At 40.6% G+C, this 130,310-nt stretch overlaps 3 protein-coding genes and 1 long non-coding RNA gene across 8 annotated transcripts; 1 reads left to right on the forward strand and 3 right to left on the reverse strand.

Moving 5' to 3' along the window:
- Positions 1-8,706: 8,706 nt before the first annotated feature.
- On the reverse strand, positions 8,707-35,017 carry LOC117526043 (protein PAT1 homolog 1-like). The gene is given in 24 exon segments (XM_034188032.1): positions 8,707-8,973; positions 9,064-9,153; positions 9,327-9,476; positions 10,395-10,486; positions 10,638-10,763; positions 11,458-11,617; positions 11,755-11,900; positions 11,993-12,014; positions 12,016-12,050; positions 12,235-12,332; positions 12,431-12,548; positions 13,135-13,205; positions 13,208-13,228; positions 13,231-13,277; positions 18,466-18,686; positions 19,613-19,699; positions 22,911-23,012; positions 24,479-24,679; positions 26,913-26,957; positions 27,395-27,474; positions 27,918-28,181; positions 28,399-28,584; positions 29,686-29,791; positions 34,904-35,017. Coding segments are annotated over 23 exon segments (2,415 nt in total). The 5' UTR covers positions 34,919-35,017; the 3' UTR covers positions 8,707-8,973; positions 9,064-9,131.
- A 48-nt stretch (positions 35,018-35,065) lies between these two features.
- Positions 35,066-51,795, forward strand: LOC117526046. 2 transcript variants are annotated; one of them, XM_034188034.1, is made up of 6 exons: positions 35,066-35,139; positions 39,723-39,876; positions 40,376-40,495; positions 43,766-44,390; positions 48,824-49,026; positions 49,912-51,795. In XM_034188034.1, exons 2-5 carry the CDS (start codon positions 39,730-39,732, stop codon positions 49,024-49,026), a joined length of 1,095 nt encoding a protein of 364 aa, XP_034043925.1. In that variant the 5' UTR covers positions 35,066-35,139; positions 39,723-39,729; the 3' UTR covers positions 49,912-51,795. The 2 variants fall into 2 exon arrangements, with proteins under 2 accessions (XP_034043925.1, XP_034043926.1); XM_034188035.1 differs by having other exon boundaries at positions 48,824-49,021; positions 49,907-51,795.
- LOC117526042 (dynein heavy chain 6, axonemal-like) lies at positions 50,865-90,811 on the reverse strand. 4 transcript variants are annotated; one of them, XM_034188030.1, is made up of 30 exons: positions 90,740-90,811; positions 83,419-83,724; positions 83,203-83,320; positions 80,431-80,480; positions 72,082-77,536; positions 69,640-69,726; positions 67,997-68,070; positions 65,618-65,650; positions 65,305-65,496; positions 64,730-65,080; positions 64,443-64,577; positions 64,212-64,314; positions 64,050-64,116; positions 63,281-63,464; positions 62,275-62,376; positions 62,061-62,171; positions 61,862-61,945; positions 60,938-61,058; positions 58,536-58,687; positions 57,497-57,649; positions 57,206-57,235; positions 56,610-56,732; positions 56,285-56,398; positions 56,050-56,193; positions 55,739-55,894; positions 54,750-54,800; positions 53,244-53,336; positions 53,011-53,130; positions 51,672-51,852; positions 50,865-51,576 (listed from the first exon to the last, which is right to left on the reverse strand). In XM_034188030.1, the coding sequence occupies exons 6-30, from the start codon at positions 69,701-69,703 to the stop codon at positions 51,488-51,490; spliced, it is 3,027 nt and encodes a 1,008-aa protein (XP_034043921.1). In that variant the 5' UTR covers positions 69,704-69,726; positions 72,082-77,536; positions 80,431-80,480; positions 83,203-83,320; positions 83,419-83,724; positions 90,740-90,811; the 3' UTR covers positions 50,865-51,487. The 4 variants fall into 4 exon arrangements, with proteins under 4 accessions (XP_034043921.1, XP_034043919.1, XP_034043920.1 ...); XM_034188028.1 differs by having other exon boundaries at positions 56,978-57,235; XM_034188029.1 differs by lacking the exon at positions 90,740-90,811 and adding an exon at positions 88,383-88,456 and having other exon boundaries at positions 56,978-57,235.
- Positions 90,812-115,651: 24,840 nt separating this feature from the next.
- LOC117526420 lies at positions 115,652-119,200 on the reverse strand. The gene is made up of 3 exons (XR_004565283.1): positions 119,047-119,200; positions 117,933-118,229; positions 115,652-115,670 (listed from the first exon to the last, which is right to left on the reverse strand). It is a non-coding gene; the product is annotated as an uncharacterized LOC117526420 (long non-coding RNA).
- Positions 119,201-130,310: the final 11,110 nt, after the last annotated feature.

Raw genomic sequence — 130,310 nt, forward strand, 5'->3', positions numbered from 1 at the left:
GGCACAATACAAAATTGTGCCAGATTCTTCCAGGTACCAGATTTCTCTCAATTAACAGGGTCATTCCACAGAGCACCATTCCTTCCCGTTTCATCCTGAATAGCAAATCAGGGCATGTTCTGAACATCACGGTAACTTCCTGATCCATCTGTCAATCTTGAAACTTAGTACAGGTAGTAGTTACGGCCATCATCAGCGCCACATTTGAAATCAGGATCCAGTTTTGAACTGTTCAAAAATTTCATCCAGATTTCTCGAAATCATCGTCTTAACAGCTTCAGTCATGCTCTAACTTTTTTAACTGGGGTATTCATAGTGACTAAGCTTGAAGCTTGTTTGATTGTGCTCCATCGGGGTAAAAATTTGAAGCTGAAGCAGCATTTGCTGCGGCTTTTGTTCAAAGTTGAACAGCTCGCTTATGACTAGTCAAGTCACAGCTGCTTTCTTTCATTTTCAGCCTGGTTGCCAGGTTTGCACTTTATAAGCCAGCCGTTTAGGATGCAAATTGGATTAAGCCGTTTCATCCTGTTTTAGCACCTTTCTGAATCATGGACGAATGTAGTAGATTGGTGCCCTGTGGCATAGCTCTAGAAATAAAACAAGAACAATAATTAAATAAGTTACATGTGAACAACCATTTGTACGTTAGGACTGACCAATCACTGCAAAAATAAATTTTTCAATTGATAACTGCATTTTGGTAACAGAGTCACTGGACCATGCCAGGTCTGGAGGCTTATGTCAGTCTCAGCCCACTCACTGTACCAACACGAGAGCTGAGCAGCTGAGACCGCTGGATATGAGACAGAACGGGTCCAACTCCAGGAGGGAACTGACCGCGGCACAGTGGAGAATTCTGAACAAAACACACACAAAAAATTACATTTGGATAACATGGAAATTTTTGTTTTCTTAAAAAAAAACTGCCTTGTATTAACTTCAAAGACCCTCGACTTATGGAAACTAAATTTTTCCAACAAGTCAATATTGTTAGAATATATGTGGCTACTCCACACCACCCAATTTGCTAAGATTAATTGACAATTAAATTATTTGACAACTATTTGATATCCGATTAATTCTTCTGACCTATTAAAACAAAAAAGTCTAAATTCTTTTATTTCAGCTGCTAAGTGTGAATACGTTCTGGATTATTTAGTAGCTTTTTTATTTTATTTATTTACCCCTATCCAAATAGTAACTTAATATCTCTAGGTTGTGAAAAGACAAGGCATCATTTTGTTGCTGTGAAAAGCACTGATATTTTCACCAGTTTGATATTCTGTGGAAATAACCAACTGATGCATCAAAAAAAAATTTCTGGGGGGAAGAAGCACTGTACAAAACCTGTTAAGAATAAATGATGTGAGACTGTGCTGAATGAAACCTTCAATAATCAACTTTGCCAACTCGTATCCTCTTTCTTGCTGCTGATGTATTTTAAGAAGATAAGCACATAGTTGATGTATGCACAAAGAATTTGTGGCTCCACTAGGGATGGGCTATCGAGAACTGGTTCCTTTCGGGTATCGTTAAGAAATGATTCGATCCACCGACATCAATAAGCTTTGTGCTTAACGATTCTGTTATCGGTCCTTCAGAGTGTGCCGTTGTTTTGGGGGGTGTTTGTCAGGAAATGATCATTTCTCTACACTGATTACAGACCCTGCACGCGGGTCCGTGATCAACTTTTCTGCAGCGCGGCTTTGCTCTGAACCTTGAACAATCGAAGCAGTGGTTCGCAGATTGAAGCAATGCTTCGATCTGTTGCTTTGTTTATACTTTCTTTCTTTCGCTTAATTTTCCCCTACTAAAACCTAAAGAACTTGGAGCGTAATGACCGATTTGCTTTTGTATCTAGACAAAGGGAACACCCTCCGTTTCGGCGTGTCAGAGGACAAGTTGGACATGCCTATCTCGGCTTTCAATGCTTACCCGTCCAGTAACGTATCAGAGAAATTGTGGAGAGCTGGACATGTCCTAACTTGTCCTCTGACACGCCGAAACGGAGGGTTCCTTGTCTCGCGGTCTTTAAGTGACAAGCCTCTGCACGGCGTTCCATGACAATATCTCGTTAAAAGTGAAATCTGCCGGAAAATGGTTGATGTCCAGCTCTTGTGATAACCAGAGAAAGTACATACGACGGTCCCAGCTCCACACAGCCATCCATCTAGAAATTATCCAGTGGTTTGTGCGTCGTCGTCGCGGCTCGGTGCGACGACCGTCCTTAAAGGGGTCCTTAAAGCGACAGTAACAGTCCTTATTCTCTGTGAAGCCCGTAAAATTTTCACCGAAAGCCAGATAAATTTTTCGAATAGTTTCCAGGTGCCAGTTTCTAACAGCTTCTGAAAAAATTCTGATGGGAAAAAAGTCCTTTTCATTCCGCCATTTTCCAGACAATGAAATTCCGACGGGCGGGACCAGTCCTTCCACCGACAGGCGTGGAAAAACTCACGCATGCGCACGAGGGTTCAAGCATGTCTGACGTAAAAACATATGAATGAAATCCATATAGTTTTTGAAAAAAATAAAAAGGACCATTACTTTTATCACAGACCTCGTATAACTTAAAAACAGGAGCGATGCTAACATGTTAGCACGTCTATGGCATTTTCAATGTTAAAAGTTAGCATTACGCAGTTCCAGCTGTCATCACGTTTGGGTGCATTTGTTTTCAAATTGTAATATTTATTAAATTTATTTTTGTTTATATATTAATAATCTAATGATTATTATGCAATTTTAGAGAAAGAGACAAAAAACCTGAATAGAAACACAACAGAAAATATATAATAGCAACTAACAATGGACATACATAAATAAATACATACATACAGAAATAAATAAGTGTTTCCTGTGAACACCTAGTGACTCTCACACCTCCATTTCATCCCTGTCTTATTTAAGTTTAATGACAGTTTGTTTCGGTCAAACCATATTTTCAATTTGTTAATTTCTTCAGTGATTTCCTCCAGAACTATCTGCCAAACTAGAAAACTGCTGCATCCTAGTAAGAGCAGAATACTACTGGAATGAATTTTAATAAGTTGTTTTTTTTCCCTCACTAAATGGATGCTGCACTCACTGCAGTTATCATCTGGAATAGTCCCAGATTGTATTTCAGAGCTTCTAGAATTCAAACATTTTCGTGCGGGTGGTGTTGGGGGGTAATTTTGGGTTTCAGCTTTTTTTGATTTTCACCACTTTCATCCCTGAATATGTCAATCGTGAGTCACGTTTGTGCGGATTAAAGTTACTAACTGGGACTCCTGTCTTGTTGCAAGAAAGAAACAAGAATCGTCCTCCGTTCTGTTCACACAGCTCCAAATGCTGCACGGCTCTCTGCTGAGTCAAGTTAGAACGATAGAATCCAGTCTGAATTAATAACTTCAAAGCGAAACACTGTTTTATTTATGTCCAGAGATCAAGGGTACAGTGACCAATTTCATATTTATTTACTTTAAGACTCAATGATAACATAGAAAACCTGTAAAGCCTACTTTTAGTACAAAATTCACAAGAGGTATCGATAAGGGAATCGATAAGGAATCGGATCGATAAGCAGAATCGATAATGGCATTGATAGATAAAATCTTATCAATACCCCCCTAGGCTCCACTAAGGCAAAAATGAAGATTAATATACATTTAGATGTTGCAACACTGAATCATACTTCCAGAGCGCACTACAAAACACATATATGACTGAAGTCAGCCTGGTCAAAGTTCAAGAAAATAAAAAAAGCACTTTTAATGAGGTTTTTAAACCGATCTGAAATCAAAAGGGCAGAATGTGTCTGCTTTTAGCGATGCAACGCTGCCATCATACGCTGATGCATGTAAACGGCTCCCAATGGTTATCAAGGAGTTACCAAATTCATCATCCACTTAAAAGGTGGGGAAATGACCCACATCAATAACAACCAGCAGATAAATGAGATTTAAGGGAATCCCCCCCCCGGTTTCTTCACCAGAACCGAGGTGTCCACCTTGACTTGAGCGGAAGCTGCAGAAGAGGAAAAGAAGGGAGGAGGAGCATAAACTCACAGCTATATTGATGAGCAGGGTGTTGGGTGACAGACGTTCAGGGAAAGGAGGAGGGTATCTGTGCTGCACGGGGGCTCTCACATGAACCGCTGTGGGGTGATGGCTACGTCAACACAGAAGGATGCACAGACACAGCAGAACACGGTTAACAGGGACAACACTATCTGACACAATCAAAACTAAAAACCAAATGGGACAGATGCACTACAGTTGTGTTACATGATAAACACCATGACAGGCTTCCCGTGGAAAATCTTTAGCTGGCTTTGGAAACACGGCACTGCTGTGGGAATGTGCTGTCCAACTTGATTAAGTATCAGTGGCATCTATGGCATTAATTCATGGTCTCAAAAATAAATAAATGGCACTTTAAACATGTAAAGTCACCAGATTATCAAAAATCAGCCCGACAAATCTCTGAATTTTCAAACAGCCCCATTATGCCGCATTCACACCAGACACCACGCGAGCGGCAGTGGCGAGAGGTTGCCATGTAATCCCTATGGAAGGACGCATTGTGGCGCCACAGAATTCCAAGCCACACAATGTGACGCGAATAAAGCGATTTTGAGTGACTGGCGTATTTGTGGCGCAATATCGCGTTGCATCGCCTTCTTCCCCAAGTTGAATAATCTGAACTTTTTTGTCTTGTCACGCCGCGATGACCAATCAGGGACTGGATATGTAGTGACGTGGCGATGTCTGGAGTTTATACTTGATGTGGACATGTCCTGTCTCTGGCAGCCAGCTTATGAGCAGAACTTATGTCCCTTTTGTGCTTTATTTAACACAATTATGACAGAGTTTGAGGGGAGAGTGAGCAGCAGCAGCAGCCAGTTTTTTTTTTTTGTTCACATGTGCGTGCGAACGAATCGTCCGTGAAGATAATTTTATTAACTACACAGATGAATAATAAAACAAATGGTGACTGGTTTATAGTTATGACAGAGTTGGTGGGGATAGCGAGGAACTGAAGCAGCAGCCAGTTTTTTTTTTGTTTTTTTATTGTACACATGTGCGAGCGTGAATGGGACAGGAGGTCCTCAAACTGGGTCCCGGAGAGGCAGAAGTACCGCTGAAAGCGGCTGTCATCCAGCTGCAGCTCCTGCAGCAAAGTGAATTTGTGGCGTCGCGTGACGTCTGGTGTGAATGCAGCTCAAGAAAAGCGACACACCAGGCGATGGTGGCGCGTCCAACGCCAGGCGAGGGATGCGAATTTGTGGCGTCGAGTGGCGTCCGTGTGAACACGGCATTACACAGTTGTATCAATACTGTGTGTTCAAAAGCCAGGTGACTTTAGTCAGCACTGCAAAACTGGGGAAAATGAAAAAAATTATGGTGCAATCCTCCCACAAAGGGAGTATAATCAATTAACTTGTCCATCAGTATCATCAATTAACATACCCATTATTATTCCAACCCTAACCCAATAAGGTGTACGGTCACCTTTAAAGCCTCCACATGGAGGATGTTACAAATTTATAACATTGCAAAATTTCAACTGTGGCAGGAACAGTGGTGAACAACAATGCACTCCTCTCATTCATTGTTTGATATTTACCTGATGGTTCAGGTGTGGCTCATTGGCTGTTTAGGTGGCGTCCCAATAGGCACAGCCCTCACTGGTGGAGAGCCAATCACGGGTGAGGAAGATCGTGGAGGTGGGACCCTCTCTGACAAATCTCGTCCTTCATCACTTCTAATCGGAGGAGGCCGCTTGGGAAGACCCACTTAATCGTTACCTTGCTGACAAATACCTGTTGTTTCAGTTTCTAGCAGTGGACAAGGCGGCAGAGGCTTTCTGCTTTTAACAGGCTCTGTAAAACACCCCCCCCCCCCAAAAAAAAAAAACATTTTTTGAAAGCTATGCAATCATGTAACAATAAATGCAGCTTTTTTCTCTGCTCAGTTAAAATCACTGATGTTTGTATCATTTACAATGCATCACGAAAGTATTCACAGCACTTCACTTTCCCACATTTTGTAGTCTTATTCCAAAATGGATGAAATTCATTTTTATCCTCTCAAAATTCTACACACAATACCCTATAATGACAATGTGAAAAAACATTTGAAGTTTTTGCAAATAAATGAATGTACTCGTATATGTAAATCACATGTACCGTGGTATTCACAGCCTTTGCCATGAAGCTCAAAATGGAGAAGGTGCCTCCTGTTTCCACTGATCATCCTTGAGATGTTTCTACAGCTTGGAGTGCTTCTAGGAAAAATTTGGTTAATTGGACATGAACTGGAAATGCGCACATCTGCCTACATATAAGGTCCCACAGTTAACAGTGCATGTCAGAGCACAAACCAAGCATGAAGTCTGTAGACCTCTGAGATAGGATTGTCTCAAGGCACAAATCTGAAGGCTACAGAAACATTTCTGCTGCTTTGAAGGTCCCAATGAGAACAATAGCCTCCGTCATCCATAACTGGAAGAAGTTCAGATCCACCATGACTCTTAAAACGCGAACAGGGAGAAAGGCCTTAGTGAGGGAGGTGACCAAGAACCCAATGGTCACTCTGTCAGAGCTCTAGCATTCCTCTGTGGAGAGAGAACCTTCCAGAAAGACAACCATCTCTGCAGAAATCCATCGGTCAGGCCTGTTGGTAGAGCAGCCAGATGGAAGTCACTCCTTAATAAAAGGCACTTGGCAGCCTGGGAGTTTGTCAAAAGGCACTTGAAGGACTTTCAGACAGACCATGAGAAACAAAATTTCTGGTCTGATGAGACAAACATTGAACTCTTTGGTGTGAATGTCAGCCATCATGTTTGGAGGAAACCAGGCACCATCCCTACAGAGAAGCATGGTGGTGGCAGCGTCATGCTGTGGGGATGTTTTTCAGTGGGAGGAACTGGGAGACTAGTCAGGATTGAAGGAAAGATGAATGCAGCAATGTAGAGATATCCTGGATGAAAACCTGCTCCAGAGCGCTCCTGACCTCAGCCTGGGGCGATGGTTCATCTTTCAGCAGGACAATAACCCTCAGCACACAGCCAAGATATGAAAGGAGTGGCTTCAGGACAACTCTGTGAATGTGCTTGAGTGGCCCAGTCAGAGTCCAGACCTGAATCAGATTGAACATCTCTGAAGAGATCTGAAAAGTTTGTGGACTGACACTCCCCATCCAACCTGATGGAGCCTGAGAGGTGCTGCACAGAGGAATGGGCAAAACTACCCAAAGATAGGGGCACCAAGCTTGTGGCATCATATTCAAGACTTGAGGCTGTAACTGCTGCCAAAGGTGCATCAACAAAGTACTGAGCAAAGCATGTGAAAACATATGTACGTGATTTTTTTGGTTTGATTTTTAATAAATTTGAAAAAAAAAAATTATTTGGGGTGTTATGAGAACTTTTGAGGGTGGGGATCAATTTTTGTTTAAGGCTGTAACACAAAATGTGAAAAAGTGCTGTGAATGCTTTCCAGATGAACTGTACACAGTTGACTTCAACAAGTCAACATAAATCTTTTGTTCTCACATTATTTAATTATTATTAAAACCTAGGGTGTACCCCACCTCACACCCCTTTTTTGACTGCTGGGAGAGGCTCCAGCCCCCTGCAAGCCTTCAGTAAGCAGGGATAGAAAATAAATGAATGAATAAGTTCATATGCATGCCAAACCATCGTCCCTACCGATTAACTATGAAGATACTACACTAATTATTTTAAAGCATGAACTTTAACAGAATTTTGAGTACCTAAACACTCCGAATTGTGGGAAAGGCCACCCCACACGAAATGACAAATGTCAAAGAAATTCAGTCTGAAATCTGATTTTTGTAAGTTGCATTTACACTTTGGGTCATTTTTTAAAATAACCAAACACAATTCATTAGTTTATTCTATGAAATATAAATTCCCATAAAATCACAGTTTTCCAGCTGGTTTGGGAATTTCTGAGGAACTGTTAAGAGTACTTGGCCAAGGATCTGAGCTGCTTGTTCTGCTGTCACTGACCTGGGTAACGGAAAGAAAGACTTTAACCAAATGTAAAATGTTTGACCCATTATAATCGACACATTTGAAATGCAATTTCTGTTCAAAGCCAGGATTCAAATAATGAAAAATACTACATACATATGGCGGAAATAAATGAGTCACACTTTTTTTTAATAGTCAAAATGCATGCAAATGGTAATTTGAGTCTAACTGGTTCTACAGTTAATCTCGGGGTTTCAAGTGAACAATAATGCAAAGACACCATATTACAGTGTATTACCTCTCCACAAGTTCATATGCTATTATTAATCTATTGTGGAGAATCGATGGTGACGTCTCAGTTGTTGTGGTGGTTTATTGTTTTTTGTGATGAATGCTTGGACATGGTGCAAATGTTAGGGCTGAGGTCAAATCAACCAAATCATGACTGAGCACATCTTTCACATGAAGTCCAGGATTTCCTACAGACCTTATTCCATTTTTACAAACACCATGTAGTACTTACTGACTGACAGATTCACCATTTATCCTGTTTACATCCCGCCCACCAATTTGAGCTTCAATGACAAGGTTTTGAGGTTGTGATCCAGAACAGCTCAGTCTGTCATCTTGTCTTCCTATGATATTCCAAGGATGGATCTCATAGACCTCGTGCAGAGCTGTGATTCCCGTGGATGATATGCAGGCCAAAGCTCACAGACGCACACATTGTATATAATAGAAATACTTTTTAATTTGAAAGTTCATCACAGGCATTATCGTAAACAAGATATTTAAAAATGCAGATTTCATTTCTCATCTCTTACACTGTAACACTTGTGCACGCGTGCGCACGCACACCCACGCAACAAAAAAACCCCCCAAAAAACAAAGTGACTAGATTCTGCTGGATTAAAATGACCCACCATGGATTTACCTCCATGCATGCACGCACAGAGACACACCATTCACTCTGACAGGCACACACACACACACCACACCACACACACACACACACCACACACACACACACACACCCACACACACACACACACACACACACACACACACACACACCACACACACACACACACACAGAACGGTCTGCATCGAGTGGAGAGGTGAGGGAGGTCCTGCTGAGTCTGGAGGAAGTTCTACCTGTTTAAAGCAGAGATCCTAAACAAAAAGAAACAAAACCCCCAGACAGCTGTTAGTTTTTACGCTGTAACGAGAGTGTATTTAAAATTGTTTCTGAGAAGCTGCCGATTAGTTCAGGCTTACAAATCAAGTAACAAAAGTAACCGCTCGCTTACAGCGACACGTCACTTTGCAATGAGGGTGCTACTTACTGTAGCTTGTCTTGCAACAGCTCCAACCTCTGCCGATCAACATAACGTGAAAAAAGGGAGAGCAGGTTGGGAGGAGTGAAGAGGGGAGAAGCAAGGGATGAGGAGGGAACACTTAGCAAGTCCCTCGTCACCGAAAACACCAACTCGGTCCTGGACAGGGAGGAATGATATGGGACGAGAGGGAAACACCAAAGTTTGAAAAACAAAGGGTAAATTTAGAAAGAACACAAGTGTGAAGGGCATGAGATGATGGACAGTAAATGGAGAAACAGCATTAGGTCATGGTTGTATCTCATGGAAGCACAACATTTTGGTCCTCTTTATTGTTGTAGTTTAGTCTCATAAATAAGATGCAATATGTACATTGGCCCAAAGTACAAAATTGTTTGTTTTATTTACAATCATCTAAAAACCATGACATAATCTTGTAATCACAGATAAGACCTTTACGTGTCACACCAAATACCCCTGAAAGGCGTGTGCTCCACTTCACAATAGGTGTACAATAATTTATAATGCTAATGCCATATATCACAATTCTTTATAGTTCATTATAGTCTATAATGAAGTCCACAAAGCAGCTGCTGTTGTCCTCAAGCAGCTTTTTCAACAATGGAGCCATGTTACATTGGCTGCTCAAGCTGCACCAGGGGAGATTTATGAAGAGAGCAGCAGAATCACACAACGTCGTGCATTTCTAACATCCAAATTTGATTGGGAAAAGGTTCTGCAGCCAGAAACATTTCTATAACAGGGAGTGTTGTTTCTGACCACTGAAATAGTAATACAATTTTTAAAGTCTTAAAATATCTAGTCACTTTCTGTTTCCCTTCACAGGAATCTCTGAGGACCTCTGGGGCATTTACATGTCTGAAAATGTACAGCATTATGCAAGTGGTAAGTATGCAAGGAACTCCCACTTGTAAAGAATGTGGACATGATGACCCAGGGTGAGACACCCATTTGCACAGATTATTGCACCACATTAATGCTCTACTGCTTTCTGCAATAAAAACTAGAAAAAAGTGTATCTGGTATCTTAGCAGTTGGTTGATTGAGGACGCTCACCATCGATTGTCATCCATGAGCTGACAATTTGGGTCGGAGCTCTGCATCCTCTCTCCTTCACTCAGGATCAAATACAGCAGCGTCACACCAAACTACGAACAGGAGAGGGCGCAATTTGTTTACACAGGACAAAATTTAGCATTGCAGAAAAATTAGTGTTGCTGCTTCATTCATTCATGTTTCTTCATTTGTTTTCCTTCCAGGTGCAACAAGCAGGTACTTCAGTAAATCCCTCTAGTCTACCTTGTTGTGTAGGACCATGGTCAGTTGACCTTCATGACCCTGAAGGTCCTGCAGCAAGTCTGTGAGGGCGGCGCTTGACAATGACTGGATAACGGCAGAAACGGGCTCCACTAACCAGCCCAGCACCTGAACAGGAAAGCAGACAGCGGCTGAAGGTGGTTACAAACAGCAGTTATACCAAGTAACTATCAGATTTCAACCCCTTCATAAATTAAATCATTAATAAAGTGACTAAACTGTGCAAAATTACCAATTAACAGAGTAAACCAAGATATTCCTGTATATGTAACATTACATATGCTGTTAGCATCAATACACTCATTTTTTTCTATAATGTAGTTGGTGTTGCTGAAATCAAACTGTGTGATGTAAGGCATGAAATATACTGAGGTGACCGCCCCCCCTTCAATTTCTTAAACATTTTCTGTTATTATCTCTGCTGGGTAAAAATGGCCGACTTATGTGTCTTCTTGCACACCAAAGCCTGTATTTCTTATTTTTCTACCCTGAAGCTGACTGGTGAGTTAAAAGCTAAACAGTGCCATATGCATCATCTCTCCCATCACCACTACTGAAGCCTCTGACTCTCAAAGAGCTGCCATCGGTGTGTTGTTGGCTTTCCTCACTTATACTGAATACAGCTATCTCAAGATTGCTTAGCCACAGTGACAATACATTATTTCCCCTCGTTTTATTGATGGCCATAATGGAATATGGATATAACATCATAAACTAAATGAATTCTCTCCTTCTGTGACTGCCAAAATATATTTTGCTGTTCAAATCATCATTTCATCCAGCAGTGTGTCATCGCATTCACCTGGTCCTGTTTGTCCTTCTTGGCCAAGGCGGGAAGGTTGCGAGCAATTGCCATGACAACTGCGGTAGCCTGGGGCGTGGGCAGGAAGGGGAGGAGTCTGGCGATGAGTCGCTTGCCCTTCCTCACCGACATGATCATCACACACTGCTCATCACTCACTCTTACCAGAGGAAGGAAAAATTTTGTACACATTAATTGTTCTGTTCTCTCATCCGTCTGTCAGTGTAAGGGTTTAGTTACTCCTCCTCACACAGAGTTGGTTCAGGATAATGACCGTAACTACTTCCTCCCCTTTACCTGTCATCCCACTCCTTCTCCTTTAAAGAGCTGCACAGCTGCATGGTGTTAGTTTTGTGTTGCTCCAGCAAAGTCTCCCGCTCCTCTTCTGGTGCGTGAACAAAACGTTTCTCAAAGTCTTGTACCTCCAACAGCAAACTGTACATCTTAAGACCAAGGGGACATAAAAAAGATTCTAAGTTCCACAAACCCCCCCCCCCCATTTGGAAGGTTCTGAAAACAGTCCTTTTCTTTCTACCTCCTCCACAGTGTAGAGAATGCCTCCTCTTATTCCACACCTGCTTCTCTCTCTTCTCCTGAAAGCAGAATGACAGAAAACACGGTCAGATGATCTGCTGAACAGGACGGGTCTCTGGGCAGGAAAATTTAAGATTCAAGCCTGTCTCACACTTTGTGCCTCTCCTAAAAACTGAAGTTTAAAGTTCTCTTTCAGAGCACAATGATGATTACTTAATGAAAAAAAAGAAGAGACAAACAGACCTCATCGTCTGTGCGAGTCGTCACCACAGCATCAATCATCTTGCGGGGGTTGTTGACACTAGAAACAGTCAGCTTCCCGAGAGAGCCTGCAAACTGAACTGTCGACAAACACGTCAAAGTTTAATAGATGGTTCCACTGTTGTATACGATCGTCTGTTCTGGCGTGCAGTTAATATTTGGAGGAGTCGGCCTGTACCCGGTCTGTAGGTGTGCTCCACCTTGGCGACCTGTGGAGTGATGAGTTTGGTGGTGTGTTCTTTCTTGTTGCTGTCTCGCTCCCTTTCCTGTCGTTTCTCCATCTTTTCATAGTAGTTCTACATTTACATCAGTGATCCAGAACAATGCAACAAACAAAATCAGACTGTCGGTAAGCAAAGCAGTAAAAATAAATATTAATTATGACTACATATTAAAAACAGGTGTCACAACACTGAGTAAAATGACATTTTGAGAGTAGCATACCAGAATTAAAATTCAATATGTATGATGGAAGATGATTTTTATTAATTTAATTCGCTTATAATGCGCCAAATCACAGCAAAAACCGTGTCAAGGCGCCTTACATAAAACAAGTCAACATAAAATTGAACAAATAATTAAAAATGAATTAAAAAATTCCAATACATAAATAAAAACAGAAGTAAAAGAATAAAACAAATAAAAAAACTATCCATAAGAAAGAGAATAAAAATAGGCTTTGAGTCTTGACTTAAAAATGTCCACGGACTCAGACTGCCTCACGATCGCAGGAAGACTGTTCCACAGGGTGGGTGCACGATAGGAAAAGGCTCTTTGACCTGCTGACTTCTTCACCGTGGGAACACAGAGAAGTCCCGCATCCTGCGACTGCAAAGCCCGGGCCGGCACGTAGAGTTCGTATTCTCTGCTGTAAAAACTAACCTGATAGTAGTAGTCATCCAAGTAGGGGTCAGTACTCTGAAGCTGCATCATCTGGATCTTGGTTACCCATCCTTCTCCTTCTGCGTCATCAGGTGCTGTAAGGATCTCTGCTGCGCCGGTCTCCTCCCATCCGACCACGGTCCCTACACGGATGTAAAAGATGTAGGCATTAACATCAAGGTACACTTTTTCTCTGTCTACAAATCCCAATATTTGTGAGATAAGGAGCAGTACAACCATTAGTTATCTGAACATCGACAGTTCAAAGCATGAGGTCAAAGAAAATATTTGATTCTGACTTCAAAGTGCAGAGTTTTGGCTTTGACGTGATGAACGTCCAAATCAGGTAAAGTGTGTAGTACCTGGAGCACCTCTTGCACGTGGGCCTCTATTTCTAGAGGTTACTGGGTGACAATCATAAGTTAACTGGTCACTTTTATAACCGCTGCAAATTCTTTGCAGTAACAGACTACCTTCTCAAGTCTTGAATACAGTAGACACCATGAATACTTCATTACGATACCAGCGCACACAGGGTTCTAGCTAGGATACAATTTTAGCGTAGTGGTAATGTCAAGGGAGCGAACGACGGGGGGGTGTGTGTGTGTGTGTGGGGGGGAGCTTGTGAAAATTCAAGGTTAAAAATTGGCCATTCTAGCGGTACCCAAAGGAGAAAAGCCCAGGTACGACAGCTCAAGTCCCTCATCATGTCCAGGCTGGGGAAGATGTTGAGTGGGCAATCTCATTCTGGGTTTGTCAGTACATGGCCCTCAGTGAGGCAGATCGGAGTCTGGTGTACATTTTAAGTCAAGACTTAAAACCTATTTATTCTCTTTCTTATGAGTAGTTTTATGAGTGAGGCACCTTGAGACGGCTTTTTGTTGTAATTGGCGCTTTATAAGCTGATTAAGTTGAAATTGAACAACATTTTATTGAGTCTTAAGGAATAAAATATGAAATTGGTTACTGGATCCTTAAACTCTGGACATAATAAACTCTACATGGTGGATCCTTGATCTCTGGACATAAACAGAAATAAAATCTGTTAGTTTTTGTCAAAAGCATTTCCCTTCAGACATTATTATTGGCATGAATGTATTTACATACCTATGAGCTGCAGCTCTTGCAGATGTGCTGCAGGTCAGGTTTATAAAGAATGCAAGACGTCTCATTTTGGGAGGAAAAATGTTAGTCAATTGTAGTTTATTGTCTGTACTGCAACGTTTGTAAGAGGTTGTCATTTTATTTAAAGCGGGAATTCGTTTTGATGTTATTAATTCCGAGCGGACTCTGTCTCAGCAGAGAGCTGCGCAGCGTTTAAAGCTGTGACAACGGACCGGAGGACGATTCTCGTTTCTCAACTGCAACAAGACAAGAGTCCCAGTTAGTGAATTTAATACACACAAAAGTCACTCATGATATTTTAATGGCTTTGAGAGGGGTTAAGAAGTGGACTTACCGCTTCTGAAGAGCAGCGAATCAAAGAGCCATTGAATTGAAGCATTGCTTCAATTCACGCTTCAAACTGGAGTCACACTGCAGAAACAGCTGATTACAGACACTGTACTGAAAATCGTAACGGTCCAAATTATAGCGTAACGGGCCGCAACGCAAGTTGCGCTAGCTAGAACCCTGACATATTTATATGATAATGATCTTAGTGGTTCTACTTGACATAAAATCAAACCGTAATTCACAACTCTGCATGGCTGTTGATAATTGGTTTGTTGTCTCGACAAGATCCTAATCAGCTGCAGACTAACAAGCAGACAAAACTACAATAAAAAAAAGCACATTACAAAGAAACGGCAGTATTTCTATAGTATTTACATCAAACCAAAGTATTTTGCTGTAGGTGTAACTACTGTTCAAATTATTATTTAATGGGTGTCAAGTTCCCATTTTAGTTTTACTCCATAACTCCTCCCACACATGTACATAAAATTATTTTCTGCCAGATGCACACTGATTGCTTTCCAGCTTCATGTGTGCTGTCACACGTACGGACAGCAAAAATACATATAACAGCTGAAAGACAAAACAGGGACAAATGGAAATTACTAAAAGTCTGAAGACTCTCGCAGAGTGTGAGCCATGACAGAGGTTAAAAAGGGAATCACTGTCAGTCAGGTCCACAAGTCAAATGTCTTCACAATGGTGAAAGATTTCTGGGTCACCTTACGATCACGGGGCAAGAAATAAGAGCTTTTGAGTGCAACTTCACTCCCAGAGCCTCTGAGAAGAGCAAAGAGCGAGCGCATAATAGTGCAGCAGCTAAGAGAATATTTAGAGCAAAATCGTGCAAAATGGTGATACAAGCACCAAAGTTGGCACAAATACTCCTTAAACCAGTGATTTTCAACCTTTTTTGAGCGGCGGCACCCTTTTTATATTTACAAAATCCTGCGGCACACCACCAACCAAAATAATATAATTCTATTACCTCTGGTTTGCGCAAAACCCAATTATCGCAATAGAAAATCAATACAGAAAACACTGCATTTCAAAAATCCTCAAGCATTTTGCGCTATGATCTCAAGTGTTTTTTTAGACGTGTCAACACTTTTATTCACAATAATCTGCCACTCTAATATTCACGGCGCGCAGAGGCTGCCTTCAGCGAACCCAGTTGTGAGTGAGAAGGCCCAAGTCTGACCACGGTGACATCAACGAAGGTCAGCCCGCCTTCCCCGCACACCCTCCACAGCCAATGCGGTTTCTCCTTCCCCAGAGGAGCCATGCTCCGTGAGCAGCTGTGATTCACGCTGTAGTCAGCAACCCGTAACCATGGAGACGCACAACGCTATGTGCGCAAGTATATACAAAACCACCATGTACGTATGTAAACTTATGCAAGTCAATTTGACTTTATCGACACTTCAAAAATATGGCTTTAATTATGCAAAATTCTGTAATGGAGAAATTGTAGCTCTTCACCCAGTTTTGTTTTGGTTTGAGACCACGTTCATTTCACTGTGTGGGATCAGCATCGTGGTCCCTGCATCCAGTCGTCTCCTGCGGTCGACTGCTCTCTGGCGGGTGCAGCACCTGTCCACTTCACCTGTTGGGAGCAGCCACTGCGCTGGAGAGGCCCATAAACACCCCGGGACTGTCACTCGGGAGCGGCTGTAACCAGCTCGCCCGGACCAAGACCCGTAATCTGGGCCTCCCGAACCATCACCCGTGTGTAAATGTTAAATTCGTTTGCTATGACCCGCTAAGAGGCAGTAATTTTTGTCTGTTATTGTTACATAAAAGGCCTGTTCTGGTGTAAATTGTGGTTGTTAATTGTAAGTATTTAACAAATATTAAATCTTGTGAAACGCTTCCCAGATACTTCCTTTGTTGTATTTCGTTTGGTATTCACCTTATTCAGCCCCGCCCACTTTTACAGCAGAGGCATTTCCGTTTGGATTAGGACTTCCGGTGAGCGGTGTTTCAATACAGAAAACGGAAGATATTACATGGATAGAAACAAAACCTTTTTGAAAAACTCAAAGGGATCGACTCTGGCTCACCCACGGGTCATAACAGAGTGGGAAGATGACATGAAAAAGTGGCCCTCGATTATTTTTAACTACTTTGTGTTGTCACTCAGCATGGACAGTTTTGCTATGAGGAACTACGAGCTTCGTGCCGCACAGCGCCGCTGAAGCTCATAAAAAGCACAATCAAGTTAAAATACTACCCGACAAGTAATATCACCGTAATGCCAACATTACGTAACGTTAATATACGTATGGTGTTATTTCACGCTGTTGTATCAAACATCAGAAAATGATTAAATAAGATAGCAGCTAATGCTACAAACACAGCTTACCCGTTTGTCTCACAAGCATCCCCCGTAGCTTCTTCAACGGAGCATTATTGTCCAATAATTTCTCTGGGTAAAGATCCAGTGGTGTGGGTTTTTTCTCCATAAAATGAAAAGGACAGACAGGGGCGTCTGGGTGGATTTTTCAAATTCAGCGCCTTTATCCAGCACCGGAGATTCTCATATTTCAATGGAGGAGGGAGCAAGTTACATGCTGGACCACAGCACTCAGATCTCTACGTTCCATGTTCAAAACATCATTCTGAAAGTGATACTTTCCTCTTCTTCCAGTTGTTGTGGCACCTACAAACTTAACAATTAATGCTGCTCATGTTTGGACACTTCTAGCGTACTATGTTCCCACAGAAATAATAATTGACAGAGCGGCAAACCGGAAGTTGCTTGCCAAAATGGAGCCGCCCACCCTGACTTCCATTTGCTAAATAGTCCAGCGCTTTGCTGCCATCTACTGGAATAAAAGAGCATTGCATCATCTGCCACACTATTACAGCACATACACCCGATAATGGTGATATTTGATAATTGCCCACGGCACCCCGGCTGAGAATCACTGCCTTAAAACATTGCTCTTTTTGGGTCAAATGAAGAATTACACAGGGGTCAAAATTAAAAATGCTCAAATCATTTTGAGAACTACACCCCATTATTTGTCTGATTGTAAAGATTCCTCTATGACTGAATGATCAGGAGTTATGGGGTAAAAACACCAAAAATGGTGACAAAGGTCAGTGTCGGTTTGTACAGGGGTCAAAAGTTAAAGCTGCTCCAATTTTGGTAAAAAAATGATGCAAACGATGGACAGTCAGTTTTTTCAAGAGTAATGTCTGAGTATTTGTGCCAACTTTGGTGCTTGTATCACCATTTGCACGATGGTTTTAGTTATATACTGAAACAAGCCTTCAGATGATAAAAGGAGTGACTGTGAGAGAAGAATCAGACCAGCTCCCTGCTCGCACAAAGCTCTTTTTTTTTTAAAGTGACATCAAGAGTTGTGGTCTGCAGGTTTTCACAGCACCCTCAGACTGTGCCACGTGACTCCACTAATCCTCTATTTGTGGCATTAATGAAACCAGCTGGAGGAGTCTTTGGTTGCAATGAAATTCTGCACACTTTTCCACCTTTAAAAGGATATGGATTACAACTACCAAATTAACACTACATCTATTTTTGCATGTACCGTAGGAAACTGAATTTGATTTATGGTTTAACATTCTTGGGTGATACCAATGGTACTGCAAACAGCTTAAGGCCTATTCAGGTACTGAAGCCTGACCACTCAAAAACTGTTTTCAAATGGTATTGGCTTAGTCATCAGCCTCAGTATTCTAGTTTTCTGCTTTAATTTGGACTTTTTTTTTTTTTGGTAATTTAGTGTTAAACTCTGAACGACAACTATGTAATCGACTCCTAGCCCATTTGAAAACCTCCCACACTGTTTTTGTTCAACTTGTAGGTCATCTACTTTCTCCTGTTAAGGTGTAGAAATGCAGTCTTACCCCGCTCGGCTCTGCATGCGCTGCGTGAGTATGCGTCGGTGCTGAGGGTGAAGGTGGGTAGTGTTATGATGTACAGTTGGCATGTGGTTGTGGGGGCCATGAGGAAGTGGAGGGCCCATTCGATGACTGTGCGGAGGAGGCGGGCCACTGAAAAAAGGCCTGAAACCTCCACCACCTGGTAACAAAGGAGGTGCTGGACCACCACGGGGAAAACCTGCCACCTAGGTACACCAACAGAGAATGGGTTGGGCTTGTCACATTCTCATCAGATAAATGTCACAGAAGACAAAGCCCAAGTTTTGTTCAATATAATTCATTTAGAAACTGGGTCTCATCTCTTAAGACATTTTAATTTCAGTGTGGTTTTAATGGCACAATACAAAATTGTGCCAGATTCTTCCAGGTTACCAGATTTCTCTCAATTAACAGGGTCATTCCACAGAGCACCATTCCTTCCCGTTTCATCCTGAATAGCAAATCAGGGCATGTTCTGAAACATCACGGTAACTTCCTGATCCATCTGTCAATCTTGAAACTTAGTACAGGTAGTAGTTACGGCCATCATCAGCGCCACATTTGAAATCAGGATCCAGTTTTGAACTGTTCAAAAATTTCATCCAGATTTCTCGAAATCATCGTCTTAACAGCTTCAGTCATGCTCTAACTTTTTTTAACTGGGGTATTCATAGTGACTAAAGCTTGAAGCTTGTTTGATTGTGCTCCATCGGGGTAAAAATTTGAAGCTGAAGCAGCATTTGCTGCGGCTTTTGTTCAAAGTTGAACAGCTCGCTTATGACTAGTCCAAGTCACAGCTGCTTTCTTTCATTTTCAGCCTGGTTGCCAGGTTTGCACTTTATAAGCCAGCCTGTTAGGATGCAAATTGGATTAAGCCGTTTCATCCTGTTTTAGCACCTTTCTGAATCATGGACGAATGTAGTAGATTGGTGCCCTGTGGCATAGCTCTAGAAAATAAAACAAGAACAATAATTAAATAAGTTACATGTGAAACAACCATTTGTACGTTAGGACTGACCAATCACTGCAAAAATAAATTTTTCAATTGATAACTGCATTTTGGTAACAGAGTCACTGGACCATTGCCAGGTCTGGAGGCTTATGTCAGTCTCAGCCCACTCACTGTACCAACCTGAGAGCTGAGCAGCTGAGACCGCTGGATATGAGACAGAACGGGTCCAACTCCAGGAGGGAACTGACCGCGGCACAGTGGAGAATTCTGAACAAACACACACAAAAAATTACATTTGGATAACATGGAAATTTTTGTTTTCTTAAAAAAAAACTGCCTTGTATTAACTTCAAAGACCCTCGACTTATGGAAACTAAATTTTTCCAACAAGTCAATATTGTTAGAATATATGTGGCTACTCCACACCACCCAATTTGCTAAGATTAATTGACAATTAAATTATTTGACAACTATTTTGATATCCGATTAATTCTTCTGACCTATTAAAACAAAAAAGTCTAAATTCTTTTATTTCAGCTGCTTAAGTGTGAATACGTTCTGGATTATTTTAGTAGCTTTTTTATTTTATTTATTTACCCCTATCCAAATAGTAAACTTAATATCTCTAGGTTGCGAAAAAGACAAGGCATCATTTTGTTGCTGTGAAAAGCACTGATATTTTTCACCAGTTTGATATTCTGTGGAAATAACCAACTGATGCATCAAAAAAAAATTTCTGGGGGGAAGAAGCACTGTACAAAACCTGTTAAGAATAAATGATGTGAGACTGTGCTGAATGAAACCTTCAATAATCAACTTTGCCAACTCGTATCCTCTTTCTTGCTGCTGATGTATTTTAAGAAGATAAGCACATAGTTGATGTATGCACAAAGAATTTGTGGCTCCACTAGGGATGGGTATCGAGAACTGGTTCCTTTCGGGTATCGTTAAGAAATGATTCGATCCACCGACATCAATAAGCTTTGTGCTTAACGATTCTGTTATCGGTCCTTCAGAGTGGCCGTTGTTTTGGGGGGTGTTTGTCAGGAAAATGATCATTTCTCTACACTGATTACAGACCCTGCAGCGGGTCCGTGATCAACTTTTCTGCAGCGCGGCTTTGCTCTGAACCTTGAACCAATCGAAGCAGTGGTTCGCAGATTGAAGCAATGCTTCGATCTGTTGCTTTGTTTATACTTTCTTTCTTTCGCTTAATTTTCCCCTACTAAAACCCTAAAGAACTTGGCGCGTAATGACCGATTTGCTTTTGTATCTAGACAAAGGAACACCTCCGTTTCGGCGTGTCAGAGGACAAGTTTGGACATGCCTATCTCGGCTTTCAATGCTTACCAGTCCAGTAAGTATCAGAGAAATTGTGGAGAGCTGGACCTGTCCTAACTTGTCCTCTGACACGCCGAAACGGAGGTGTTCCTTTGTCTCGCGGTCTTTACGTGCCAAGCCTCTGCACGGCGTTCCATGACAATATCTCGTTAAAAGTGAAATCTGCCGGAAAATGGTTGATGTCCAGCTCTTGTGATAACCAGAGAAAGTACATACGACGGTCCCAGCTCCACACAGCCATCCATCTAGAAATTATCCAGTGGTTTGTGCGTCGTCGTCGCGGCTCGGTGCGACGACCGTCCTTAAAGGGGTCCTTAAAGCGACAGTAACAGTCCTTATTCTCTGTGAAGCCCGTAAAATTTTCACCGAAAGCCAGATAAATTTTTCGAATAGTTTCCAGGTGCCAGTTTCTAACAGCTTCTGAAAAAATTCTGATGGGAAAAAAGTCCTTTTCATTCCGCCATTTTCCAGACAATGAAATTCCGACGGGCGGGACCAGTCCTTCCACCGACAGGCGTGGAAAAACTCACGCATGCGCACGAGGGTTCAAGCATGTCTGACGTAAAAACATATGAATGAAATCCATATAGTTTTTGAAAAAAATAAAAAGGACCATTACTTTTATCACAGACCTCGTATAACTTAAAAACAGGAGCGATGCTAACATGTTAGCACGTCTATGGCATTTTCAATGTTAAAAGTTAGCATTACGCAGTTCCAGCTGTCATCACGTTTGGGTGCATTTGTTTTCAAATTGTAATATTTATTAAATTTATTTTTGTTTATATATTAATAATCTAATGATTATTATATGCAATTTTAGAGAAAGAGACAAAAAGAACCTGAATAGAAACACAACAGAAAATATATAATAGCAACTAACAATGGACATACATAAATAAATACATACATACAGAAATAAATAAGTGTTTCCTGTGAACACCTAGTGACTCTCACACCTCCATTTCATCCCTGTCTTATTTAAGTTTAATGACAGTTTGTTTCGGTCAAACCATATTTTCAATTTGTTAATTTCTTCAGTGATTTCCTCCAGAACTATCTGCCAAACTAGAAAACTGCTGCATCCTAGTAAGAGCAGAATACTACTGGAATGAATTTTAATAAGTTGTTTTTTTTCCCTCACTAAATGGATGCTGCACTCACTGCAGTTTATCATCTGGAATAGTCCCAGATTGTATTTCAGAGCTTCTAGAATTCAAACATTTTCGTGCGGGTGGTGTTGGGGGGTAATTTTGGGTTTCAGCTTTTTTTGATTTTCACCACTTTCATCCCTGAATATGTCAATCGTGAGTCACGTTTGTGCGGATTAAAGTTACTAACTGGGACTCCTGTCTTGTTGCAAGAAAGAAACAAGAATCGTCCTCCGTTCTGTTCACACAGCTCCAAATGCTGCACGGCTCTCTGCTGAGTCAAGTTAGAACGATAGAATCCAGTCTGAATTAATAACTTCAAAGCGAAACACTGTTTTATTTATGTCCAGAGATCAAGGGTACAGTGACCAATTTCATATTTATTTACTTTAAGACTCAATGATATACATAGAAAACCTGTAAAGCCTACTTTTAGTACAAAATTCACAAGAGGTATCGATAAGGGAATCGATAAGGAATCGGATCGATAAGCAGAATCGATAATGGCATTGATAGATAAAATCTTATCAATACCCATCCCTAGGCTCCACTAAGGCAAAAATGAAGATTAATATACATTTAGATGTTGCAACACTGAATCATACTTCCAGAGCGTCACTACAAAACACATATATGACTGAAGTCAGCCTGGTCAAAAGTTCAAGAAAATAAATAAAATAAGCACTTTTAATGAGGTTTTTAAACCGATCTGAAATCAAAAGGGCAGAATGTGTCTGCTTTTAGCGATGCAACGCTGCCATCATACGCTGATGCATGTAAACGGCTCCCAATGGTTATCAAGGAGTTACCAAATTCATCATCCACTTAAAAGGTGGGGAAATGACCCACATCAATAACAACCAGCAGATAAATGAGATTTAAGGGAATCCCCCCCCCGGTTTCTTCACCAGAACCGAGGTGTCCACCTTGACTTGAGCGGAAGCTGCAGAAGAGGAAAAGAAGGGAGGAGGAGCATAAACACTCACAGCTATATTGAGCAGGGTGTTGGGTGACAGACGTTCAGGGAAAGGAGGAGGGTATCTGTGCTGCACGGGGGCTCTCACATGAACCGCTGTGGGGTGATGGATCTACGTCAACACAGAAGGATGCACAGACACAGCAGAACACGGTTAACAGGGACAACACTATCTGACACAATCAAAACTAAAAACCAAATGGGACAGATGCACTACAGTTGTGTTACATGATAAACACCATGACAGGCTTCCCGTGGAAAATCTTTAGCTGGCTTTGGAAACACGGCACTGCTGTGGGAATGTGCTGTCCAACTTGATTAAGTATCAGTGGCATCTATGGCATTAATTCATGGTCTCAAAAATAAATAAATGGCACTTTAAACATGTAAAGTCACCAGATTATCAAAAATCAGCCCGACAAATCTCTGAATTTTCAAACAGTCCCATTATGCCGCATTCACACCAGACACCACGCGAGCGGCAGTGGCGAGAGGTTGCCATGTAATCCCTATGGAAGGACGCATTGTGGCGCCACAGAATTCCAAGCCACACAATGTGACGCGAATAAAGCGATTTTGAGTGACTGGCGTATCTGTGGCGCAATATCGCGTTGCATCGCCTTCTTCCCCAAGTTGAATAATCTGAACTTTTTTGTCTTGTCACGCCGCGATGACCAATCAGGGACTGGATATGTAGTGACGTGGCGATGTCTGGAGTTTATACTTGATGTGGACATGTCCTGTCTCTGGCAGCCAGCTTATGAGCAGAACTTATGTCCCTTTTGTGCTTTATTTAACACAATTATGACAGAGTTTGAGGGGAGAGTGAGCAGCAGCAGCAGCCAGTTTTTTTTTTTGTTCACATGTGCGTGCGAACGAATCGTCCGTGAAGATAATTTTATTAACTACACAGATGAATAATAAAACAAATGGTGACTGGTTTATAGTTATGACAGAGTTGGTGGGGATAGCGAGGAACTGAAGCAGCAGCCAGTTTTTTTTTTGTTTTTGTTTTTTTATTGTACACATGTGCGAGCGTGAATGGGACAGGAGGTCCTCAAACTGGGTCCCGGAGAGGCAGAAGTACCGCTGAAAGCGGCTGTCATCCAGCTGCAGCTCCTGCAGCAAAGGATGAATTTGTGGCGTCGCGTGACGTCTGGTGTGAATGCAGCTCAAGAAAAGCGACACACCAGGCGATGGTGGCGCGTCCAACGCCAGGCGAGGGATGCGAATTTGTGGCGTCGAGTGGCGTCCGGTGTGAACACGGCATTACACAGTTGTATCAATACTGTGTGTTCAAAAGCCAGGTGACTTTAGTCAGCACTGCAAAACTGGGGAAAATGAAAAAAATTATGGTGCAATCCTCCCACAAAGGGAGTATAATCAATTAACTTGTCCATCAGTATCATCAATTAACATACCCATTATTATTCCAACCCTAACCCAATAAGGTGTACGGTCACCTTTAAAGCCTCCACATGGAGGATGTTACAAATTTATAACATTGCAAAATTTCAACTGTGGCAGGAACAGTGGTGAACAACAATGCACTCCTCTCATTCATTGTTTGATATTTACCTGATGGTTCAGGGTGTGGCTCATTGGCTGTTTAGGTGGCGTCCCAATAGGCACAGCCCTCACTGGTGGAGAGCCAATCACGGGTGAGGAAGATCGTGGAGGTGGGACCCTCTCTGACAAATCTCGTCCTTCATCACTTCTAATCGGAGGAGGCCGCTTGGGAAGACCCACCTCTTTGATCACAGACATTAGCGGACTATCCTGAAAATGAGCAGCACGTTAAAAAGACACTTGATGACTACAACCAGACTGTCAAAAAAATTTTCATCTCAATCAACCTTTATCAAGTCGACGACATAAAACAGTGTGCACAGCCATTCACATCAACATCCCAGTTTGCCATTTTAGAAGTGTTTAAGATAAACATATCAAATAATCCGTATTACAGTGTGTTTGCAAAGTATTCACAGCGCTTCACTTTTTCCACATTTTGTTATGTTACAGCCTTATTCCAAAATGGATGAAATTCTTTTTTTTCCTCAAAATTCTACTCACAACACCCAATAATGACAACATGAAAAATGGTGGAGAATTCTGCAAATTGATAAAAATAAAAACTAACAAATCACATATACATAAGTATTCACAGCCTTTGCTATGAAGCTCAAAATTGAGCTCAGGTGCATCCTGTTTCCACTGATCATCCTTGAGATGTTTCTACAGCTTAACTGGAGTCCACCTGGGGTAAATTCAGTTGATTGGACATGATTTGCAAAGGCTCACACCTGTCTATATACGAGGTTTGTTAGAAAAGTATCCAACCTTTTTATTTTTTTCAAAAACCTGATGGATTTTAGTCACGTGTGCTTGCATGAGCCAACCTTGAACCTTCGTGCGCATGCGTGATTTGCGTCATTTGCTTGTAAGCAGCCTTTGTGTGAGGATGGGTGGAGTCTCTCGTTTTTTCTTTGCAAGGAAATGGCGTAACGACAGGAGCAGTGTGACTGCATCAAATTTTGTCAGAAACTGGGCAACAGCCAGGTGGAAACCACTCGGATTATTCAGACGGCTTTCGGTGACGATCCTATGGGCATCACACAGATTAAGGAGCGGTAAAACCGGTTTAAAGATGGCCGCACAATGGTGGAGAGCGAGCCGCGCTCTGGGTGGCCATTAACATGCTGAAATGACTAGATCATTTCCAAAGTGAACACTGTGGTGATGTGGGAACGTCGTGTGACTATCCAAGAAATTGCGGAAGAGGTGGACATCAGCACTTTTTCGGTGCATTCCACTGTGACAGAAGATTTTGCCATGAAAAGAGTTGCAGCGAAATTCATCGGCACAAAGCTGATGGTGCAGCAAAAGTGCCACCGTGTTGAAGTCTCACAGGACATGTGACATGCCCACCTCGTCCACAATTTCTCGGATAGTCACACGACCGAAAGGCCACCGAAAGCCGTCTGAATCTTCCGAATGGTGGAAGAGCTGGGCATGTCCCAGCATGTCCTGTGCGACTTCAACACAAAGGCGCTTTTGCTGCACCATCAGCTTCATGCCGATGAATTTCTCTGCTGCTCTTTTCATGGCAAAATCTTTGGGCACAGTGGAATGTGCCAAAAAAGTGCTGATGTCCACCTCTTCCGCAATTTCTCGGATAGTCACACGACGGTCCCACATCACCACAGTGTTCACTTTGGAAATGATCTGGTCATTTCAGCATGTTGATGGCCGACCGGAGCGCGGCTCGCTCTCCACCATTGTCCGGCCGTCTTTAAACCGGTTGTACCACTCCTTAATCTGTGTAATGCCCATAGGATCGTCACCGAAAGCTGTCTGAAAAATCTGAATGGTTTCCACCTGGCTGTTGCCCAGTTTCTGGCAAAATCTGATGCAGTCGCGCTGCTCCTGTCGTTACGCCATTTCCTTGCAAAGAAAAAACTACGAGAGACTCCACCCATCCTCACACAAAGGCTGCTTACAAGCAAATGACGCAACTGACAGGCATGAAAAAAAAAATCACACATGCACACGAAGGTTCAAGGTTGGCTCACGCAAGCACACATGATTAAAATCCATCAGGTTTTTGAAAAAAATAAAAAAGTTGGATACTTTTCTAACAGACCTCGTATGAGGTCCCACATTTGGCAGTGGATGTCAGAGCACAAACCAAGCATGAAGTCAAAGGAGCCGTTTAGGTGTCATATAAAACAAATAATGTTCTCCATTCATGCAAGGAAAACAATATTTTCATTTACTGAAAGATGATCCATTCAGCTCAGCTGATGCCTTGTTAAATGGGGCATTCCATCTTTAAACACATGCAAATATTCTCAGCATTGCACTCATAAACACACAAAGTAAACAATATTCTAAATGATAAACAAGACAAATTAGTATCTTGATGAATATGCATGCATATATATATTTTTTCTTTCATATGGAATGAATTTACAAGCAGTGCTTCACCTCCATGTGTAAGTGGTACACTTACCGATCCAAAACCCATGCTGTTCTCCCATAGACTGTGAGAATTCATCTACAAAACCGCAAGAGACGTTACAGTTACAATAAAATTCTCTAAATTCAGAGATCAGTTCAAGTTAATGTCCTACTCAATACCAACAAGGTCTCTTTGTTTTTTACTTGAGGCCAAAATATGGCCATTGGGTATTGCGAAGACTTTGCGTCCATCTGTCTGTTTGTGTTCAGTATAAGTCCAGTCCTATTACTGCCAGGGTCTTCAAATTCATAGGGATCATTCTTAAGACATAGACCTTGGACAAGTTCAAAGATGGCTAACCTTGACCTATTTTAGGAGGTCAAAAGGTCCCATCCTGTTTCCTATTTTTATGCACATACAGCCGAGGGTATTTTAGCATTGTGCTACATTTCTTTTTTATAGCCATCTAATTTAGGGCCTTCAAAATGTTAAGAATCATTTATTTAAATTAAAAACCAAACAAACACACTAACCTGACCCATTGGAGCAGCTCCTCTACGTAAGATATGCTGCTGCTGTTGGTAGGTGAGCATAGATGAAGGAAGAGGGAGAGCTGGAGTGGCGCACAGTGCAACAGAACAGGTTAGAGCACAACAAATGTATTTTAGTACAATAGGTCACAACCTCATTAACCAGTACAGCAGAGTGAAGGAGGGAGCCTGAGGGTTTCCCCTCCATTTGTCCAGGTGAGGCAGCCCATCCCACCTAAAAAACACACAGTACACCTGCAATAACATCCTCAAAATTTAACACTCCCCCACCACCCGTGCTTTAAGTAGAGATGACCCAAATGATGTGCACTACTGACCATTATGCTAATATTTTGTACACTTAATGTTTTAATCTTCAAATGAGAAACTGGAACTGGACTGGCATCTTTCCTTGATAAACCACCACAAGCGATTAATTATGATACAGTTGACAGTTATTTATCTTTTAACTCATTACAGCTACACGCATAAAAGGCATTACTAACGGCGATGCCTTCATCCTCACCTGAAGTGGAGTGCCCCAGAGGAAGCTGGTGCGGCAGGGGATGAGGGTGCTGGTGTGGTTGAGTGAGGTGCGGGACAGAGGAAGGCTGGGGAAGAAGTCTGGGTCGGTCCACTCCCTGCAGAACAGACAGATTGGATCCTAGTGAGGTGGAAGAAGGACCAGGCCTCTCAGCTGCCCCAACACCAGCGATGGCCGGATCGGCTTCAAGGATGAGTCTGGCAACGGATTCAGCCAGGTCACCTTCCCTTCCTCGATCCTCCAAATCTTGTGGACAAAAAGATAATTTTACGTTGGCTTCTCTGCTAACGGCCGTCATCATCATGATGGGGAATAAACAAAGTAAATCTGCCTGATGAGATGACGACTGACATAATCAAGACAATCTACAAACCTGAAAAACATTATGGTGCATCAGAAAGATTGCTATAACTTACGTTCATCGTGTTGTTGATAGCAACATTCAAGGAATAGCATCACTGACCTGCCAGAGGTACACCAGAGGAAGATGAGGAGAAGTTAACTGAAGGGAAGGAAGAGGGAAAGGAGAGATGGGTGGAGGAAGAGTCCTCAGCTCCTCCAATATCTGACTCGGCTCCCATCCCGGCTCCTAACCCATCACGCTCGTCAAGTTCAGCGAGGCGCTTGTGTTCCTCCTGCCAGTCATCATCTGAAAGAGAGACAGACCTGGGTTGATCTCGCTATGACAGTGATACCTTTCTACTTCAGTTATATGTGTGCAATCTACTGGACAGGTCTAATGAATTCCAAACTCTACCAACACAACTCAACTCTGTTTTACACAGAACTCCAAAAAATATGTAACTATGAAAATAAACTAGGGATGAATGATACCGCATTTCTGTAATATTATCAAACACATTTTGACCAACGCCAATGCCGATATATAAATATTGTTTCTTTTCATTTCATTGAACAGCACCAAATCTCTCCTGTACTATAATTGAGTCATTACACATATTTTGATGACCTGCTTGTAAATACAAACACAACATATGAGATCAACATTTAATTATACCATAAAAGTACCATTTATAAACAATATATCAGTGATGTCTTGATTACAGTTTACAATTTTACTTATGAAAAACAAAAATTATTTACAAGTGGATGAGATTAATTATATGCTGGTGCCACATTTCATATTTACCTAAAACAGTGAACAACAGAAATGTGATCGAAGTCAATCTCTGGCCTAAATGTCATGTATTAATCGCTGGAGCTGTTGAGGGATCCAGTATATGTAGAGTCTGATATGTGGCCTCGAGCCAAAGTCACAGTGTCTGCGTTTTATCAATTAAAGCACCTTCCTGGTATCATTTGAGATATTTAACTAATCCATCAGGATGTAGCATCACTTTAATATGCCACAGAACACTAAATATGTCAAGGCTGTCTGCAAGCTATGCTCAGCAGGGAGCTAATGTTCAGACAACCATATTTTAACACAAACATTGAAGGTAGAGTTATTTTTTTTTGTGTTACTACAACTTCTACTCTGCTGAGATACAAACACTGTATATTATACATCTGTAAAGATTTTGTAGTTCTATTTATTTAAACTTGATAGCACCATTCCAAATGATACTGAACTGTCCCTTGATAAATAATATGAAAACTACTTGTACTCAAGTAAGTACTATTTAAAGTGCTTGTATTCAAGCAGCTTTCTAACTGGATGTATTTGTACTTATGTACTTTAGATGTACCTGCCCTCAAATCTGGATGTGGATAGAAATGTGCGACTCACCGATGGCCCCAGCTCCAAAGGTGTCATCATTGAACTGATCAATTTCATCTTCTTCATCTATTAGACCTTCCTCCTCCTCCTCCAATGTACAGTCTTCATCCAGGGACTATAACAATGGCAAGAAGAACAGATGAAATTTAGAGTGCAAGTGGACTACAGAGAAAGAGCCACATCAGATGTTCAAATGTTTTTGAGAGCAGGGTTTGGAAAACACACTTCTGTGTCTGTGGATCATGAGATGAAGCAAGATGGTACCAGCAATGTGCTCTGGGAAACAATGCGAACTGCTACTGAAACTTAATTACTTCGCCAAGATATCTGATCAATTAAAGTCAAATCCAGTGTAAAACTGTGTTGAGGTAGACAAGTATATATGAGTATATATACTTGTCTACCTCAACACAGTTTTACACTGGATTTTAGACAAGTATATATGAGTATATATACTTGTCTAGAGATGTGTAGAGATGACCCAAATGATGTGCACTACTGACCACTATGCTAACATTTTGTACACTTAATTGTTTTAATCTTCGGCTGAATTAACAAACTAGTCAACAGCTGTATCAAAGCGTTCAATAGGTCTGTTTCTGCATTTGAAAGAGACGTTTGAGCCCAAGGAACTTGGGAGATATAGAGGCAAATGCTCAGACTGGCGGTGCTTTTGACCATTTCTCACCAGTATGTCAGGTGAATGGATCATAATGTTAATTCAAAACACAAAATATGAAGACTGATTGACCTTGACAGAGATACCCTAGTTCGTTTTCCTAGTGTTAGTACCATCACTCTTTTAGCTGGGGACCCATTTTGCTTGGAGTTCACTACAACAGATCCAATATGGGTTTGTATGTTGATCTGCCAAACGTTTTACACCAGATGCACTTCCTGACGTAACTCCTGATATAGAATGAGATTGTGGAATTTAGTGCCAATGTTACTTATGTGAAACCTGAGAACACAAAGATGGCTCTATAAAATTACTTTAAAACAGCTGATACTGGACAAAAATCAATTTTTAAGGTTTCTGTTTGTTTGTTTATATATAAATCTGTTGGGATCTTATGTAAAAGCATTTTATGTCTGTGCATGTCCAAATTACATAGTTTTAAAGAATCATTTTTTCCCCATCAAAATAGCTCATTTCCTAGTAGCTATGTTTCCAGCACATGGGGAGAACATGCAAACCTGGGCTGGTAAAAAAAAGTCCTTTTTTCTAAAAAGTCGTGACTTATGATTTTTTTTCGATTTAAAATCAACTTTTATTGGTTTAAATAGACATTTAATTTTATTTATTTCACTCTTCTAATTAAGACTATACAAATAATATAATTAGCTATAGTTTTTATTGACATGTTAAAACATAAAGGTGCACATACAACATGTACAAGCACCATTAATTAATGGTGCTGATTTCATATTTTGGTGAGGTTTTCAGTACCGATTTCTAGAAAAAACAAAAAAAAAACAAAACAAAAAAAAAAAAACAAAAAGATTATTTAAATCAGCTGATTTAAATCATTCCAGCCCTGATGCAAAACTACAAAGAAAGGTTCCAGATGGGAAGCGATCCCACAACCTTTTTGCTGTGAGTCAACAGTCAGGCTTCTGTCCCTCATACTGCACAGATACTTGTTCAACCCATCTGACTGATTACAGTCAAAGTCAGAACAAGACAAAGGCAATTTCACAGGAATGGTTCTTCTACAGTGTCAAAAAACCTTTGATCCTGTGGACCATAGTCGGTCATTTGGCTGCTCCCGGTTTTTGTTCGGGGTCACCACAGCGGACAAAGCCAGATCCGCATTGGTAATTGGCACAAGTTTTACACTGGATGCCCTTCCTGACGCAACTCCAGTTTTACCCGGAGAAACACACACAGCCGCTGGTGTTCCAAAGAGTTCTCCCATCCAAGTACTAACCAGATCTTGCTCTGCTTAGCTTCTGAGATGTGACGGGATCAGGCTGATACAGAGCATAAACTGGAAGCCGTTGGGCTTCAGTAGTCTGCTGCAAACTGGTTTAGAGCCTACTTAGGAAACAGGCTGCAGCAAGTTGAGATTGTTAACATATCATCAGCTCCTGCTAATGTGAGCTGTGGGGTCCCCCAAGGATCAATATTAGTTCCTGTTCCTGTATTACATCAACAATATGCCTTCAGCAGTCAAATGTAAGCTACTGTTGAATGCAGACGATTCAGATCTCTTTGTTTCTGGCAAAGATGTAGTTTCCATACAGGAATGTCTGTCTTCCGAATTACAATCTGTCCAAGAATGGTTGGTTGACAACCATTCTCTCTACCTCAGGGAGGCAGAACCCATATTATTTGGCTCAAAGTGCTGACTCAATGGTAATGAGTCAATAGATGTCACTTGCTGTGATGGTGAGAGTTTAGCCAGTGAACTAAACAGCAGAATAGCAGACTCTGTATTTGCAAATCCAATGCCAAATTAAAGTTTTTTATATCAGACATTTCAACCCTGGGGAAAAAATAAATAAAAAATGCTGCTTGATATTCCGGTCTTACCAAGAAGCTGACCTGACCTGCCAGAAGATGATTATTAGATCTGCAAACCACCCAGAACAAAATAATTTGATATACAGTGGTCCCTCATTTATCGCGGGAGTTACATTCTAAAAATTACCAGCGATAAGCGAAACCCGCGACGTAGTCAGCGCTATTTTTTGCAATTATTATAGATGTTTTAAGGCTGTAAAACCCCTCACTACACACTTTATACACTTTTCTCAAACAGGCATTAACATTTTCTCACTTTTCTCTCCTGTGTAAACACTCTCATTTTTCTTTTGGGCAAGATCATAAACAGACATACGCAGAACTCTCCCTTCTCTCACTGCCTCCAGAGGCACCCGCAAATAATCCAAGTCCTCTCTCGGTGGCCACGGAGCTCTGCGGCTGCGGTCAACATCCGCATCAAAACAGCGAGCATAGTCTCTGGACCTGTTGCCAGATTTGGCGCAGCTCCGCACAGCAGACAGGAGGGCGGAGTGAGTGCCCGCTGCTGTGTTTACCGAGCCCGCAGACTCAGTAAGCGCATCGGAAGCAGTGAGAGCAATCGCGGTGATGCCGACTGGTGCCGCAACCGGCCCGCCTGTTAAGGACGCAGAACACAATGCGCTGTTAAAAAAAAAAGCATGCAAAATTGCACAAAAAAATCCGCGAAACTGCGAGGCCACGAAAGCTGAACCGCTGTTCTGTCGAGATGAGGTGCGCCGTCACACCTCATCTCGATAGATAAGTCTGTCGAGCGGATGTGCGCCGTCAAGATGAGGTGCCTCGCGTAACTGCACATGCGTGCACTGAAAAAATTACTTGACAAAGTTTGTTTATTTTGATGGGCAAGTAAATGTATAAAAATCCCAGAAGACGACCGTAGAGCATGTCCATAACTAATGTAAGCGCTAATCAAAGTAGCAGTCGATGCTACAAGTTTACAAAGCCACATGCTGAGTAATATAAAGCCTTTTAAGAGAAAGGGTCTGTGCTGATCATCTGAAACAGACTTGTGCATTTAAAGTGAAGCAGTGTGTTTCTATATATATTTTTTAAAAACGTAGTTTGTTCCACTGGCTGTTCTCCACCTCCGCAGATGAAGCGCACTTCTCGGTAGTGGGTAGAGGGAAGAAAAAAAAATGCGCATGCGCAGTTGCACATCAAGCGAGTTGCATCATCTCCACATGTGCAGTTGCGCGACGCACCTCATCTCGACGGGTGACGTCTTCAAATCTGGGGTAGAGCGATGTGTGCATGCACACGCATGCGCAGTAGCGCGACGCACCTCATCTCGATGGGACACCGCGTTATAGCGAGGGACCACTGTATCCTCAATGTCCCTTCCCAGGACCCACGTAGGGGATGCAGAGTTCGAACAGGTCAAAATTCTTCCAGTAGGTCTCAGAGTTAAACAGTTAAAATTACCGTAGTGCATAATATTATTCATGGTATGACCCCTCTATTGTCCTCAGTTTGTCTAAATTCTTCCCGCCATAATACTCGCTCAGGGCAGTACTCTCTCATTATTTATCCTGTAAAATCTTTTGGAAATACTTGCTACAAACATAATGGTGCCACAGCCTGGAATAGTATCCCTACTTGATTGCAGTCGATAAGCAAGAAGGTAAGTTTTAAAATACAGTTAAAATCATTTATATTCAGTCAACTAAGGGAGGAGGAACTCAACCCTTATATTTGTTATTAATGTGAATTTTAGTCCAAATGTCTAGCCAAGCTTCTAGTCCACTTTTCTAGTTCCAATTTCAGTGCTAAATTTGTTGTCGTGTTTACATATCTATAGGTAAACAGTTGCTATTTAGATTAACTATTAAGATCCTATTCTTTACAATATGTACTTGTTTAATTGGTATCCCAGTGCAAACTTTATATTATATATTTATTACAATTTGTAGCTACATGTTCAATCAAGCTGCTCTAGTTTGTCACGTGATAGTTTCACAAGGATCACAATGGAAATAAGGGTTTATGCTTTATTGTGTTATCTAGGTATCATTAATATATTCACCTCTGTATGTTTATATTGATTTTACAACTCAATCAATCAACAGTGCTAACCAGTAAGCCACTGCGCTACGCAGAAACATAGCACAAAACTAGTCACCAAGACTGTTTTGGCTGCTGTCTTGGCCAGGTCACTCTTGGAAAAGAGATGTCATTCTCAATGAGTTTTTTACCTGGGTAAATAAAGGAAATGAAATGCAAAAAAAAATGCAACACATTCATTCCCTATCAATTGCAACCCCCCATAAACAGATCTTACGTATTTATGTGTAATACATGGGAATTGTCTTTTAAATTGACATAAATAAAAGTATATATAATGTAGTGTCAGCTTTTAATTCAGGTTAACATTAGCCATCATTAGGTAGCGTTAGCCTAGCCACAACGCTAATGACATATCGACGGAAACTGCTGGGCCGCACAGACACTGGTCACAGCGGTCAAATAAAATTTAAGGCCATTTCAGAAGTAAAATCACTTTTGGACCCAATTAGCTTCAACATCGTCACCGGTACGTCTGAGTCTGATGTCATTCAGGCAAGCGGGCTGCTTCACAGGCCGCCGAGCGCGGACTAACAACAAACACTCACCTTACGAACCCACACCGCCAATCATTTTATAAAATGCTTGAAATTATCTCCAAGGCAACGGCTCACGGGATGATCAGAACAGCGAACTCACCTGAAATCGAAACATCTATGTGTAGATTTTGAGAAAAGAAGTGCATCGGGAGCGAGGCAGCGCGCAAATTACGCTCGCTTGGACGTACGACGTAGGATCGACGGGGACGAGCACGCACGAGGAAGGGGGCGGAGCAATAGCTTTTGTTTTCATGTTGATAAATATGAACTATGGAGCGATAACCGAAATAAGAACAACGGAGACACAAACGCAACTCGTTTTTGATTCGTTTTATGGTATTTATTTTATTAAAATACGTATTCTGACGCATGAAACATTGCGCATTGTGCACAGTTGGTGTTTTTATTAAATTCTATTTGTTTTCGTGTATTTAGAATTTTGATTGAAGTAGCTGAGTGGTCTGTTCGTGCTGCACAGTGTTGTAATAATAGTTTAATACAATCTTGTTAAAGACAACGGTGATCGCAAAGGTTTACTTTCAGTTTGGATAGGAACAAGAAACAAAATGACGTGATATCACATGACCTTTAGTCATGTGCACCGAACAGCTACAGTCACTTGCCCAGTTCCGGATCACTGCTGTAGTTTTTGCGCCGCCGTTTCCCGTAATCAGCACGAATAAGCTAATACTTGGTACCAATGGAAAGATTGATGTTTTGTCTACAAACGACCACCAGCTCGACCGGATCCAGCCGTCCTTGTGATCAGCAGAGGAATCAAAACATCCCGATGTCTGCGGTGTGCGCGCTTTTTCTGACTCACTCAATCCTGCAAGTTTGAAAGTAACGATCTTTAAAACGTAGCAAAGGTGAGTAAGCCATTCGGTGTTTTTGCTTCTAGAGTGGAAAAATACTTACTTACTTGGGTAGAAAATGTCAGTGTGTTATGTCTTGCTGTTTAAGTTTATTTAACTTTTTTATATTATTGCTTAAATATTTATTTGAATATTGTATTTCTTATCATGTTTAAAGTGGTGTTATAATTACAAGACAGTTTGTTAACTTTTTTATATTATGGCTTAAATATTTATTTGAATATTGTATTTCTTATCATGTTTAAAGTGGTGTTATAATTACAAGACAGTTCGTTAACTTTTTTATATTATTGCTTAAATATTTATTTGAATATTGTATTTCTTATCATGTTTAAAGTGGTGTTATAATTACAAGACAGTTTGTTAACTTTTTTATATTATGGCTTAAATATTTATTTGAATATTGTATTTCTTATCATGTTTAAAGTGGTGTTATAATTACAAGACAGTTCGTTAACTTTTTATATTATTGCTTAAATATTTATTTGAATATTGTATTTCTTATCATGTTTAAAGTGGTGTTATAATTACAAGACAGTTCGTTAACTTTTTTATATTATTGCTTAAATATTTATTTGAATATTGTATTTCTTATCATGTTTAAAGTGGTGTTATAATTACAAGACAGTTTGTTAACTTTTTATATTATTGCTTAAATGTTTTAATTTTTTTGCATATCCTGTTTAAAGTGGTGTTTCAAATAAGATAAACAGGTTATACATTTAGGTTTCTTAGGTAATTGCTCAAATCTTTTAATACTGCAGTTGACATTGAGTGTGTGTGTGTGTATGTGTGTGTGTGTGCGAGCGAGCCACTTCTGAAGACATGTAAGTTAGGGGAATTGGTGATTTAATTGACTGTACCCAGGTGTGTGTGTGTGTGAATGTGCTGGTTGTCTTTATGTGGTCCTATGGTACACTGACGTTGGTACCCAATGCCAGTGTACCGTAGGGTGAGGCCTACGACTTGCTCCATGACTGCTGGGATAAGCTTCAGCCCCCTTGTGACCCTTGAGTGGAGTAAGTGGGTATAGAAAATGAATGAATATGATTGTGTTTAGAATGGCGTTTTATACAATAAATACTTTATTACCTTAATTTCATTAAATTGCTGGAATTTATTTTAATGCTGTTGTTGTGTTATTTATGTTCTGGGTATGCATAGTGTTTAAATCACAATTAAGTTTATTTGCTTAAATTATATTGCTAAAATATTTATTTTAATATTGTCTTTGAATATCATAGTGTTGTAGTTTTTTAAAGTGTTTATATTCCTTATATAGTACAGTTAGTGAGTTTTTCTTTGTATTTGGCAAAATAACTAATTATAGCTAATTGTAGCAAATTTGTTTCACTATTTAGGGAAAATATTCAAATTACACTGAGTGGGAAATGGCACAAAATTTGGGGGGTATTTTGGGAGTATATTCACAATGCAGATACTAATAGGTAATAGATAATAATAATAATAATAATAATAATGCCGCAAATTTCAAGAGGGCTCCAGCACTTTTGGCTTGGACCCATATATAATAAAACTGCAATACATATAGAAAATAAAACAGTTTAATATAGGAGTATTCATTTATTGGCAGCATGTGGCTTTGTGGTTACGGCTGTTACCTCACAGCCAGAAGGCTGTGGGATTGATTCCCAAATATGTAATAATCATGCTGTCTAATCAGCATCTTGATCTGCCAGCACACCTGTGAGGTGGGATGGATGATCTTGAGAGAAATGGGTCTTTTGTGCATATAGAAAATGTTTTAAATGTTAAGTTCAGTTCATGAAAACAGCAAAAACAAAAGTGTTACATTTATATTTTTGTTCAGTGTATGCAGAAAATATATTTAACACACACTTCCAAAAATAGACGTTCTTTTCACTTTTGTGTTGTGTGTAATTTTTTTTATCATAACAATAATAATAGTTTTCATCATACTAATAATTATGATGATGATGATCAGGATACTCTGAATAAATTAATATATTATACAGACATAATACATATACAGACAATAGGAATGGACGCTAATTTCAACAGGGTCCTCAAACGTTCCACAGTGATTCAAGCTGCATATTCATTTATAACGTCAATCAATGAATAAAAGTAAAATCATTTAATAAATAAACACTAAAACAAACACCATCGTGTGATGAAACGTCATAAAATAAACATGATAATATCAGACGCTTCGTTCCTACTGAACAAAAGCAGCCAATTAGTGCTCGTAAATATGAACATATTCTGTTCACTTGACATAAAATAAGGATCATATTGATTTGTGTACATTTTTTGTCTGCGGAAACTGTGTATCTGTGCTGTTAAATGTGAGTTTAAAGGCGGCTTGCGGATCACTGAAGCAGCAGCCTCGTGTCTGTAGTTGTGAGCCATGTGGACTTTGGGGATCATCTCAAAATCACAAATGGGCATGAATGTGGGGGCTTTTACTTTTAATTCGGGAGAAATCTCACCTCCACACTTCATTTTTTGCTCGTAAAAACGTATAACGGCACCTTTTGAAACTAAGTAAATTCTCATTTAATAAGTATAATTTTATGTTCAGAACACATTCTCGGGCACAGTGTGTATCATTCTGCATTAGAAGGGCTCCAGCCAGATGCCAGGAATGAACCCAAAGTGACACAGAGTTTCGTGATCCGAAACCGGCAAAAGTGATCCATTTCTGGCAAATGCTTGCGTCACACATAATGCGGCTTCACACTTTAAGTAGAAGCGCTACTCCACCCAGACTTTTTCAGCTAAATAATATCCAAATACCCAATACAACAATACACGATTAAAGGATATTCAGTTGCATTATGGCTCCGTATAGCGGGACTTTAAAAAAGGTGATCCGGAACTGGGCAACCGTTTGTATAGTCTGTGTCTGAAGCAGTGTTTGGCTCATATTCATACTATATCTAAATACTTTAATAATGAATTAGTCAACAGAAAACTAGTCATCTATAATTATTTTCCCAGTTAACAGATACAGTTATGTTATCACCCATGGCTTATCTGTCTGTCTCTCTGTCCATGATACTTCAAAAAGTAGAGGAAAAACTCTGACATTTGATGGAGAGATGGTTCTTGGGATAAGGAAGGTTAGTGGTTAGTGGTCCTCCCTCCCATCCAGGAGTTTGTGAGTTCGCACCCGAGTGTGGAACGCAGGGGTTAAACAGGGGTTAGTCATTTTTTCTATAAAGTACAAACCTACCTCAGCCAGGTATTACATGTGTCTCTGTTTGACCTGGTTCAGCTGAGGGTAACTTCAGTATTGAGGCATCTACATACTGGATCACACTCAAGAAAATGCGATCATCTGCAAAGTCAAGGTCACTGAATAAGTCAATGCACCCAAGTCATGGGACCCAGTGAACCTTAACGACATCCAGTCCATAGGCAGTGAAAAGACTATGGTCTAGGTCTAGAATACTTCCTTGCTGGAAACCAAAGTATTACGCTTCTCCTTAAGTAGGTTTTTGTTTGTTACTTTCTTTGCGTGTTACTTTCTCAGTATTTCAAGAATCAACCCGATGACAAAGCTCTGTGTGCATGCTATGCAGACCTGTAAACCCAAATAAATGTAATTTAGTTAGGTGTAGGCACTTATTAAGCCAATGGCCATGCCTGGTTAAACTTGCTCTACTACTTCAGCAATAAAGATAAATAAATAAATATTACATAAGAATTTTTTGTGGTGTTCGGCTTCCATAGTGGTGTGAAGTAATAATAATGATAACAATCATAATAATAAAACAGTTGGAAACTGAATTAAAATAAAAAAGGTTTAAGATTAATAACATATGATATATGATAATAACAGCTGTAATTTTATTTATACGTATGTTGATGATATGCATGTAAGTGTGTGACTACATAAAAGTAATCATGAAAAAATGTTGGATGTTCTTCCATCCCAATTTTTTTGCCACAGTATCTGAATCAGGGTTTTGGAATGTACTTTTGGAAAAGATTTGGGTAATTCTGTCAGCTATGATTAGTGCTAAAATGGGATGGGGGTGGCTATGTTAATTTTAGGTTGACCATGGTTCAGTGGCAGCTCGGCACTCTGGAGCATCTGATGAAGTCTGGGTTTGGTTGTCCTTTTCCACGACATGGCCTCCAGCTCCTGTTTTGGTTTGCTAACAACTGTGTGACCTGTAAACTGGATGCATCTGTGATGGTTGTGAAGGTAAGATTAGATGATTTAAAACAGGTAGAATTAGATGTGATTCATATAGCTCACTGAGCAACTTACACAACTAGTAAAAGGCTCGTAAATACATGGATTAATGTCATACTATTCCTAGAACAGCCATGCAGGAATATGACAACAGTTTGTAACTTTAAATGTGATGTTTCAGGTGCAAGTCCATCAATCTGCCAGATGGTGGTGCTTGAAGCCCAGACAGACACAGCTACACCTCTGAGTGTTTCTGTGCAGTTTTGATGAAGTTGTTATAGTAAATATACACTTTGCTAATAGAAATTATTTTATGTTAACATTGGCTGAGTGGCTGTTCAGCTGTAACTTATAGTCAGAGTACACTGACATAGCATAATGGCTGTGTTATATATTACAAGACACAGAAAGTCTCATGATGCTGAAGCAATATATGGAGGTTTTCTGATGTAAGGACAATGAAACAAAACAAACAAATATGTGGAATGATGGAAATGTGTTGCCACAGCTGGTGTCAGACTGTCAACCAGAGCTAGGCGTCTTTGGGTTCCACCGATTTGGCAACGCAGAGGCGCTTCTGCCTGTCCTAAGCAGAACCAAAAAGAAGAAGACAAAGAGAGAGGGACAGGTTTGTGAATGCTACCTTTCTATTTTTGTTGAGCCCTTTGTCACTCCTCCTTTCTCATCTCCCAACCATCTCATGTTATCTTCCATTCCATGTCTCACTCTTTGATCATTCACAAACGAGCTGCTTTTCTTTAAAAGCATTTTTAACTAAAGGGCCAGGAGGGAATTAAAATAAAGAGTAATTCTGTTGGTAAAATCAAACAAACTGCAGTACACTTTTTGTAATTAAAAAAAAAGCTATTTATAATGCTGCTAACAAACAAGCACGTTATTATCTGAGAGGTCAAACTGAAACAAATACCCAAACCGTCTGCCCGGTGGTGAAGTATATATGTATATATGTTTATCTGAAATGGGACAATGGATATTAATGTACATAGTTACATGTAAATATGTCAGATTATAGCAAGATGCTAATTTACATCCGTAGTCCCAGTAACATAGAAACAGACTAAGACCACACAACATACCAAAATAAATTAATCATGACAGAAAAACAATTAAAACAGAATACACATACAAATATTTCCAATTCAAATTAACAATAATTGATAGATAATAAGTAGTTGAGAGATGGAGGAACCAAAAGAGTTTCATGATGGGTGTTGAGGTGTAAAAGTACTGTATTAAAGTGACAAGTGCTAAGTGCAAAGTGCTTCAGTGCCTGATTGTAAATGCACATTGCAGTACTAGGTTGTATTGCATGATGCCCAATACACTTTGCACATGCACAAGTGTAAATATTGCACAGGGTGTCATACACAAGTTTATTGTGTAAAGACTACTAAAACATTTAATAAAATAAAATACACAAGGGTATTGTTTACATATAACTGAAGAAGAAACTCAAATGGTGCCTCCACAGTTGAATTGTGTTTTAGGCTACGGATGTGAAGTGGCACAAGTGTAATTGCTAGTTTCCATCCGATGTTACACCTTGTGCTGATGCGTCTTGTTTTAAAAATGAGGTGTAGTTGAGCGTGAATTTGGTGCATTATTATTACAAGAAGGCCTTTACACCTCATACCAACAAAAGACATGTATGAAGTCCAGTGCTGTCTGGTGCTATGCAAAGAGTGCAACACTCAGATCTGCATACATAAGGGGTTCGCAACGTATGTACAACAGGCTTACTTGCACATATCGACACCATGTCACCTGTAAAAGTGTATTAGGACGATGGTGCATTACTACCACCATAGAGCGCAATAAACACAACGGGAAGAGGGAGAAAAAACACTCATATGAGCTCAGTAAGCACTTACTGTTTGAATTTGTTTTTTATCTGTTTTATTATGCTGTTTTAATTGTGTATTATATTATGGGTAATGTGCAATATGCTGATGAATTTTCCATAGGCATGCAAGCAGTGTACTGTTTATTGTTGTATTTACTGATTTTTTGAGACAGAAATGTTTGTAGAGCAGTTGAAGTCCAAGACAAATTTTCCCTTGGGGACAATAAAGTGTATCGTATCGTATTGTATCAGTGTCTCTCTCTCTCATGGGAAAATACAAAACCTCACCTCGCTGCAGGTTTCACCCAAGGGAGTTTGGTGGCCACTCTCCACTGTACAAGAATGGCACTAAATCCTTTCACTTCTACCCACTGTTTCAATACTACACCACTGTTCACTTAGTTCAGTCTAGTTTAAAGGGAAGGACAGGTGCCACTTTGATTGGACCAGCCTGGAGAGGTGGACATGTGCTCTGGAGAGAAGGGGAATGAAAGACAGTAGGAGCAAGATTGAGTACATGCATGTGAATGGGAAGGAGCCCAGTGGAATAGTGCAGTTACAAGGAGTAGAGGTGATGAAGATACAGTAGATGAGTTTAAATACTTGGAGTAATGGAGAATTTGGGAGAGAGAATGCAGGCGGGGTGGCACGAGTGGAGAAAGGTGGCAGGAAAGATTTGTGATAGGCTATTTGCAAGAGTGAAAATGGAAATTTTACAAGACTATAGTGAGTGATATTGTATGGCTTAGAAGCAGTGGCACTAACAAAAAGGCAGGAGGCAAAGGTGGAGGTGGCAGAGCTGAAGATGTTGTGATTTTCTTTGGGAGTGATGAGGATGGACAGGAATGAACATATAAGAGTACGATGGTTTGGAGACAAAAGCAGAAAGTGAGACTAAGACGGTTTGGACATGTGCAGAGGAGGGATCCAGGGTATTAAAAAGTATTTGGTCCCTTAGTATTTCACACGTGTTAATTTATGCCATTTCAAATACAAAAAGTAATTCATACTGCTGCTCAATATAAAAATTTCTAAAAAATAACCTCCTTAAACTCAAACTCAAAGCAAATCTGTACAACTTGATACAAATTAAAAAATATATATATATAAGCCAAGATGATGGCTTGCATATGTAATGGTCCCTGTAAATCATCAGTTTTAATGCCAGTTTCCTTCGCACAAGTCAGGGGATGGATGAACGTTTCCAAGTCCCTGAATGTGTCTTGAACTTTATTTAGATCAGTTATAAATAAATACAAACAATATGATACTCTATGGTAAATCTATGTGGAGTAGACAGTTCTCAAGAATTGAGTAACCATGCAAGAAGGAGAAGAGTGAGGAAAACCACCAAGACACCCGGTCAACCCAGAAGAAGTTATCGGCTTCAGTGCACGTTTTGCATTTTCCATCACCAGTCATACAGCTTCACAATGAAGTGTTGTAGAGGAGGATTTTATTTAAAAGACCTGAAGGTTCAGCTACAATTTGCCAGAAGGTACATCTGAAATGCAAGATGTACCTATATAGATGTACCGATATACAAGATGTGCAAGCCTAGATTTGAACTGTTTTGGTGAAAGAAAATCCTTCTTTGCTCCACTCCACTACGAAGCTGCAAAATGCAGCATGGTCAGCAGCTGGCAGATTACAGAACTTCAGACCTGTTCCTCTCTTAAGGTGTATATCTTATTTTCAGCTTCAGCAAGCTGTAACTTCTGTTATTATTTAGATTACAAAAGACTTCTGCCATTAATTGAATAAAGATTACTGATAATCTTTGGAAAGAAATAAGCAAAAATCCTTTCATTTCTGGTAATGGACCCAGAAAATAAATGCAAGAAAATAAAAGTTGCTGAACTTTATTAGTGGGTCAATTTGTAAATACGGATCAAAATAAAAACAAATTTTCTGGATGAGGGTGTATCTGTATTTTATCAAAGGTTTAGTGAGACTGCTTTTAGTACTTGATATGGCAACACTTAAAATTGTGATATAATTTCTCCCCCGTTCCTCCATTTTTCCTTTTCCCAGGTCGAATATTATGAAGTTGGCAACCTGAACACACAAACTTACCCAGATTCGGCCAACCTGCCGACATATGTGAGAGAACAGTACGAGTTGAATGTTTACAGCAGCAAATGCAATACGGACCGACTCATAATCCGTTACCAGGTGAGAACCAAGGTGGTGGAGACCATGTATGTCACTGAGCATGATGCCAACAACTCTGGTGGGTTTAGTTTTGACAAGACTTATGAAATCAGCCCTGAACTGATCGAAGCGCTGCAGAGCTCACAACTAGATATCACCACCTTTCTCACCCAGATGGGTTACTATGGAGATATAGAGATGGCTTACGAGAGCGAGCAGATAAACTGGCCAGAACGTTCAGCTCAGCAAATGCTACAGGCCTACCATGGAGCTTCAGCGAGCATGGGCCAGATGGAGGCCCTGTTCTCACAAATCTTCAACCAGAAAATAGACACTGAACCTGTCAACTATGACCAACACATTCCCTACAATTTCAACCTACCCTCACCCAACAGTCACTTTGTGGTTGACAGTAGCACAAAGCAGTCTGCCCGCACGAAGTCCAATAAGAAACAAAAAGCTCTGGTGAAAAGCTATTGGGTGTCTTCATGGAATCAGCCTAAAGGTGAAGTCATCTACTGTATTTCTACATTCTATTTCCTTTGCACTTCTACATTTAAAGGCACAGATAACTATGCAAAATTTGCATTACATGATTAAAACATGGAATTTGGTCCACTTATAGCCAAAGGCATTCCAAAAAAAAAAAGATACTGGGCCATCACAAATTTTTAATATTCCTCATGGTAGTCATGTTTCAAAATGGCCACCGGTGACAACTGTTTTGAAGCCAATGTTGTTATCAACAATTGCTAAGATAGATATATACAGTATAAAGCAAGTCAAATCAAATCAGATCAGTTTTATTTATATAGCGCCAAATCACAACAAACAGTTGCCCCAAGGCGCTTTATATTGTAAGGCAAAGCCATACAATAATTACGGAAAAACCCCAACGGTCAAAATGACCCCCTGTGAGCAAGCACTTGGCGACAGTGGGAAGGAAAAACTCCCTTTTAACAGGAAGAAACCTCCAGCAGAACCAGGCTCAGGGAGGGGCAGTCTTCTGCTGGGACTGGTTGGGGCTGAGGGAGAGAACCAGGAAAAAGACATGCTGTGGAGGGGAGCAGAGATCAATCACTAATAATTAAATGCAGAGTGGTGCATACAGAGCAAAAAGAGAAAGAAACACTCAGTGCATCATGGGAACCCCCCAGCAGTCTAAGTCTATAGCAGCATAACTAAGGGATGGTTCAGGGTCACCTGATCCAGCCCTAACTATAAGCTTTAGCAAAAAGAAAAGTTTTAAGCCTAATCTTAAAAGTAGAGAGGGTGTCTGTCTCCCTGATCCGAATTGGGAGCTGGTTCCACAGGAGAGGAACCTGAAAGCTGAAGGCTCTGCCGCCCATTCTACTCTTAAAAACCCTAGGAACTACAAGTAAGCCTGCAGTCTGAGAGCGAAGCGCTCTATTAGGGTGATATGGTACTATGAGGTCCCTAAGATAAGATGGGACCTGATTATTCAAAACTTTATAAGTAAGAAGAAGAATTTTAAATTCTATTCTAGAATTAACAGGAAGCCAATGAGGAGAGGCCAATATGGGTGAAATATGCTCTCTCCTTCTAGTCCCCGTCAGTACTCTAGCTGCAGCATTTTGAATTAACTGAAGGCTTTTCAGGGAACTTTTAGGACAACCTGATAATAATGAATTACAGTAGTCCAGCCTAGAGGAAATAAATGCATGAATTAGTTTTTCAGCATCACTCTGAGACAAGACCTTTCTAATTTTAGAGATATTGCGCAAATGCAAAAAAGCAGTCCTACATATTTGCTTAATATGCGCATTGAAGGACATATCCTGATCAAAAATGACTCCAAGATTTCTCACAGTATTACTAGAGATCAGGGTAATGCCATCCAGAGTAAGGATCTGGTTAGACACCATGTTTCTAAGATTTGTGAGGCCAAGTACAATAACTTCAGTTTTATCTGAGTTTAAAAGCAGGAAATTAGAGGTCATCCATGTCTTTATGTCTGTAAGACAATCCTGCAGTTTAGCTAATTGGTGTGTGTGCAGTGCCTTTAATACCTATGACATGCTCTAATCTCTGTAATAAAATTTTATGGTCAACAGTATCAAAAGCAGCACTGAGGTCTAACAGGACAAGCACAGAGATGAGTCCACTGTCTGAGGTCAAAAGAAGATCATTTGTAACCTTCACTAATGCTGTTTCTGTACTATGATGAATTCTAAAACCTGACTGAAACTCTTCAAATAGACCATTCCTCTGCAGATGATCAGTTAGCTGTTTTACAACTACCCTTTCAAGAATTTTTGAGAGAAAAGGAAGGTTGGAGATTGGCCTATAATTAGCTAAGATAGCTGGGTCAAGTGATGGCTTTTTAAGTAATGGTTTAATTACTGCCACCTTAAAAGCCTGTGGTACATAGACAACTAATAAAGATAGATTGATCATATTTAAGATCGAAGCATTAATTAATGGTAGGGCTTCCTTGAGCAGCCTGGTAGGAATGGGGTCTAGTAGACATGTTGATGGTTTGGAGGAAGTAACTAATGAAAATAACTCAGACAGAACAATCGGAGAGAAAGAGTCTAACCAAATACCGGCATCACTGAAAGCAGCCAAAGATAACGATATGTCTTTGGGATGGTTATGAGTAATTTTTTCTCTAATAGTTAAAATTTTATTAGCAAAGAAAGTCATGAAGTCATTACTAGTTAAAGTTAAAGGAATACTCGGCTCAATAGAGCTCTGACTCTTTGTCAGCCTGGCTACAGTGCTGAAAAGAAACCTGGGGTTGTTCTTATTTTCTTCAATTAGTGATGAGTAGTAAGATGTCCTAGCTTTACGGAGGGCTTTTTTATAGAGCAACAGACTCTTTTTCCAGGCTAAGTGAAGATCTTCTAAATTAGTGAGACGCCATTTCCTCTCCAACTTACGGGTTATCTGCTTTAAGCTGCGAGTTTGAGTTATACCACGGAGTCAGACACTTCTGATTTAAGGCTCTCTTTTTCAGAGTAGCTACAGCATCCAAAGTTGTCTTCAATGAGGATGTAAAACTATTGACGAGATACTCTATCTCACTTACAGAGTTTAGGTAGCTACTCTGCACTGTGTTGGTATATGGCATTAGAGAACATAAAGAAGGAATCATATCCTTAAACCTAGTTACAGCGCTTTCTGAAAGACTTCTAGTGTAATGAAACTTATTCCCCACTGCTGGGTAGTCCATCAGAGTAAATGTAAATGTTATTAAGAAATGATCAGACAGAAGGGAGTTTTCAGGGAATACTGTTAAGTCTTCAGTTTCCATACCATAAGTCAGAACAAGATCTAAGATATGATTAAAGTGGTGGGTGGATTCATTTACATTTTGAGCAAAGCCAATTGAGTCTAATAATAGATTAAATGCAGTGTTGAGGCTGTCATTCTCAGCATCTGTGTGGATGTTAAAATCGCCCACTATAATTATCTTATCTGAGCTAAGCACTAAGTCAGACAAAAGGTCTGAAAATTCACAGAAACTCACAGTAACGACCAGGTGGACGATAGATAATAACAAATAAAACTGGTTTTTGGGACTTCCAATTTGGATGGACAAGACTAAGAGTCAAGCTTTCAAATGAATTAAAGCTTTGTCTGGGTTTTTGATTAATTAATAAACTGGAGTGGAAGATTGCTGATAATCCTCCGCCTCGGCCCGTGCTATGAGCGTTCTGGCAGTTAGTGTGACTCGGGGGTGTTGACTCATTTAAACTAACATATTCATCCTGCTGTAACCAGGTTTCTGTAAGGCAGAATAAATCAATATGTTGATCAATTATTATATCATTTACTAACAGGGACCTAGAAGAGAGAGACCTAATGTTTAATAGACCGCATTTAACTGTTTTAGTCTGTGGTGCAGTTGAAGGTGCTATATTATTTCTTTTTGAATTTTTATGCTTAAATAGATTTTTGCTGGTTATTGGTGGTCTGGGAGCAGGCACCGTCTCTACGGGGATGGGGTAATGAGGGGAAAAGCAAGGAGAAAGATGTTTCTGAGGAGGCACAATGAGCAGTCAATCTCTCCAAGAAAAGCTGCCCAAGAGGAGCATGATAAAACAGCAGCGTACCAAACAGGTCACATGTAGGATCAGATACTGTTGTCCATGCCCAAACTACCTTCACTGTATATATGGGGCTGGTCAAAGACATGAGGGTTAGTATGAACCCTTCTGGACATACCTACCAAATGCAGGGCAGTCCAGCCATGAACTTGTCTTTTGCAAATGTGAAAAGGGCTGTTATTTTCACTCAGGGTCACCACAGCAGATCCAAGGTGGATCTGCATGTTGAATTGGCACAGTTTACGCCGGATGCCCTTCCTGACAAAACTCCACGTTACATGGAGAACTGTGGCAGAGGTGGGGTTTGAACAGGGAACCTTTCACACTAAAACCAAGCACACTAACCACTTGGCTATCACTATTACTGTTAGGTAGTACAAGTGTCAAAAGTTCTGACGTTCCTAATTCAAATTCTGCATGACAAAAATGTATGACTTGACACCTAGATCATCTGTATCAGCCTAACTAAGCAATTTTATTGCAATTACAATGTTCACATAAGTCATGGTGGCCATCTTGAATTTATACTCACTTGAATGTATTAGCCAAATGGCAAATTCCCAGAACTATGTATGATATATAAATTCAACTAAATATGTCCCAAATATCAATATATTATGCATTATATCCATTGCTGATAATTGACCTGAAAACAGCTGTCATTGGCAGACATGGGTGGAATATTGAGAATTCATGATGGCTTGATATCCAGTTTTTTGGAAAACCTTTGGCTATATACGTGTACCAAATTCTATGCTTTTATCACAAAATGCCCAATTGTTATGGAAATTTTAGCTAAGCTGCACAACTAATTGACAGACTAATTTTCAGCACAGCTTGACCTCTCTTGATTTTCTACCTCCAGGATCTGGCGAAGAAGCCAAGAAATGGACAGAACGTACCTTCGTCAAAGTTCTCCTCAGTGCTGGAGCCCTCTATCTGGCAATCAAATGTTTCAGTTGGCTTAAAAGTTCCTGGAAGATGTTGTGGAGTGAAGGTCACACAATAACTCCACCCTTCACTCAAGTTCATCGAAATACACCTATTATGTTGGATTATGTGTATTAAGCTGTGTTTACACATAATGGCAAGTCACGAATGCCACAAAGTATACATTCTTGGCCGCTGATCACGAATGTGATGATTCTGGGCAGAGGCATCAAGTGTCCTCAGAATTGCTGCAACCTGTTACCACGCGTTGTGATTAATGGAATGTGTTGCTGGAGAATTATCAGGAACCATTACGCATGGTCAAGAATAATGTTCCGCGCTGTTGCGCACGATTGTTACGTTCTGTCACATTGTGAATGAGGCGAATTGTTTCCACGCACACAGCATATTCATCCAACCGTCAGTTGCTGAACAATTCAGATCGCTCCAGTTTGCTCCTCAAAATCCACAGCAGAAGAACTTTGTGACTGCATGCTTAGTTGGGCTTTGTGCCATGGAGTGGCGCAGAGAGAGGGGGCGGAGAGAGCCAGATCTGTGGCTCCATGCGGCTCTCATCATCAGGCACATGCAGCAGGTGGAACACCTGCAGGAGTGCGCTGAGGAGCACTGAAACGAAAATTTTAGCCGACTTGGCGTCACTGTCCTTCTTCAGCATACTGCAGCAATGAAACAATGCGGTGCAGCAGGGTTTAATTGTGCGCACGTCAGAGAAGAACGCTGTCATGCTCTATTAAGGATCACCACTAATCAAGACTGATCAACACACTCAGTTGCAACCTCCATGACATGAGGTGAAAGGAGGGTGGTGCGTGACATTTGTAGAAGATTTTTTGACAGCCAAAAACATGCTCCACTAAAATCACGAATATCACGCACCAACACGCACTATTAAGAAACCTATTCAGATACATTAAGTCACATTAAGAATGTCAGGAATGTGCCAAGAATGATGCAAATATGACATTCGTAATGCATCTTGCCTATGTGTAAACACAGCATTAAATCTTAGAATGTGGACTTTTAAAACTGTTGTACAGTCAAATTTTATGCCGGATGCCTTTTCACATTACACGGAGAATGGGCACACGTTTGTGAACTGGGAACTTTGTTTTGAAAGGAAGTACACTGACCATTGACCACTTAAGCATCATGCTGCCTGAAATGATTATATAGTGAGTTCCAAGTATTCTTTACATTTATATATGCCACCTTAGATAGGGGTACATAACATACATGTATAATTTGCACTGGAAATTATCTGGAGTGATGTCAGGCAAACTCAGAGCTTTGGCATAGGTTCATGCAGAAAGCATGCTATGCTGTTTTAAATATTTCACCAAACATGAATGTGGTGGAACTCTAATGAAGAAAACTACAATATTTCAGAATATGAAAATGGCAGCACGGTGCTTAGTGGTTAGCACTGTTGCCTCACAGTAAGAAGGTAATGGGTTCAATTCCCACCTGTGGCCTTCTGTGTGGAGTTTGTATGTTCTCCCCGTGTTTGCGTAGGTTTCTTCTGGGTGGTCTGGTCTCCTCCCCAAAAGAGGTCTCAATCTCAATGGGACTAACCTGGCTAAATTCATTCAAAATGAATGAAAACACATTCAACCCGACAAAATCAGACAATGGAATGTTGCCATTGTTTGCCAGCTAAACACACTTGTTCAACATATAGATGAGAATAAATATGAAACTGTGACTTCATAAACGTAGTCATGGGAGAAAACACATTTTATCTTCTTTGTGCACTTTCTCTCTCTCTCTCTCTCTCTCTCTCTATATATTTTATTCTTTTGGCTGTTACCATTTTACCCAAAGTTACCAGAGTGGATGCAGTACTGATCTGAATGTAGACTTGCCGGAAAGTTGCCCTATAGTAGATGGACAAAAAGACTGGGACACAGGTGGGCCTTGTGTCCCTAGAATTTCTTGCTGAGAGGCAAAGATGCTACCACTGTTCAACCACGCCACCTTTACCATCCACTCTATAGTCAATTTAATTACAGCATGACAATCAAGATGCAAAATGTCACACACACCAGGCTACAAAAACATTAAATGTGGTCACTTTTTTGTATTTAAGTTTCAGAAAACAGTTAACAGATTTATACAAAGCAAAAAAAAAAAAATCACAAAAAAGTAGCAAAATTGATATCCATTTACAAAACTGAAATAATGTTTATATTTAAAACACATTGAAGCTTTCATGGATGGAAAATAAGAGTATTTCTAGATATAATTAAAAATTGTAACTTTTTTAAAACCTACATTGGCCCAGCTATCATTTAGAACAATATGTTTAGCCAAAGGGTGGCAGCAAAGGTTATAGAATCTGATCTGCCCGACAACCCACATAAACATGCACTGTTGAGGGAAAAATAGCTTCTCTATGAATATGTATTGATGCACATATTCAATTTGAAAACTATATCAGCTAATTATCATATCTCTATTTAAGAGTGTTAAAGTAAAGTGCCTGGTTAGAAAACGAAGAGCGTGTACTCATCTGACAGAATACTCAACCAGCCTGGAGCAAGCTGGCAAGTTGGAAAGTCAAAACCTACAGAGATGAAACTTATGATGTCTGGGACTCCAGATGAGCTTGCACCCCCTTCTGTATTTGGTTCAAAAGAACATTGTTTTCCTGAAAGCTCTGCAACAGACCTGTTTTTAGGGGGGAAAATAAGGCTTGTAAGATTTCAGAACATGTGTTTGTATGAATGAGTGTGTTTATTGATTTATGTTGTGTCGCCACGTACCAGGATGTTTGACTGTTCGAAGGGCATTGGGCATCTTATTGACATTTGCCATGATCTCTTTCCAGGACCTATCAACCTTAAGGAACATTTTGTACTCATCAAACAGGTGTTGCATAATGTCAAAGGACGAGAATGTACTTTGTAGTTTTAACCAGTTCTTCTGGCATTTAAGCCACTCTTCCTGAAAAAGGTTAAAAAAAATAAATAAGAGTTTTAGGGGAAAGGAGCAAAAAAAAAAAAAAATAAAAAAAAATTAATAATAATAATAATAAAGGAAGGCAAGGGACTGATGCATAGCCAACATGAGGGGAGACATGACAATTCATTTTGCTATTTGTTTATTTTTTTTTGTTAGTATGGCCAAAGCAGATGGCCATCACAGTGAATTGGGTCTGCTTGAGGTTTCTTCCTATCATCCAAAAAATGGTTGAGGGAGTTTTTCTTTCCACTGACACCAATATGGTTGCTCATGGGGTGAGTAAGGCTTAAACTTTATTCTTCTGTCATGGATTGGGGCAACTTATGTCATCATTTAGTGGTGCATAACTAAACAGAATTTAACTGAATGGGGAGTGGTGGTGGTGGTGGTGGTGGTGGGGGGGGGGGGGGGGGGGGGGTGATTTCACTATTTTTGTAGGGTTGATTTTTTTTTTCTGCAAAGGCTTTGAATAAAAAGCGAGTAAAGATTCGTCAACATTTTTGAAACATCATACAGTTGTAGCCTGTGGTTTACTGTTTTAATAGCCACTATAGAGAAAGTTACCGTGCAACATTCAAGGCGCAAGTGTCATTTTACTTGTCAAGGTGCCTCAACTTTGTATTCATGATCATGACTGACTAAAGATGGCAGCATCTCTGTGGCAACATAAAAAGGGTTTATTTGTTTAGCAGCAATCACTGGTTTGGCCAACACACAGTACAGCGGGAAAGTCAAAGTAGCTCAGTACAGATATGAGAGAGAAAATAGTAAATTTACATGAGCCACAAGTGTCTTTTGGAGTAATTTATAAAGAAGTGCAGATTCCATGATCATCAGTTCAAATAACTATATGCAAGTACTAGTAATTGGTTGGTGAACCAGTTCTGCTAAGAAGAGTGATCATGTATCAAACCACAATTCTACTAGAAGCTTGGTGATGGTTACCATAAGCATCTGGTCAAGGAGAAATCTGGTAAGGGACATTCAACCATGTATTAGGCGAGGTATATGTATAATTTTAAGCCTGTGTTCATTACAAAAAGCCCAGAATAAATTGAAATTTGTTCACAAAATTCTGGTGTTATTTTCCTAAAAAAAAAAAAAAAAGATACGTGCAGATGATTTACATGCAGCCTTTACCAGTGTGTCACGAAAGTGGGACAGTCGGAGGCCCAATTTATCCACCCTAGGCTTGAAGAAGCCTACATACTTGGAAGACGCCGCTGTGGACACTTTGCCAATGCTGTCATCCAGAAGTACCTTCACAGTATGTAAATAAAACACACACACAATTAAATAAGTGTGTTTTATTATTTATTTTTGCAAATAACTGACAGTGCATGTGTGTCTGTGTGTCTAAAAGCTGCTACAACCTGGATGCTGTCAGTGGGCCCCAAGATAAAGACATCTCTGGAATCACTGTGAGGCAGCACAGTGAATTCTACTGTCTTCCACGAGTCCTCTACCTGCATATCAGATGTTAAAATTCAAGAATTAATTGTATTCTAACACACCTCTATGTGTTCCCTAGTTTGTGGGTGCAAAAGGTATTTATAGCTCTATATATGTGTACAGAACTGTGCTGAACCCAAATACTATGATGAGTTAATTTATTTAGTCTGGGCATCTCTGGCCAAGGTATATGACATCTCTGCCTATGGCTGCAGCTACATTTGTAAGATGTGCTTGCAGGGATAATACTCCCCAGTACTTGCCCATTGCTGACAGTGGAGGAGGGACTACAGCAACAATCAAGTTCTACTCATAGAGCCACATAAAAGAACCAAAGGGTGAGGTCCATATACCATGTGTGTTTGACAAATGTGCCACCATAAGCAGCCATCTACCATCAACAAATCAGACAAGATGTGCTCACAAACAATGTATAAACCAAGGTAATAAATTAATAACAGTCAATACAAATGCACTTGAAAATATATAAAAAAGCATATTTATTACATTTTATTGACAATTTAGGGACAGAATCTTCTGGGACTACTTTGAGCTGGAGTCACTAACCAGCACTATGTGTAGTAGAAGCTTAACAGCATTCAGTGAGTTAAAATAACTCTGTGCATGAAAAATTTTGCAAACTGTCTTGCGTACGTCAACTGACAAATGAAAAAAGTGGATTTTGACTAATCAGGCAAAATGTAAAAGACTCAAAATAATACATTGTTTCTGTAGCTCTGTTTACATCATAGACTGTAAATATACTGGACAAAGCCTGCGTGACATCACCCATTGGTTTTCTATGGTGACCCAGAACAGCCGAAATAAAGCCTGTGTCTGGGTTATGTTGTGCGTGGCGCCATGTTCACAGGAGCTAAACGATGAGCTCACTAATGCAAAAAGGGGGTGGAGCACAGGTGGCGAAAGATGCCTGAACATGCCACTCTCCTATGGGAAAGTGTTTTGGAGTCTGTTTTAGAGCCAGCCTCAAGCGGTCAGTTGAGGAACTGCACTTCCACATAGGCTTCACACATGACAAGCTATTATCACGATTAGCGATGCTCCTGGTCACGCTGCTGCACTCTCTTTCTTTTCACCAGTTCTCTGGTTAAACCAGCTGTAACAAGAACAGCTAAAAGGCATTTCAACAGCAGCACAGAAGCTCATAAACACCATAGAGCCACATAAATAAATGCACTCCCTGTAGTACAACGGTAAACAGGTAAAACAACCGGATGAGTCAGATTCAACATTGCGAAATGTTGTGCTGGTTACACCGACTCCCTGCAAGATATCCCATGTGGTGATGGAGGCACTACCTCATTGGTGGCATATGGTCATGGGAGGAGTCTCTCTAGCAGTTTATTTATTTGACTCTATGATACAACTCAACACATGGACATAAAAAAGTGCCCATATTCACTCACCTTTTTAATAACCATTTCCACTGAAGCTTCTCCTGATGCCTGTGCTGACACCTAAAAGTTCAAGGATTGTGTTAGTGCTGTTTATCCAGGTCAATTTTAAAGGGGGGGTAATACTGACTAGGAGTTTGCATGTTCTCACCGCAGTACAGACAATGAATGAAGGAATAATTCTGACTAGTGTCTTGTGTTCTGTTCTATAGCTCTAACCTTGTACTACACTTTGAGGACAAATAAGAAAAATAGGATTAGGTTAGGATAATTTTGCAGTGTCTTATTAAGAGTAGACCATAAGATACATTCCAGTGTTTTTATTCACATTACCTGACATCAATTAAGTATGACGTACCACTGTTCTGAAATGTGCTCGAAAGACTGCCTGGCAACAAGGCTTTGGTAAGGAAATGTGTTTTCATCCTGAACAGAAGTCTTGAAGACCAGTACACCCTTTTACTAGAAATTGATTAATTCAAACCTGCTGCTTGAAAGAACATTATCACATTACAATCTGCCAAACTCCCGACACAGACAGAGAAATATCCAGTCAAATCTAGGAGCATGTGCTGTTGCCATGTATCCATCACACCACAGAACTGACCTGGGTCCTGGATGGCAACCTCCCAGGCAGACAACCAGTTTGTCCCCACTTCCTGAAAGTGACCATCTATTCCTTTGGCTTTCTCCAGCCTGCTGGAGTCTTCAACACCGAGACACCTCAGCTGATGTCTCAGGTAGCTTTAAGCTACAAATTTAGTATGCATGGAATGTTATAGACTTCTTCAAGTAGGCAATTCTATTAATTCATTTTTCTGTCACAGTTATTTTGGGGTTTCAGTAGTAGACCCAAACGAGTGTTCTCTGCTCCCATTCAAAAGGATATAGTGTCATCCTTTTCATTTTTCCCATTTTGATAAATGTTCAAATAAAAACGCATGCTCTTGAAAGCATTCAGCATGTCTGCAGCGTATCTATATTATATACATATGCATTACCTCCTGTATCTGTGAGCAATAGGAGATGATGTCATGCTCCTCTAAAACTGCTAAACTGAGCTTCTCAGCAGATAGTGAGGTCCCCAGTACTGTCTCCAGAATCTCCCAGTGTCTTGATTTCATACATGGATTACATAGATCAGTGATCACAGGCAGCTGAAAGAAAACATGAGCATTATTTAGACATAACGGCAAAAACTCAGAAACTATAAGATAAATTATATTTTTCTCTGTACAGATATATTGTGTAGTGGTATTGTGTCATAAAAACAACTAGTTACACAACATCAGTTCTAACAGAGTATTTTTACCCTCTCCTTCATGAATTCCACTTTATCCTTCAGACAGGATAGCACATTGTTGTTTGGCATGAATTTCTGCATCTGTGCCACAGACACTGTGAAGTTCTCAATTTGGGTCTTGAGCTGCTCAAGGTCTAGTTGTTTAAGTGGGCTCTGGTGGTGGGTGAAGGACAGACACATCAAACTTAGGAAGAGCAGCTCACATCGTGTGTTTATTTCAGTACATTTCAAACCAAAGCTCCACCTGTGTCCATTCATTTTGTAAAGAGCTAAATTTCTCCAAAGAATCCCACAGCAGTTGCTTCAGCCTGACCTCTTCACTCAAACATTCCAGCAATGGAAACTCAGCCTCCTCCATCTGGTGTCATCAGATAAGAGACACAACAATTTTATTTTCGGTTGGATTACAGGTAGGTCAGTTTCTTTGTTGATTCGGTCCATTTAAAATATGTTTTTCTGAGTTATTGTAGTATTTTACTATTTCTCCAACACAACAGACTGTGCCATTGGTATTACATGCCCAATGAATGTCAAAGAAACAGCTGATGTGCATTCAAGGTTTACAGGACCTTTAGGTATTTCTGGTGGGATGCGTAGACAGAAGCCTGGGCCTGAACCTCATCTACGGAAATCTGGATATCTCCCAGCAGCACACGCACTTCGACAGGATCGGTTTGGATATCAAGGATTTGCTGATTGGAAACATGAAATTTGACAAAGCAAATAATGTAAAATATATATGTTCAATCCAAATTGAATTATAGAAATAGACAACCAAATTTAGTAGTTTAAAAAAAAAATGCATGAACATGTCAAATGTGCATGTGGGTTTAACATGTCAGATCTAGGAGTATGTGCTGGTGCTGTTACCAGTGCAGGGAAAATACAATTTGTAATCCTCTATGAGTCTCTATAAATCTATAGCTTCAGTGCTTACCTTCATGTCTGATTTTTGCAGGATCTCATTTATCTTTTGGTTCAAAATTTTCATGTCCTTCCGCAAGGAAGTGCAAAACCTTTTTTTATTCTGGGTGCAGTATGCAGCTGCGCTTGATTGGAGGATAACTAATGACCCAAAGGCAGATTCTAAGCCAGTGAAAACTACAACATCTTCAGGTGGTGTGGGAACTGAAAACATGTTCATGAACTCATACAGTTCACATACTGTCTTTTGCTGCTCCTCTAGCGCCTGGACCTGTCCAGAAGAAAAGACAGTAGTACTGTATGAACTGAGCGTAGTGCAAAAGTAGAAAATGAGTAAATCTAGAAAGTAATGATAATGTATGACAGAAAACAGGAATTCAACAACTCTGATAATGTACGAATTTGTTATTTATTTCTGCAGTTTGTCAGATTTATATATATTCATTGTTACTTGGATAATCAATGCATTGTAGCATATTCCCTTTCGTTCAACTAGCTATTGTACAAAGATTATGTAAAATAGATTAATTACCTCGTCAAAAACCACATCCAGGTATTTCAAAAAGTCAACATATTCGGTTATATTTGAGGGTCTAAACTCTAATTTAAACTGGGTTTCACACGCCTTGGCATAGACAGCATCCAGTTTCTTCTTAGCCAGTTTGGTGAGCACCTTTTTAATAGCCTGAAATGAAGAAGTAGGAGCAACACAATATGGGTTTTAAAACACTGCTGTCCAAAAATACAATTTCTTTCGGACCCTGTTGTACCTTGAAAACACCCCCTGAAAATGACCAGATTTGACTGAATTGCAAATTATACATATACTTCCTAGCTACAGTATTTAAATTGTAAAGTGTCTTGTGAAACATATTTAAACAACAAAATAACAATTTATTGAGCAAATACAATAAGGTACCCAATAATAACTGGAATTGGCTAATAAAGGGTAATATAATGTAGCTGCTTATACTCGTATCTATTTTGTATCAAGCATCACATGGTCAAGTTTGCAAAGTCTGACTCCATTATGTGCTTTATATAATTTCTGCAATTTTTTTTAAACAAATGATCGATTGCCCAATCATCAATGTTTTGTGTTTCTTCGTTCACTTACACACTTGAAGGCCTGTCCTGAATATATTGCCGGTCTCTCACCCATGGACCTTGTGGCCATATTGCAAAGACCGCAGACAGGATACATGGGTGTGATTTGCAGAACAGCAACGAGTCCCAATAAAGACTTCTGCTTATGTTTACATCTAAAATGATCCACTGCAGTTCTACATTTTGATTCCATTGGGGCAGGGTTAGGGTTAGGGTTAATCAAGCGCTTGTGTAAAAATTCTGGTATTGTGAAGGTACTAAACAAATAACCATATTTGTCTATAAGGTAAATGAGAAACTGATTATGCACAATACGACCCCTTTAAAGTTACAAAACCTTGTGAGATTTAAAGGTTTGTGTCTGGAAATGCACAGAATAAAGTGATCTTTCAAAGAACTTTCAAAGTTGCCAGTACTGTTCCTCTGAAAATGTGCATACATTTTAAATATAAGCAAGGTCTAACCTCCAAAACATGTAGCACTGAAGCCAAAAGTTTCTCTTTGAACTGTGTTGTGTCCACAAGCAGTAAGCCAAGACATCTCTTCTGCTGGATTGCTAAAATCTCTTCATACTGATTGTGGTATAACTCCAAAGCTTTTGTTAAGAAAGACACATCTGTGACATAAAACACAATACATCAATTTAAAAATACATAACTTATATAATATGTACGAGGTCTGTCCAAAAAGTATCTGACCTTTTTATTTTTTGCAAAAACCATATGGATTTGAATCACGTGATTGCATCAGCCAAGCTTGAACCTTCGTGCGCATGCGTGAGTTTTTTCACGCCTGTCGGTTGCGTCATTCTCCTGTGAGCACGATGCGAGGAGTTCCTCCGCTCCTCTTTCCATGACAAAAACTCCTGTAACAGTGGAATGTGCCGTTCATTTCTAAACTGGACGCTGTCTTGATCCGGTATGTCATCTGACTAGCACAGGAATTGCAGAAGACGTGGACATCAGCACTTTTTCGGCACATTGAGACAGACGTGCGGAGGAATTCCGCGCATCGCGGCGGAGCCGCATGGCGCAAAGCAACGCCGTGATGAAGCCTCACAGGACGTTGGGGCATGTCCAGCTCATGCACAATTTCTCGGATACTCACACGACTGAAAAGCAACCGGAAGTCGTCTGAAAGCCATCCTGTGAGACCAACACGGAGGTGGTTTTGTCCCGCGCCATGAGCGGCACGGTGGTGCAATCCTCCGCTTCTCTTTCCATGAAAAAAACTCCTGTAACAGTAGAATGTGCTGAAAAAATGCTGATGTCCACACCTTCTGCCCTTCTTTGTGAAAGTCACACGACGTCCCGGATCAACAAAGCCTTCACGTTGGAAATGATCTGGTTGTTTCAGTGGGGTGTCAGCCTGTCGATCGGCGCTCGGAGCGCTCCGCGCTCTCAGACGCTGTAGGCGGTCTTTAAACCGGCTGGAGCACTCCTTAATCTGTGTAATCCCCATAAAATCATGGCTGAAAGCCATCTAAATTTTCCGAATGGTGTCCAGCTGGAGGTCTCTCACAGTTTCTGGAAAAATTTGATGCAGCAAAGCTCCAAATCGTTCAGACATTTATTCGCAATAAAAATCCGACGAGAGGGGTGGACCACTGCTCACACAAAGCCTGCTCACAGGCGAATGACGCAACCGACAGGTGTGAAAAAACTCATGCATGCGCACGAAGGTTCAAGCTTGGCTGATGCAATCACACGTGATTCAAATCCATATGGTTTTTGCAAAAAATAAAAAGGTCCGATACTTTTTGGACAGACCTCGTATTCTACATCACGCATGTTTAATTACTATGTTTTTCTGTTTGTTAACAGCAAACAGCTTGTAAATGCACATCAAATTTCAGATGCAACTAAAAATGTCCCTTTGAATTATTTTAAAAATATAGTCGTATCATATCATGATAAATAAATTTAAAAAATACACATGATGAGAGGGAAACAGTAAAGTAAGTAGAAGTTGAACAACACGTGAGAATCTGTGTTCATTTTTACAGCATATTTAGTCACAATCATCTTAAATGTCATTTAGTATCAGTCATAATTTAGTCATATGTATTGTTTTAGTTTTACTTTAGTCTACAGTGGATTTAATTGACTAAAATCTTAGTCAAAGAAAACAAACAATTCAGATGACTAAATTATGACTGAAACTAAATGACAGTTTGGTCAAGGTAATGACTAAGTATGTTGTCAAATTTAAGTATTGAGAAGTCAGAGTATCTGGGATTGTGATTGTCCTGGATGAAGATTCAGATCCAGGCTATCAATGACTTCCTGGACTCTTCCAACAAAAGTGTATCCATATGCAGTGAAAAGTGTTAAACCTATCGAGAGATTCACTTATCTCAGCAGTTACATTTAGTTCTCTGAGTCCTCTGCCTTTGAGAACAGGAAAATCCTGGTAAGAGTTTATGGAGTCATGAAGTTCCTGGACAAAGGTGTCTGGTAATGCTGATTCTGTCTTACTTTATGGCTGTGAGACTTCATTGCTAACCAGTGACCTAAAGCAATTACTGGATACTTTCGGTACCAGGTCTCTTCTAGGGATCCTTGAATATATGTGCCAAATGAACAGTGACTTATGGAGATTCAGACGTGTACCACTTACATTGTCATGGAACATCATATCATTTTTACTAGCTGCACACGATGGTAAGTAAATGTGTCACCTGGCTGTGGACGATACGTAGAGTTATTTTGAAGAGGTGAGGATGGACTGGTTGCCTGTTTGACTTGTTGCGGTTCCGCGGTGTGGTGGACGAAGCGATATGCAATGCCAGCACATGCTCTCAGACATGCCCTGTGATGACCATGTCTCAAAAATAATGATACTTATTTTGACGATAGTACATCACCTTGATCATGTTGCTGCAGTGCATCCAGATCCTGACTCTCATTCTCCTTATAAAACAGTTGAAAATGCTCAAGTGAGTTTAGGTACACGTTTGCTGAGGCAAAGGCAAGCTGGAATAAATCCTGAAGAGAAAAACCAAGTTAAGCCTAAGCTTATAATTCAGAATCACAGTATAACATGAGTACAAGTTTGGACCAGCAAAGAACCCATGTAGCTGATATCAACAGGTCATGTGATTAATCCTGTTCGTCAGTATTTTTGACTTTTTTTTCCTCAAATGACACACAGGTTTTTATCAAACGTTTCCTTCCTGGTCCTTGATCTTAGTTTTGCTTGGATGTATGTATGGTGCATCCTGGGTGCACAGTAGGGGTTAGGCACAGTCACTCTCTACAATATTTGCTAAAGTTGATGAATTAATTAGGTGGTACAATCAGTGTAATATCTGTCCGGTGTTCGTTAACAAGTGATGCATTAAATATCTGCATCTTCTTCACTTCTGGTGGAAGTGGACCACATCTACTGGTCTGCTAGAATTGTGTCAGTTAGCCTTGTGTTCAGACAGGCTCTCCACAGGTCATTTTCAACATGGTCTTGTGATTTCATTTCATAATATGATTGTTATAGTCTTCACACACATGTGGTGACATTTTGAACCAGTTTTGTTTGATCACTGTGTCATGTGGTTAAGAAAACACCATGTATTAAATTGTCCAGACAGATTATATGGACCTCCAATTAACAAACATTTTGCTGCAGTCCTCAGCTTCACAATCAGTTCATCTTATTTAGAAAGGGGTAGATTTGTGCTTATGCTTTGCATTCCAATAGCAATAGACCTCTCTGTGCATTGAATAAGTGAATCCAACATTTATTTTTATCAGCAAAAAGGCAGTCAACATCGAAGGTAATGTGATTGCATAACCTTGGCATTTTCTTGATGATGATGAAATTGTGTGTCATTCTCTAAAATGGATTCAAAGTTGTGTCCATCTTCACATTTCATTTTCTAAAAGTGAACACAAATGAATAGGCACTACATCAAACATGCATGTAAAATCACATAACATCTTTATATTCACTGACTTTGTCAACAAAAGAAACATTCACAACTATATTTTTACCCCCTTCTTGGGTTCCAGCTGTGTGAATGACTTAAAATCTGGATCTGGCACAAGTCTCTCAACTGACAGCACTGTCTCCTGGAACTGCACAAACAGATCTGCAATAGCTTCCTGTCAGAATAAAGTTAATTCACAGATGAAGATATGTACACATTGTGTTTAGACTAATATGAGGCACATTTATGCTCAATTCAATTCAATCTGGAACATAAACCTTAAAGTTTTCCTCAGAGGGTTTGTAGGTCAGAGCCTTGATCCCCAGCATCAGCTCAGAGATGAACATGGGTTGGGTAGGGACATCTTTTGGTGTCACAGTCTAGCAAAGTGACATAAACACATTCGTACAAATATAAAACTGAATAATGGTGATTGTTTGAGCACTTGATTGGGATGATTTGTTCCAACGTCGCAACTGAGAATGACATCACACCCAAGGTAAATATGTTCCACTTCACACACAGCACCGCAAGCTGGAAAATAAGATGGACACCTCCAAGATTTCGGAGTACAGTGTTTAAAAAAAAGAAAAAACTTGGTCAACTAAAGAGACCTTATCAAAGAGAATAGATTACACAGAATTTACATTAAAAAGTAAGTCCCTTCGGCTGCTCCCTTGTTTGCACTCGGGGTCGCCACAGCAAATCCAAGGTGGATCTGCACGTTGAATTGGCACAGGTTTTATGCCGGATGCCCTTCCTGACTCAACTCCACATTACATGGAGAGATATGGCAGGGGTGGGATTTGAACCTGGAGCCTTCTGAACTGAAACCAAGCGCATTAATCACTTGGCCACCACCTTAGTGTTTAAATTTACTGTTTAGTTTGTAGCACTGTGCAGCCAGTCATTGATGTTGGCAACATCTAGTGGCACAGTTGATAAACAACCCATTACACAGTATTTCATGCATAAAAATATTGCAGCAACATGTCTGCACATAGCAGTAGAACAATACTGTGCGCACAATTTATTAAATCGACACAAAAAGGACAAAAGTGCCAAAAACAATAAAAACTACAGCCTTCACTACTGTTGCTGCAACCATCCTGGATTGTGAAGTCAACATATGTGGAGTTTGAACAAGTTGATGAGTTGGAATTCTGAAATCAGGGGGCATTCCTGGGGAGTGTAACTGGGAAATTCTGACCTCTGAGTACAAATGGAATGCACCAATAAACACACTGATTTGACTGTTGCAATGCCGCTGAAACAATGTCCTACCTTCTTATTGTTTTCTTCCTCTGTAGACTTAGTGGCAGTTTCAAGGTTGCTCCAGCTCTGAATGTCATCCAAAGTGGGTGCCATTTGAACATGTTCCTGGAATACAGCCAGTAATCTGATCACTGAATTCCCAACCATGATGTGCAACGCATTGATAATCAAATAGTCGACAAGTCGGATGAAGCTGGAACGACACAGAGATCATTTTTAACAGCAATATTAGACAAGATATCATTATATTTTGAAGTGGATCTGCTTAATGGAGACAATACATGAAATGCTACTGTTTTTTAATGTCAGAAGATGGGCTGATTTTATTCCTGCTGCCTCAAGTAGCATCAGCCTAGTCCCTTGGCATCACTATGGCATTGCTGAGGGTACCCTTCAGTATCTGTATTATGATGCAACGTCAACTGTACTTTACAGCATGCAGAAAAGTTTGTGAAACTTTTATGAATCTAATTAAATCACTAGAAACCCTCAAACTAAATCTTTATCATAAGTCTCAACCTAACACTAACCATTACAGTAGCAACAGAACATCATTACTCTTGACTTTTTGGAGAAAAGACCAAGTGATATAATGATACCACAAACCATCTTCTGCATTTCTACAGCTTTGTATCATTAATCAACACCTTGAAAAAAGAACATGTTAAGTAAACAGGTTTAGCATGTAGATTTAGTGTATGCATTCCAACAACTTCAATTTAATTTTAATTATGAAAATGAATTAAACATCCCAATTAAAGTAATTAAAATGGCATACCACACGAGGCGGACACAATAGAACTTCTTGGCAATGCTTGTTGGCAAATCAACTATATCTGGATTATCTGTGAAACACAAAAGTGAATATTAATTGTTGCTCTTCTGGTTTATGCATGTAAACTCAAATTCAGGTCTGTCCACAGATTAAATATGTGCATACCTGAGTATCCAGTCATGAATCCTGCTTCCAACAAAGAGGTATTACATGCTCCAATTGCGACTTCTTTTGCTAGGTTGTGAAACGTCTTTAGCTGAGTGGATATCTTACAAAGTAACACAAAAAGGTAAATGAGATTCTGAGGAGCACACAAGCAAATTTTATGTAGTTGTGTACACTTATGGTCTCATTTTTTAAACATTTACAATGATTTCTGTGTGAACATAATTGCACCTCCTGTAGATGTTTGAACTGAACATCCTGAAACTCCTGCAGGGTGTAAGAGTGATTTGCCTTTGCTTCATACAAGTCAAGATCACCAATGTGGTAACACATTTCCACGATGTCCATCAATGCAGGATACAAAGACTGTTAGATGCAAGCAGTAATACAAAGTCAACATCAAAAGTGCTGGGGCGTGTATTCAAATATGTAAACCTCCACAATGTGTCTTCATTAATAGAGGATGTAGAATTTCAGTTTTAAGGGAAACACCAATTTATAGCCACACAAATACATACCTTATTTAGGAGGAACAAATTCTTTTGGACGCACTCTTTGGCATCATGAAACTTTTTAGCACAGACTTTGAGGTGCCAGAGACGAAAGGGTCTCCAAAGTTGGTAACGAACAAAGAACGGCATGCGAATCAACTTGCAGTGGATGTCATATTCATGTTCCCATTGTTCAAAAGTCAAAAACTCAACCTCGTCATCACACACTGATGTTACACCGTCAGCGCAGATATTTAAATAGTGTCTCTTACTATACATAAATGTTACAGGGGTGGAGGGAATGACCAGCTGTCCATCCTTCTTAAAGGTAAAGGGACGTTCAAGAGGAAAATCTGACCCCCAAAGTTCAGATTCATCCTAGAACAACAGAAAGAAGACAAAAGAAATGATGAATTCTCACTAGCAGGTTTCTCATTTAAAAACATTTCTTTTCTTCTTTTAATTCATTTATTTCAAATAAAATATTTATGTTGAAATTAAAGTGGATAAGCCCTGGCCGGATGTGGCCTGTACAGAATTTACTCTCATGTTTAAATGACCAAAGTAATGTTTATCCTCTTTTTAAATATGTTTTTACAAACCTCAGACTTGGCCTTGGTATTTGATTGCAACAAAGGGCGACTGACAGGCAAACGCTCAAGGCACCAAGCTGGCTGCTCTTTTTTTTTGGAGGTAGGTGCTTTAGTGTACCAACCAGGAAAATGCATCCCCTCCATGACTTCTTGGTGAACATGACGGGGTTCTTTGCAGGCTACACGCCTCTTGAGCACAGCCTAGATTAATTAAGAGGAGGCAAGAGAACTGTCATCAACACCCATCTGTGTGTAATTATTTAAAAAATTGTTATAAATCAGATTTCTTGGCCCATAAAAAAACTACACATGGAGGACATACCTGTGCCAAAGCTGACCGATCTTTGAATTTTATCTAGGGATTAACAAGATTAATATTATTCTTTTTAGTCTTCACAATATAACAACTTTATTAACACCACACCATCTGAATTCATACTTCATGGTAAGACATTACCACATGAAATTTCAAGCATTAACTTTCTGTCTTAACATAGCATGTATGACTGAGAGGTTTCATTGAAATCAGTGTGTGAGATGTCAACAAACAAACAATGAAAAAAGGCAGAGGATGCTATACAAATATAAGAAAAGAATTCAATTCAATTTATTTAACTGAAGATAATCTACATCTGGATCAAAAAAATCAAAAAATAGTGGGTGATTATTCCATCAACCATCAAAGTGATTGGCTAAAAACCTTTTGACTACCTTATATATTATATAGCATATTAATAGAAAATATTTACACAAACCTCACTGAAAAAGTAAAACCAAATAAATTTTTTAACACTTAAAAAATAAATAAAAATCAACCAGTATGGCACTGATACCAAAGAGAGAATTGGCATGGCAACTGCACGATCCATATGCATTACAGTTGTATACAAAAGTTTGGGGACCCCTTATAATTTTCATGATTTTCCTTTATAAATCATTGGTTGTCTGAATCAGAAATTTCAGTTAAATATATAACAGACACTGATATTTGAGAAGTGAAATGAAGCTTCTAGTATTTACAGAAAGTGTGCAATAATTATTTAAACAAAATTAGGTAGGTGCATACATTTGGGGACCCTTGTCATTTTATTGATTTTAATACATTTAGCACTAATTATTGGAACACAAAATGGGTTTGGTAAGCTCACTGATCCTTGACCTCCTTACACAGTTGAATCCAATCATGAGAAAGGGTATTTAAGGTGGCCATTTACAAATGTTTCCCCTCTTTGCATCTTTTCTAATGAGTGGCAAATTGGGACCCTCTAAACAACTCTCAAATGACCTGAAAACAAAGACTGTTCAAAATCATGGTTTAGGGGAAGGATACAAAAAACTATCTCAGAGATTTCAGCTGTCAGTTTCCACTGTGAGGAACATAGTGAGGAAATGGAAGACCAGAGGCACAGTACTAGTTAAGGCCTGAAGTGGCAGGCCAAAAAAAATCTCAGATAAGCCGAAGTGAAGGATGATGAGAATAGTCATAGTCAACCCACAGACCTGCTCCAAAGACCTACAACATGATCTTGCTGCAGATAGTGTCTCTGTGCATCGTTCAACTATACAGTGCACTTTGCACAAGGAGATGCTGGATGAGAGAGTAATGCAGAGGAAGCCTTTTCTGCATACATGCCACAAACAGAGTCACTTGAGGTATGCTAAAGCACATTTGGACAAGTCACATTCATTTTGGAATAAGGTGCTGTGGACTGATTGAGTTATTGAGTTTGACTAAAATTGAGTTATCTGGACATAAAAAAGGGTGGTATGCATGGCTGAAACCTACAGTAAAATTTTGAGGTGCTTCCATCATCCTGTGTGGCTGTGTGGCCAGTGCAGGTACTGGGAATCTTGTTAAAGCTGAGGGTTATATGGATTCCAGTCAATATCATCAGATTTTTGAGAACAATGTTCAAGAATCAGTGACAAAGTTGAAGTTGCGCCGGGCAGGATCTTTCAACAAGACAACGACCCTAAACACTGCTCAAAATCTATTAAGGCATTCGTGCAAAGGAACAAGTACAACGTTCTGGAATGGGCTTCTCAGTCCCCAGACCTGTATATTATTGAAAATCTGTGGTGTGATTTTAAGCGGGCTGTCCATGCTCGGAAATCAACAACCCTGAGATGTTTTGTAAAGAAGAATGGTCCAAAATACCTTCAACCAGAATCCAGACTCTCACTGGAAGCTATAGGAAGCATTTAGATGCTGTTATTTTGGCAAAAGGAGGATGTACTACATATTGATATATTTTTTTCTGTTGGGGTGCCCAAATTTATGCACCTGCCTAATTTTGTTTAAAGAATTATTGCACACTTTCTGTAAATGCAATAAACTTAATTTCACTTCTCAAATATCACTGTGTTTGTCTGATATATGATATATTTAACTGAAATTTCTGATCCAAACAACCAATGATTTGTAAAGGAAAATCATGGAAATCATCAGGGTGCCCAAACGTTTACATACCACTGTATCTGGTCAATTATTACTCATATGGGTTGGGGTTAGGGATAGTCAATAAAGCTTGAAGCTTGTTTCAGTAACAGGGACTCATTCAATGCTGGTCTTTTAACGAGCAATACTATTTTTATTCCACTTCAAAAAGCAGAAAACTGGAACCAAAGTCTATGTCATATTTGACTTAATGTTTTTAATATCTCTAATTGTAAAATTTGCTTGTTTAGTTTGTCTTCTTACCTGTGTGTCTTTAGTGGGGACTGGAGGTTTTGCCTGGGAGTTGCTCTGTGATTCATCAGTCCCCTCCAGTTCCTCTGGGACAGTATGAAAAATATAATCTTTAAGTTAGATTTACTGCCATTTAAATATAGACTTTACTGAAGATATATAACTATATAACTGACCAATATATAACTAGATTGTTGTCTACATGGGTTTGCTTGCTGATGGTTTATCTATGGATTAATTAGGGTAATGAGACACACAGTTCATAACAGCTATACATTATTGTTATACTATTTTATTGGAAGAAAATTCAGTGTACTATATACAGTTGCGCAGATGGCAAAGTTTGTGACTCTGACAATGGAAAGTTGGTGGATCAATCCAAGTACTACTATATGTCAAATTGTTCTTGAAAAAGTCATTAAACCTCAATGTGTTCAACTCCTAACTGTTGTGTGGGCCGCCAGAAGAGGAGGTACTGCTGGCCCACCACCAGAGGGAGCCCTGTCTGGAGTGCGGGCTCCAGGCACCAGAGGGCGCAGCCGCCTCACAGGAGCAGCCAGGGTGACAGCTGTCACGCATCACCTGCAACAGCTGTTACCAATCATCTGATCGGCAGGAGTATAACAGCAGGACGACGTCTCCACCTCTTTGCCGAGATATCGTTTCTACCGAGAAGGTAACGTACTCAGCTAACTGTTTGACAGTGATCTTTGTGACTTTGTGCATTTCTCTGAGAGAACTTCCCAACGAGAGGTGGAGGTAGCTTACCTGCCGTTCGGATTCCTGGGTGCGAACGCGCCCTCCTTTAACTGTTCTTTATTCCTCGCCAGCAGTACCAGGTCCGACACGCGGAGGCAGTGGCCACCTGGGAGTTCGGGACTTGGCGGCTCCAGTATTCCCGGGGTCTGGTGGCGGAGGAAACCGTGTGGTTCCGGTTCTACTTTGAAGAGGCGTCTCCTATCTTCGAGCCTGCCCACACGACACCTCTGTGAATTTGACTTTGTCCTTTATTGTAATCTGTTGTCCTTGTTGTGCATATTCACAACAGTAAAGTGTGTTATTTGACCTATTCCATTGTCCGTTCATTTGCGCCCCCTGTTGTGGGTCCGTGTACTTACACTTTCCCAACACTAACGCCATTAAAAATGTTTGAGTTTAAACTGCAGTTCTGAAGTAGTATCATTTGAACATTATCTTTCTTGTACTTAAAATTAAATTACATTATCTTTAATACTTTAAGTTGAAACAATGAAAAAAATGAGTTATTCAGTAATTTTAAATTAGCTGCACTCAAAAGATAAATATGTATGTTCTAATAACTTATGTTTGAGTAAGTAAGCCCCTTCGGCTGCTCCCTTGTTTGCACTTGGGGTCGCCACAGCAAATCCAAGGTGGATCTGCACGTTGAATCGGCACAGGTTTTACGCCGGATGCCCTTCCTGACGCAACTCCACATTACATGGAGAAATGTGGCAGGGGTGGGATTTGAACCCGGAACCTCGGCACTGAAACCAAGTGCATTAACCACTTGGCCACCACCCCTGCAACTTATGTTTGAGTACATAGTTTAAAAAAATTGAAGTAACCAGTAACTTCAATTTTTTTTTTCAATTTATACCAATTTATAGAGACTTGCAGTGTGTTATTGACTTTACCTTCGGAGTCATTTTCCCTGCTTTGTACAGACTTGCTCATCACAGGGTATTTAGGGGAAGACATGCATGAATCACACAGACAAAACACTGAAGGTAAAGCAGGAGAGGAAGAAAAGCGGTCAAAAGTGTAGTCATCACATTTCAGACAAACTGTTAACAATTTACTTCTTGAACAAAACCAGTTATTCACAATGTGTAGACCATAGCTGAGTGAGTTATCCAAGAACCAAGGGGCCAAAGGGGCATTTTATCGAGTTAATTTTTATTGGCAAAGCAGAAAGACCAAATGCAGTGGCACCATAGGTAAGAAAAATATATTTTCAACTTATCATTCCAGTTCCAAGATATGGAAAGTGGTTGGCAGTAATGCAATGTGCATGTTAATTATATACTCAACAAAAATATAAACGCAACACTTTTGGTTTTGCTCCCATTTTGTATGAGATTAACTCAACGATCTAAAACTTTTTCCACATACACAATATCACCATTTCCCTCAAATACTGTGCACAAACCAGTCTAAATCTGTGATAGTGAGCACTTCTCCTTTGCTGAGATAATCCATCCCACCTCACAGGTGTGCCATATCAAGATGCTGATTAGACACCATGATTAGTGCACAGGTGTGCCTTAGACTGCCCACAATAAAAGGCCACTCTGAAAGGTGCAGTTTTGTTTTATTGGGGGGGGATACCAGTCAGTATCTGGTGTGACCACCATTTGCCTCATGCAGTGCAACACATCTCCTTCGCATCATCCGTGAAGAGAACACCTCTCCAAAGTGCCAAACAGCAGCGAATGTGAGCATTTGCCCACTCAAATCGGTTACGACGACGAACTGGAGTCAGGTCGAGACCCCGATGAGGACGACGAGCATGCAGATGAGCTTCCCTGAGACAGTTTCTGACAGTTTGTGCAGAAATTCTTTGGTTATGCAAACCGATTGTTCCAGCAGCTGTCCGAGTGGCTGGTCTCAGACGATCTTGGAGGTGAACATGCTGGATGTGGAGGTCCTGGGCTGGTGTGGTTACACGTGGTCTGCGGTTGTGAGGCTGGTTGGATGTACTGCCAAATTCTCTGAAACGCCTTTGGAGACGGCTTATGGTAGAGAAATGAACATTCAATACACGAGCAACAGTTCTGGTTGACATTCCTGCTGTCAGCATGCCAACTGCACGCTCCCTCAAATCTTGCGACATCTGTGGCATTGTGCTGTGTGATAAAACTGCACCTTTCAGAGTGGCCTTTTATTGTGGGCAGTCTAAGGCACACCTGTGCACTAATCATGGTGTCTAATCAGCATCTTGATATGGCACACCTGTGAGGTGGGATGGATTATCTCAGCAAAGGAGAAGTGCTCACTATCACAGATTTAGACTGGTTTGTGCACAGTATTTGAGAGAAATGGTGATATTGTATATGTGGAAAAAGTTTTAGATCTTTGAGTTCATCTCATACAAAATGGGAGCAAAACCAAAAGTGTTGCGTTTATATTTTTGTTGAGTATATGTTGGGTAAAACATGGAATTGGGTGAGATGATTCATTTATGTGTGTCTCAGCTTGTCATGCCGTGTTCAAAGGAAAACCTATGGATAGATATTTGTTGCGCCTCGTAAAATGGAACATTCCATCTTTTACCAAATTCTTTCCATGGCACAAATGAAATATTTTATTATTATTATTATTATATTATTTTATTATTATTAATATTTTATTAATTTATAAACAAAATAGCAATCCAATCTAATCCCAAATTGTTCTGTCAACTTGCAAAAATGGTCAGACAGTTCAAAAACAATCTTGATGATGTAGTCCGTAGCTGATGCCTTGCATTGACTTCTTTGTGTACACTGTACAGACTACTGTCTGCTTTCCTCAGTCCAGTGAAAAATCACAACAGAAATTTGTTGAGCTCTTCAACAGACAGCGTTTCTATTTCAGCTAAAGACGTCCCAACGAATAGTGCAAATGCTTCCACATTGATTACGGCATAATGGATTTGTTTTTGTGTGTGTGTGTGTGTTAGAAGAATTAGCACTGTCAATAAGCTTGGTCAAATCATCATCTATCACCAAAACAAACCCCACGTTTGTTTTTTAAGATGAGCAGCGGCGTGCAATGGTACAAAACGTATGGAAGCAAATTTGCATGCTAAATGGAACCAAAATTGCACAGTAAATGGAACACAATGAGAAATGGGACAATTATCCATGTCACATGTCATATAAACCACCAATCAAATGACAAGGATCTATGTAGGCGGTAAGGTAATTTGTCAAATTCATTACCCGCCTCAGATCCTTATAACACTGTAAACCACATTATGTTATTTTGTGAACATACCAACAGAGGGAACCAATTCTTGCTAGGAATGAACTTACTAAGACCTAATTAATAGAACATCCTAAAAATGTAGCTGAAAGTCTGCACTTTAAACTTACATTTTCTGTTTTCTTTTCTTCAATTTGGTGCAGCGGACAACAAAAGGTCGACGTTCTCTGTCAACAGCCGTGGTCGCGCTTAGCAACCACGGCCACTTCCGGCTGGAAATCTCAAGTTATACAGGTCACATCATCATCCGTAACACCTGCAACAAAACATTGGACATTAACTTCAACGCTGTACTTTGAGAACAAATAATTCCGTTGTCGTAAAATCGCCACAGGTTGCACCAAATTTCCAAAATTTATAGCTGAATTAAACCAAGATGAAAAAAATAAAAATAAAATAAAATAAAATTGGGAGAAAATGACAGTCGCAAAGTGAAGACCACACCGGGAAAATGTCTGCAAATGTGATACCTTAAACGTTTACTGGCAGTTCTCTATGATTTATTGGTTAAAAAATCAGACATGTCAAATACAAATATAAACGCCGAGGAATGTAGTCCTCAATCGTGTAAATGTTCAAACTGTTTTCACTTTTTTTGTGTAGCTACATTATTTTGCTAAATAAACTCAGTCAGTCAACCAATCTGACAACAGGCAACAAATAAATAAACAACTACGTAAAATATAAATCTTAAACAGTCTTTCAGTCACAAACATCAAGGAAAAAATAAAGATCATTGAACAATGCAATTCGAACCTCGATAGTTCACATACGATATTTATTGTCCATAATGTGGAAATTTACCTTCGGCTTCACCATAAATCATGTAATAAAAATACCTTTCATCATCACAACAAACAGTCATAAAAGTATATCTAAATAAAAGTCTATGGTGTTATTTGCGTTGATGACGTCATTGGCACTATCCCTGGAGCCATGCTGATCAAGGTCAGGTCACTATAGATTTGGCTGCCATATTTTATATTCCCATTTTATAATATTGGATATTTTGTGGATAACCTAAAGAATTACATCCATAAAATGCTTGGATCTGTTTGTACTTACCTTCACCTGTTAAGGAGATACTGGTCTAAACAGCAGCAAAAACAAACAAACTAGACAGAGTCCAGTCCTTCATCATTGCTAACTATCCTGGGATTTTAGGATTAACATTATACCACCAAACCAAACCACAGAGGAAGCGGAGGATATGTGATTATGCTTTTCATTCTTCTGGAGGCTATCAATCAAATCAAATAATAATAATAAAAAAAAATGTAACTTACAACAATAATAATTTTTACTGGTCTACTGAAATGCAGTCAAGAATCCTCTAGAGGGAGCATGTGTCTTTCCAATCTGCTGATTGTGCCTACAGCATAGTAAGGTTGGTTTTAGACTTCAGGGAGCATGCACCTTTGTCTCAGGTCACCGCATCCATCCAAGTCTTGGATACAAGCCACCCAGGTGGAAAGACAGGAACCAATATGGACTAAAGTCAAATCCCAGTAAACACTCCACTTCACTGATAATGTAGCAGAGACACCAGCAAAGCATTGTGTTCTGTCCACTTTATTAGACAGCAGTCTAAACTCAGTTATTCTGAGAAACACCCAACAGAAAATAATTAGTAAGGTAATTCACATTATAATATAATTAATAAAAGTGAAAGGCTGAAGTTGACAAAAACAAAATTAAAAGTCATCTGAGGGAGGCATTTGTCCAAATTCAGGGAAAAATCGTAATCAGACAATAATACTACAACAAAACTGTTGTTTATGAAGGTTCGGGACTAATTTCTGCTTTTTGTGTGAAATGCAAGACTCTACGTAGTACTTGTAAAGGTATAAGCTGGTTTGAGTACTAACGTGCTTGATTGACATGTTTTTCCTGTCTGAGGTTTGTGGGAGTGCCGCCCCTTCTGCAAACTAACTTCCAATAATACAAGCCAGCATGTCCTGACATGAAATCCCAAATAAAGACAAAGGTGTGTCTTGTCCCTAAGGTAATATGAAACTACAACAGAAACATCCCTGTGCACTGTGCGATCACTCTCTGTACTTGCAAATGGTAAAAGCTGGAGAAAATTCAACAGAATGTTGAACATATTTGAGATTATATTTCCCTTTTCCATTCCCCAGGAATAAGATGAATGTAAGCCACACAAAGGGTTCAAGCAGCTCAACACTTTGAGGAAAAAGCTCAAATGATTACTTTAACTTTTCCGCTTGTCCAACTGATTTTCTATTCACTAGGCAGTAGTCCCCTTGTGCACGAATTGGTTAAGGCAGTTAGGGAGGATTTACAGCATAAATAAGGACTGGAAACCTTGTTGTCATTGCCTAGTGGAAATCTGACCTTTGTTCCCAATGACCTTGACCACCATGATTTACATTTGGCTGATCTTGCCAGAGCAGTTCAAGAACCCACCTACTGTACATAGTATGTGTGTCAGTGTGGCAGAGGACAGCAGGAGTCACTGCACAACAGTAGTCAATGGGCCTCACTCCCCTGACAGCCAAAGGATACCCTGGCCACTCAGGCCAGAACCCGGGTTTTAGCCGACTGGACAGAGCATCTGCCAGTTCAGTGGGATAAGGATTTGGAGTACCAATTTGTAGACAGGGAATCAATTACTGATCACGCTACATGTCTGCGTCCTTGGACAAGTAATTCTGTATTGTCCCAGTCCACCCAGCTGTACTGGCCTGGGGAAGTCATCTATGTTGGGCTGGTGTCCCATCCATGGGGAGTCTCTCTCCTGCATTTATGGGCTTTTCCAAAGGAAAAAAACAACAACATGGATGCTGTTTTAGTAATCATGTAAAATAAAAAATACACAGTCAAGAATATGGTTTGTGATGAATGTCATCAGATTGAGTCAGGAGGACCTGAAATGGAAAATTCCTGTCTAAAATACATTTGCATTGAACATTTGCATATGCGTATACCTCTGACAATGTGACCTTTATCATCTGCATCCTGTTCCTGAAAATTTAGGACTTTGCTCAAGAACGCCTTTATAGTAGGAGCCGTAGGTTGTTTGTTTGTTTTTCTTAGGAGGCCATCATCGCAAATTTATAATGCCTGTGACTTTACAAACAAAACTAGTGGGGGTAAAAAAGCTGCACAGATGGAGTTTGTTGGCCCCAGGTGTAAACTGGGCCCTGGAGGTAACCCCACTCCTACCCTTGACTCTAACCCTACCCCGAACCCGGGCCGAGTTCTTAACCTGGCTGAGTTCTCTTGTTACCGTTTGAAGCAACTCATACAAAGGATCTCAGTTGACTGCACTCAATTACAGTTAAGAGCCAAAAGGCACTTTTGGTGACATTTTAACTTTGGCTTTGGAAGTAATTGGTTGTTGACATTTTCTGGACTAACTGGTGTTTACAAAGACAGTTTGAAACGTTAACACAAGAGAAATGTGTGGATCTCCATTTGTAATCAACCCACTTACTTTAGTTACATTCACCAGCTGCCGACAAGTTGTCCTGCACATTCCTGAAGAAGCTGAACTATTAGCGCTGAAAATATGAATCCTCATAGGTAAAAACACAAACCAGAACGCTTCCAATGATTTTGCTTGCATGCACATATTATGTTATGGGAAATGACAAAACAAACAGGTGCATATGTTAAGCTAATCGCTATAACTTGACCACAAATAGTTGAGAATGACTGGCTCCCCTATATTTTATGTACAGTACACCTTTTAAAATATGGTCAGAAATAAATGCAAACAAAGCAATTTTATTCAATCAAAAATATTTTTAAAAAATATCCAATGTTATTTGGCAACAATAACAAAACAAAATGTTTTCATAAAGTGAAACAAAAAAAATCCTGAAATAAAGTGTATGCTGGACACGGTTATTGACACCCTTTGATGAATTTACAGTAACTCATCACCTTTATAGCCAGTTTTCTTCAGACAAGTCAGGGGATGGCTACATGAACATTTCTAAGTCACTGAATATGTCTTGGACATCATTTCCATCAAACTTTAAAAAATACAAACACTATGGTAAATCTGTCTGGAGGAGGCACTTCTCAAGAAGGATATGAGTGAGAAAAGCCACAAAGACACCCAAAACAACTCTGTAGAAGTCTTTAGAGGTCTGTGGCTGTGATTGTAGAGACTGTGCACAGTGTATCTTTTAACTGTTCCATCACCAGTTATACAGCTTCATGGTGGAGTGGCACATCTTGAAAAGATGATATGAAACTTCAGCTAGTTTGCCAGAACGTACATGAGAGATGGAAGTGTAGATATGATCTGTTTTGTTGTATGAAATACCTTCTCTGCTCCACATCATGATGAGGCTGTGAGCAGTGGTGCAACAGACAAAAGTTGCACAATTACTCCAGGCACAGCCACAGAAGCCTAACACATCTTCAGAGTTGTGTTGGGTGTCTTTGTGGCTACCCTACTGTTTATATTTATTAAAGACTCAGGTAAATGATGTCAAAGACTTATTCATTGACTTGGAAATATTCATGTATCCATCCACAGACTTGTCTAAAGGAAACTGGCTGTAAAAGTGATGAGTTACTGTAAATTCATCAAAGGGTCCAGGATACATTTTATGTCAAGATTTTTGTTTTACTTAACACATTTTTTTGTTGTTCTTGTTGCCAACTATCTCTAGACATTTGTAAAAATATTTTGATTAAACAAAATTGCTTTGTTTGCAATTATTTCTGACCATATTTTAAAAGGTGTACATAAAATATAGGGTTGCCACTTGCCAGTAATTCTGACCACCACTGTACTGTATTTCGTGTGATATAAGCACAGACAACAAGATGCACCTAGTCTTTAAAGGGTATTTTAGCTAAAACTGCCTACAAGACACCTGATAACCAATACTAATCTGTTGAAATGGTATATGACCACTTAAGGTACCTGGACACTTGCACAAATTTCATCTGCACACTGTGAGTAAACACACCGCCCACCGTTTCAAACTGCGCAAACTGTGCGCGGCTGCGTGCCAATGCGCAAAGAAAAATTTTAAATGTTCAAAACGTCTGGCATGCATTTATTTCGTAAATTAGTCATGAACATTGCGCAACCTGTTTGAAGCAACAGAGCACTACACACTGACAAAACCAACCGGAGCAATAAACGAAGTCTGGAAGAAAATCACAAAAGTAAAAAAAAAAAAAAAAAAAAAAAAAAAAAAAAAAAATTAAATTAACACATCAAAACTATGGTTACAACTGCAAGAACACGACACAGATCTGAGCTCCTGAGATACTTGAACGCTGCCTTCTTTGTAGAACGCAGAAGCCACACCTTCTGTCATCAGTAGAAACAGTCCATCCTGTAACACACATTCCTCTCACTGTTGTGGAAATATATGGAGTTTATCCTGTTTGGTATCTGAAGACATCCTGCACAGCTGCTCATATCCATGGAAAGAGTGTGGGTGTATTTGTCCCTAGTTTAAAAAAATCCCCTGAGTGTTGGTTCAGTCAGCAGCTGGGATGAGGTTCCAGTTTGGCGTAGACTGTTATTAGATTGGAGCCGTCTACAGCTGCCGAGGGTGAATGTTTACACTGGAAAAATAATAAAAGACAGAAGGCATGAGTGAATACATGAATGTTGATAAAAGAGTCATTACCTCAACCTGATGGAGTCAACGAAGAGCGATGTCTCATACGGTGGGAGTGTCAACAATGTGTGCACATTTAGTTGAAATTTAATCAATTTAGTGATACTGCTGAAGACAAAAGCTCCACTGAAAAACAGCTTAAGAGTCAATTTTTTTTAGAAATATCATAAATCCATGTCACTCATTTGTTATCTGTTTTCTCACCATTTCTTTAGAAGACTATGGAATATTTCAATATATGTAAAATAAATAAACAATTAAAACAACAATACTACTACTACTACTAATAATAATATGCACACAGTAGAATAATACAAAAAAAGTGGGAAGGAAACACCAGAAATGTGATTATGTAGTATTATATTGATCGGAATATAAGAGGACCCGCTTAAAGATGACTCCCCTTTTTCAAAACACATATGTGGAAAAAGATGTTCTATTTTTTTTTCTTTTCTTATAATGGTTCACTAAAGTATTCAAAATGGTAAAATAAATTGAAGAGTACCAGTACCGGTGATTCATTATGACTGTTTTCATTTTACTGTCTTTAGTTTGATAGAAATGTTTTGTTTTTTAATATTGACACAGTAAAAATGGGTTCGGGCATTTAAAAGCTAGATAGTTTTTTTTGTTCAGCTACATGTATTTTTTTCAGTATTTTCCTTTTTTGTTTGATTTTATCTATTCATTCATTTATTTTCAGTTATTGTATGAGTATGTTGACTGAAAATAAAGGAAATAAAAATAAAGAAAACGTTTATTAGCAAGTAATGGAGCCTATTCCAGTAGTCATAGTTCGTGAGGCAGGGTACATCATGGACAGGACTTCAGCCTATCGCAGGTCACCAGCAAACTCTAGTAGTGCTAATATAATTATAAAATCAAACAATTCTCTCTAAAAACTAAAATATGTACCAGGTATTTTCTTTTAGTATTCTAGGATAAATTTCTGCATACTGGCCTGTCAGCATTGACCATTTCAGTCATTAAAAATTAACAGTAATTACAGTGTTGGTATTCAACAAATACGAGGTCTATTAGAAAAGTATCCGACCTTATTATTTTTTCAAAAACCATATGGATTTGAATCACGTGTGACTGCGTCAGACAAGCTTGAACCCTCATGCGCATGCGTGAGTTTTTCCACGCCTGTCGGTTGCGTCATTCACCTGTGAGCAGGATTTGAGTGAGGAGTGGCCCAGCCCCTCGTCGGATTTTCATTGTCAGGAAATGGCGGAATGATTTGGGCTTTTTTTCCATCAGAATTTTTTCAGAAAATGTTAGAGACTGGCAGCTGGAAACCATTAGAAAAATTTATCTGGCTTTCGGTGAAAATGTTACGGGCTTGGTAGAGACTAAGGAGTGTTACTGTCGCTTTAAGGACGGCCCCCAGCGACTGTGGGGCGCGCCGCGCTCCAAAGCCGCCATCGACAGGCTGAACGACCATTTCATTTCTAAACGGATGGCTGTCTGGATCCGTGACCATCGTGTGCCATTTCTCTGGTTATCACAAGAGCTGGACATCAACTATTTTCCAGCAGATTTCACTTTTAACAAGAGATTTTGTCATGGAAAGCCGAGCGGAGGCTTCGCGTGTCACGATGAATTCGCTACTGGAGCGAGACAAAACCACCTCCGTTTTGGTCTCACAAGACGGCTTTGAGATGGTGTTCAGACAGCTGTCGGTGGTTTTTCCATCGAGTGATTATCTGAGAATTGTGGATGTGCCTGGACATGCCAGAACATGTGCCGTGAGGCTTCATCATGGCGTTGCTTTGCGCCATGCGGCACTGCCGCGACGCGCGGAATTCCTCCGCACGTCTGTCTCAATGTGCCGAAAAAGTGCTGATGTCCACGTCTTTTCACAATTCCTGTGCTAGTCAGATGACGTCCCGGATAAAACACAGCGTCCAGTTTGGAAATGAACGGCACATTCCACTGTTACAGGAGTTTTTGTCATGGAAACCAAGCCCGTAACATTTTCACCGAAAGCCAGATAAATTTTTCTAATGGTTTGCAGCTGCCAGTCTCTAACAGTTTCTGAAAAAATTCTGATGGAAAAAAAGCCCAAATCATTCCGCCATTTCCTGACAATGAAAATCCGACGAGGGGGTGGACCACTCCTCACTCAAAGCCTGCTCACAGGCGAATGACGCAACCGACAGGCGTGGAAAAACTCACGCATGCGCACAAGGGTTCAAGCTTGTCTGACGCAATCACACGTGATTCAAATCCATATGGTTTTTGAAAAAAAATAATAAGGTCAGATACTTTTCTAATAGAGCTCGTAGATCTTTGTTGATACTTTCACCACATCAGTGGCAAAGAATCAGGAGAAATGTAAAATATATTGCATGACTATAATGCATGTTGTTAAAAATAGAAACTAGATAATTTACAGAATAACACAAGGCTGCTAAAGAAGACTTTTGCAAAGACTTGCACAATTGAAAATAAATGTACTCTCCAGTATGATCCAAGTCATTTCAGAGAATATTAGAGATGCAATACAAACTAGAAATTCTAAATAAGAATCAGGCCATTCTGTTGACATCGTGTAAAGAAGATTACAGGAACTGGACTTATTCTTGAGCTTCAAAATGTTTTGCCACTCGGGCACATCTAAACTGAAGATGCGACTTTGTTGATTGTGAACAGCAATAAGTCTAGTTGCTGTAAATTAGCAGATACGCTGAAGACTGAGAACATTGAGTGACATTTAATATTCTGTTTACTTTCAGGGAAGATAACAAAGCAAACAGTGACAGTAACAGCTGTGGCTCAGTGCAGGATCATCATCTGTATGCTTAGTGAAATTCAATGTGTGCAAGCACAAACCTGCCCACTGGCATCAGTTATCACTACATTGCTGTAGATAATCTCAGACTCTGCAAAGAGGAACTGCATGTCAGTATAAAGGCTTTTACAACATTATAAAGAGTTGTCATGTTATCTTCTATCTTATAAAAAATGCAATCTGCTGTTCATTTCTAAAAGGAGAATCATGCACTATGGTTGCTGTATGACCATTTAAGTGAACACTTCTTCCGAAAACTAGAAGCACACCTTATTTTTCTTTTGATCCCACGCACAAACACATTATGTGCTGCAGCACAGAAGCCACTGCAATGTGGTTAAAAAAAAACTAACCATGTGGTGCTGTTTTGTGAGGGTCCTTTTCAAAGAAGAAAGGCAGACTGTATGCACAAGCGATGTATTTTACATTCACCTCATCCGGTCTCATTTCGACCTTGTTCCCTTTCAGTCAACACAAACGCAATGTGCAGCTTTAGAAGACTAAGTGTCTAAGAGTTTTCAACCGGTGTTTACAGCAGAATATGACACAAATGATACTCAGTGTGGCATTCTATATCATTATTCATTCAAAATACTAAGGAAAACAAGGTTAAACATGAGCCTTCAAATCATTATAGGGCCCTATCTTGACAGCAGGATGTGTGTAACACAAAAGGTACAGTATGATTGCATTTGGGACGTAACCACCCACACATTCATATTAACATGGTGAGAAATGCAGCACAAAAACCATGATGGTGGGGTGCAAATCAACTGAAGATGATCACCTAGTCACAGTGTCAACTGTTATTGCTTTTAACCCTCTGAGGTTCATGAACATGCCGGCGTGTCAAGTCTACTTTTCGTCATAACCCATGTAATGAATCAGTGACGAAATGTTACAGAGAGTTTGTTCGGCCACTTCCTGAAACTATAACTTCCCACCTGTACTTTCCATCTTCCCGCTAGATGATATTTAACTCATAGCCAATCGTAGAGGCCGGAGAAGATCACATGACCTGTCTGTCTCTCGCCCTGTGACATGCTGCAGCCAGTGCAGAGTGTGTTTGTGTGAGATTCTCACTGAAACACCAGTGAACACTCAAAAAAAAAAAAATCTAAAAATGTGGTCCTGTCAACCTGACACCACTTTTCTTCAATTTTTATTTAGTCTAACAGACAAAGAAAATCATCATGGAAAAACATGTGGAGGGTTATTTTTTCAATATTGGCAGAGCTTTTTTTTTTCCTAACAGAGCAAACTGACATTTTTGTGACATGGAGGTCAACATGTTCATCCCTGAATCACTTTTTACACTCAAAAATGAATTACTGAAGCCACAAAACATTTAGCCGGAAGTGGTGAGTGATTTTACTTTAGAAATCCTCTTGAATGTACCGGGTCTCTGCCTTGCAGTTCCCAGTGGGTGGCGCTGCAGCACTGCATTGTGCATATTAAATTTTTTTTTAAATTGATATATACATTGTTGATTTATAAACTGCACTACTTGTGTGATTTAAATACTTTGGTAAACCCATTTTTAAACACCAAAACATTTCATCAATATGAATAAACATGTATATTCATGAAATATTTTAAGTATTTATATAAAAAAAAAAAACATTTTATATTCTCATCTTTAATGAGAATATATATGTCTCACATTCCAAAAAGGTGAGATTATTCTGATCATTTCGATATGCAACACTTGGGCATTATATGCAATTACTGAAGGTATGGTAAAATGTTCTGAATCCACCAGCAAGTCCCTGGACCCTGGAGAGTTAAATCAACATTTGCCAAATTCACAGTGCTCTAGTGATAAGCAGAAGCAAATGAGATGTTTTCTGGTGAGGAACTGCGTGTGCGGCAAGAAAAAGTACAACTGACCAGCATGCATTAACAGAATTAATGGAAGGATTTGGAGGGACAAGTACAAACAAGACACATCACTTGCAGCACTTTGAACAGCAAGGTGAAAACTGTTATGTTTACCCTGCGGTGCACTCTGTGCACTTATGCTCATGAAGGGAGTGTGAATCTGCATGCCATATCCGTGAACAGTGCAAAACACCACTGTTTCCATCACTTCAATCAGTAGCTTTCTTATAAACACCACTTCAATTTAAGGCCATTCAAAAACACAAATGTAGTTAGCTTATTTCAGATAATAATACACAATGTCAACATTTAGCTGGTGTAAAAGGGTGATGAAAAATACAAAAGTGAAACCAAAGATGTAACTTCTCCCATCATCAGTTCCAAAGCATTGCAAAGGCAATGGCTGGAGAAAGGATTTTCCATCATAATTTGTCTGAGTCATGAAGCCAGCATGAAGGTAAAGGGGAATTTTGTTCAAAAACGTCATAGGCTGCATTTGCTCTCAGGCTATGATTGAGTCCCACCAGCATAACTGTGTGTAGGAGACATCTTCTTATTTCCACATCTTTGAACACTCATAACGTTCACAGGTCATGCAAGGCTCTTGCAAGACTGGTCTCAGAAATGTTAACTTTGCAAGGTAAAAATAAAATCAACATGTCTGACAGTGGCAGGCCTACGTTCTGATGAAGCCATAAATGGACAAATAGGTGCAGGAGACCTACTCTCTGTAAATTGTCAAGTAGCTAAGACAGTCATGTGGGATTGCTCTTGACACACATTTTTGATGACTGGAGTGGTATGACAATAACTGAAATGAAGTAGTGGTCCTTTAAAATTTAGATTCCGAACTAAAACTTTACAGACAAATATGTATATTTAATAGATTCATGGCTTCATAATAAAGCACTGAGAAACAAAATATTGGATACCTGCCTCCTTTACGTGATGTCTTTGCCTTTGGTTTTTCAGAGCTTCTCCACTTGAAGATTATGGCAAAAAGTACAACAAGCAAAAGACAAAAAATGGGTATTGCAATCCCTAGGGCACCTGCAAGAAAAATAAAAGCCAAAATATTTTTTGTGCAGTTTTCCATGTGAATTTTGCATAAAAAAAAAAAAAAAAATCCATTTTGAATTTAGTCTCACGGTATCTCGTGTCATTTTTGGTGTCCGGGCTGACAGTGGTGTGCTGCTCCTGCTGGCAAGATTCGGCAACGTTGACAGAAAGATTTTTATTTTCAGCAGGGTTGGAAGCCTCACATCGATAGGAGCTATTGAGATTCTGATTGTGCACAGTAACAGACAGAGAGAAAACAGAACTGCTCTGGTTCAGTAGTTCCTCTCCTCTGTACCACGACAATGTGGTCCCATCACCTTTCTGCACGGAGCACAGCAGGATGCAAGTCTTGTTTCTTGCAGTTAATATGGCCACCTTAGGATCAGGTACAGACTCTAAGAGAGTGATAACATCGATGAGGATTAAAAATAGGCAAACAAACAAATAAAAACCCACAACATGAACAGTCCTAAATGATTTTCTGGTGGGGTTGAATAAAATGTGGACCGTGCAATCCACTTTTAACAATGTTGCGCCCTCCCTCCACAACTATTCCAATTCTCTTGACATACCCCACATCCCTCCTCTGTACATATCCAAATAATCTCAATCTCATCTCTCTCACTTGGGCCACAAACTATCCAACCTGTGCAGTTTCTCTGATACACTTTGTATTGTTCCGACTGGCTTTCATTCCCCTTCTCTCCGGTGCATACCTCCACCTATCCAGGATAACTTAACCTGCTTTCTGCAGATCACAATGTCATCCACAAACTTAATAGTCCATGAAGACTCCTAAATTCGGCCTGACCTTGTCCATCAATCTGTCCATCCCCACTGCAAACAAGGGTGCCAAGCCAGTCAATGCAACACCACCTCCGCCTTAAACACATCAGTCATTTCTACAGTACATCTCATTACATCACAAATATCATGCACCAACCTTGCATACTTTCTAATACAATACTGCAAATCTTCTCTCAGCATCCTGTCATAAGCTTTCTGTAAATTGCCTTCTCTTTAATTCTCCATAGTACTCTCAAAGTAAATATTGGCTCCTGTTTATTTGCATGAAACCATGTTTATGCTCAGAGATCTTCACCTCTTCTCTCGTATAAATTAACACTGTTCTTCCCCAAAATTTCATTTGGTGGCTCATCAGCTTTGTGCCTCTGTAGTTATTACGCCTCTGCACATCATCATTCTTGAAAATCAACACTAATCACACATTTTCTTTGATTCTCAGGGAGATGACTCACAAGATACTCACAAAATGTTAATAACTGCAAGTTCATTTTGACAGGCTCTTGACTTCATCTGAAACTGTAAAATTTGAGCACACAAACTTGACAAGCATGTTGCAGCCAATCCAATAATGGAGACGTGTCCTAAATCAAATGTTTGCTTTACTACTTATCCCTCTATCTCGAGAGGAAAAGGAAAACAGGATGAAGTTTCCAGCAGTGAAACAATAGTAACACTTCTGAACTACCACATAAACAAACGTAAATCTACAGATAAACTACCACATGCAGACCTGGCAGGACTAGGACAAAGAACATCAGTTTTTATGCAAACGTTCATGGCTCTATAACACAAGCACAGTGTACACATACGTCATGACATCCAGGCAACCAGGAACACAACAGTTGGTGCCAAGCAACATGACAGGACATGTCAATGTAACGAGGTGAAGTCCAGATTAAAAAGATGTTCCGAGTAGCTTGGCGAGTGCGGAAATTCCCTTTGGTTGACATGCTAAATGGTGAATGGTAATGGAAAATGGACTGCATTTATATAGCGCTTTTTCATCTGCATCAGACGCGCTTTACACATCAATGCCTCACATTCACCCCGATGTGAGGCTGCTGCCAAGCAACATGCCCACTACACACCGGGAGCAACTAGGGGATTAAGGACTCAAGGGCCCTTAGTGATTTTCTGGTCAGTCTGGGATTTGAACCGAGGATCCTCTGGTCTCAAGCCCAACACTTTAACCACTAGACCAGAGGTGGGTAATTATTTTTTGCAAAGGGCCAAATGAGAAACAGAAAATATTGTGGAGGGCCAGGCCAAAAGGCTAAACTCAAGTCTGCACAATAATAATTTTATTCCTATATAAAAAGCAGTAAATAGCATTGTTTTGATAAAATGTTCGATGTTCTGATTAGTAATTTTTATTATAGTGGTGCTGTTGGGAACTATCACCACACAACACTTCCACTCGGGGTCTTTTAGTACTGTTTCTGGTCTGATTCTGTGCTGAATTGTTTATTAGATACATTTATCTAAAATGTTTGTGTTACATTGACACACTATGTTAAGAATGTGCAATAAACTTATTTGAAAGGAAAAAAAGAATGTACAGAAAGACAATTTAAAATTTAAAACTTTTTTTTTTGTTTTTACACATTTCCGCTGCATAATTCTCAATTTGAAAAGTTTGAATTCCCAAGTCATAATATCACCAGGCTGGGGGCATTCACTTCAGAGTGTGAAAATCTCACCTCTCTATATTGTCAAAAAATAAAATAAAAATAGAAAAACAAAAGGTTCAGTTTTCTCCCCGAGTCAGCAGGTGCATTTCTGGAAAACATCATATTACTCTGCATTTTACTCTGCATTTGTCGGAATATCTCAGCGTGTGATGTACATTTTAGGAAAAGCAGAAACATCCTGATGGCTGACAGACAATGCAATGAACACTGCTTCATCCAACAATGAAGCTTCTGAGCTTTGATTCGAAAGTGAAGGTTTAGATTTACAGACGCTGTTCAGGTTTTTTTGTTCTTCTCAGTGGAGCTGGTAGGGTTTATTTTTAATTTTACTTTGAGTGTCTGTCTCGACGTGAGACTGTTCTCTAACGGAGCAGCACGCACTGCCTCGCGCCAGGCGCACGCGCGCTAAGTTTTTCACACAGTGGAAAGCGGCTCGTTTTAACCGTAACTGCATCAAAATGAACAGTTATAACTTAAAAAAAGAGACATATAACACAACATCACACTTATGTAAACTTTGGAATTAATCTGTGGTTCTGTTTTTGACTTTAGCAGCATTTCATTCAAGTGCGTGCTGAGACTTTTTTTCTAACAAGCGCTGTCGGAAACACTTCGAAATGTTCTGATTTCAGTGGACATGTCCTTTAAAATATAGAAGAATGGAAATAATGTACATTGCTATCCAGCCCCAAAATTTCAAACTGTGGCGCGGTACTTGAATAATTTCAAATTCCGTTCTGCTGTTTTTTTCATAAAGGCCTCTCTGTTCACTGTCACAGGGGGCTGCAGCGTCATTCTTAGTCTCTGAGTGGATCGATCCCACAGCGGACAGCGTTGATCGAGTCGGCTGTGCACCTGCCTCTGTGAGCTCGGGCAGGTGTGCTTCCTCCCCGACAGCCCGGCGATCACTGCACCCCGCACGGCTTGTGGTCCCACCAAGATGAAACAAAAAATGCAGAGATCATCCTCTGATCAGCTGGTTTTGTGTAACACTTGCATTTTGTCATGATTTGTGTCATCTGGATGTAAACAGGATAAAATAAAGAGCTGAAGTTTATGTGAAATTTCCTGCAAAAGCGTGTTTGTGCGGCAATAGATTTCCCACCAAGTCTCCTGCTCAAACATCATAAGATGACACTACACTATAAGCGGCGCTAGATGGCAGTATAACGGTGTGACGCCATTGTTCCATTGTCTGGGAAGAACCCCGGGACAGTCCGAGTCAGCCAAAGGGCCGAATACGACCCGCGGGCCATAGAATGCCCAGGTGTGAACTAGACCATCACCTCCCCTAAGATGGTAGAGCCTTCAACGCAACTGCGTTATCAGGTGTTTATACTCCACCAGGGCCGTGGCCACAAAGATATATCACAATAACAAATGTGCTTTATAGCGGATTCAGTTAGAATTTTAACGTTTAATTTCCAGAGCATGGGAGGTTCCAACCTAACTGGAAGCAGGTTTATTCAACATAAACAGGACTAGATGACAAACGTAAACAGCATCATTACAGAAAATCAGCTCAATCACGCTGTGCCATTCATGCAAAGGTACAGAATTGGTACAGGTCAGTAATAATGACAAGTGAATTCTCAGTGTGAAGAAAACTACGCAACTGTCTTATCCTTTTCGTGAACTCCTTACTGTGAGAGAGATACCACATCAGTGGGCGGAATAATTTAGTAATTTATTCATTTTAGTATTTTGTAAGACAGCAGGTGGCACAGCGGTAGCACTCTGCCTTATAACAAGAAAGTCTGGAGTTTAAGGTCCACCTCAGCTCCAGTGTCCTTGTACATCTGGAGATACATCAGGAATCCAGTGTAAAACTTGTGCCATATCAACATGCAAATTTGATCAACTGTTGTGAGCCCCAAGCAAACAGGAGTTAAAAGAAGGAGTAGATTAATTTTTTTAAACAATTTCTCAGAATGATTCTCTTCCTCAAATCTCTTTCAGTTTTCTATCAGACGCCCTCCCCCACACCCACTCAGTGATTCCTGCAGCAGTAGGACTATTGCTGACACATTGATTTTGTTGGCCACTTCTCTCCACTGTTTCTGTTTTTCCAGCTTGTGGTGTTTCCTTTACTGTGAGAAACCTGACTTTCTAACAGCAGCTCTTCTGGTGCCCTACCCTCCACCACTCCTCCAGCCACAGAGTAGCTGATTGATGGCTTCCATCACAATAAGTATAGCACCTTGACACTTGCACTAATTTGATCCCTGCACTGGCACGCAAATCTTTTGTGCCAAGTGTAAACCCGTCATAAACTGTGTGTGAACTGTGCGTGGCTGCATGTCACTGTGCATAGAAAACTTTGAAATGTTGAAAACGTCTGGTATGCATTCATTTTGTGAACTAATCGTGAACATTGTGCAAGCTATTTGAAAAACCTGCGTGTCACTGCGTGTTATTGCGCACAGGGCATGTGAACAATTAATATGAGATGTTACATCTATAATAAAGATCGTTTTACAGATACATTAGCTAAACTCATAAGAAGGAATGAAAATGCAGCTGTTTTACTAATTCAACGTATTATAAATAATTACCTTTTGAGACAAGATTCCGATTGCGTTCCCCAGCACATGATGCGTATGAGACAACCTGCAGCTGTAGATAATTTCTCTGTGATTCTGGGAGTGATGACAGAATGGTTTCATCAGCCAAGTTCTGAGAGCAAATGCATCACTGGCTACGAAATGATTATTTTATATACAGTAGTGTAGCTTTAAGTGTGACAGATTGCACTGGCGCAACAAATTGTGCAGCAGTGCAGGGATCAAATTCTTGGAAGTGTCAAGGTGCCTTAAGTCACTTCAGCTGCTCCCCTGACGCCCTTTTTGACACAACCACATAGAAATAACTGCACTGAACCGCTTGGCCACCTGCCTGATGATTTACATTACAATATACAGTAAATAGTATGATGGTAAAAATTTTCATTGGTCCTTGTTCTTGGGAGAAGATATTCTGTTTTGCATCGTGCAGAATTGATGTTAACCTTTGATGTTAGGGAGAAATGCAGCCTTAAGATACCTTGACACACTGCCGCGCAATTCGTTGTGCCAATGCAACCCGCTTTGTCCTCATTGGATGCTGCGTTATATGAAATTATTTTGCAGTGGATTAATCATTTGCTCTCAGAACGTGGCCAATGAAACCCCCTCTAATCGCTTCAGGAATCAGAGGAATTTTCTACAGCTGTAGCTGAGCTTGTGCGCTTCATGACGTGGAGAACGCATTGGAATTGTCTCAAAGGTAATTATTTATAATATTTATATTGTAATGGCTTGGTAACACAGTTGCATTTTCATTCCTTCTTATGAGAATCTGTAAAATTATGTTTCTGATAGATTTAACATCTCGTCATAATCGTTCAGATGAGCTGCGCTGTGATGCACAGCACTGATGCAGTGACTCACACTGACACTCAGTGTTTTTGAACAGACTGTGCGATGTTCAAGACTAGTTCATATAAGTGGAATGAAATTAATGCATGCCAGAGATTTTGAACATTTCAAAATTTTCTTTGTGCACTTGCACGGAACCACACAGTTTACAATGATTTATGACTTTACAACAAGTTTACTCTCTGGTACCCCACGTTGCGTGCCAGTGTGGGAATCAAATTCATGCAAGTATCAATAGTGCAGCAGATAACTGAAAAAATCATGCAAATGGTGATACAAGCACCAAGGTTGGCACACATTGCTTTTTTGAACAAACCGACTGGCCACTTGAATTTTCAGTAGGTGGCCAGGTAGGGGTCGATTGAAAAATTATACAGGGGTCAAAATAAAAAATGCTGAAATCATTTTGAAAACTACACCACGTTATTTGTGTGATCATAAAGATTCCAAAAAGGTATAGATTGGGCTATCTATGACTGAATGATTAGGAATTATGGGGTAAAAACAGCAAAAATGGTGACAAAATCAGTTTCAGTTTGTACAGGGGTCAAAAGTTAAAGTTGCTCCAATTTTGGTAAAAAAATGATGCAAATTATTAGTTGAGGTAACAGGGTTTTAAAAAGGAATAGTTTGGACCATGTATCATGCTTTGTTATCATATTTACAGGGTAACATATGTCACATGTCAGAGAATCCAATGGACGTTGACCTTGTTTGAGCTTTACTTTGGAGACCAAACATTCAACACAATCAAAACTATTCCATTTATTAATCCTATTAGCTCAACCAATAATTTGTATCACTTTTTACCAAAATTAGAGCAACTTTAACTTTTGACCCCTGTACAAACTGACACTGACCTTTGTCACCATTTTGCTGTTTTTACCCCATAACTTCTGATCATTCAGGCATAGATAGTCAAAACTATACCTTTTTGGAATCTTTACGACCAGACAAATAATGTGGTGTAGTTTTCAAAATGATTTCAGCATTTTTTAATTTCGGCCTCTGTGTAATTCTTCAATTGACCCCTACCTGGCCCCCTATTGAAAATTCAAGTGGCCAGTTGGTTTGTTCAAAAGAGTAATGTCTAAGGAGTATTTGTGCCAACTTTGGTGCTTGTATCACCAGTTGCACGATTTTGCTCAAAATATTCTCTTAGTCGCTGCCACTACAAGGGTACCTTTAGAGTCCCTCAGACTATATGCTTTTGAACTTTGGGCTCTATGTGCTCACCCTGGTGTTAACCATTTGGTGTTAACAAATGGGTTGTTTGCTCACCCAGACATTTGAATCAGATGATGAGAATCTAAATCATATTCAAAAATGTTGTAAATGCAGTCCATTTACCATTTATTGAGGCCCTATGTCCCTGTTTCATCGGATGCTTCTATGTGTGTTTCTGTGTCAACTTAAAGAGACTAGTGCACCAGTTTTAGACAACCATGACCACACATTACACCCCGGACAGTGCAGATAAAAAGTAAGAAACTTACCATACACTATGAGTTTATAAGTGGATGAAAAAAACATGTCCTTTTTCGAGTCGATAATAAAAATTCCAGAGTCCTTTTCTGGAGTCCTGTGATTGAAAAGCGTCCATCCTTGTTCAAGTGAATTCTGCCCAGTACAATTCCTCTTCTATGATCAGACAGTTTATTAAATACTGGTTGCAATTACATTTTTATTAGTGGAAAGAAAGGCTCTCTCCCACACAGAGTCAGGCAGAGTGATGGATCGTCCTTCAATACTTGTCAGGTTCCTTATCTGCACATCAGCAGATGAGGTTGTCGCTGTAAAATAGATATATAACCATCAAACATGGAATTTCAAGTAGTTATTAATATAAAGAGTTTAAGAAGCTGCTAAAATTCTTGGGGTGGGGTACAAAGAATTAAGTCATAAATGGACCCATTGAACAGTGCAGTTGCTGTTGGACTTAGTACAAAATTGAAGTGTACGTTTTGCAATAATTTCTTGGTTCCGCTGTAAACTTCTTGCTTTCTACGCTCTTCCTTGCAGCTGTGTAGATTTTCTTTCTTTCTTTTTTTTTTTTTTGGTGAGTAAAGCTAAGTGGTGTAGTATTTCACATGATGGCTTGTAACCTGATATAGGGTACTGTGTGTTCCAGCACAGTGTGAACAAAACCAGTAGTTGCTCTCCCTGTGTGTGTTACTCGCCCACAAAACAACTATGAAGTGTCTCTTGGCTCCACATTCGCCTTCGTCTTATATTAAAATGATGTCAAACTGCACGGGACAACATCTTGATCATAAAGTGTTTGGCTGATGTCATATAGAAAAAGACATTTTAAAGAAAAAAAAAGAGAATATTACAAACAAACAAAATTTAAATTCCCAAATTGTTATTATGCTTGTTTTTTAAACCTTTATGAACCAGGTTAGTCCCATTGATATCAAGATCCAGTTCACCAAACCTGTATGTCTTTATGCCTATTATTGTAAAAAATATTAAATAAGAAATTGATAATTTTGCACAACATACAGTCTAAAATAAAAAAACAAAAGTGCAGAGAAAGAAAGAAAAAACGCACACATTTTCATCAATGCTAGTGGTAAAAAAAAAATGAACCAAAGTATACTCACCTGTTATAAGACTTATAAGAATGACTATCCTCAGCTGCACTTTTATGTGATCCATCACGCAGCATTGTTTGTTTCAAGGTTATTTCCAGCAAACACTGAAAGGAAAAAACCGTCTGTCAGCCAAACTGAAAAACACATTCACAGTCCAGTTGGAGGAGGGGCTGGAAACGTCAGAACAAAGGCTCTTCCTCAGTCCATTTTCCCCCCCCAAAAAACATAATTCCTGTTCAACCTCGGATCGTAGGCTGTTAAAAACAAAATTTTAACATTCTGTCTTGGCGTGGAGAAGGTTCCTGGTTCAAACCCCACCCCTGCCACATTTCTCCATATAATGCGTAGTTGTAAGAAGGCCATACGGTGCAAAACATTGTGTGAAATCAACATGCAGATCCTCATTGGATCTGCTGTGGCAATCCTGAGTGAAAACAAAGGAGCAGCCGAAGGGACTTACTTATTGTACCAATCACATTGTGTAAATTCTAAAAACCTTATTTGTCTGCAGTGACATTGTCTCTTGGACCTCGGCTTTGAGGTGATTGAAAAGACATCTGGAAATGGCTCATGACATTAAGTGGTTGTGCATAGAGGTGGTTAGTGACGCAAATATCTTTGCAGGAGAACAAAAGTCCAAGTCCTTCCGATCCTGGTGCTTTAGCGTTCTATCTCATTGGGCTGCGACAGTGTACAAGCGGCAGTTGCAAGGGAAATTGCTGTGGAAATGTGGCGTCATCTGTCAATCAGAGCCAAAATGCAGGAGGATGGAGGACATGTGCCCTCTATGCCAAATCAGCATGCAGATCCCCTCAGATCGTGCTGTGGAGATCTCGAGTGAAAACAACATAGGAACAGCCAAAGGGACTTACAATGTTAGTGCCATCCTCCATCCATTTTCTTCCGCTTTATCCAGAGTCAGATCGCGGGGGCAGCAGCTGAAGCAAAGCCGCCCAGACCTCCCGATCCACACCACACCTCCCCCAGCTCCTCTGGGGGAACCCCAAGGCGTTCCCAAGCCAGCCGAGAGATGTAGTCCCCTCCAGCAATGTCCAGGGTCTTCCCCCGTGGGCCTCCTCCCAATGGGGACGTGCCCGGACCACTTCTCCAGCGCGGCGTCCAGGGGGCATCCGGAAAAGATGCCCAAGCCACCTTAACTGGCTCCTTTCGATGTGGAGGAGCAGCGGCTCGAATCTGAGCTCCTCCCGAGTGACCGAGCTCCTCACCCTATCTCTAAGGGAGCGCCCAGCCACCCTGCGGAGTAAACTCATCTCGGCCGCTTGTACTCGCGATCTCGTTCTTTCGGTCATGAGCCAAATCTCATGACCATAGGTAAGGATCGGAACGTAGATTGATCAGTAAATTGAGAGCTTTGCCCCCTACTCAGCTCTCTCTTCACCATGACGATCCGATACAGTGACCGCATCACTGCAGATGCTGCACCGATCCGTCTATCGATCTCACGCTCCATCCATCCCTCACTCGTGAACAAGACCCCGAGATACTTAAACTCCTCCACTTGAGGCAAGGACGCTCCACCGACCTGAAGGGGGCAAAGCACCTTTTTCCAGTCGAGAACCATGGCCTTGGATTTGGAGGTGCTGATTTTCATCCCGGACGCTTCACACTCGGCTGCAAACCGCCCCAGTGCACGCTGAAGGTCCTGATTTGACGAAGCTAACAGAACCACATCGTCCGCAAACAGCAGAGACGAGATTCTGTGGTTCCCAAAACAGACCCCCTCTACACCCTGACTACACCTGGAAATTCTGTCCATAAAAATAATGAACAGAACCGGTGACAAAGGGCAGCCCTGGCGGAGGCCAACGTGCACTGGAAACAGGTTTGACTTACGACCGGCAATGCGAACCAAGCTCCTGCTGCGGTCGTACAGGGACCGGATAGCCCTTAGCAAAGGACCCCGGACCCCATACAGTGCTTGTGGAGAACTGCTTCCGCCTCCCGAGGCGTCGGACGGTTTGCCAGAATTTCTTTGAGGCTGACCGATAGTCCTCCACCATGGCCTCCCTGAACTCCTCCCAGACACGAGTTTTTGCCTCTGTGACTGCACGGGCTGCGGCACGCTTGGTCTGCCGGTACCAGTCAGCTGCCTCCGGGGTCCCACCTACCAACAAAGACAAGTAGGACTCCTTCTTCAGCTTGATGGTATCTCTTATTTCTGGTGTCCACCCCGGGTTCGGGGATTGCCGCCGCGACAGGCACCAGAGACCTTGTGACCACAGCTACAAGTGGCCGCATCGACAATGGAGGTGGAGAACAGGGTCCACTCGGACTCCATGTCTCCAACCTCCCCCGGGATCTGGGAGAATCTCTTCTGGAGGTGGGAGTTGAAGACCTCGCTGACAGAGGGTTCTGCCAGTCATTCCCAGCAGACCCTCACGATACGTTTGGGCCTGACTGGCTTCTTCCCCTCCCAGCGGATCCAACTCACCACCAGGTGGTGATCGGTCGACAGCTCTGCCCCTCTTCACTCGAGTGTCCGAGAAACATGGCCGAAGGTCAGATGATACGACTACAAAGTCGATCATCGACCTCCGGCTCAGGGTGTCCTGGTGCCACGTGCACTTATGGACATCCTTGTGCTCGAACATGGTGTTCATGATGGACAAACTGTGACTAGCACAGAAGTCCAACAACTGAACACCACTCGGGTTCAGATCGGGGAGGCCCCTCCAGGTCTCACTGTCGTCGCCCACGTGGGTGTTGAAATCCCCCAGAAGAACAATGGAGTCCCCAGTCGGAGCGCTATCTAGTACCCCTTCCAGGGACTCCAAGAAGGTCGGGTACTCTGCACTGCCGCTCGGCCCGTAGGCCGAGACAACAGTGAGAGACCTGTCCCCGACCCGAAGGCGTAGGGACGCAACCCTCTTGTTCACTGGAGTGAACTCCAACACATGGCGACTGAGCTGGGGAGCAATAAGCAATGCGACCCCAGCTCTCCGCCTCTCCCCATGGGCAACGCCAGAAAAATGAAGCATCCAGCCCCTCTCCAAGAGTTGGGTACCAGAGCCCAAGCTGTGCGTGGAGGTGAGCCCGACTGTCTCTAGTCGGTATCTCTCAACCTCCCGCACAAGCTCAGGCTCCTTCCCCCCCAGCGAGGTGACATTCCATGTCCCAACAGCCAGGGGCTGTGAGCATGGACCACGCCGCCGGGCCACCCGCCCTCGACCGCCACCCAATCCTCTCTGCACCCGACCCCCATGGCCCCCTGCAGGTGGTGAACCCAGGAGGGCGGGCCCACGTCGCTGTTTCGGGCTGAGACTGGCCGAGCCCCATGGGCTAAGGCCTGACCACCAGGCGCTCGCGCGCGAGCCCCAACCCCAGGCCTGGTTCCAGGGTGGGGCCCCGGCTCCGCCATACTGGGCGACGTCTCGGTCCTTGATTTTTTACTGGTCATGGAGGTTCTGACAATGTTAGTGCCGAATAAATCAAATCAAAGGAAGCACACCCCTGAAATGCTGCTGGACATCACTGCGTCTCAGAAATGAGCACTGTTCGTCTGGATGAGGACAAAAAGATCATATAAATGGGGATTCTGTACTGGACATGGAGAAGAAGACTGTAGATCCAGCAGGGGCAATCATTCTGCAACTCGGTGAGTGCGCTATCCACACTATTCGTTCCAGTCCCATCCTTTGCGCTAGGCTTTTATTATTATTTATTATTACTCATTTTAATTTGTCCTTACTGGGTACAGTTCCGGGGAATTTCCACAGTTTATCATATGAATAATATCAGGATAATAAGAGCTGAACACTTTGTGTGCAAACATGTCATCATTTCAGCTGTGAGTGGCCATTTCAGTAAGACACCAATTGCAAAATTGCTGCTCGTTCACAAGTTTGGTCATTAATTCGCATGGCCAACTACTCCCCAATAGTCACAGCCCAGTGAGACAGGACCCTTGATGGTTCTAAGACTTGGATGGTGCCTAGTGATATAATGTCGAATGCAAAAGTTTGGGCACTCCTGATATTTTTCATGATTTTCCTTTATAAATCATTGGTTGTCTGGATCAGAAACTTCAGTTAAATATATCATATAGCAGATGAACACATTGATATCTGAGAAGTGAAATGAAGTTTCTAGTATTTACAGAAAGTGTGCAAAATTATTTAAACAAAATTGGGCAGGTGCATAAATTTGGGCACCCTTGTCATTTTATTGATTTCAATACATTTTGCACTAATTATTGGAACACAAAATTGGTTTGGTAAGCTCATTGACCCTTGACCTCCTTACACAGGTGAATCCAATCATGAGAAAGGGTATTTAAGGTGGCCATTTGCAATTGTTTCCCCTCTTTGCATCTCTTCTAATGAGTGGCAATATGGGATCCTCTAAACAACTCTTAAATGACTTGAAAACAAAGATTGTTCAACATCATGGTTTAGGGGAAGGATACAAAAAGCTATCTCAGAGATTTCAGCTGTCAGTTTCCACTGTGATGAACATAGTGAGGAAATGGAAGACCGCAGGCACAGTACTAGTTAAGAGCCGAAGTGGCAGGCCAAAAAAATCTCAGATAAGCTGAAGTGAATGATGGTGAGAACAGTCATAGTCAACCCACAGACCTGCTCCAAAGACCTACACATGATCTAGCTGCAGATAGTGTCTCTGTGCATCGTTCAACTGCACAGTGCACTTTGCACAAAGAGATGCTGTATGATGCTGTAATGCAGAGGAAGTGTTTTCTGCATACACACCACAAACAGAGTCGCTTGAGGTATGCTAAAGTTGGACAAGCTAGTTTAATTTTGGAATAAGGTGCCGTGGACTGATTCAACTAAAATTGAGTTATTTGGACAAAAGGGGCGGTATGCATGACTGAAAAAGAATACAGCATTCCAAGAAAAACACTTGCTACCTACAGTAAAATTTGGAGGTGGTTCCATCATGCTGTAGGGCTGTGTGGCCAGTGCAGGTACTGGGAATCTTGTTAAAGTTGAGGGTCACCTATTAATTCCAAACTAGAAGTACCACATTTTTCCATCAGATAAATTGGACTCAATAACTGAACTCAAAGAATTTATCAATGACAGTCATAAGGCGTAATAATATAATCTGCAACTGCCTTCCCTTTTGGAGAAACAGAGGTGAAACTGTTGTTTGTTGGGGAAAATCTTCCATTCAACATGCACATCTTAGAATCTTTCAAAAAATCAATTAGGCTGGCGCCATGATTGTTTACAACAAAGTCAAGTATCTCACGTGGTGGAATCCCGTCCACATCAACAATACAGTCATCGAGCGCCCCTGTTCTGCTATTCAAATCCCCACATCCCCACTTTCAGTCAGCAGAAATACACCGTAACAAACGCCGTTTGGTCAGTTATCACGGTGCTTTTTTCTCTTTTTTAAAAAATACGTTTACCATCCTTGTTGATTTCACGCATTTTTCTGCACCTTTTTACAGGACAGTGATGGTAGTGCAGTGGTAAAGTTTCTGCCTGGCAATCAGAGGTTTTGTAAATTGCAGGTTTGGATCCTGTGGGTGGCATGTATTTTTTTTCACAGCAGCTGCGCAATGTGGTTACACATGCTGCAGCTGCTCAATTTCCATTTCAATTTATTTTCATTTATATAGTGCCAAATCACAACAAAGTTTCTTCAAGGCGCTTCACAGACGTACAGTCTAACCTTACCAACTCTTTGCACTGTGTTCCCGCTGTGATGGTTTTGTGCACGACACCGTTGCAGCGGGATTGTTCATGCCTGCCATCGTTTGATGTTTTCGTGCTCGCCATATGGCCCATTTGCCTCATGCAGTGCAACACATCTCCTTCGCATCATCCGTGAAGAGAACACCTCTCCAAAGTGCCAAACAGCAGCGAATGTGAGCATTTGCCCACTCAAATCGGTTACGACGACGAACTGGAGTCAGGTCGAGACCCCGATGAGGACGACGAGCATGCAGATGAGCTTCCCTGAGACAGTTTCTGACAGTTTGTGCAGAAATTCTTTGGTTATGCAAACCGATTGTTCCAGCAGCTGTCCGAGTGGCTGGTCTCAGACGATCTTGGAGGTGAACATGCTGGATGTGGAGGTCCTGGGCTGGTGTGGTTACACGTGGTCTGCGGTTGTGAGGCTGGTTGGATGTACTGCCAAATTCTCTGAAACGCCTTTGGAGACGGCTTATGGTAGAGAAATGAACATTCAATACACGAGCAACAGTTCTGGTTGACATTCCTGCTGTCAGCATGCCAACTGCACGCTCCCTCAAATCTTGCGACATCTGTGGCATTGTGCTGTGTGATAAAACTGCACCTTTCAGAGTGGCCTTTTATTGTGGGCAGTCTAAGGCACACCTGTGCACTAATCATGGTGTCTAATCAGCATCTTGATATGGCACACCTGTGAGGTGGGATGGATTATCTCAGCAAAGGAGAAGTGCTCACTATCACAGATTTAGACTGGTTTGTGCACAGTATTTGAGAGAAATGGTGATATTGTATATGTGGAAAAAGTTTTAGATCTTTGAGTTCATCTCATACAAAATGGGAGCAAAACCAAAAGTGTTGCGTTATATTTTTGTTGAGTATATGTTGGGTAAAACATGGAATTGGGTGAGATGATTCATTTATGTGTGTCTCAGCTTGTCATGCCGTGTTCAAAGGAAAACCTATGGATAGATATTTGTTGCGCCTCGTAAAATGGAACATTCCATCTTTTACCAAATTCTTTCCATGGCACAAATGAAATATTATTATTATTATTATTATATTATTATTATATTTTATTAATTTATAAACAAAATAGCAATCCAATCTAATCCCAAATTGTTCTGTCAACTTGCAAAAATGGTCAGACAGTTCAAAAACAATCTTGATGATGTAGTCCGTAGCTGATGCCTTGCATTGACTTCTTTGTGTACACTGTACAGACTACTGTCTGCTTTCCTCAGTCCAGTGAAAAATCACAACAGAAATTTGTTGAGCTCTTCAACAGACAGCGTTTCTATTTCAGCTAAAGACGTCCCAACGAATAGTGCAAATGCTTCCACATTGATTACGGCATAATGGATTTGTTTTTGTGTGTGTGTGTGTGTTAGAAGAATTAGCACTGTCAATAAGCTTGGTCAAATCATCATCTATCACCAAAACAAACCCCACGTTTGTTTTTTAAGATGAGCAGCGGCGTGCAATGGTACAAAACGTATGGAAGCAAATTTGCATGCTAAATGGAACCAAAATTGCACAGTAAATGGAACACAATGAGAAATGGGACAATTATCCATGTCACATGTCATATAAACCACCAATCAAATGACAAGGATCTATGTAGGCGGTAAGGTAATTTGTCAAATTCATTACCCGCCTCAGATCCTTATAACACTGTAAACCACATTATGTTATTTTGTGAACATACCAACAGAGGAACCAATTCTTGCTAGGAATGAACTTACTAAGACCTAATTAATAGAACATCCTAAAAATGTAGCTGAAAGTCTGCACTTTAAACTTACATTTTCTGTTTTCTTTTCTTCAATTTGGTGCAGCGGACAACAAAAGGTCGACGTTCTCTGTCAACAGCCGTGGTCGCGCTTAGCAACCACGGCCACTTCCGGCTGGAAATCTCAAGTTATACAGGTCACATCATCATCCGTAACACCTGCAACAAAACATTGGACATTAACTTCAACGCTGTACTTTGAGAACAAATAATTCCGTTGTCGTAAAATCGCCACAGGTTGCACCAAATTTCCAAAATTTATAGCTGAATTAAACCAAGATGAAAAAATAAAAATAAAATAAAATAAAATTGGGAGAAAATGACAGTCGCAAAGTGAAGACCACACCGGGAAAATGTCTGCAAATGTGATACCTTAAACGTTTACTGGCAGTTCTCTATGATTTATTGGTTAAAAAATCAGACATGTCAAATACAAATATAACGCCGAGGAATGTAGTCCTCAATCGTGTAAATGTTCAAACTGTTTTCACTTTTTTTGTGTAGCTACATTATTTTGCTAAATAAACTCAGTCAGTCAACCAATCTGACAACAGGCAACAAATAAATAAACAACTACGTAAAATATAAATCTTAAACAGTCTTTCAGTCACAAACATCAAGGAAAAAATAAAGATCATTGAACAATGCAATTCGAACCTCGATAGTTCACATACGATATTTATTGTCCATAATGTGGAAATTTACCTTCGGCTTCACCATAAATCATGTAATAAAAATACCTTTCATCATCACAACAAACAGTCATAAAAGTATATCTAAATAAAAGTCTATGGTGTTATTTGCGTTGATGACGTCATTGGCACTATCCCTGGAGCCATGCTGATCAAGGTCAGGTCACTATAGATTTGGCTGCCATATTTTATATTCCCATTTTATAATATTGGATATTTTGTGGATAACCTAAAGAATTACATCCATAAAATGCTTGGATCTGTTTGTACTTACCTTCACCTGTTAAGGAGATACTGGTCTAAACAGCAGCAAAAACAAACAAACTAGACAGAGTCCAGTCCTTCATCATTGCTAACTATCCTGGGATTTTAGGATTAACATTATACCACCAAACCAAACCACAGAGGAAGCGGAGGATATGTGATTATGCTTTTCATTCTTCTGGAGGCTATCAATCAAATCAAATAATAATAATAAAAAAAATGTAACTTACAACAATAATAATTTTTACTGGTCTACTGAAATGCAGTCAAGAATCCTCTAGAGGGAGCATGTGTCTTTCCAATCTGCTGATTGTGCCTACAGCATAGTAAGGTTGGTTTTAGACTTCAGGGAGCATGCACCTTTGTCTCAGGTCACCGCATCCATCCAAGTCTTGGATACAAGCCACCCAGGTGGAAAGACAGGAACCAATATGGACTAAAGTCAAATCCCAGTAACACTCCACTTCACTGATAATGTAGCAGAGACACCAGCAAAGCATTGTGTTCTGTCCACTTTATTAGACAGCAGTCTAAACTCAGTTATTCTGAGAAACACCCAACAGAAAATAATTAGTAAGGTAATTCACATTATAATATAATTAATAAAAGTGAAAGGCTGAAGTTGACAAAAAAAAATTAAAAGTCATCTGAGGGAGGCATTTGTCCAAATTCAGGGAAAAATCGTAATCAGACAATAATACTACAACAAAACTGTTGTTTATGAAGGTTCGGGACTAATTTCTGCTTTTGTGTGAAATGCAAGACTCTACGTAGTACTTGTAAAGGTATAAGCTGGTTTGAGTACTAACGTGCTTGATTGACATGTTTTTCCTGTCTGAGGTTTGTGGGAGTGCCGCCCCTTCTGCAAACTAACTTCCAATAATACAAGCCAGCATGTCCTGACATGAAATCCCAAATAAAGACAAAGGTGTGTCTTGTCCCTAAGGTAATATGAAACTACAACAGAAACATCCCTGTGCACTGTGCGATCACTCTCTGTACTTGCAAATGGTAAAAGCTGGAGAAAATTCAACAGAATGTTGAACATATTTGAGATTATATTTCCCTTTTCCATTCCCCAGGAATAAGATGAATGTAAGCCACACAAAGGGTTCAAGCAGCTCAACACTTTGAGGAAAAAGCTCAAATGATTACTTTAACTTTTCCGCTTGTCCAACTGATTTTCTATTCACTAGGCAGTAGTCCCCTTGTGCACGAATTGGTTAAGGCAGTTAGGGAGGATTTACAGCATAAATAAGGACTGGAAACCTTGTTGTCATTGCCTAGTGGAAATCTGACCTTTGTTCCCAATGACCTTGACCACCATGATTTACATTTGGCTGATCTTGCCAGAGCAGTTCAAGAACCCACCTACTGTACATAGTATGTGTGTCAGTGTGGCAGAGGACAGCAGGAGTCACTGCACAACAGTAGTCAATGGGCCTCACTCCCCTGACAGCCAAAGGATACCCTGGCCACTCAGGCCAGAACCCGGGTTTTAGCCGACTGGACAGAGCATCTGCCAGTTCAGTGGGATAAGGATTTGGAGTACCAATTTGTAGACAGGGAATCAATTACTGATCACGCTACATGTCTGCGTCCTTGGACAAGTAATTCTGTATTGTCCCAGTCCACCCAGCTGTACTGGCCTGGGGAAGTCATCTATGTTGGGCTGGTGTCCCATCCATGGGGAGTCTCTCTCCTGCATTTATGGGCTTTTCCAAAGGAAAAAACAACAACATGGATGCTGTTTTAGTAATCATGTAAAATAAAAATACACAGTCAAGAATATGGTTTGTGATGAATGTCATCAGATTGAGTCAGGAGGACCTGAAATGGAAAATTCCTGTCTAAAATACATTTGCATTGAACATTTGCATATGCGTATACCTCTGACAATGTGACCTTTATCATCTGCATCCTGTTCCTGAAAATTTAGGACTTTGCTCAAGAACGCCTTTATAGTAGGAGCCGTAGGTTGTTTGTTTGTTTTTCTTAGGAGGCCATCATCGCAAATTTATAATGCCTGTGACTTTACAAACAAAACTAGTGGGGGTAAAAAAGCTGCACAGATGGAGTTTGTTGGCCCCAGGTGTAAACTGGGCCCTGGAGGTAACCCCACTCCTACCCTTGACTCTAACCCTACCCCGAACCCGGGCCGAGTTCTTAACCTGGCTGAGTTCTCTTGTTACCGTTTGAAGCAACTCATACAAAGGATCTCAGTTGACTGCACTGAATTACAGTTAAGAGCCAAAAGGCACTTTTGGTGACATTTTAACTTTGGCTTTGGAAGTAATTGGTTGTTGACATTTTCTGGACTAACTGGTGTTTACAAAGACAGTTTGAAACGTTAACACAAGAGAAATGTGTGGATCTCCATTTGTAATCAACCCACTTACTTTAGTTACATTCACCAGCTGCCGACAAGTTGTCCTGCACATTCCTGAAGAAGCTGAACTATTAGCGCTGAAAATATGAATCCTCATAGGTAAAAACACAAACCAGAACGCTTCCAATGATTTTGCTTGCATGCACATATTATGTTATGGGAAATGACAAAACAAACAGGTGCAGTTATGTTAAGCTAATCGCTATAACTTGACCACAAATAGTTGAGAATGACTGGCTCCCCTATATTTTATGTACAGTACACCTTTTAAAATATGGTCAGAAATAAATGCAAACAAAGCAATTTTATTCAATCAAAAATATTTTTAAAAAATATCCAATGTTATTTGGCAACAATAACAAAACAAAATGTTTTCATAAAGTGAAACAAAAAAAATCCTGAAATAAAGTGTATGCTGGACACAGTTATTGACACCCTTTGATGAATTTACAGTAACTCATCACCTTTATAGCCAGTTTTCTTCAGACAAGTCAGGGGATGGCTACATGAACATTTCTAAGTCACTGAATATGTCTTGGACATCATTTCCATCAAACTTTAAAAAATACAAACACTATGGTAAATCTGTCTGGAGGAGGCACTTCTCAAGAGGATATGAGTGAGAAAAGCCACAAAGACACCCAAAACAACTCTGAGAAGTCTTTAGAGGTCTGTGGCTGTGATTGTAGAGACTGTGCACAGTGTATCTTTTAACTGTTCCATCACCAGTTATACAGCTTCATGGTGGAGTGGCACATCTTGAAAAGATGATATGAAACTTCAGCTAGTTTGCCAGAACGTACATGAGAGATGGAAGTGTAGATATGATCTGTTTTGTTGTATGAAATACCTTCTCTGCTCCACATCATGATGAGGCTGTGAGCAGTGGTGCAACAGACAAAAGTTGCACAATTACTCCAGGCACAGCCACAGAAGCCTAACACATCTTCAGAGTTGTGTTGGGTGTCTTTGTGGCTACCCTACTGTTTTATTTATTAAAGACTCAGGTAAATGATGTCAAAGACTTATTCATTGACTTGGAAATATTCATGTATCCATCCACAGACTTGTCTAAAGGAAACTGGCTGTAAAAGTGATGAGTTACTGTAAATTCATCAAAGGGTCCAGGATACATTTTATGTCAAGATTTTTGTTTTACTTAACACATTTTTTTGTTGTTCTTGTTGCCAACTATCTCTAGACATTTGTAAAAATATTTTGATTAAACAAAATTGCTTTGTTTGCAATTATTTCTGACCATATTTTAAAAGGTGTACATAAAATATAGGGTTGCCACTTGCCAGTAATTCTGACCACCACTGTACTGTATTTCGTGTGATATAAGCACAGACAACAAGATGCACCTAGTCTTTAAAGGGTATTTTTAGCTAAAACTGCCTACAAGACACCTGATAACCAATACTAATCTGTTGAAATGGTATATGACCACTTAAGGTACCTGGACACTTGCACAAATTTCATCTGCACACTGTGAGTAAACACACCGCCCACCGTTTCAAACTGCGCAAACTGTGCGCGGCTGCGTGCCAATGCGCAAAGAAAAATTTTAAATGTTCAAAACGTCTGGCATGCATTTATTTCGTAAATTAGTCATGAACATTGCGCAACCTGTTTGAAGCAACAGAGCACTACACACTGACAAAACCAACCGGAGCAATAAACGAAGTCTGGAAGAAAATCACAAAAGTAAAAAAAAAAAAAAAAAAAAAAAAAAAAAAAAATTAAATTACACATCAAAACTATGGTTACAACTGCAAGAACACGACACAGATCTGAGCTCCTGAGATACTTGAACGCTGCCTTCTTTGTAGAACGCAGAAGCCACACCTTCTGTCATCAGTAGAAACAGTCCATCCTGTAACACACATTCCTCTCACTGTTGTGGAAATATATGGAGTTTATCCTGTTTGGTATCTGAAGACATCCTGCACAGCTGCTCATATCCATGGAAAGAGTGTGGGTGTATTTGTCCCTAGTTTAAAAAAATCCCCTGAGTGTTGGTTCAGTCAGCAGCTGGGATGAGGTTCCAGTTTGGCGTAGACTGTTATTAGATTGGAGCCGTCTACAGCTGCCGAGGGTGAATGTTTACACTGGAAAAATAATAAAAGACAGAAGGCATGAGTGAATACATGAATGTTGATAAAAGAGTCATTACCTCAACCTGATGGAGTCAACGAAGAGCGATGTCTCATACGGTGGGTGTCAACAATGTGTGCACATTTAGTTGAAATTTAATCAATTTAGTGATACTGCTGAAGACAAAAGCTCCACTGAAAAACAGCTTAAGAGTCAATTTTTTAGAAATATCATAAATCCATGTCACTCATTTGTTATCTGTTTTCTCACAATTTCTTTAGAAGACTATGAAATATTTCAATATATGTAAAATAAATAAACAATTAAAACAACAATACTACTACTACTACTACTACTAATATGCACACAGTAGAATAATACAAAAAAAGTGGGAAGGAAACACCAGAAATGTGATTATGTAGTATTATTGATCGGAATATAAGAGGACCCGCTTAAAGATGACTCCCCTTTTTCAAAACACATATGTGGAAAAAGATGTTCTAAATTTTTTTTTTTTCTTATAATGGTTCACTAAAGTATTCAAAATGGTAAAATAAATTGAAGAGTACCAGTACCGGTGATTCATTATGACTGTTTTCATTTTACTGTCTTTAGTTTGATAGAAATGTTTTGTTTTTAATATTGACACAGTAAAAATGGGTTCGGGCATTTAAAAGCTAGATAGTTTTTTTTGTTCAGCTACATGTATTTTTTTCAGTATTTTCCTTTTTTGTTTGATTTTATCTATTCATTCATTTATTTTCAGTTATTGTATGAGTATGTTGACTGAAAATAAAGGAAATAAAAATAAAGAAAACGTTTATTAGCAAGTAATGGAGCCTATTCCAGTAGTCATAGTTCGTGAGGCAGGGTACATCATGGACAGGACTTCAGCCTATCGCAGGTCACCAGCAAACTCTAGTAGTGCTAATATAATTATAAAATCAAACAATTCTCTCTAAAAACTAAAATATACCAGGTATTTTCTTTTAGTATTCTAGGATAAATTTCTGCATACTGGCCTGTCAGCATTGACCATTTCAGTCATTAAAAATTAACAGTAATTACAGTGTTGGTATTCAACAAATACGAGGTCTATTAGAAAAGTATCCGACCTTATTATTTTTCAAAAACCATATGGATTTGAATCACGTGTGACTGCGTCAGACAAGCTTGAACCCTCATGCGCATGCGTGAGTTTTTCCACGCCTGTCGGTTGCGTCATTCACCTGTGAGCAGGATTTGAGTGAGGAGTGGCCCAGCCCCTCGTCGGATTTTCATTGTCAGGAAATGGCGGAATGATTTGGGCTTTTTTTCCATCAGAATTTTTTCAGAAAATGTTAGAGACTGGCAGCTGGAAACCATTAGAAAAATTTATCTGGCTTTCGGTGAAAATGTTACGGGCTTGGTAGAGACTAAGGAGTGTTACTGTCGCTTTAAGGACGGCCCCCAGCGACTGTGGGGCGCGCCGCGCTCCAAAGCCGCCATCGACAGGCTGAACGACCATTTCATTTCTAAACGGATGGCTGTCTGGATCCGTGACCATCGTGTGCCATTTCTCTGGTTATCACAAGAGCTGGACATCAACTATTTTCCAGCAGATTTCACTTTTAACAAGAGATTTTGTCATGGAAAGCCGAGCGGAGGCTTCGCGTGTCACGATGAATTCGCTACTGGAGCGAGACAAAACCACCTCCGTTTTGGTCTCACAGGACGGCTTTGAGATGGTGTTCAGACAGCTGTCGGTGGTTTTTCCATCGAGTGATTATCTGAGAATTGTGGATGTGCCTGGACATGCCAGAACATGTGCCGTGAGGCTTCATCATGGCGTTGCTTTGCGCCATGCGGCACTGCCGCGACGCGCGGATTCCTCCGCACGTCTGTCTCAATGTGCCGAAAAAGTGCTGATGTCCACGTCTTTTCACAATTCCTGTGCTAGTCAGATGACGTCCCGGATAAAACACAGCGTCCAGTTTGGAAATGAACGGCACATTCCACTGTTACAGGAGTTTTTGTCATGGAAACCAAGCCCGTAACATTTTCACCGAAAGCCAGATAAATTTTTCTAATGGTTTGCAGCTGCCAGTCTCTAACAGTTTCTGAAAAAATTCTGATGGAAAAAAAGCCCAAATCATTCCGCCATTTCCTGACAATGAAAATCCGACGAGGGGGTGGACCACTCCTCACTCAAAGCCTGCTCACAGGCGAATGACGCAACCGACAGGCGTGGAAAAACTCACGCATGCGCACAAGGGTTCAAGCTTGTCTGACGCAATCACACGTGATTCAAATCCATATGGTTTTTGAAAAAAAATAATAAGGTCAGATACTTTTCTAATAGAGCTCGTAGATCTTTGTTGATACTTTCACCACATCAGTGGCAAAGAATCAGGAGAAATGTAAAATATATTGCATGACTATAATGCATGTTGTTAAAAATAGAAACTAGATAATTTACAGAATAACACAAGGCTGCTAAGAAGACTTTTGCAAAGACTTGCACAATTGAAAATAAATGTACTCTCCAGTATGATCCAAGTCATTTCAGAGAATATTAGAGATGCAATACAAACTAGAAATTCTAAATAAGAATCAGGCCATTCTGTTGACATCGTGTAAAGAAGATTACAGGAACTGGACTTATTCTTGAGCTTCAAAATGTTTTGCCACTCGGGCACATCTAAACTGAAGATGCGACTTTGTTGATTGTGAACAGCAATAAGTCTAGTTGCTGTAAATTAGCAGATACGCTGAAGACTGAGAACATTGAGTGACATTTATATTCTGTTTACTTTCAGGGAAGATAACAAAGCAAACAGTGACAGTAACAGCTGTGGCTCAGTGCAGGATCATCATCTGTATGCTTAGTGAAATTCAATGTGTGCAAGCACAAACCTGCCCACTGGCATCAGTTATCACTACATTGCTGTAGATAATCTCAGACTCTGCAAAGAGGAACTGCATGTCAGTATAAAGGCTTTTACAAACATTATAAAGAGTTGTCATGTTATCTTCTATCTTATAAAAAATGCAATCTGCTGTTCATTTCTAAAAGGAGAATCATGCACTATGGTTGCTGTATGACCATTTAAGTGAACACTTCTTCCGAAAACTAGAAGCACACCTTATTTTTCTTTTGATCCCACGCACAAACACATTATGTGCTGCAGCACAGAAGCCACTGCAATGTGGTTAAAAAAAACTAACCATGTGGTGCTGTTTTGTGAGGGTCCTTTTCAAAGAAGAAAGGCAGACTGTATGCACAAGCGATGTATTTTACATTCACCTCATCCGGTCTCATTTCGACCTTGTTCCCTTTCAGTCAACACAAACGCAATGTGCAGCTTTAGAAGACTAAGTGTCTAAGAGTTTTCAACCGGTGTTTACAGCAGAATATGACACAAATGATACTCAGTGTGGCATTCTATATCATTATTCATTCAAAATACTAAGGAAAACAAGGTTAAACATGAGCCTTCAAATCATTATAGGGCCCTATCTTGACAGCAGGATGTGTGTAACACAAAAGGTACAGTATGATTGCATTTGGGACGTAACCACCCACACATTCATATTAACATGGTGAGAAATGCAGCACAAAAACCATGATGGGGGTGCAATCAACTGAAGATGATCACCTAGTCACAGTGTCAACTGTTATTGCTTTTAACCCTCTGAGGTTCATGACATGCCGGCGTGTCAAGTCTACTTTTCGTCTAACCCATGTAATGAATCAGTGACGAAATGTTACAGAGAGTTTGTTCGGCCCACTTCCTGAAACTATAACTTCCCACCTGTACTTTCCTCTTCCCGCTAGATGATATTTAGACTCATAGCCAATCGTAGAGGCCGGAGAAGATCACATGACCTTGTCTGTCTCTCGCCCTGTGACATGCTGCAGCCAGTGCAGAGTGTGTTTGTGTGAGATTCTCACTGAAACACAGTGACACTCAAAAAAAAAAAAAAAATCTAAAAATGTGGTCCTGTCAACCTGACACCACTTTTCTTCAATTTTTATTTAGTCTAACAGACAAAGAAAATCATCATGGAAAAACATGTGGAGGGTTATTTTTCAATATTGGCAGAGCTTTTTTTTTTCCTAACAGGGCAAAACTGACATTTTGTGACATGGATGTCAACATGTTCATCCCTGAATCACTTTTTACACTCAAAAATGAATTACTGAAGCCACAAAACATTTAGCCGGAAGTGGTGAGTGATTTTACTTTAGAAATCCTCTTGAATGTACCGGGTCTCTGCCTTGCAGTTCCCAGTGGGTGGCGCTGCAGCACTGCATTGTGCATATTAAATTTTTTTTAAATTGATATATACATTTTGATTTATAAACTGCACTACTTGTGTGATTTAAATACTTTGGTAAACCCATTTTTAAACACCAAAACATTCATCAATATGAATAAACATGTATATTCATGAAATATTTAAGTATTTATATAAAAAAAAAAACATTTTATATTCTCATCTTTAATGAGAATATATATGTCTCACATTCCAAAAAGGTGAGATTATTCTGATCATTTCGATATGCAACACTTGGGCATTATATGCAATTACTGAAGGTATGGTAAAATGTTCTGAATCCACCAGCAAGTCCCTGGACCCTGGAGAGTTAAAATCAACATTTGCCAAATTCACAGTGCTCTAGTGATAAGCAGAAGCAAATGAGATGTTTTCTGGTGAGGAACTGCGTGTGCGGCAAGAAAAAGTACAACTGACCAGCATGCATTAACAGAATTAATGGAAGGATTTGGAGGGACAAGTACAAACAAGACACATCACTTGCAGCACTTTGAACAGCAAGGTGAAAAACTGTTATGTTTACCCTGCGGTGCACTCTGGGCACTTATGCTCATGAAGGGAGTGTGAATCTGCATGCCATATCCGTGAACAGTGCAAAAACACCACTGTTTCCATCACTTCAATCAGTAGCTTTCTTATAAACACCACTTCAATTTAAGGCCATTCAAAAACACAAATGTAGTTAGCTTATTTGCAGATAATAATACACAATGTCAACATTTAGGCTGGTGTAAAAGGGTGATGAAAAATACAAAAGTGAAACCAAAGATGTAACTTCTCCCATCATCAGTTCCAAAGCATTGCAAAGGCCATGGCTGGAGAAAGGATTTTCCATCATAATTGTCTGAGTCATGAAGCCAGCATGAAGGTAAAGGGGAATTTTGTTTCAAAAACGTCATAGGCTGCAATTTGCTCTCAGGCTATGATTGAGTCCCACCAGCATAACTGTGTGTAGGAGACATCTTCTTATTTCCACATCTTTGAACACTCATAACGTTCACGAGGTCATGCAAGGCTCTTGCAAGACTGGTCTCAGAAATGTTAACTTTGCAAGGTAAAAATAAAATCAACATGTCTGACAGTGGCAGGCCTACGTTCTGATGAAGCCATAAATGGACAAATAGGTGCAGGAGACCTACTCTCTGTAAATTGTCAAGTAGCTAAGACAGGATCATGTGGGAATTGCTTCTTGACACACATTTTGATGACTGGAGTGGTATGACAATAACTGAAATGAAGTAGTGGTCCTTTAAAATTTAGATTCCGAACTAAAACTTTACAGACAAATATGTATATTTAATAGATTCATGGCTTCATAATAAAGCACTGTGAGAAACAAAATATTGGATACCTGCCTCCTTTACGTGATGTCTTTGCCTTTGGTTTTTCAGAGCTTCTCCACTTGAAGAGTATGGCAAAAAGTACAACAAGCAAAAGACAAAAAATGGGTATTGCAATCCCTAGGGCACCTGCAAGAAAAATAAAAGCCAAAATATTTTTTGTGCAGTTTTCCATGTGAATTTTGCAAAAAAAAAAAAAAAATCCATTTTGAATTTAGTCTCACGGTATCTCGTGTCATTTTTGGTGTCCGGGCTGACAGTGGTGTGCTGCTCCTGCTGGCAAGATTCGGCAACGTTGACAGAAAGATTTTATTTTCAGCAGGGTTGGAAGCCTCACATCGATAGGAGCTATTGAGATTCTGATTGTGCACAGTAACAGACAGAGAGAAAACAGAACTGCTCTGGTTCAGTAGTTCCTCTCCTCTGTACCACGACAATGTGGTCCCATCACCTTTCTGCACGGAGCACAGCAGGATGCAAGTCTTGTTTCTTGCAGTTAATATGGCCACCTTAGGATCAGGTACAGACTCTAAGAGAGTGATAACATCGATGAGGATTAAAAATAGGCAAACAAACAAATAAAAACCCACAACATGAACAGTCCTAAATGATTTTCTGGTGGGGTTGAATAAAATGTGGACCGTGCAATCCACTTTTAACAATGTTGCGCCCTCCCTCCACAACTATTCCAATTCTCTTGACATACCCCACATCCCTCCTCTGTACATATCCAAATAATCTCAATCTCATCTCTCTCACTTGGGCCACAAACTATCCAACCTGTGCAGTTTCTCTGATACACTTTGTATTGTTCCGACTGGCTTTCATTCCCCTTCTCCGGTGCATACCTCCACCTATCCAGGATAACTTAACCTGCTTTCTGCAGATCACAATGTCATCCACAAACTTAATAGTCCATGAAGACTCCTAAATTCGGCCTGACCTTGTCCATCAATCTGTCCATCCCCACTGCAAACAAGGGTGCCAAGCCAGTCAATGCAACACCACCTCCGCCTTAAACACATCAGTCATTTCTACAGTACATCTCATTACATCACAAATATCATGCACCAACCTTGCATACTTTCTAATACAATACTGCAAATCTTCTCTCAGCATCCTGTCATAAGCTTTCTGTAAATTGCCTTCTCTTTAATTCTCCATAGTACTCTCAAAGTAAATATTGGCTCCTGTTTATTTGCATGAAACCATGTTTATGCTCAGAGATCTTCACCTCTTCTCTCGTATAAATTAACACTGTTCTTCCCCCAAAATTTCATTTGGTGGCTCATCAGCTTTGTGCCTCTGTAGTTATTACGCCTCTGCACATCATCATTCTTGAAAATCAACACTAATCACACATTTTCTTTGATTCTCAGGGAGATGACTCACAAGATACTCACAAATGTTAATAACTGCAAGTTCATTTTGACAGGCTCTTGACTTCATCTGAAACTGTAAAATTTGAGCACAAACTTGACAAGCATGTTGCAGCCAATCCAATAATGGAGACGTGTCCTAAATCAAATGTTTGCTTTACTATTATCCCTCTATCTCGAGAGGAAAAGAAAACAGGATGAAGTTTCCAGCAGTGAAACAATAGTAACACTTCTGAACTACCACATAAACAAACGTAAATCTACAGATAAACTACCACATGCAGACCTGGCAGGACTAGGACAAAGAACATCAGTTTTTATGCAAACGTTCATGGCTCTATAACACAAGCACAGTGTACACATACGTCATGACATCCAGGCAACCAGGAACACAACAGTTGGTGCCAAGCAACATGACAGGACATGTCAATGTAACGAGGTGAAGTCCAGATTAAAAAGATGTTCCGAGTAGCTTGGCGAGTGCGGAAATTCCCTTTTGGTTGACATGCTAAATGGTGAATGGTAATGGAAAATGGACTGCATTTATATAGCGCTTTTTCATCTGCATCAGACGCGCTTTACACATCAATGCCTCACATTCACCCCGATGTGAGGCTGCTGCCAAGCAACATGCCCACTACACACCGGGAGCAACTAGGGGATTAAGGACTCAAGGGCCCTTAGTGATTTTCTGGTCAGTCTGGGATTTGAACCGAGGATCCTCTGGTCTCAAGCCCAACACTTTAACCACTAGACCAGAGGTGGGTAATTATTTTTTGCAAAGGGCCAAATGAGAAACAGAAAATATTGTGGAGGGCCAGGCCAAAAGGCTAAACTCAAGTTGCACAATAATAATTTTATTCCTATATAAAAAGCAGTAAATAGCATTGTTTTGATAAAATGTTCGTTCTGATTAGTAATTTTTATTATAGTGGTGCTGTTGGGAACTATCACCACACAACACTTCCACTCGGGGTCTTTTAGTACTGTTTCTGGTCTGATTCTGTGCTGAATTGTTTATTAGATACATTTATCTAAAATGTTTGTGTTACATTGACACACTATGTTAAGAATGTGCAATAAACTTATTTGAAAGGAAAAAAGAATGTACAGAAAGACAATTTAAAATTTAAAACTTTTTTTTTGTTTTTACACATTCCGCTGCATAATTCTCAATTTGAAAAGTTTGAATTCCCAAGTCATAATACCAGGCTGGGGGCATTCACTTCAGAGTGTGAAAATCTCACCTCTCTATATTGTCAAAAAATAAAATAAAAATAGAAAAACAAAAGGTTCAGTTTTCTCCCCGAGTCAGCAGGTGCATTTCTGGAAAACATCATATTACTCTGCATTTTACTCTGCATTTGTCGGAATATCTCAGCGTGTGATGTACATTTTAGGAAAAGCAGAACATCCTGATGGCTGACAGACAATGCAATGAACACTGCTTCATCCAACAATGAAGCTTCTGAGCTTTGATTCGAAAGTGAAGGTTTAGATTTACAGACGCTGTTCAGGTTTTTTTGTTCTTCTCAGTGGAGCTGGTAGGGTTTATTTTTAATTTTACTTTGAGTGTCTGTCTCGACGTGAGACTGTTCTCTAACGGAGCAGCACGCACTGCACTCGCGCAGTGCGCACGCGCGCTAAGTTTTCACACAGTGGAAAGCGGCTCGTTTTACCGTAACTGCATCAAAATGAACAGTTATAACTTAAAAAAAGAGACATAATAACACAACATCACACTTATGTAAACTTTGGAATTAATCTGTGGTTCTGTTTTTGACTTTAGCAGCATTTCATTCAAGTGCGTGCTGAGACTTTTTTTCTAACAAGCGCTGTCGGAAACACTTCGAAATGTTCTGATTTCAGTGGGACATGTCCTTTAAAATATAGAAGAATGGAAATAATGTACATTGCTATCCAGCCCCAAAATTTCAAACTGTGGCGCGGTACTTGAATAATTTCAAATTCCGTTCTGCTGTTTTTTTCATAAAGGCCTCTCTGTTCACTGTCACAGGGGCTGCAGCGTCATTCTTAGTCTCTGAGTGGATCGATCCCACAGCGGACAGCGTTGATCGAGTCGGCTGTGCACCTGCCTCTGTGACGCTCGGTGCAGGTGTGCTTCCTCCCCCGACAGCCCGGCGATCACTCCCGCACGGCTTGTGGTCCCACCAAGATGAACAAAAAATGCAGAGATCATCCTCTGATCAGCTGGTTTGTGTAACACTTGCATTTTGTCATGATTTGTGTCATCTGGATGTAAACAGGATAAAATAAAGAGCTGAAGTTTATGTGAAATTTCCTGCAAAAGCGGGTTTGTGCGGCAATAGATTCCCACCAAGTCTCCTGCTCAAACATCATAAGATGACACTACACTATAGCGGCGCTAGATGGCAGTATAACGGTGTGACGCCATTGTTCCATTGTCTGGGAAGAACCCCGGGACAGTCCGAGTCAGCCAAAGGGCCGAATACGACCCGCGGGCCATAGAATGCCCAGGTGTGAACTAGACCATCACCTCCCCTAGAGTGGTAGAGCCTTCAACGCAACTGCGTTATCAGGTGTTTATACTCCACCAGGGCCGTGGCCACAAAGATATATCACAATAACAAATGTGCTTTATAGCGGATTCAGTTAGAATTTTAACGTTTAATTTCCAGAGCATGGGAGGTTCCAACCTAACTGGAAGCAGGTTTATTCAACATAAACAGGACTAGATGCAAACGTAAACAGCATCATTACAGAAAATCAGCTCATCACAGCTGTGCCATTCATGCAAAAGGTACAGATTGGTACAGTGCAGTAATAATGACAAGTGAATTCTCAGTGTGAAGAAAACTACGCAACTGTCTTAATCCTTTTTCTTGACTCCTTACTGTGAGAGAGATACCACATCAGTTGGGCGGAATAATTTTAGTAATTTATTCATTTTAGTATTTTGTAATGACAGCATGGTGGCACAGCGGTTAGCACTCTTGCCTTATAACAAGAAAGTCTGGAGTTTAAGGTCCACCTCAGCTCCAGTGTCCTTGTACATCTGGAGATACATCAGGAATCCAGTGTAAAACTTGTGCCATATCAACATGCAAATTTGATCAACTGTTGTGAGCCCCAAGCAAACAGGAGTTAAAAGAAGGAGTAGATTAATTTTTTTAAACAATTTCTCAGAATGATTCTCTTCCTCAAATCTCTTTCAGTTTTCTATCAGACGCCCTCCCCCACACCCACTCAGTGATTCCTGCAGCAGTAGGACTATTGCTGACACATTGATTTTGTTGGCCACTTCTCTCCACGTTTCTGTTTTTCCAGCTTGTGGTGTTTCCTTTACGTGAGAAACCTGACTTTCTAACAGCAGCTCTTCTGGTGCCCTACCCTCCACCACTCCTCCAGCCACAGAGTAGCTGATTGATGGCTTCCATCACAATAAGTAATAGCACCCTTGACACTTGCACTAATTTGATCCCTGCACTGGCACGCAATCTTTTGTGCCAATGTGTAAACCCGTCATAAACTGTGTGTGAACTGTGCGTGGCTGCATGTCACTGTGCATAGAAAACTTTGAAATGTTGAAAACGTCTGGTATGCATTCATTTTGTGAACTAATCGTGAACATTGTGCAAGCTATTTGAAAAACCTGCGTGTCACTGCGTGTTATTGCGCACAGGGCATGTGAACAATTAATATGAGATGTTACATCTATAATAAAGATCGTTTTACAGATACATTAGCTAAACTCATAAGAAGGAATGAAAATGCAGCTGTTTTACTAATTCAACGTATTATAAATAATTACCTTTTGAGACAAGATTCCGATTGCGTTCCCCAGCACATGATGCGTATGAGACAACCTGCAGCGTAGATAATTTCTCTGTGATTCTGGGAGTGATGACAGAATGGTTTCCTCAGCCAAGTTCTGAGAGCAATGCATCACTGGCTACGAAATGATTATTTTATATACAGTAGTGTAGCTTTAAGTGTGACCGATTGCACTGGCGCAACAAATTGTGCAGCAGTGCAGGGATCAAATTCTTGGAAGTGTCAAGGTGCCTTAAGTCACTTCAGCTGCTCCCCTGACGCCCTTTTGACACAACCACATAGAAATAACTGCACTGAACCGCTTGGCCACCTGCCTGATGATTTACATTACAATATACAGTAAATAGTATGATGGTAAAAATTTTCATTGGTCCTTGTTCTTGGGAGAAGATATTCTGTTTTGCATCGTGCAGAATTGATGTTAACCTTTGATGTTAGGGAGAAATGCAGCCTTAAGATACCTTGACACACTGCCGCGCAATTCGTTGTGCCAATGCAACCCGCTTTGTCTCATTGGATGCTGCGTTATATGAAATTATTTTGCAGTGGATTAATCATTTGCTCTCAGAACGTGGCCAATGAAACCCCCTCTAATCGCTTCAGGAATCAGAGGAATTTTCTACAGCTGTAGCTGAGCTTGTGCGCTTCATGACGTGGAGAACGCATTTGGAATTGTCTCAAAAGGTAATTATTTATAATATTTATATTGTAATGGCTTGGTAACACAGTTGCATTTTCATTCCTTCTTATGAGAATCTGTAAAATTATGTTTCTGATAGATTTAACATCTCGTCATAATCGTTCAGATGAGCTGCGCTGTGATGCACAGCACTGATGCAGTGACTCACACTGACACTCAGTGTTTTTGAACAGACTGTGCGATGTTCAAGACTAGTTCATATAAGTGGAATGAAATTAATGCATGCCAGAGATTTTGAACATTTCAAAATTTTCTTTGTGCACTTGCACGGAACCACACAGTTTACAATGATTTATGACTTTACAACAAGTTTACCTCTCTGGTACCCCACGTTGCGTGCCAGTGTGGGAATCAAATTCATGCAGTATCAATAGTGCAGCAGATAACTGAAAAATCATGCAAATGGTGATACAAGCACCAAGGTTGGCACACATTGCTTTTTGAACAAACCGACTGGCCACTTGAATTTTCAGTAGGTGGCCAGGTAGGGGTCGATTGAAAAATTATACAGGGGTCAAAATAAAAAATGCTGAAATCATTTTGAAAACTACACCACGTTATTTGTGTGATCATAAAGATTCCAAAAAGGTATAGATTGGGCTATCTATGACTGAATGATTAGGATTATGGGTAAAAACAGCAAAAATGGTGACAAAATCAGTTTCAGTTTGTACAGGGGTCAAAAGTTAAAGTTGCTCCAATTTTGGTAAAAAATGATGCAAATTATTAGTTGAGGTAACAGGGTTTTAAAAAGGAATAGTTTGGACCATGTATCATGCTTTGTTATCATATTACAGGGTAACATATGTCACATGTCAGAGAATCCATGGACGTTGACCTGTTTGAGCTTTACTTTGGAGACCAAACATTCAACACAATCAAAACTATTCCATTTATTAATCCTATTAGCTCAACCAATAATTTGTATCACTTTTTACCAAAATTAGAGCAACTTTAACTTTTGACCCCTGTACAAACTGACACTGACCTTTGTCACCATTTTTGCTGTTTTTACCCCATAACTTCTGATCATTCAGGCATAGATAGTCAAAACTATACCTTTTTGGAATCTTTACGACCAGACAAATAATGTGGTGTAGTTTTCAAAATGATTTCAGCATTTTTAATTTCGGCCTCTGTGTAATTCTTCAATTGACCCCTACCTGGCCCCCTATTGAAAATTCAAGTGGCCAGTTGGTTTGTTCAAAAGAGTAATGTCTAAGGAGTATTTGTGCCAACTTTGGTGCTTGTATCACCAGTTGCACGATTTTGCTCAAAATATTCTCTTAGTCGCTGCACTACAAGGTACCTTTAGAGTCCCTCAGACTATATGCTTTTGAACTTTGGGCTCTATGTGCTCACCCTGGTGTTAACCATTTGGTGTTAACAAATGGGTTGTTTGCTCACCCAGACATTTGAATCAGATGATGAGAATCTAAATCATATTCAAAAATGTTGTAAATGCAGTCCATTTACCATTTATTGAGGCCCTATGTCCCTGTTTCATCGGATGCTTCTATGTGTGTTTCTGTGTCAACTTAAAGAGACTAGTGCACCAGTTTTAGACAACCATGACCACACATTACACCCCGGACAGTGCAGATAAAAAGTAAGAAACTTACCATACACTATGAGTTTATAAGTGGATGAAAAAACATGTCCTTTTTTCGAGTCGATAATAAAAATTCCAGAGTCACTTTTCTGGAGTCCTGTGATTGAAAAGCGTCCATCCTTGTTCAAGTGAATTCTGCCCCAGTACAATTCCTCTTCTATGATCAGACAGTTATTAAATACTGTTGCAATTACATTTTTATTAGTGGAAAGAAAGGCTCTCTCCCACACAGAGTCAGGCAGAGTGATGGATCGTCCTTCAATACTTGTCAGGTTCCTTATCTGCACATCAGCAGATGAGGTTGTCGCTGTAAAATAGATATATAACCATCAAACATGGAATTTCAAGTAGTTATTAATATAAAGAGTTTAAGAAGCTGCTAAAATTCTTGGGGTGGGGTACAAAGAATTAAGTCATAAATGGACCCATTGAACAGTGCAGTTGCTGTTGGACTTAGTACAAATTGAAGTGTACGTTTTTGCAAATAATTTCTTGGTTCCGCTGTAAACTTCTTGCTTTCTACGCTCTTCCTTGCAGCTGTGTAGATTTTCTTTCTTTCTTTTTTTTTTTTTTGGTGAGTAAAGCTAAGTGGTGTAGTATTTCACATGATGGCTTGTAACCTGATATAGGGTACTGTGTGTTCCAGCACAGTGTGAACAAAACCAGTAGTTGCTCTCCCTGTGTGTGTTACTCGCCCACAAAACAACTATGAAGTGTCTCTTGGCTCCACATTCGCCTTCGTCTTATATTAAAATGATGTCAAACTGCACGGGACAACATCTTGATCATAAAGTGTTTGGCTGATGTCATATAGAAAAAGACATTTTAAAGAAAAAAAAAAGAGAATATTACAAACAAACAAAATTTAAATTCCCAAATTGTTATTATGCTTGTTTTTTAACCTTTATGAAACCAGGTTAGTCCCATTGATATCAAGATCCAGTTCACCAAACCTGTATGTCTTTATGCCTATTATTGTAAAAAATATTAAATAAGAAATTGATAATTTTGCACAACAATACAGTCTAAAAATAAAAAAACAAAAGTGCAGAGAAAGAAAGAAAAAACGCACACATTTTCATCAATGCTAGTGGTAAAAAAAAAATGAACCAAAGTATACTCACCTGTTATAAGACTTATAAGAATGACTATCCTCAGCTGCACTTTTATGTGATCCATCACGCAGCATTGTTTGTTTCAAGGTTATTTCCAGCAACACTGAAAGGAAAAAACCGTCTGTCAGCCAAACTGAAAAACACATTCAACAGTCAGTTGGAGGAGGGGCTGGAAACGTCAGAACAAAGGCTCTTCCTCAGTCCATTTTCCCCCCCCAAAAAACATAATTCCTGTTCAACCTCGGATCGTAGGCTGTTAAAACAAATTTTTAACATTCTGTCTTGGCGTGGAGAAGGTTCCTGGTTCAAACCCCACCCCTGCCACATTTCTCCATATAATGCGTAGTTGTAAGAAGGCCATACGGTGCAAAACATTTGTGTGAAATCAACATGCAGATCCTCATTGGATCTGCTGTGGCAATCCTGAGTGAAAACAAAGGAGCAGCCGAAGGGACTTACTTATTGTACCAATCACATTGTGTAATTCTAAAAACCTTATTTGTCTGCAGTGACATTGTCTCTTGGACCTCGGCTTTTGAGGTGATTGAAAGACATCTGGAAATGGCTCATGACATTAAGTGGTTGGTGCATAGAGGTGGTTAGTGACGCAAATATCTTTGCAGGAGAACAAAAGTCCAAGTCCTTCCGATCCTGGTGCTTTAGCGTTCTATCTCATTGGGCTGCGACAGTGTACAAGCGGCATTTGCAAGGGAAATTGCTGTGGAAATGTGGCGTCATCTGTCAATCAGAGCCAAAATGCAGGAGGATGGAGGACATGTGCCATCTATGCCAAATCAGCATGCAGATCCACCTCAGATCTGCTGTGGAGATCTCGAGTGAAAACAACATAGGAACAGCCAAAGGGACTTACAATGTTAGTGCCATCCATCCATCCATTTTCTTCCGCTTTATCCAGAGTCAGATCGCGGGGGCAGCAGCTGAAGCAAAGCCGCCCAGACCTCCCGATCCACACACACCTCCCCCAGCTCCTCTGGGGGAACCCCAAGGCGTTCCCAAGCCAGCCGAGAGATGTAGTCCCTCCAGCATGTCCAGGGTCTTCCCCGGGGCCTCCTCCCAATGGGACGTGCCCGGAACACTTCTCCAGCGAGGCGTCCAGGGGGCATCCGGAAAAGATGCCCAAGCCACCTTAACTGGCTCCTTTCGATGTGGAGGAGCAGCGGCTCGAATCTGAGCTCCTCCCGAGTGACCGAGCTCCTCACCCTATCTCTAAGGTGAGCGCCCAGCCACCCTGCGGAGTAAACTCATCTCGTCCGTTGTACTCGCGATCTCGTTCTTTCGGTCATGAGCCAAATCTCATGACCATAGGTAAGGATCGGAACGTAGATTGATCAGTAATTGAGAGCTTTGCCCCCTACTCAGCTCTCTCTTCACCATGACGATCCGATACAGTGACCGCATCACTCGCAGATGCTGCACCGATCCGTCTATCGATCTCACGCTCCATCCATCACTCACTCGTGAACAAGACCCCGAGATACTTAAACTCCTCCACTTGAGGCAAGGACGCTCCACCGACCTGAAGGGGGCAAAGCAACCTTTTTCCAGTCGAGAACCATGGCCTTGGATTTGGAGGTGCTGATTTTCATCCCGGACGCTTCACACTCGGCTGCAAAACCGCCCCAGTGCACGCTGAAGGTCCTGATTTGACGAAGCTAACAGAACCACATCGTCCGCAAACAGCAGAGACGAGATTCTGTGGTTCCCAAAACAGACCCCCTCTACACCCTGACTACACCTGGAAATTCTGTCCATAAAATAATGAACAGAACCGGTGACAAAGGGCAGCCCTGGCGGAGGCCAACGTGCACTGAAACAGGTTTGACTTACGACCGGCAATGCGAACCAAGCTCCTGCTGCGGTCGTACAGGGACCGGATAGCCCTTAGCAAAGGACCCCGGACCCCATACAGTGCTTGTGGAGAACTGCTTCCGCCTCCCGAGGCGTCGGACGGTTTTGCCAGAATTTCTTTGAGGCTGACCGATAGTCCTCCACCATGGCCTCCCTGAACTCCTCCCAGACACGAGTTTTTGCCTCTGTGACTGCACGGGCTGCGGCACGCTTGGTCTGCCGGTACCAGTCAGCTGCCTCCGGGGTCCCACCTACCAACAAAGACAAGTAGGACTCCTTCTTCAGCTTGATGGTATCTCTTATTTCTGGTGTCCACCACCGGGTTCGGGGATTGCCGCCGCGACAGGCACCAGAGACCTTGTGACCACAGCTACAAGTGGCCGCATCGACAATGGAGGTGGAGAACAGGGTCCACTCGGACTCCATGTCTCCAACCTCCCCCGGGATCTGGGAGAATCTCTTCTGGAGGTGGGAGTTGAAGACCTCGCTGACAGAGGGTTCTGCCAGTCATTCCCAGCAGACCCTCACGATACGTTTGGGCCTGACTGGCTTCTTCCCCTCCCAGCGGATCCAACTCACCACCAGGTGGTGATCGGTCGACAGCTCTGCCCCTCTCTTCACTCGAGTGTCCGAGAAACATGGCCGAAGGTCAGATGATACGACTACAAAGTCGATCATCGACCTCCGGCTCAGGGTGTCCTGGTGCCACGTGCACTTATGGACATCCTTGTGCTCGAACATGGTGTTCATGATGGACAAACTGTGACTAGCACAGAAGTCCAACAACTGAACACCACTCGGGTTCAGATCGGGGAGGCCCCTCCAGGTCTCACTGTCGTCGCCCACGTGGGTGTTGAAATCCCCCAGAAGAACAATGGAGTCCCCAGTCGGAGCGCTATCTAGTACCCCTTCCAGGGACTCCAAGAAGGTCGGGTACTCTGCACTGCGCTCGGACCCGTAGGCCGAGACAACAGTGAGAGACCTGTCCCCGACCCGAAGGCGTAGGGACGCAACCCTCTTGTTCACTGGAGTGAACTCCAACACATGGCGACTGAGCTGGGGAGCAATAAGCAATGCGACCCCAGCTCTCCGCCTCTCCCCATGGGCAACGCCAGAAAAATGAAGCATCCAGCCCCTCTCCAAGAGTTGGGTACCAGAGCCCAAGCTGTGCGTGGAGGTGAGCCCGACTGTCTCTAGTCGGTATCTCTCAACCTCCCGCACAAGCTCAGGCTCCTTCCCCCCCAGCGAGGTGACATTCCATGTCCCAACAGCCAGGGGCTGTGAGCATGGACCACGCCGCCGGGCCACCCGCCCTCGACCGCCACCCAATCCTCTCTGCACCCGACCCCCATGGCCCCCTCTGCAGGTGGTGAACCCACAGGAGGGCGGGCCCACGTCGCTGTTTCGGGCTGAGACTGGCCGAGCCCCATGGGCTAAGGCCTGACCACCAGGCGCTCGCGCGCGAGCCCCAACCCCAGGCCTGGTTCCAGGGTGGGGCCCCGGCTCCGCCATACTGGGCGACGTCTCGGTCCTTGATTTTTTACTGGTCATGGAGGTTCTGACAATGTTAGTGCCGAATAAATCAAATCAAAGGAAGCACACCCCTGAAATGCTGCTGGACATCACTGCGTCTCAGAAAGGATGAGCACTGTTCGTCTGGATGAGGACAAAAAGATCATATAAATGGGGATTCTGTACTGGACATGGAGAAGAAGACTGTAGATCCAGCAGGGGCAATCATTCTGCAACTCGGTGAGTGCGCTATCCACACTATTCGTTCCAGTCCCATCCTTTGCGCTAGGCTTTATTATTTATTTATTATTATTACTCATTTTAATTTGTCCTTACTGGGTACAGTTCCGGGGAATTTCCACGTTTATTCATATGAATAATATCAGGATAATAAGAGCTGAACACTTTGTGTGCAAACATGTCATCATTTCAGCTGTGAGTGGCCATTTCAGTAAGACACCAATTGCAAAATTGCTGCTCGTTCACAAGTTTGGTCATTAATTCGCATGGCCAACTACTCCCCAATAGTCACAGCCCAGTGAGACAGGACCCTTGATGGTTCTAAGACTTGGATGGTGCCTAGTGATATAATGTCGAATGCAAAAGTTTGGGCACTCCTGATATTTTTCATGATTTTCCTTTATAAATCATTGGTTGTCTGGATCAGAAACTTCAGTTAAATATCATATAGCAGATGAACACATTGATATCTGAGAAGTGAAATGAAGTTTCTAGTATTTACAGAAAGTGTGCAAATTATTTAAACAAAATTGGGCAGGTGCATAAATTGGGCACCCTTGTCATTTTATTGATTTCAATACATTTTGCACTAATTATTGGAACACAAAATTGGTTTGGTAAGCTCATTGACCTTGACCTCCTTACACAGGTGAATCCAATCATGAGAAAGGGTATTTAAGGTGGCCATTTGCAATTGTTTCCCCTCTTTGCATCTCTTCTAATGAGTGGCAATATGGGATCCTCTAAACAACTCTTAAATGACTTGAAAACAAAGATTGTTCAACATCATGGTTTAGGGGAAGGATACAAAAAGCTATCTCAGAGATTTCAGCTGTCAGTTTCCACTGTGATGAACATAGTGAGGAAATGGAAGACCGCAGGCACAGTACTAGTTAAGAGCCGAAGTGGCAGGCCAAAAAAATCTCAGATAAGCTGAAGTGAATGATGGTGAGAACAGTCATAGTCAACCCACAGACCTGCTCCAAAGACCTACACATGATCTAGCTGCAGATAGTGTCTCTGTGCATCGTTCAACTGCACAGTGCACTTTGCACAAAGAGATGCTGTATGATGCTGTAATGCAGAGGAAGTGTTTTCTGCATACACACCACAAACAGAGTCGCTTGAGGTATGCTAAAGTTGGACAAGCTAGTTTAATTTTGGAATAAGGTGCCGTGGACTGATTCAACTAAAATTGAGTTATTTGGACATAACAAGGGGCGGTATGCATGACTGAAAAAGAATACAGCATTCCAAGAAAAACACTTGCTACCTACAGTAAAATTTGGAGGTGGTTCCATCATGCTGTAGGGCTGTGTGGCCAGTGCAGGTACTGGGAATCTTGTTAAAGTTGAGGGTCACCTATTAATTCCAAACTAGAAGTACCACATTTTTCCATCAGATAAATTGGACTCAATATACTGAACTCAAAGAATTTATCAATGACAGTCATAAGGCGTAATAATATAATCTGCAACTGCCTTCCCTTTTGGAGAAACAGAGGTGAAACTGTTGTTTGTTGGGGAAAATCTTCCATTCAACATGCACATCTTAGAATCTTTCAAAAAATCAATTAGGCTGGCGCCATGATTGTTTACAACAAAGTCAAGTATCTCACGTGGTGGAATCCCGTCCACATCAACAATACAGTCATCGAGCGCCCCTGTTCTGCTATTCAAATCCCCACATCCCCACTTTCAGTCAGCAGAAATACACCGTAACAAACGCCGTTTGGTCAGTTATCACGGTGCTTTTTTCTCTTTTTTAAAAAATACGTTTACCATCCTTGTTGATTCACGCATTTTCTGCACCTTTTTACAGGACAGTGATGGTAGTGCAGTGGTAAAGTTTCTGCCTGGCAATCAGAGGTTTTGTAAATTGCAGGTTTGGATCCTGTGGGTGGCATGTATTTTTTTTCACAGCAGCTGCGCAATGTGGTTACACATGCTGCAGCTGCTCAATTTCCATTTCAATTTATTTTCATTTATATAGTGCCAAATCACAACAAAGTTTCTTCAAGGCGCTTCACAGACGTACAGTCTAACCTTACCAACTCTTTGCACTGTGTTCCCGCTGTGATGGTTTTGTGCACGACACCGTTGCAGCGGGATTGTTCATGCCTGCCCATCGGCTTGATGTTTTCGTGGCTCGCGCATATGGGCTGTTCCGCCGTGATTCGCTCTGATTTGTACTTATTAGTACTATGTGTGAAGGGGCCCTTAAGAATGATATTTGAAGGGAGACGCTGGCAACATACAACTTAGTCAATGCTGCCTTCAATTGAAGCAGTTTAGTGACATTCAGTTAATCACCACTGATGCAATTTTTCAATTTCTTTCAATCCCCAATAACTTCTCCAGGATCTTCTTGTAGCTCTTTTACTTCTAACATCTATGGGGCAATGACAGACAAGTCATCTTCTCTGAAAGTAGAAAAGGGTGCTCATTTTGAGGGGCAAGGGAAACTCCCTGTTCTTTCCAACATTTGAAGTTAACATCTTTTTTATTTTGCACTGCAGTGTTTTGTATTTTCCACTGGTGGAAACGTTCCATGTACTACAGTGAAAACTCACATCTCTTGTAGTCTTTGAAAGCAGATGATTGTGTAGCTCATAAGGGCTTCTTCTTCCACATAGTGACATACATGAGTCAGATAGCATAAGAGAGCACAAACCTCTGAAACCACACGCTACCCACGTCATTTTTGAATCTACCCCAGAACAGTTTTCCCATGAAACTTGTAGAATAGAATTGTCTGTGTTCGAGCATCACAAAATCAATTATATGGGTAACTGATCACAGTTGGGACAATGCACTGGTGAGCACATCACCACATGCACCACACTACAGAACCATCTTGGGTTCTGGATGGCAACAACCCAATCAGACAGCTTGTCCATCTTCATGTCTCCAAAGTAATCATTTATTTGCCACGGTCAGATGAAGTGTGGACGTCATCTTGCCCTGTAGGTGCTGGAGTCCACATCACTGTGCAACATGCATGCTGGATCATGTCCTGGGAAACACGCCACATGGCCAAAAGGTCATAAATGACATTTTCTCACAATGCAAGTGATGATCCTCATCTGAGACGCCCTCAGTCAGCACACATTTGACACAAAGCCACTCCAACACTATGCAAGGATCCTCTAAAGAGACCTAGGAACAAGGACAAACAGTATAACCGTCTCTTTGGATCTCTGGTTATCCTCCAGGTTTCACAGCCATAGCCTACTTTAAGACGAGAACCAACCAGGAACCTAAAGCCTTGTTTCCACAGGGCATATGGACAATGTATGTAATATATGTGATATGCTAATTTTGTCTGTTTTTGGCCATCTAGTTGTGTGGAATATGTTCATGAAACACTATGCACAGTAACAACAAAACCAAAACAAAAGGTGACAAATTTGTCTCTTATAGCTGCACAGCATAACTAATATTCACAGTGTGTTAAACTTGCTAAACTGCTTTCGTTTTATTTCTCCAACTACACTTTTTGAATGCCAACAGTCAAGCAACTAAAATGGAGTTAGCTTGTTAGCTTTCCACAACGTATTAGCTTTCTAGCTCCCTGATGCACAGCGCATATAGCATCTTTGAAATCCACAGCAACATTTAAAAAAATTCAACACCCTTGAAGCAAATTTTGGGTGGAAGAAAAAAAACAAAACGGCTTTGCACATATGACAGACATCACGAAGGCTTCCATAGAAATTAGTGGGCAAACAATTGTCACGGAAAAGTACACACACTGTATGCTAGAAATGGTGCCTAACGGCCAAAAACTCTTCTGGGATGCTTCTGGCAGCTCTTACCGTCTGTATGTAAACGGGGCTTAAGACTTGGACGTTTGTTCTCCTGCACAGGTGTCAACATCGCTAAAGACCTCTGTCTAGCACCTTCACTACTCCATAAACTCTTTGCAATCACCTGTCGACCTCAAAGGCCAAGGACACAAAGACATGAACATCAGTGTGAACATAACTGAATGTTTCTACAAGTTCAACTCTTTCAGCGCTTACGCATACACGTCTGATGGCTGAGTCCAAGAAGTCATTGAACACCTTGACCTTAGGCTTGATGGAGGCCAACTGCAAACCCAGACACTCCCTGTCTGATGTGCTACATTCAGGGAATCCATTGATTCATTACACCGACATGCTTACAAAAAATAAGGTTCTCAAACATGTTAGCCTGCATTAGCAACCAGTACATAGTATTTTGGGGAACACCCACTGACTCCTCTTTTTTCTTCAGTTGCACTGCAAAATACAACAGCAGATGGGCTCCTGTATCAACATGACAACCTCCATGAGTGGGCCCCACTCCCATGTAGATATGAAGGGCTCAGTCAAAGCTTAGAAAAACACACTGGTTTATTGTTGCAGGTCAGAGATGGATCTACAGGTGTGCAAGGGGGAGCAACTGCCCCCTACTGTAGAGCCTTGCTCCCCTGCCCCCCAGCTGCCCCCTAACTTTCATGTTCTCAAAACTATACTTATAAAAACAATTCACCACTATGTCCACAACATCCTCAAATCATTGAAAGATAAATCAACCAAAAGTAAAAAATTGTAAATTCCCCCCCAGCCCTTTAAATACTTAGCTATGGCCCTGGGGCCTGGCAGAGTTGGTGCGAATGAGCCACATGAGCCTCTTTAGGTCAAATCATTTTCTCCAGGTAAAGTTTAAACTTGGATGCTAAGTGGGGCAGCAGTACAGCCTCATTTAAAGACATTCCCTGAAACACTTCATGGAATAATAAAAGAACTTTCTTGGCCATGGCTGGAATATTCCCTGTCAAGTGATGCAGCATACTGCTTACCATGCAGACATTTTGGAATATCAAAAACTAGTGTATTCACATTAGACAAAGGATATTCCCCAATATATTTACATATATATGGGATTTCCCACTTTCCATCCTCCCATGCCACCCTGCCAGGACCTCTTGTCACTGCTTTGCCAGCCCATGAAATTTCTACAAAAAAAAAAAAAAGGATTTTCTTGATCCATCACTGTTGCAGGCAATTAATTATACATTAATGAGAAGATGGTTATGAATGTCAGGGGTTGGTAAGGTTAGACCTTACTTATGCAATGATTTGGTACTATGTAAATAAATTAAATTATTTCCCACTAACTTTTACTCTTTATTTTAAATTGTCTTTTCATTTGATTTATTGCCTGTTGTAACTTTATAATTTTTTATTTATTTACAATTGGAGTAACTTGGTGCCCATTTTTAATTATGTACAGCCCTTTGGTCGATATTACATTTATATTACATTTCTGCTATGAAGCACCCCAAATCCTACACACTGTAGTTTTAACCATGTATACTGTCAGGAATGCTCTTCTTTGTGAACTAAAAGACTAAATAATGACAAGCACAACATTCATGTGTACATAAGTCCCATCTGGTTCTTGTTTTTAATGGAAAGAAAAAAAAAAAAAAAAAACAAGAAAAGGCTTGGTGCAGGCCCCAGTAACTTTCCGGTCTACTGTTCAATCATGAAACAAAAGTGGTGAATGAAGCGTATTTGATGGTTTTCAAGGAAAGCAGAGTCATTGCAAAGATGGAATCACATGTTCGGGCACTAACCACGTGAGATCTTTGTGGTTTGTTGGTGATTTACAACATCAAATTTCCCTTGAAGATGTCTTGAATATGAAAAATGTCCAGGATTTTTTGTTAAGAAGGGGCAGTTAGTCATTTAATATAGTTAAAGGTTATTAATTTTTTAAAATTAAAAGTAAAGAAAACATAAAAACCAAATGGTGTTGCATGTTTCCATAATCATCAACGAAGAAGCCATTTCTCCTATTTGTGAGTGCTAATGGTGCATCATAGCAAATTTCTGCAACAGTCCTAAAAGCAGCCTGGAGCTGCAGCACTTTGGTGCTTCTATTCTTTTGATCTTTGACGGTTGGCAGAAGACGGTTGGAAGCAAGGGCGTAGGTTTGGTCTCAGCTTTGGTAGGGACAATACCCCTCCCCCCGGCCCCCCTGCCCACCACCACCACCCCCTAACCCACTCATACCATTAGATGCACAAGTACAGCATAATACATAACATATGACGACATAATGCTGAATAATTTAACACTTTATTTACATTATTAAGTGTGTAGGCAAACGAACAAATAGCTTAAATAACAAAATTGCACCCAAAATCACTAATCTATTCTATAGGCCTACACCTGAGAGAACAAGACAACAAAAAAATACTTGTGGAGCTAACAAAAAAAAAAAGTTTTTGCAACCAAGATGTATAATCTATTCTCTTCATCAATAATGCAGTTGTAGGTATCTGGCAACCTAATTTGCCAAAAAAAAAAAAAAAAAAAAAAAAAGATTTCCAATGATATATATGGTGTATTACGGTAAACGTAAGCCTGTGATGTCATAACGCAAAGGAAAAACACGGAAGTTTCACACTAGTGCGCCGCTGAAAAAAAAAAAAAAAAAAACTAGTGCGCCGCTGATTCTCATTACCGTAAGTTCTCATATAAGCCCGCACTTTGAAAATTTGACAGCAAATCCAAGAACCCGTTCTTTCCAACAGTGCGTTCGGTGACTTTTGAAACAAGGGAAAGTATGAAAAAGAGCGCAAAAGTGACAGAAAAGTACAGAGACAGACAGCAAACATAAATGTAGTAATTTTTGAGGAAAAGGCAGGATGTTAGTGTCATTTGTGAAGATGTGTTTGTGTGGGTGTGCAGTTTATTGTAAGTGTGGCGCACAGCATTGTTCTCCAGCCCTCCCGCCCCGCCCTTCTTGTTTTTCTGCACCGGAGCAGTGTTGCCAGATATGAAATATGAAACTATCGTACCAAAACCTCAAAATGATCGTATTTTGGGAGAAATTATCGTACACAAACAAAACGCATACAACGTAGCTATTTTAGCGTTTTTTTTTTTAATTTACAAATAATTTTATGTCACATTTTTAAACAGTAATTATAGTAATGGGGAAACTATGGCACAAAAACAACGCAAATGCACTACCAGACTAGAAACATTTTTTTTTTTTCTGTGAAGGGACACAAACGTGTTAATTACCAGACTAGAAAGAGTCGAATTCAACCTCGAGGTCGCTGTCGTCATCCGATGCCATGGACACTTGTGCAGATTTTGTTGAACACAGAAAAAATGTTGACACCTCCATAAGGAACTTGAACTTTTTTTTTTATTTTTCTTGTCTATCTCTTTGCTCTTGTGTTTTGTTCGTTTGTTATTGCATTTGTTGAAATAAAGTTTCGAAAAAAAAAAGATGGTTGGGGAATCTTCCTGTCCTGCAGAGATTGGATGGAACTCATTACTCTGTATGGGGAGGGGGCGGGCTTTCAAATGACGGTCACCCAAAGCCAGCAGCAGCCCTGTGTGTGGTGTGTCTTTGATGCCGACTGAGTGCAACGCCTGCAAAATGATTCTTGGGTGTCAGAGAGAGATGTGTGTTTGGCCAACCAACTGAAATTATCGTACATATTGGATTTTTTTTTTCCCATTATTGATCGTACATCGTACAGAGGGCACAACTATCGTACAAATACGATAATTATCGTACATCTGGCAACACTGCACCGGAGCCACCCATCCTCTGCGCTCCGGGACCTCCCACTTTACAAATGAAGCACTGCCCGCCACG

This window comes from Thalassophryne amazonica, chromosome 15 (genome assembly GCF_902500255.1).
Source record: "Thalassophryne amazonica chromosome 15, fThaAma1.1, whole genome shotgun sequence".
In the NCBI taxonomy this organism is placed as follows: Eukaryota; Metazoa; Chordata; class Actinopteri; order Batrachoidiformes; family Batrachoididae; genus Thalassophryne; species Thalassophryne amazonica.

What these genes read in the sequence shown, in the direction of transcription:
- LOC117526046 (XM_034188034.1), top strand. Translation starts at nt 39,730, where the DNA reads ATGGTTCAGTGGCAGCTCGGCACTCTGGAGCATCTGATGAAGTCTGGG. An exon ending in AGACAAAGAGAGAGGGACAG is followed by an intron (nt 40,496 to 43,765) that starts GTTTGTGAATGC and finishes TCCTTTTCCCAG; the next exon opens with GTCGAATATTATGAAGTTGG. An exon ending in TTCATGGAATCAGCCTAAAG is followed by an intron (nt 44,391 to 48,823) that starts GTGAAGTCATCT and finishes TTCTACCTCCAG; the next exon opens with GATCTGGCGAAGAAGCCAAG.
- LOC117526042 (XM_034188028.1), bottom strand. Translation starts at nt 69,703, where the DNA reads ATGTCTTCCCCTAAATACCCTGTGATGAGCAAGTCTGTACAAAGCAGG. An exon ending in ATCGGTCAGCTTTGGCACAG is followed by an intron (nt 65,497 to 65,617) that starts GTATGTCCTCCA and finishes TAATTAATCTAG; the next exon opens with GCTGTGCTCAAGAGGCGTGT. An exon ending in AGTTCAAACATCTACAGGAG is followed by an intron (nt 64,315 to 64,442) that starts GTGCAATTATGT and finishes TTACTTTGTAAG; the next exon opens with ATATCCACTCAGCTAAAGAC.